Raw genomic sequence first — 105,153 nt, forward strand, 5'->3', positions numbered from 1 at the left:
ATAACATGTATGAAAGCCATATTCTCCAGACATGGTGTGGCAAGCGAGGTCTTCACAGACAACGGACCCCAGTTTTACAATGCAAGTTTCCGACACTTTGCCAAAGAGTGGGACTTTGTCCACACAACGTCAAGTCCTCACTATCCACAGTCCAATGGACTAGTGGAAAAATCGGTCCAGACAGTGAAAAGACTGAAGTACAAGGCAAAAGACAGTGGAACTGACTTCTACCAAAGCATGCTTGTATACCGCACAATGCCGCTCGAGTGTGGTAAGTCACCAGCCCAACTCCTGATAGGACGTCGGTTAAGGTCAAACCTACCCATCCCGGAGAACCTCCTGAAAACAAAAGAGGGGGAGAAAGTGAGGAAGTTCAAAGAACAACAGAAAGAAAAGCAAAAGTACTACTATGACAGAGGAACACAAAACCTACCTGAACTTCACACTGGTGACCAAGTAAGGTTCAAAGACAAAACAAACACATGGACTCAGAAGGGAACTGTCCTGAGTGAAGTTCAACCAAGATCATACACCATTCAGACAGATGAGGGTGCTGTTCTGAGAAGAAATCGTCGAGATCTTCTCATGGGACCAGCCACAGCAGGTCAAGAGACTGATACTGTTGAACAGCCTGATCACACAGCTGAGAAACCATCATCTGAGGCAACAACTCAGATTCAAGGACAATCAATCAGAAAATCCTCAAGACACGTGAAGCCTCCTGAGAGACTCATTGAGCAAATTTAAGGACTATTGTTATAGAAGGAAGTAATGTTATCTTATTCTTTCTTCAAGGTCTAGTGTATTTACATATTTCATGTGAACACACAAAGCAAGGTTAAAAAACCTTGATCATGATAATGATAATGTAAGTTCATTAAGTGTTACAGTTAAAATGCAGATTAATACAAAGAAAACATGTTGTTAGTTAAAAGTAAAATACTTTTGTTTTAAGAAAAGGAGATGTAATGATATCAGCAAATACTGATGTTATTTGCCTGTTTGATTATCATGTCTTACCAGCATAGTTGCCTGATTGATTGCTTGTGCCTGACCAGCAGAGGGCATGTGACCGAGAGAAGCAAGGCAGTGAGTTTAGTTTCAGTTTCGTTCTAGATGCATCACTAGCATCGTGTCTCCTGTAAAGCTGTATAAAGAGTTGAACAGACTTTAGATTAAAAGACATTCTCTTTCATAAATGTCTCGTCATTGAACCCACAAAGAAATCAATACAGTGGGAGGACGAATGCTGTCATCCTGAGAGAGTACAGCAGGTTCGTGCTCCATGGAGCCACTGCCACTCCCCTGGGGCGGCGCCTCAGCATTCCTAGTAATCTGTTGGAGGACCGATTGCTGAACTGCTGTGACACCCTGCAAGCCCCTTTAAACACTGGTATCCACAGCCGTGACGGCAGCAGTCTGTGCTTACGTGGCAGCAAGCTGAGCCTGCATGACAGAAGTGTGAGCTTCCATCGTAGCACCCAGACATTGGGTGGCTTCTGCTTGTGCTGCAATGGAAGCTGAGGCATCGGCCATCAGATGCTCCATTATCGTTTGGTCCACAAGTGTGTGGAGTTGGCGACCGCTTCCACGCTGGAAAGGATGGGCTCCAAACTATGTTCAAAGCCCTGTACCAAGTTGGTGCTGGACTCCTCCATGCTCCTTGACATTGACCACAGGCTTTCTGGCAGGCCTGCCAATGCACCAAGCATTTCATTGAGCATACCCATTGTATTGATTTCTTTGTGGGTTCAATGAGGAGACATTTATGAAAGAGAATGTCTTTTAATCTAAAGCTTTGTTGAATTCTTTTATACAGCTTTTACAGGAGACATGATGCTGTGATGCATCCAGAACGAAACTGAAACTAAAACCAAACTGCTTGTCTCTCACATGACCTCTGCTGGTCAGGCATAAGTAATCAATACCTGCAAACATGCTATTAAGGCATCATAATCGAACAGGCAAATACCATCTCTATTTGCTGATATCATTACATCTCCTTTCCTTAAAACAAAAGTATTTTACTTTTAACTAACAACATGTTTTCTTTGTATTAATCTGCATTTTAACTGTAACACTTAATGAACTTACATTATCATTATCATGATCAAGGTTTTTTAACCTTGCTTTGTGTGTTCACATGAAATATGTCAATACACTAGAACTTGAAGAAAGAATAAGATAACATTACTTCCTTCCATAACAATAGTCCTTAAATTTGCTCAATGAGTCTCTCAGGAGGCTTCACGTGTCTTGAGGATTTTCTGATTGATTGTCCTTGAATCTGAGTTGTTGCCTCAGATGATTGGTTCTCAGCTGTGTGATCAGGTTGTTCAACAGTATCAGTCTCTTGACCTGCTGTGGCTGGTCCCATGAGAAGATCTCGATGATTTCTTCTCAGAACAGCACCCTCATTTGTCTGAATGGTGTATGATCTTGGTTGAACTTCACTCAAGACAGTTCCCTTCTGAGTCCATGTGTTTGTTTTGTCTTTGAACCTTACTTGGTCACCAGTGTGGAGTTCAGGTAGGTTTTGTGTTCCTCTGTCATAGTAGTACTTTTGCTTTTCTTTCTGTTGTTCTTTGAACTTCCTCACTTTCTCCCCCTCTTTTGTTTTCAGGAGGTTCTCCGGGATGGGTAGGTTTGACCTTAGCCGACATCCCATCAGGAGTTGGGCTGGTGACATACCACACTCGAGCGGCGTTGTGCGGTATACAAGCATGCTTTGGTAGAAGTCAGTTCCACTGTCTTTTGCCTTGTACTTCAGTCTTTTCACTGTGTTTGCGGGCTCTCCTGGGTCAACAGCTCTGGACAACGTGTCTGCTGTATACATCAGCTTACCCGGTGTGTACGCAACATTCAGTTCATCATGGACTGTCTCTCTTACGCTTTCCACAACGAGGACTCTCTTTACCAGGTTCAGTCTCTCACAGGCTTTTAAACCTAACATGGCTTGCACATCCTTTGGCACCACGATTAATGCTAACGTGTGCTCTCTGTCCTTGTGTGTTACTTTGACAATGCATCTTCCTTTCACTGGTATTTCAGTACCTGAGTATCCTGTCACTTTCACTTTGATTCCATGTATCTTTGGTCTGGGTCTAATTTTCTTAAAATCAGTCTCTGATATCACATTAACTTGTGCTCCAGTATCCAATTTAAATGGAATGTGTATGTCATTCACTTTTAGTGTCAACATCCAGTCTCTTTCTTCTTTTTTGTTTTCAGACACAACATCTACATTGAACTCCTCTATCCCGCTTTCATCTACTGTATGGACCTTGCTTTGTTGCACTTGGTTCTTGCAGCAACGGGCATAATGGTTGTTTTTGTTGCAACTATTGCATGTTTTACCATATGCTGGACACTTTCTTGGTGGATGCTGTGTACCGCATCGACTACATGACTTTCGATTGTCCCTTTCATTTTCGTTCGCTAGCCACGCCTCTTTTTTCACATTGGCGCTCGTTTTGTTAAACGGTTTGTATCCGTTCTTTCTCACTGCATCCACGTTGCAGCTATTGTCACTGAGCAGCTCCTTTGCCTGCAACTTCACAGTCTCTGTAGCCCTACACAGTGCTATGGCTTTTCCCAGGTCTAGATCTTGCTCTCTTAGCAGTCTTTCCCTTAGACCATTATCTGGAATACCACACACCAGTCTGTCTTTTATCAGCGAGTCTGTCAGTCCCCCAAATTCACATGATTTGCTTCTGTTTCTCAGTTCAGTCACATACTGATCAATAGTCTCACCCGTTTTCTGAACACATGTGAAAAATCTGTGCCTCTCAAACGTCACGTTATGTTTAGGTATGCAGTAGGCCTCAAACTGTTCCATTATTTTATCTAGCTTCATTTTGTCTCCATTAGCAGCGAATGTGAAGTTATTATACACCTCCAGCGCTTCATCAGCCACGACACGTAAGAACAGTGGCGATTTCCTTTCATTACTTTTCTCGTCAGCTCCGATTGCTGATAAATACAACCCCACACGTTGTTTGAACCTCCTCCAATTTTCAGCCACATTACCTGTCAACTGAAGCGTCGCCGGTGGGAGTAAACCTTCCATTTTTCACTTCGTTAGCTATTCTCTAATGGTAAGTAACGATGTTCTCTTTTGGCTTGCTAATCTGTGGAGAGCTGATTTAACTTCAGAGTTTTTCTCTTCATCTCTTTCAGCCACTTCTGACACCATGTATTGATTTCTTTGTTGGTTCAATGAGGAGACATTTATGAAAGAGAATGTCTTTTAATCTAAAGCTTTGTTGAACTCTTTTATACAGCTTTTACAGGAGACATGATGCTGTGATGCATCCAGAACGAAACTGAAACTAAAACCAAACTGCTTGTCTCTCACATGACCTCTGCTGGTCAGGCATAAGTAGTCAATACCTGCAAACATGCTTTAAGGCATCATAATCGAACAGGCAAATACCATCTCTATTTGCTGATATCATTACACCCATCAGCCTTCTTCTGTAGGCCGCCCCCATTGAATTGCTCATCCGAGTCCTCTGCAGCAGAATTCGTGTGTGACCTCGCCCTTCGGGGAGCTGGCTCCTGGGCTACCCTTGCCCCCTGCCCTGGCTACAGGCCCCTTGTGCCCGGTGACTCTCCACATGCAGATCTCGCGTCTAAGTTTTCCACTAAATTACACAGAGGGTCACTATCTGAACTGGTGGCTGAGAGTGTGAAATCAAGTGACAGAGCTGTGTCTTCTTTATCACGGCCTGCTTCCTCTTCCACCTGTTGCTCCTCCACCAGTGCCTGGCCTGGTTGCAGTGCTTGGGTATCTGAAAGGAGAAAGGCACAATGATAGGGTTGCAGTGCAGGGAGGGGGGAAAGTAAGAGGTGCATGCTTACACCATCTGCAGCTTTAAAATCAAAAGACATTGTAGGATGAGGGGGAAGTGGGATGTGAGGAGGAGGATTAGGTATGAGGATACCATCATCTTCGATGGTTTCAGCCCCGTAGCTGGCCGCGGGCTCAGCGATGGCTGCTCCAGTGATGGCGACCACCGTCTCCATCGGGGTAAGGTGATACGGGTTTGCCTCTCCCACGCCGGTTAGCTCCTGCTGCCTCTGGTTATGCTCCAACTTGTCTTGCAAGAGAGGGAAGTGTGTGAGTGAGTGTGGTGCAATGTGCTTGGGTGATGTGCCTGTTATTGTTGAATAGCTGGCAGTGTGTGCAAGCTGTGAGATGTGGGAGGCATGCAGCAGTGCTAAGTGTGAGGGTGAGCTGAAGCTATGAATGTGAGGTATGAATCCTGTTTGCCAGAGATTGTTGGTAAACTGAGCACTGGTGGGAATAGTATTTCACTCATAGTTCACCTCAGGAGGATCGAGGAGTGGACACAACTTGAGGTACAACTAATGGTTAGTTTATTGCAAGTCTTTTCTTTAGTTTATTTAACTACATCTGCATGTGCAAAGATAATACATCCACCAACAGAATCCTCAGCTCAGAATTATTCTATCAGAGCATGTTCAGAGTTACAGTTTCAGAGCATAATAAAAGAAACAATTTCATGATGATAGTACTTGCTTGGAAAGTTAGCTTTTACAGTTCATTTAGCAAGATGGCTCCCAGCATTGTGTATGACACGGATGACACTTAGCCTAAAGACAAATCAACAAGTGTGTTTAAACATTATTATGTTGCTTCCTATTTAGATTATTTCTAATTATTGCTATTATTACACTGCTTATACTCCACAACTAAAACACGGACTCAGCTCTTTGGACTGATTCCATAAGCTGGTTCTGTTCCTGTCTCTGCAAGAAGCAAGCTCAAAATCTACTTAATGATGAAATTTATTAAAAGTAAAAGTAATTAAATTTAAAAGTTCCCCTTTTGTGGCATCCCTTTAATTATTCCCACCCCTTTAAATTCATTTACTCACAATTTTCTGCTCCTGCTGCTCGTGTGTCCCCCCAGACTCACCCAAATGTGAATCTGAAGCTACGTTCATGAGGTTAGCTAATGAACGTTGGGTGCAAACACCACACTTCCACTTCAGTCCGTCTAAAGCCACCAATAGCATTCAGATCCAATTTAGGCGATGAGAAGAAAATCTAGGCTACTGAGTCTAATTTACTTCATATAACACATGAAGCTGTGTCATAGCTCGTGATGCCAGGCAGACTAAAATATTAGAAGTTAGTTCACGGTGTTTGTGGTGAGGTACAGGGTGGATGCCAAATACAATGGTCTTTTCTAGGCCTGAAAATCGGCGTACACTGTCCAGGATAATACAATCCTCAAGTATTTCATCATCTGCTTTTGCAAAACGTACACTGGGTTTCAGTGCTGTGAGCTCACGCTGCAGCAGATCATTGTAATTGCTGCATGCGGCCTCTGTGTTGCACAGGATAGCTATCTGTTTTGGTGCGTAACCTTCCTCAAGATAATTTTTTACTTTGGCCCCTATGTATTGGGCAATCTCTTCTCGTGTCATGCTTGTTGGCTCATCAACTATCCCTGGAATAGAATGGCCACAAATAGCTTCATCAGATAGTTTTCTAAGAAACTCACGATGCTGATCGATATTTTGTGACTGAATAATCTTATTCATGTGCGAGCAGACAACTTCATGTATTTTCCTCGCATTCCGGACTCCTCTTGTCAATTCCTCTCTGGGATCCTGGAATGGAAATTTGGGCAATCCATTTTTATAAGGATGGGAAGTCTGGAAGTAATCCATGAAAATCCAGAAGACTCCTGGTCCATCAGGATGTGTTTGTTTAGCTGTTCTGATTCTCTCAGCTTTTTTGTACCAGTCACCAGAATCCAGACGGAAGTTTTGAGCCTCATCAACGACGATGTGTTTCACCTCTGGGAAACTCTCCTTCATGAAGGTGCTCCTTGTAACGCAGATGCAATTAGTTTTTTGCCTAAGATTAAAATGCCAGTTTAATGCAAAATATCACTCAAAAACAGCTCATCTGTGATAAAAATATTTCAAAAACGATACTTGGTGATAAACTTTACACATCTGGGTGTGCAGCCTGACACATGTTTAGCTGTTTCAACCCCATTTTGTAAAGGGTTTGCAGCCGCGGCTCAGTCGGTAGCACTCTCGCCTCAGTCAGAAGGTTGTGGGTTCAAGTCCCACTCCAGAAACTTGAGCACAAAACCTATGCTGGCATCCTAGTGCAGTACTGATGGAGTGTTGCATTGTCGGAGGTGCCATCTTTCGAATGAAGTGTTAAACTGAGGCCCCGTCTGCCCTCTCAGGGAGTTGTAAAAGATCCATTGCCACTATTGTGAAGAACAGCAGGCTTTTTTCCCCGCTGTCCTGGTCAATACTTTTTCCTCACCAGCACCTAAAACAGATTATCTGGTAACATTGCTGTTTGTGGGACCTTGCTGTGCACATATTTGCTGCCACGTTTTGCTGTCACAACAGAGACGACATTTCAAAAGTACTTCACTGGATGTAAAGCGCTTTGGAACGTTTGGAAAGACGCTATATAAATGCAAGTTCTTTATTTTTTTCTCCCTTTTTGCAGTGACGAGGCAGTGGCTGTATTTTGGTAAGAAAAATTAGGACTCCTAAATCTAAGTGGATGTTTTGGAGGGAGATTTATACTATTCTTGATGGAATATTGAGTGGCCACATACAAATTGGGGCAATATTAGGATTTGTGTCAATGAAGATTGAACTAAAGGCAAAATGGACGATGAAATTGGAAGAAAGGCTCCAAACCTTTCATTCTTCTTCTACATCATGACTCAAACTATAAAAATATACTAGTGCATTTAGCTTTGTTTTAAAAAAAGGTTGCAATGTAAATTTTACCTCATAAATTTCTCCAATGGATTATTTTCACAAATATAAAGGACCTCGTGTCTTTCACAACGGAAGGTGTTGATAATCCTTTCAATGAGTTGTCCGGCTATAATTGTTTTGCCAGTTCCAGGAAGACCGTGTACAAAGAGCTTTTTGCATTTCTCAATATTGTGTTTTGAATGAAGAATCTGAAATTGCTTCAGTGTTAGCAGATTGAGAAATTCACAGCCAAGTTGGTTACTTAGGAAGGAGCTGAAACTCAGTAGAACAATAGTGAGCGCCCTCAGCAATGCTTTGATGTCAGTGTCTTTTAAGGCACTATAAGCAGGTGGGTACTGACCTTGTAACTTCCTCACAGTCTCCTGCACATTGCCAAATCCCAATGTGGAGGCATTGCCATCTTCGTCTGACTCACGGTCTGTACACCGGAGGATTTTGGGAATTACACAGAGTTTTCCTGCATAGCCACCCGGATTCACCAGTTTTTGTTTGATGGAAAATGCTGTCTCTTTTGAATACTTGGCCACTCCCTCACTTTCCTGTCTGACGATGGTGTACAATAGTGGAGCACTCCTTCTGGCCACTAGCAGAGCATCACATATTACATCCAGGTTCTTTGGCAGGCCAATGTCAACAGCCCAGCTTCTGGAGAAAATCAGAACTCCCCGACTTCCTGCTGGTTTCATTTTAGGTAGCAGATTCCTCAGAGCTGGATAATCCTTTAGTAGTTCTTTATGCAAATTCTCTGGTGTTATACGAATTCTATTGGAGGATCTAAAGTTCACTGTAAAACAGTAAATGAAATAGTAAATATATAATACTGAATAATTAAATTAATAATGGAGATATTGAAATATGATATTGAATGACACACGCTGTTATTAACGTGTAAATCGGCCAGCAACTTGTGGCGAGGAAGTGGTAACGTGAGAATTGCGAATCGCCACAAGTTGCTGGATGATTTGCTTTGCTCTTCCGTTAGCTTCGTGAAACCAGCAGCTCACCCTTAACCCCCCCACCACCCCCCGTGAGTTTCATGGAGTTGCTGCATTTGCCCATTAAACATGCCACAGAAAATGATGTCTAGTAATTAATAGAGTAAGTAGCCTTTTAACAATGTGATAATTGCAATGACTTCCAATCACCCTCTCTGGCCCAGAAAGTGAACAATTAAATTGTGGAGGCTCATTCCTTCAGATGGTAATTGTTGTTGGAGATTTTAAAAAGGTCAAACTTTATTTTTTTTTAAATCTTCCTTTTCCTTTCTGTCTCTTTTTCCTCTCTCAATCGAATCTTTCTTTTCCTCTCTTAATTTCTCTTTCTGAACCTGATTTGACATTGAATTCACCCGCTCTAATTCACCCTCTTTCCCTGTCCTTCCTCTGTATTTTTCTCAATCCTTAAATCTCATTGGTTAAGGAGTTACACTGTTGGTCCCGTCATTCACCAAGGTTCCAGATGCCCTGTTGCTCTCGCTGTGCCGTTATCAGTTCACATTTCCAGCAACTCCCGGAGTAAAAACATTTTGAGCTGAAGTGTGCAGGACAAAGTCTAACTAACTGGGCACACAGTGAGATGCCCCGCTCCTGTAAATTCCGGTCCTATTTAATTAGGTGCCCAATTTTAATCAGTAATTTACAGTTTTACATCATGACCGTCTCCATTTGCTGCAGAGCAGCAATGTGTTTATTGTTTCAACTCTTCAGGCACATCCAGAAAGCCCATCCAATACCTACCACCTCTTACCTTAGTCTTCCTTCATTTATTGACCAATCCCTAGGAGTCCTCAACATTGACTTAGACCCTATTAAGTCTCATGACCTCACATCAAACTGAGTGCACGAGATACATCAAAGGCTATGGCATCAACAGAATGGCAAAAACTATAAAAGTTATAGATTTTCATTTGAACACATGAAATGAAAAACAGAAAAAGCTGGAAACACTCGGCAGGCTAATCCGCATCTGTAGAGAGAACAGATCCACACCCTTCATCAGTACTGAAAAGCAAGAAACAGAAAGGCATATTCAAATGATCAGGAAAAGGGGGATATATATATTAATGTACAAAACAGATCGACAAACACATGGAGAGGAACCATTAGTGCAACGCTTCAACATTTTTTTGACCTCTTGTTGAAGGGAAGTGAAACTTTCACCACGGCTTCAAACCTTTAAAGAGCTGCTGTTGCAAGTTGCCCAAACGTCCAGCCCCTCCAACTGAAAACACTGGCTTACACCCTGGTGGCGCTGCAGACACACTCAATTCATTCTTAAAATTCATCCCGAGTTCTTCCATCTCTGCAGGAAAGAGAAAAATCATACCTTTCAAAATGACATCTTGTCAGCAACCTACAGCAACTCTACTGCCAACTGTAATTATTTGTGGTGTTTATTCGCTGAATATAGTAACAAAATTATTTCTCTATTTTAGTCACTGTTTTAGGTTCGAAAAACTAGAAGCTGCTCTGCTGTAAAATCACTCCCTCCTGTTTACAACGTGAAGCAGTCCGTGCCCATATGCAACAAGACCTGGACGGCGTTCAGGCTTGGGCTGATAAGTGGCAGGTAACATTCGCGCCACAGAAGTGCCAGGCAATGACTATCTCCAACAAGCGAGAGTCTAACCACCGCCCCATGACATTCAGTGGCATTACCATCACCGAATCCCCCACCATCAATATACTGGGGGTCACCATTGACCAGAAACTTAACTGGACCAGCCACATAAATACTGTGGCAAGAAGAGCAGGCATTCTGTGGCGAATGTCTCACCTCCTGACTCCCCAAAGCCTTTCTACAGGGCACAAGTAAGGAGTGTGATGGAATATTTTCCACTTGCCTGGATGAGTGCAGCTCCAACAACACTCAAGAAGCTTGACACCTACCAGGACAAAGCAGCATGCTTGATTGGCACCCCATCTACCACCTTAAACATTCACTCCCTCCACCACTGGCGTACCATGGCTGCAGTGTGTACCATCTACAAGATGCACTGCAGCAACTCGCCAAGGCTTCTTCGACAGCACCTCCCAAACCTGCGACCACTGCCACCTAGAAGGACAAGGGCAGCAGGCGCATGGGAACACCACCACTTCCAAGTTCCCCTCCAAGTCACACACCATCCTGTCTTGGAAATATATTGCCGATTCTTCATCGTCGCTGGGTCAAAATCCTGGAACTCCCTCCCTAACAGCACTGTGGGAGTACCTTCACCACACAGACTGCAGTGGTTCAAGAAGGCGGCTCACCGCCACCTTCTCAGGGCAATTAGAGATGGGCAATAAATGCCGGCCTCGCCAGCGACACCCACATCCCATAAACTAATAAACAAAGAGTGAGCTTTACCAGATTTTACACGACTTGGGTACTTACCAGGATCTGTAGCCGACACCATTCCAGCCCATTCACCAGGTTCCACTCTCTTAACCTGGCCATTTTCTACCTTCCAGCAGTCAGGGTAATCGGCAAACACGACACAGCAGAATGGCTTCACATGCAAAATTAACAAAAAGCTGTGCTGCTCTGATTCTCGCATAACTCTGGCAACATTAAGCCTGTAGTTAATGTTCTTTGGAGAGGAGCAAACGTGCGCAGTGTTGAGTTTGTTTACAGTTCTGGATACCAATTCCTCAAAATATTTCGGATCTTTAAAACCCTGCCCACATCCAACAACTTCTCTCGACTTGCCATTGACACCAATAAATAAAAACCCACCATCTGTGTTTGCAAAACCAGAGATGTACTTTGGCAGTACCTCTTTTATCCTGTTTAAGAATTTTTTCCCTGAAAAATCTTTAAATTCGATGTGAATAGATTCAGTGAAACCCAAAGTTTCACCGTACTGAAATTGTGTTCTATCTAACATACTGAGAGCGGACTCAATATCTTCACTTTTAGGAGATAAACGGGATTTTTTCACTGCTGGTCCAGTGTTGGAATCTGAATCTTCTTCAGTGTTGGAATCTGAATCTTCTTCAGTGCTGTCACTGTTTGGAGCAAGCTTGGTTTCTCTTAATAAATTCGCCACATCAAGGGGAGTTATGGGATCCAAATGGCTGAATGATCGTTTGTAGACATTACATGCTACAGTACAAAGTCGTGGCAAATTTGTGTTAATAATTCCACTGGTCCAAGATGGCACAAAAATCAACATGGTTCCATCTTGTTGCCTGAATTCAAAGAACGATGAGTTTGTTGAACCTTTTCTCTTCTCTCTCTTTGACAGTCGACCTTTTACCAGCTCGCTGAACGCAGTTTCTATATCTGACCCAATTCCATCAACGATATAGTTGTAATCTTCATTCTGCAATTTCACAGTGATGATCCCACCCCCAGAGTTTAATAGAGCACATGCTGATCGAAGTATATTTTTGCACTGCATCCCTTTCAATATTTTGTCTTTCATTTCTTCTCTACATTCCTCCCCAAAGGTTGCTGTGCCTGCATCCAGCACCAAGTCAGGGTATTCAGTCTCGATCACTCGAATGTTCTCACGTGCCATCTGGAAAATAAATAAAACAGAATGAATGAGCTGGGAACTCACAAGCAGCAAGGCCCCAAGTACCCTGTGATGAAATAACTCTATGTTCTGGCATTTGTATTGTTGTTGTTGTACTTGTTAATGTCTGGAATGTTCCACCGGTGTAACCACTAATGCTCCTCCCTAGCCCCGCCCCTCTTCTGGAATGTTCTACCAAGGGCTGGGTTGGTGATGAATGATGGTTGCCCTGTGCTAACTTGATGCCATGTTCTTACTTAATAAAAGCCTTTAGTTTTAAGCTTTAACCTCATGGATTCAGGCAGTTATTTGGCACATCATACCCCTCGTGGACAAGGATCACATCCCATGTCATTATGTATTGTGCTCAGACCACACAATATGCATGAAATTAATGAGATGCAAATCTTACACTGACGTGTATACCCTCCGACAGCTCAGTAGATAAATGGCCTGATGTATTACTAGCTATATAGTCCAGCAACATCACAGCTTCAATCCCCGCGTCACTGTCCTGAGTTAAGTAATCTCAAGGTGGACAGCAGAGTAGCTCTGAAGTTCACGACGTTCCAGTTTAGGAAGGGGGAAGAGAGACAAATTCTTCTGCAGCGATTACTGCTGGAAGTGCATGCGAAGGATTTGGTAAAGACTAATTCAAGCTTGGTTGTGATGGTGCTATGATTGAACAGGCTCCCAACACACTCTGCACAAACTCACATATGTAAAGTGTCAGGTGTCAGCTGTGGCTCAGTGGTAGCACTCGCTCGGTGGGAGGGGCTAGGTGTGAGCAGGTGTTATTGATTACCTGATTGCTGCAGGGAGTTGGAGTGAGCTTGTAAAAAGTTGGTGGTGGGTTTTTGGTTTTATTTTCAGGTTTTAGGGCATTTTTGGCCCATAAACAGCAGCCAGATGACAGCTGAGGGGTCCGGAGGGCCGGGCCCCTCAGAGGACAGTGTTCCCAAGATGAATTTGATCAGGGGAGAAACTGTGGTTGGAAGGGAAAGAAAAAGGCCCAAAAATTTGGGCCGGGACCCCATGAGGTTTGCCAAAAAAAAACACGGTGGTGCAAGCGGTACATGAGGACTGCGCGAGCACCGAGGCCCGACCAGTTCCAGGGAGCAGTGAGGCGAGGAGCCCGGTATAAAAACCGGCGCGAGCACCGAGGCCCGACCAGTTCCAGGGAGCAGTGAGGGGAGGAGCCCGGTATAAAAACCGGCGCGAGCACCGAGGCCCGACCAGTTCCAGGGAGCAGTGAGGTGAGGAGCCCGGTATAAAAACCGGCGCGAGCACCGAGGCCCGTCCATTTCCAGGGAGCAGTGAGGCGAGGAGCCCGGTATAAAAACCGGCGCGAGCACCGAGGCCCGACCAGTTCCAGGGAGCAGTGAGGTGAGGAGCCCGGTATAAAAACCAGCGCGAGCACCGAGGCCCGACCAGTTCCAGGGAGCAGTGAGGCCCGACCAACTCAGCAGCGGGGAGAGAGATAAAAAGTAATCACAGTGTGATGTCACCAGGGAGCAGGTAAGTGATTGGTTGGTGAGTATTTCTCTTTTTTAAACTTTAACTCTGTGGTTTATAGTTGCTAAGGTCTTTCTGGTGTAGCGGGGACTGTTGGTAAACCATACAAGTGCCTTTGAGTTTATCTTTAATTGGTGATAGTGAATTAATTTAAATTAATTAAAGGGTAAGTCATGTCAGGACAGCCCAACCCCGTGTTATGCTCCTCTTGTTCTATGTGGGAATTCAGGGACGCTGCCTGTGTCCCTGACGACCATGTGTGCCAGAAATGCATCCAGCTGCAGCTACTAGCAGACCGCATTGCGGCGCTGGAGCTGTGGATGGATAGGCTTTGGAGCATTCACGATGCTGAGAGGGTCGTGGATAACACGTTTAGTGAGTTGGTCACACCGCAGGTAAGGGCTGCACAGGCAGAAGGGAAATGGGTGACCATCAGGCAGAGCAGTAGAGGCAGGCAGGTAGTGCAGGGGACCCCTGTGGCCACCCCCCTCTCAAACAGGTATACCAATTTGGATACTGTTGAGGGGGATGACTTACCAGAGGAAGGCAGCAGCAGCCAACTTCCTGGCACCAGGGGTGCTTCTGCTGCTCAGGAAGGGAGGAAAAAGAGTGGGAGAGCAATAGTGGTAGGTGATTCTATCGTAAGGGGAACAGATAGGCGTTTCTGTGGCCATAGACGTGACTCCAGGATGGTTTGTTGCCTCCCTGGTGCCAGGGTCAAGGATGTCACTGAACGGCTGCAGGGCATTCTGAAGGGGGAGGGTGAATAGTCAGAGGTCGTGGTTCACATTGGGACCAATGACATGGGTAGGAAGAGGGATGAGGTCCTGCAGCAAGAATTTAGAGAGCTAGGTAGCAGATTAAAGAGCAGGACCTCAAAGGTTGTAATCTCTGGATTACTCCCGGTGCCACGTGCTAGTGAGTATAGGAATAGGAGGATAGAGCAGATGAATGCGTGGCTAAAGAGTTGGTGCAGGAGGGAGGGCTTTAGTTTCCTGGATCACTGGGCCTGCTTCTGGGGAAGGTGGGACTTGTACAAGTCGGACGGGTTGCACCTGAACCAGAACGGGACAAATATCCTTGCGGGGAGGTTTGCTAGCACTGTTCGGGAGGGTTTAAACTAAAATGGCAGGGGGTTGGGAACCTGAGCAGGGAGACAGAGGAAAGGGAAACAGGGGTAAAAGCAAAAGATAGGAAGGAGAAAAACAAAAGTGGCAGTCAGAGAAATCAACGGTTTAAATCAAACGTGGCCACAGTAAATAATAATTCTAATAGGTCTAAGAGCATTAAAAAAACAAGCCTGAAGGCTTTGTGTCTTAATGCGAGGAGCATTTGTAATAAGGTGGACGAATTGGCTGCGCAAATAGAGGTAAACGAATATGATTTGGTTGGGATTACGGAAACGTGGCTCAAGGATGGCCAAGACTGGGAACTCAACATCCAGGGGTATTCGATATTCAGGAAAGATAGGCAAAAAAGAAAGGGAGGTGGGGTAGCATTACTGGTTAAAGAAGGGATTAATACAATTGTAATGAAGGATATTAGCTCTGATGATGTGGAATCTGTATGGGTAGAATTGAGAAATACTAAGGGGAAAAAAACATTAGTGGGAGTGGTATATAGACCTCCCAACAGTAAGGCGGAGGTTGGGGATGGCATTAAAAGGGAAATTCAAGAAGCGTGCACTAAGGGACAGCAGTCATCATGGGTGACTTTAATCTACATATAGATTGGGCCAACCAAATTAGTAACAATACTGTGGAGGAGGAATTCCTGGAGTGTTTACGGGATGGTTTCCTGGACCAATATGTCGAGGAACCAACCAGAGATCAGGCCATCTTAGACTGGGTATTATGTAACGAGAAAGGATTAATTAGCAATCTTGTTGTACTAGGCCCCTTGGGTCGGAGCGATCATAATATGATCGAATTCTTCATTAAGATGGAGAATGAAGTAGTTGACTCAGAGACTAGGGTCCTCAATTTAAATAAAGGAAACTACGATGGTCTGAGGAGCGAGTTGGGTAGGATTGATTGGGGAATGGCACTCAAAGGGTGGATAGGCAATGGCAAACATTAAAAGACCAAATGGATGAGCTACAGAATTTGTTCATCCCAGTTTGGCATAAAAATAAAACAAAAAAGGTGACTCAACCGTGGCTAACAAGGGAAATTAGGGATAGCATAAGATCAAAGGAGATGACATATAAATTGGCCAGAAAAAGCAATAATCCTGAGGATTGGGAGCAGTTTAGGATTCAACAAAGGAGGACAAAGGGATTAATTAAGAAAGGGAAAATAGAATATGAGAGTAAGCTTGCAGGGAACATAAAAACTGACTGTAAAAGCTTTTATCGATATGTGAAGAGAAAAAGATTGGTGAAGTCAAGCGTAGGTCCCTTGCAGTCAGATACAGGGGAATTTATAATGGGGAACAAAGAAATGGCAGACCAACTAAATTCATACTTTGGTTCTGTCTTCACAAAGGAGGACACAAATAACCTCCCAGAGATGCTGGGGAACATAGGGTCTGATGAAAGGGTGGAACTGAAAGAAATCAGTATTTGTAGGGAAATGGTGTTAGGAAAATTGATGGGACTGAAGGCCGATAAATCCCCAGGGCCTGATAATCTACATCCCAGGGTACTTAAGGAAGTGGCCCTAGAAATAGTAGATGCATTGCTGGTCATCTTCCAGAACTCGATAGACTCTGGCAGTACCCATGGATTGGAGGGTAGCTAATGTTAGCCCACAATTCAAAAAAGGTGGTAGAGAAAAAGCGGGGAACTGACATCGGTAGTGGGGAAAATGCTAGAGTCTATTATAAAAGATGTAATAGCAGAGCACTTGGAAAGCAGTGACAGGATCGGACAAAGTCAACATGGATTTACAAAAGGTAAATCATGCTTGACTAATCTACTGGAATTTTTTGAGGATGTAACTGGTAAAATAGATAAGGGAGAACCAGTGGATGTGGTGTATTTGGACTTTCATAAGGCTTTCAATAAGGTCCCACATAAGAGATTAGCGTGCAAAATTAAGGCACATGGGATTGGGGGCAAGGTATTGACTTGGATAGAGAACTGGTTGGCGGACAGAAAGCAAAGAGTTGGAATAAACGGGTCGTTTTCCGAGTGGCAGGCAGTGACTAGTGGAGTACCGCAAGGATCGGTCCTAGGACCCCAGCTGTTCACAATATATATTAATGATCTGGATGAGGGAATTGGATGTAATATCTCCAAATTTGCAGATGACACAAAGCTGGGTGGGAGGGTAAGCTGTGAGGAGGATGTCGTGAAACTCCAATACGATTTGGACAGGTTGGGTGATTGGGCAGAAACATGGCAAATGCACTATAATGTGGATAAATGTGAGGTTATCCACTTTGGTGGCAAAAACAGGAAGGCAGATTATTATTTGAATGGCAATAGATTGGGAGAAGGGGAAGTGCAAAGAGACCTGGGTGTTCATGTGCACCAGTCGCTGAAGGTAAGCATGCAGGTGCAGCAGGCGGTTAAGAAGGCAAATGGTATGTTGGCCTTTGTAGCAAGAGGGTTCGAGTACTGGAACAAGGATGTCTTGCTACAGTTGTACAGGGCCTTGGTGAGACCGCACCTTGAGTATTGTGTGCAGTTTTGGTCGCCTTACCTGAGGAAGGACGTTCTTGCCATGGAAGGAGTGCAGCGAAGATTCACCAGGCTGATACCTGGGATGGCAGGAATGACGTATGAGGAGAGATTGGGTTGATTGGCCTTATACTCACTGGAGTTTAGAAGATTGAGAGGGGATCTCATTGAAACCTATAAAATTCTGTCAGGCCTGGACAGACTAGATGCAGGAAGGATGTTTCTGATGGCCGGGGAGTCCAGAACCAGGGGTCATAGTCTAAGGATAAGGGGTAAGCCATTTATGACTGAAATGAGGAGGAATTTCTTCACCCAGAGAGTGGTGAACCTGTGGAATTCTCTGCCACAGAGGGCGGTGGAGGCCAGTTCATTAAATATATTAAGGCTAAAGGGATCAAGGGATATGGGGAGAAGGCAGGGACAGGGTACTGAATTTGGATGATCAGCCATGATCTCATTGACTGGCGGAGCAGGCTCTAAGGGCCGAATGGCCTACTCCTGCTCCTATCTTCTATGTTTCTATGGAAGCTGCTTTGCCTGCCAACCAAAGCCGAATGTTGGGTTCGAGGTGACGGTCAGTGGCCGAGAGGAGGTGGAATGACTTTTACTTAGTTTGAAGTTTGGCAATAAGTTCTTGGAGGTATCTCTGCTATATTCGGAAGAGGTAGTGGTCTCATTCTTAAACTTGCCAGTTTATATTGAGGATGATCAAAAAGTTGGAGTCGTGGGACATTAAAATTTGCTCAGCAATAAAGAGGAGATACTACCCAGGAACACGGGTAGCAGATGGAACCCGTTATGTAAAGCTGTGGTTCCCAGAGGGGGTGAAGTCATTAACATACAGCATGAAATTCGAGACAATGGAAGGAGTGCAGTACTTCCGAGTACTGCATGATAACCAAGTGAGGGTTTGTTATTATTGTCTTGGACACGACCATCTTGTAAGAAACTGTCCGGACTTGTACTGTTATAATTGCGGCAAGTCTGGACACATCGTTCGGAGCTGCAAGGTGGAGAGCTGTGGGGTGTGTCACAAATGCCCCACCCGCTGTGAGTGTGAGGCAGAAGGAAGCTCTATGAGTGACGAGGAGATGGGAGAAGGAGCAGGAGGTGTGAGTGGAATGGCTGGAGGAGTGGAGCAGTCGGAGGACACGGCTGGCAAATTGAAGGAGAAAAGAGCGCAGGAAGAGGCAGAAAATTGCAGAGCAGAGAACAGGATGGAGCTGGTGGAAAACACACCAAGTACAGTGGAAAAGAACAAAGACAGCAGAGGGCAACATGGGTCGAGGGCAGACTCGAGCCTGAATACGGTTCAGCTCTCCCTAAAGAATCTGGTGTCCGCGGGGGGAGAGGAGGTGGGAGCAGGGTGCATGGTAAATGTAAGTACTCCAAAGGAAGAGGGGGAGTCAGACATCTCGGTGAGCAGGAGGGGGCAAGACAAGGAGAGGGCGCAAGAGGCAGGAGCCTTAAAGCGGCAGCAGGACGGGAGCGGCGAGACAAAGACAGCAGAAGGGAACAATAGAGGTGTGCCATTGTCCCAGAGAGAAGGATCAGGGAGCAAGGGTCAGAGGTGGAGATGAGGTCGAAGGGAGCGGCACTGTTGGAGAAACTGCAATAGCAGGAAGACTCTCTATGGGAGATGATGTATCTGATGGGAAGCAGGATTATGTATCTGATGGGGAGCAGGCACAGAGGGTTGCAGAAGAGCTCGAGAGTGAGGAATTAGAGGGGGACAGAGACATGGAAGTGGGGGGTGGGGTGGCATCGTGTGGAAAGGGAAAGGCTAGTGAGGGGCAGAAGGAGGGAGAAGGGGCAACTCCTTGGCCCAAACTTAATGCAAGGAAGAGGCTGAAACAGCAGGAAAGGTTCAAACAGGAGGTGAAAAAGAGCCGGAGGCTGCAGGAAGAAGCAACAGCTGGCCAAAAAGTTGGGAAGGAGCATGAGAGGAAGGAAGGGCCAGAGATTAAATGATGGGGAGATTATCAGGCATACTTCCCTTCTTTGGAGCCATGATTACATTGGTCTCGATTAATGTGAACGGACTGAGGGGTGAGAAGAAATTGCAGCAGTTGTTGCAGTGTTTTAAAGGCACGGACTTGTTGTGCCTGCAAGAAACCTTTTGGGATGAGGATATCCTAGAAAGAGTTCGGAAGGTTTGGAAGGGAGAGGTGTTTGCAAGTTGTGCAAACAATAACCGTAGAGGGGTGGCTGTTTTCGTGAGTTCATCCATAAAAGAGAACATTGCCTTGGAGGACAAGGACACTGAGGGGAGATTTTTATGACTAAGGGTAAAAATGGAGGAATTTAATTGCGATCTCTTTAATATCTATGCACCGAACGATCATTGCAAGCGTCGCGAGATTTTTCGGGGGTTATTCACTGAAGTGGCAGAGGTGGAAAATCCTTGTATAGTGGGGGATTTTAATGTATTTTTATCTCGGATGGACATTTCAGCCCAGATGACCATTAAGGATGATAACTCCAGAGGGATGATTGTAAAAATGATGGCAAATTTAAATTTGAGAGACCGGAACCCCATAAAAAGGGAGTTCTCCAGAACAGGTTGGATGGGTGATGTTTTAAAACAGAGCCCAATAGATTTTGTGTTAAGTTCTGAGGTGATGGAGGTTTATTATAAAAAAGTATTTTTTAGTGACCACTCGACTTTGGTTCTTAGAATTTGGAACAGCAGAGTTAAGATCGGTTCAGGGGTGTGGATTTTAAACAATCAATACCTGAAAGAAATTGCTTATAAAGATGGGATTTTAAATATAATAAAAAATGCTCGGAAGGAACCTTTGTTCTTGAAAGAAAGAAGAGTTTGGTGGGACAATTTCAAATACAGTATGAGGTAAAAGTTTTTTCGGTACGTTATGGGAAAAAGAGAGCGGCAGCTAACCAGCGTCGAGAAGAGAATATAAACAAAAGGTTTATGGATGTCTGTAAAGCAGTTGACGGAGGGGATAAGGGAGCTGAGAGTAAGTGCCGGGTGTTAAAGGAAGAGTGGGAATTATTGCAAGCTGAAAAATGCAAGGGGGCCATTCTCCGTGCAAAGGCTAGAGATGCATTGGAGGGCGAAAGATGCACTGGATATTTTCTAGAGCAGGAGAAGCTGCGACAGAGATTATCATTAATTGGAGAGTTGAAGCTTGGTGAGAAGATCATTCATGAAAGTGGGGAGATTTTAGGGGCGGCTAGCAGCTTTTATCAAGAGTTATATACAAAAGAAGACATTTCCAATTTGGCGATGGAGAAGGTTAGTGCTTTTATTGAAGAGGGTTTAAAGGAGGATGAGAGAAGCATGTGTGACAAAGAAGTAGGATTAGTGGAAATAAAAGTAGCAATAAGTTGAATGAAGGGGGGGAAAAGCCCAGGGTCGGATGGTCTAAGAGCAGAATTTTATAAAGAATTTTTTGAGATTTTATGTCCATTGCTCTTAGGAGTTTTTAAGGAAATTAAAATTGAGGGAAGCCTGGCCCCATTTATGAGGAGAGGTGTCATAGGCTTAGCTTATAAAAATAAAGGGGATAGACGGGATCTGAAGAATTGGAGGCCCATCACACTATTAAATGTGGATTATAAGATCTTGGTGAGGGTTATGTATGAAGGAGTTGTTGCCGCAGATAGTTTGGCCCTCTCAGTCCTATGGAGTCATATGCCGGGACATCGCAGACTCTGTGGTCTCAATCCGAGATGCGATAGAGCTCATGGAAGAGAGTGGGAGGGAGGCTTATGTATGAAAGATAGATCAAGAGAAAGCCTTTGATAGGGTCTCTCATGAGTTTTTATTGAAGGTTTTGGAAGCATTTGGTTTCGGGGAAAATTTCATTGAGTGGATAAGGATTTTTTATTCAAACATGTGTTAAATGTAATGGTTTTTATCCAAGTATTTTCCGATACAGAGATCAGTGAGACAGGGTTGTCCCCTGTCCCCATTGTTGTACACATTGGTAGCAGAACCATTACGTTATATGATGCGAAAGAAACAAGGTGTAGTTGGGATTGTGGTTCCCACTTCCGGGCTGGTGTCGGTGATACACCAATATGAAGATGACACAACCTTAACATTGAGAAATGGGGAGTCAGTGAGGAAAACTATGGATGTAGTGGAGGAATATTGTACAGCTTCAGGAGCCAGAGTGAATTATAGTAAGTTCCAATGCCTGGTTGCAGGAAGGGGTAGGGGCAATGGTTGGAGGAAAGTCCCTTTAAGGTGGTGGAGGTTTTGGAAGTTCTGGGGGTGCACATTGGGTACAAGAAAGACAGGGAGGAAGTGGATCGATTAAATTGGGAACCGAAGGTTATGAAAATTAAAAAGATTTTGGGAAGATGGGAAAGAAGGTGGTTGAAAGTGCAAGGAAGAGCGACAGTGGTGTCCGCTCTCCTGGTTTCTAAGCTATGGTGCTTATTGACGGTGGAGGATATTCCTGAGTGGGCGGAAAAGTCCATCCGAGAGGCTTGTGTGAGGTTTTTATGGGAAGGGAAACCAGCCTTGGTGGCTTACAATACCATCATTGGACGGAGAAGTCAGGGAGGACTCAATTTCCCAGATATTGATTTGAAGAAAAAATCCTTTAGAATCAAATGGATGAAGAGATTTCTTCAGAAGTCAAATACAAGTTTTTGGAAGAGTTGTTTTGAGCATTTTTTTAAACAAAGTGGGATAGGAGGGCAGGGGATATTGTATATGGAATACAATAATATGTTTTTGAAATCGATTAAACTTCTCCCTAGGTATTATAAGGGGCTTGTAGAGACTTGGGCCCAATATTTAAAAAGTGTGCAGTTTATGCCCAAGGGTGTTGAGGAATTTTTAGACCAGCCCTTATTTTTGAACAGGTGGGTCAGTATCGAAGGAGGGGTATTATTTAATCAAGCTTTTATAAAAGCTGGGATTATATCTGTGAAAGATGTATTATACGAGGTAATTCCAGGTTGGTTGCCGGAAGCGATAGTGAGGGACATGGTGTGGGAGGAGGATCAGGAGGTAGAAGGAAAAGCAATAGGAATCATGTATGAGAAGATTGTGAGGGCAATGCCACAGGATTGGATGGAAGAAATAAATGCGGAAATCTCCAAAGGAAGTAAAAAGCGTCCCACTTTTCCAAGCTTTCTGCTGGAGAAAGAGGGAGAGTTGGTCCAATTTGACAACTGTAATATTCGAGATTTCTATGAGGTATTTAGAGAATGGAGATTCAAGACACCTGCTGGTCAGGAGATTTGGCAGAGTATATACCCACAGCTGGACTTCAACAGGATTTGGAAGGGAGTGTGGGCGAATTTTAAATGTCCAGAGTGGATTGAACTGGATTTCAAATTGGCTCATAGCCGGATTTTTACCATGACGGTCTTGTGCAAGATTGGACAAGTGGAGGGGGCAACTTGCCCAGTGTGTGGGACACGGGGTGAGACTCTGTCCCATTTACTGGTGTTATGTCCGCAGTTAAATGATTTTAAGTACTATGTTCGACAGTTGTGTGAAGTTTTTTTGCTGGGTGGGGACCAAAGAGTGAGAATGGGAATCCCGTGGGACTCAATTTTGAGATGGGGATTGCAGGAGAGTCTGCCCGAGTCTAGCGGAGCGGCAATTAATTTAATGTTCAGTTTGGCTAGATTCGTGATTGTGCAAAGAAGGAATCCTCTGTTTTTTAAGGGGAGGAGAATCAATCTAAAAGAGTATTTTAAATATAAGCTAAAAGATCATTATAAGGCTCTGTGGATGTTTTATTCAGAAAGGAATTTAAAGATAGTATATTACAATCAATTTTTAAAGTACAATCGATTAATATATGTTACGGGAGACAAATTAAACTTCAGGGTTTGATGTTAAAATGTGGTGGAGGAATGGCTGTGCAGAGCGGAGGAATTGATTTGTATGATACAATGAAATGATCACGATGTTGTATATGTTCTTAATGTTCAACAAAATACTTTAAAAAAAAGTGGTAGTACTCTCACCTCGGAGTCAGAGGTTGTGGGTTCAAGTCCCATTCCAGAGGTTTGGGTACAAAACCTAGGCTGACATTCTAGTGCAGTACTGACGGAGTGTTGCATTGTCAGAGGTGCCATCTTTCAGATGAGACGTTAAACTGAGGCCCAGCCTGCCCTCTCAGGTGGATGTATAAGATCCATTGCCACTAGTTCGAAGAACAGCAGGTGTTTTTTGAGCACATAATCTAGGCCGGCACTTCAGTCCAATACTGAGGGAGTGCTGCACTGTTGCAGGTGCTGTATTCTAAGTGAGATGAAAAACCAAAGTCATGTCTTCGCTCTCAGGAGGATGTAAAAAATCCCACGGCACTAATCAAAGAGCAGGGGAAATCTCCCTGGTGTCCTGGCTAATATTTATCCCTCAACCAAATCACTAAAACACTTTAATTGGTCATTTATTTAATTGCTGTTTGTGGGACCTTGCTGTGCGCAAATTGGCTGCTGCATTTCCCTTCATTACAACAGTGACTACACTTCAAAAATACTTAATTGGCTCTAAAGCACTTTGGGACATTCTGAGATCATATAAATGCAAGTTTTCTCTTCTGTTTTTTAAAAATAGTCACTTGAGCAAGATAATCGAGGGCTGCAATCACCCCTGTGACTGTGGTGAATTATCCCTCCTTGTCTTCCACAATCTTTCCACAGCATTTGACATGGCAGATCACGCCATCCTCCTCCACTGCTTCTCCTTTGACCTGCTCCATGGAACTGCCTTTGCTTGGTCCCACTCCTACCTATCCGGTTGTAGCCAGTGCATCTCAAACAAATCATTGAAGGTGGCAGGGCAGGTTGAGAAAGCGGTTAAAAAGGCTTACGGGATCCTGGGCTTCATGAGTAGAGGTATAGAGTACAAAAGCTCAGGTTACATAGGCCTGTTTAAATGTAATAATTAATGGAATACATATTTCCTGGTAGCAGGGAATAGGTTGGGGACAACAGTAGGAAGACCACGGTCAATGTCCGAGGTCCCATGGAGGGACAAAGCCGACGTGAGCAGGATGGGGCCGGTACGGAGCATCAATGAACCGCTGTCCAAAGCAGGTGAGTGAAGTCCAGCAGCTATTTGAAGGGTAGAGAGTTCGAGGATGGAGGTTGTTGCTGTAGGAATGAGAGTCGGTACCGATGCAGAACGATGACGGCTAAATTGACGCAAGTTGGAGGTCACCGTAGGTCAAAGCGGCGGAGAAAACGTAAAACCACAAACCAGTGACCAGCAAAGCTGAAAACCGGTAGAACAAGTCACCTGACAGCAGGTGGAGCTGCTACCTACAAACCAGCAGAGCTGAAAAACCAGTAGAACCAGTTCAGCAGACACACAACCGGAAGTTTAAAGGTAAAAATCTTTTTACATTTTCAAAGATAGAGACCCAGCAGTTAAGTCTTATAGTGTAATCCAACGTAGTTCAAAGCAGAAATATAGTCTAGATGTCCGGAGAAGTCCAGGAGATCGGAAACTAATTTGACAAAAGAATTCCGCAGCTTAAGACTTGAAGTGACTGAAAAACAAAGCAGCGTCACAACCACTGAGTCAAACCGTGTAATCAGCGAGGTCCTGTCTGCGAGAAATCCCGTGATAGAGGTCAAGTTTCTGCAGTAGAAGGAGTTCAATGAAAACAAAGACACGCCGGGGGGATGGGCAGTGGGAATGGGCTAGTGGCGGGAGTCAGAACCTTACTCAATATTGTTTCAATAGTTCTAAATATCATAGTATTAAATCTAACTTCCAGCTCGGAATGAACAAATATAAAAAGACATCAATTACAAATGGGAGCGATGGATGTGGATTAAAAATTAAATTAAACTAATCTCTGTGAGAATTACTGAACTCTTGAAGAGAAACTTACTGTAGTTCAGGTGTTGACTTGTTCAGGTCTGTTTTTCCAAACTATCTCCTGCCCGGTTCAGTGGTTGCTCTGACTCCGGCTCTCCAATACTGTAATAAAATGTCTTCAGGAAATAATCTATTTATTTCCTGTGGGCGTGGCCTCAGCAATTCACTCAAGCTTTCCAGTTGGATCAGGAGATACAATGACACACTATTTTCATTCTAAATTCAACTTTTTTGGAGGGTTAAAAAAAACCTGAAACTTAAAGAAAGCATTAAAAGTTACATTGAGGTCCGATGATCCGACATCAGCAAAAATGGGGATATGCTGGCCCAAATGTGAGGCACACCTGTAGCATGGGGGTGTGCTGCACCCAATGTTCTGATTATGAGCTCTAACCATTGTTTTAATACAATATCTGAGAGCTTGGCCTGCAGCTCACCTGGCTAGGAATTGGAACGATGGGTGTAGGAGCAGCTCTTAAAGGGCTGCAGCTCACCATAAAAAGGCAAATTGTGGTGGGGACAGAAAAGTTGCCTTGTTGTTCACAATGGCTCAGTGGAGACATGTGGGCAGCACTGGCTGGACCCAAGGACATTGACCATATTTGAGGCTTTTGAATGCCTTCCAGTAAGAGCACAGTTCCCAGCTGCATGAAGGGAGTCTTGCGCTCAGGACCATGCAGTCACCCAGCTGACCGCACCTGGCTGCATATGAGGAAGATGCATCCAGCTCTCAGGGGCAAGGTGACGGTGAATGTGCTGCTCACTTCAGCACACAATTCTTGGAAGGTTTATCAAGCATCCCATAAAGCTAATTTGGAAACTCACCAATCCTCTGCACACAGCTCACAGCCATTACACTTTGACAGACACTTTCATTGCAACCAAGCGATATGCACAATTTACCTGCGGGTGGTAGATGTGGAACAGCACACAGATGCTCAGGCCTCCAGCTCGAGACACTTCTCTGCTGTTAGGGGTCTTCTCAGTGGGGTCAACAGTCATTGGTGCAGAGGATAACTTGGTTCTTCCAAAAGCCATCCAACCAGTGTCTTCTCCTCCTTCACAGAATGTGGGCACCATAGTCCACTGCCACTGATGTACATGATTATGTTTCTCTCGTCACAAACCACCTGAACACCATGGGCCGGATTTTGCTCTTGCGAACATTACACTTGCAATTGCCCACAGACTTTTGATGGGATTTTGCACTGGAACTTACTGTAATTAGAGAGCCATTCAGGTGCAGCGCCCTCTACAGGGGATCTGGGGCCTGTGTGAACAGGACAAGAAATTGTGCATCTCCTTATCCAATCAGATTGAAGAATCGTTAATGAGCAGCGCATCTGAACCAGGAAGTGTCAGTTAGAATATTTAATGTCAAATCAGGTACAGAAAGCAAAATAAAGAGAGTGTTAGTGAGATGGGATTAAGAGAGCAAGACAAAAGAAGCAGAAACAAAAAGGAAAAAAAAATTAGCTGTTTTAATTTTTTAAAATCTCCAACAATAATTAAAATCTGGAATGAGCCTCCACACTCATAAAAGTTAATTTTCAGTGCCAGAGAGGTTGTTTGGCAGTAATTAAGACTGATCACACTGTTAGAAATTGACTTTGGAATGGAGAAACCCTAACTTTTTCTGGCGAATTCAGCAACTTCATGCCGTTCCAAGTATTTCAATGCCGTGTCTCTCGCTGAGATGCCATTCTAGCTCAGCTTCTGTAGGAGCATGGCAACTTGGACAGCTACTTCCTGATTTCCGTGTTTAACTGCGCATGTGTGGTTGCTGGAAATTGCTGTCCAATTTATGCTTTAATAACAGTGAGCGTTGTTAGCCTCACCATCATTTCTACAGCAAAATTCAGCCCAATGACTTCCAAGGCTCTCAGCGCAAACAGAGTGATTATTGACAATGTGACCAAACTGCATCACCGACAATGCCATGATTACTATCGACACCGCAGCCAACCGTGCAATTGACATCACGTGATTTAGGGTTTAGGGCAAGTGATCAGGGATTTGTTTTAGAATTAGGACTAGTGGTCAGGGGTTATGGTCAGAATTAGTGTTAGGGTTTGGGGTAAGAAACTGTTAGTATTTTTGTATTATTGACAACGTGTTGTGGATAGCAGATATCGCTACTGACAACACCATTATCACTAGTTGCGCCTCTCGGCAAATGTGACGTTCCCGCCTGCATCCTGAGAATTGAGAGACTTTTCACCGATTTACCAGCAATGTCACCAGAGCTTCTCCAAACCACCCTTTTTGTGCCCCACAGGAAGAGCCAGTGGATCTTTAAGCTGTACCTGCACCTTTAAGGCTTTGCCCCAGAAGGGGTGACTGGTGGCATTCTTGGCAGGGGTGGGGGGAGGAAAAGAGAGATGGGGGCAGGCACAGGGTGGTGCCCTCACCGCCTGATTTGCCTGCCATTTCTGCAACAATACTGCCCCATTTAGGGTGGTACGACAGAGGAACATCCAATGCTCAGTCGCCAACCAAGATACACATCAGCTTAGAGCCCACTTGATCCTAAGGAGAATAGCCATTCGTTGGGCTTTAGACATCTAACAAGCGTGCACTTGAGTTATCACAAGCAACCAAAAAATCCTCTTTCCTGTAAGAAATGTGTCAGATTAATCTGACTCAGCAGCAATAAAGCTGCCAGTCCAAAATCTCTCCTAGAATGCTGTGATTAGAGGAAAGTAATTGGCGGGGAAATTCCCTACCTTATTGTCAAACGTTAGCGTGGCGGAATGTGGAGAAAGCAGCGGCCGCCGCTGTTCTGCCAGCTGGTGACGGGCCCCTTGCCGCCCTCCATTTTCGTTGTCCCGGTAGCACTGCCGGTAAGTAGTATCGCCCTGAAAAGAAAAATGGTGCTGTGGTGACGTCAGTCGTCGTGCAATGCCGACTTAACGTCACCACGGCGAACTTCGACCCTAGCGCTGAGATCAGTGCTGGGTCCTAAGCTGCCAGGTAAACCCGACTTGCAAGCAGACTGACAGAGGCGCTGTTAGCACCCCTTAAAGGGACACACACATCTTTTAGGTAAGTTTGCATTTAAGCTTTTGGACTTTTTTTTTGATTTTGTTGTAATAGTGGCTTGATGGTAAAGGAAGGCCTCTGAGAAGACAATAAATGCTGCAAATACTCAGCAGGTCAGGCAGCATCCGTGGAGAGAGAAACGGAGTTCACGTCTCAGGTCGAGATGCTGCCTGGCCTGCTGAGTATTTCCAGTATTTTGTGATGTAATTTCGGATTTACTGCATCCGCTCGCAGAGGGAAGAGGAAGACACGGAAGAGGAGGAAGCCAAAGAGGAGGAAGCAGAAGGAAGGATGCAACCCAGACAGCTCCTTTCTGGCCGGGACAATCGGGAATGAAATCATCCGCCTGCGGTCCCAGTGACCACAACCCCAATTCCCCTTTCAACAGTAGCCCCACACCTTACCTTCCCTTTGTTACTGACCATCACAGCGTCCTCTTGGCCGCAATGCTGAAATAAAAGCCACCACAAAGCAAACTTTCCAATCCAACTTTATACATCTATCCATCCAATATGACATCAAGAAATCAACTCATCACTCTTATACATTCCTTTAGTGACTGTCTTGTGTGTGACTTTGCCTATCCTAGTGATGTCACCAGTGGCTGCAGCATGGCTGGTGGAAGGCTGCTGACTTTCAATGGCCTTGCTGGTCGACCTTGAGGAGCTGGTAGCTGGGAGTGTGAAATCGAGTGACGTTGTTTCCTCTTCACTCTCCTCTCCCTCTTCTTGGCCAATCCCTGGATGGGTAGGCTGCATTTCCTGGGTGTGGGAAATCAGGAAGGCACAAAGGTGGAGTTGTGATGATGGGAGGGTGGAACAGCAAGAGGTGCATGTGAGAAGGAGGTTGACGTATGAGTTACCAGCATCTGGTCTCCTTTCTGCCCCCACCCCCCCGCTGGCCAAGGGCTCAGCCATGCCCCTGTCAAGAATGGTCTGCACCATCTCTTCCAAGGGGGTGAGGTGAGGCTAGGAATGGGAGATGTGCCTCGTAATCGGTACAGATTGTTGGTAGGTGAGTGATTGGGTGGGGCGAGTCGTGCATTGAGCAGTTTGTGAAGCTAGTGATTCAGTTGGTAGGAGACGGCTTTTGAAGGTACATTCACTGACCTTGACCAGTGGTCTGAGGTCATGCAGCTTCTTTGGGCACTGGAGCCAGGTGGTGGGAGCGACACTGCTGGCAGTGACAGCCTCGCAGATGTAGTCCCACATCATTCTTTCTGGAGGGCCTACTGGCCCCTGTGGGTAGAGAACCTTTCTTGCAGTGTTGACCCACTGCACAAAGCTGGAGTGCTGAGTGCAGGACCTTAGGGTCCCTTCCCTGGCTTGCTGAGCCATTTGTGTTAGTTCTGAGACACTTTTCCCATTTTTTGAGGTTCAGAAGGAAATTCAGCTTTAAGTGCTGAAGACTCCTAATTGGGAATTCTTTTTAGTAATTTATTTTTTGAAAAGCAGTAAGGGCTGAAAAATTGATTTTTCATTTGATTTTAATTTTTATGATCTCTGAACACATTGCCCTTTTAATTATCCACAATTCATTGCGAACTCCACAGCCTCGCTCCCAGAGGCTGTAAGAAGCTGCAACGCTGCTCCGGGACGGGAATTTCGAGTCAGATGCCTTAACCAAGGCCACCAGGACAGCATTACACTGTAGGTTAGCGCTGGGCCCAAACACAAATTTTTGCCTGGTTGTGCTGCAGCCAATTTCAGCGGCCATAAACCCGAGGCCGCGGCGACACCGGCTGGGTTTTGTCAATGTCCAATTTCTAGGCCAATGTCACCCACAGCCTTCAGATGTCAACTGCAGCTCAGCGGTACCACTCTCGCCTCCGAGTCAGAAAGTCATGAGTTCAAGCCCCACTTCAGAGATTTGAGCACAAATTCCAGGCTGACACTCCAACGCAGTATTGAGTGAGTGCTGCTGGCGGAGGGGTTGTCTTTTTGATGAGATGTTAAACCGAGGCCCCATCAGCCCTCTCAGGTGGATGTAAAAGATCCCATGCCACAATGCAACGGAAGAGCAGTGTCCTGGCCAACATCACTATAACAGATTATCTGGTCATTATCTCATTGTTGTTTGCTGTGTGCAAATTGGCTGCCGCGTTTTCTGTATTACTACAGTAACTACACTTCAAAAGTACTTAATTGGCTGTAAAGCGCTTTGGAATGTCTGGAGTTCATGAAAGGCGCTATATAAATGCAAGTCTCTCTTTCTTTATCGCTCTTCTCCCTTTTTCTTTATTCTTTCTAAGCAGTTCTCAGCCTTTCAAATGAGACCCATTAAATGGAGGACAGATTTGGAATTTTATAGAAAATCTCCAATTCAGGGAAGATTTTAATTTTACTCAGAAATGATGATTTTCTCCTCAAAAGTTCATGAACATTTCTAGTGAGAAAAATATCAAACAGTTCACCTTTTTTAAGCCAATAAAATCTAACAGATAATTTATTTCTAAAACAGTGACATTCTCATTTTATGAAAATGAGATTGCTAGGTGTAAAGTGTTTTAATATTCTGAACTCGGTTTCTGGGCTTCTATTGCAGGTTTCAGGATTTCTTTTATTGAAACTGTACTCAAAAGGTAGAATGTTTCCTTTGAATGTATTCATGGTCTCACACACACACTATCATCGAAATTACAGCACAGGAGGACGCCATTCAGCTCATCATGGGTGTACCATAGAATCACAGAATGGTTACAGCACGGAAGAAGGCCATTCCGCCCGTCGAGCCCGTGCTGACTCTCAGCTAGTCCCACTCCCCAACCCTTTCCCCAAAACCCTGCAAATTTTTTACCTTCAAATACTTATTCAACTGCCTTTTGAAAGATAAGATTGAGTCTGCCTCCACCACCTTTTCAGGAAGTGCATTCCAGATCTTAATCACTCGCTGCGTAAAATTTTTTTTTCTTACGTCGTCTTTGGTTCTTTTGCCAATCACCTTAAATCTGTGTCCTCTGGTTCTCGACCCTTCCGCCAATGGGAACAGTTTCTCTCTATCTACTCTGTCCAGACCCCTCAAGATTTTGAACACCTCCATCAAATCTCCTCTCAATCTTCTCTACTCCAAAGAGAACAACCCCAGCTTCTCCAGTCTATCAACGTAGCTGAAGACCCTCATTACTGGAATCATTCTCGTAAATCTTTTCTGCACCCTCTCAAAGGCCTTTACATCCTTCCTAAAGTGTGGTGCCCAGAATTTGATACCGTGCTCCAGGTTCATCATAATTTCCACACTTTTGTACTCTGTGGGCTGGATTTTCACTGAGACCTGAAACGTTAACCCTGTTTCTCTCTCCACGGATGCTGCCTGGCCTACTGAGTATTTCCAGCATTTTCTGTTGTTATTTGCGCAATGATACGCTTTTTCTTTAAGTCTGATACTATCTTTAACTTTTTTAGTTAACCACGGATGGTGGATCCTCCCCTTGGAATTTTTCTTTCTTGTTGGAATGTATATCTTCTGAAATATGCCCTTAAATGTCTGCCATGCAATTTTAATGATTAATCACTCTTTGTTTGAAGAAATGCTATCACTGCTTATACCAGGAGACTTTTATGATTCTCTTTCAGTCTTTCAAGTAATTTTTATATCTTCCTTGGCCTGTTTTAGCTCCTCCTCACCCACATGACTCACTCCATATCCACACCAATAGGTATGTTATAGTCCTTTTTAGGACCTATTCCCTATAATTAACAGCTTTAAATTTATTTGCTAAAAATGTTGATTCAGGAGATGTCAAACCAAATCCTACATAGTGATTAACCCCTAACAATTCCCCACTACTGAACACTTGCTCAGTCCGATTCTAGATCTGCTGAATGAGATATGCCTAATTGACACAGTCAAGCACTCTTTTAAAACTGTATTTAAAATTGTATTCCACAAAAACTTTATATTATTATAAACCCAATAACCACATTCATAATCCAAGATTCATTGATTTGTTGTTATAAACATTACAATTAAAAATTATTATAAAGAAAATTTAAATCACAATGACAGTATAAATTAGATAACATTTTATATACCTTTCATGAACTTTAAAAAAAAAGTTTCCAAATCAAATTTCATGGTGGATGAATGTCTGCTTTAACAGCCGCAAAATACCATTTCAGTAATAAGGGTCAGAGACATCCGTGATATTTTTCTTCAGTACAGTTTCCTCCCACTTGGAAAGCTGTTGTACAAATTCACGACGTGGCCGCATGGTTGTTTTACACTTTTGAACGTGTGCCCAGGCATCCTAAGGGAAAGGAACAACGAGGTACTTTTAACTCATCTGCAAATGCCAGCATTCAAAAGGTAGCAACAACAAAAATACTTTGTCCATTTCTCATGGCTATCAAGAAAGTTGTGGAGGGCTTAATATTCCTTATTGTAACAGGAGGGGCGGGGGGGGGAGCCAGAGGGGAGATGAATGGGCCTGCCCCACGTACTCCTGTTTGTCACAGTCACTTTCCCTCCGCCTATTATTGGTTGGCAATTTTTCTTTGAATTTTAATCCTTCTTTAGCCATCTGTCTACCACAAATAGCCATTCCCTCTTATTGGACTGATCCTTTAGAATTTTCCAAGTGAAAATTCCATGATTTGCTGTACTGGTCTCAACCACCTCTGTCAATGTTGGACCTGAACAGAGCCCTTATGGCTATCATTGGCTCACACGTGAGAGTGTTCAACTAGAGGTGAAGTAGATATATTTGCAAATTACCACTGCAAGTAGGCTGTGGTCGAGCTGAACGAAGCAGTATAAATTGGCTATCGGGGTTCTCTAGACCCAAGCCCCTAGTGTCAGGTCTCCTCCAAGTCCCACCATTGGGAAACAGCAACTTAACAGGATTTGAGGGTATAAATGTAAAAAAAAAAATGGAACTGGCAGCATCCAAGGAAGCTTTTCAATCTCAAGCAATAGTGGGGAGAATAAACCTTTCCCCCAGTAGAGTGGTGGACATGGAGAACAGACTCCAAGACAATGACACTTAAGCTGGGGGATCCAGGAGTTGTTATACTGTTTCTCGAGAGAAACACACAATGAAGTAGATTGCACATAGTCCGAGATAGGATTAGTGTTTTTGTTCCTTGCTTTCTTGTATTGTACTAATTAAGCCATTCTTGCTGCAGGCCACAAATGGGGGGGAAAGGGGTTTATGCAGACAATGGTCAATATCAGCAAGAGTAAGAAGTACTGGGGATATGGTCTGTAGCGGACAGTGCAGCATCACTACTGATTTTCCTTTCTATTTCAGTTTTCTTTTAGTCCAGGTAATCAGTCATGAATGCTTTTATCACTGTCGTCAGGGTGGTAATAAAACACATGATAGTTTAGACAGTTCAAGAGTAGTGCTGTGGTATTGCTCTGAGTCCAGGCTGGCTGACTTGATTCCAACACTTCTGTCACTTTTAGAAGATTCTCTCATTTACCTTTAGTGCAATTTTCTGAGAATGGATGAGGTAGGCCATCACTATAGTACAGCAACGACTTCTACCCAGAGTGGAGGTTACCAGCACCGTACCTTTATCCAAGTGCTCATCTGTGTGTAAGAAAGGAAGGTACTTAATGTAATTCTGGAACCTGGTAGAAACCCTCACTACTTACATGTAATCAAAAAAATAAAAAACTGCTGGCTGGTTCCAAAATCGTTAACGTATATTTTTAGGTTTGACAGTAGTAGAATCATAGGCCCCGAATTCGCTCAGTCATTCCAGTGAATGCCTGGAAACCCCACTGGGACCCGGATGCGGAAAGCGGTATGATACGCTATGTCGCAGCATTATACAGGAGTTCCTTGTGACATTGTGGTAAAATGGCTGTTTTTCAGACTGGAGGTTGGGAGACAGTGGTGTTCCCCAAGGATCAGTTCTGGGGCCACAGTTTTTTTGATATATATAAATGACCTGGATATTGGAATACAGAGTAGAATTTCCAAATTTGTCAATGACACCAAACTTGAGGGTGTGGCAAACAGTGAGAATGATACCAATCGACTGCAACAGGACATAGAAAGGCTAGCAGAACGGGCAGACATGTGGCAGATGGAATTTAATACAGAGAAGTGTGAGGTGATGCATTTTGGCAGAAGGCACAGGGAGAGGCAATATACACTTAATGGCACAGTTTTAAAGAGTGTGCAGGGACAGAGGGACCTGGGAGTTAATGTGCATAGGTCCCTGAAGATGGCAGGGCATATTGAGAGAGTGGTTAGCAAATCATATGGGATCTTGGGCTTCATAAATAGAGGTATTGAGTACAAAATATAGAGAAGTTATGCTGAACCTTTATAAAGCGCTGGTTAGGCCACAACTGGAGTATTGTGTACAGTTCTGGTCACCACACTTTAGGAAGGATGTGAAGGCCCTTGAGAGAAGATTTACCAGAATGGTTCCGGGGATCTTAGCTACAAGGACAGGTTGGAGAAGCTGGATTTGTTTTCATTAGAGCAAAGGAGGTGATTTGATAGAGGTGTACAAGATTATGATGGGTTTGGATAGGCTAGACAGAGAAACACTGTTCCCACTAGTTGATGGTACAAGGACTAGGGGACACAGATTTAAGGTTTTGGGCAAGAGATACATGGGGGATGTGAGGAAAAACTTTTTTACGCTGTGAGTGGTGAGGACCTGGAACTCGCTGCCAACAGAAGTGGTGGAAGCGGAGACACTCAATATGTTCAAGGGGAGACTGGATATGCACTTGAGGGGAATAAACTTGCAGGGCTTCGGGGATAGAGCGGGGGAATGGGATTGACTGGATTGCTCTACAGAGAGCCGGCACGGACTCGATGGGCCGAATGGCCTCCTTCTGTGCCGTTATGATTCTAGGGGCTAATGGGGCGCTAACTCCGCCGGGGTGCTACTTTTAATGCCCTGGAAAAATTAGCACCCCCGCGTCGGAAATTGAGTGGTAGCACCCCAAGAGGGAAGCGGGGCGTTACTGGAAATGCCCCACATCCCTCTTGGGGCGCTGTGAGTGAATATCGCGGCACTATGTGCCCAGCTGGGCCCCCGGGGATCGGGAGTGCCGGCAAAAGAGCCCGGCACTCAAGAGAAGTGCCGGGCTCTTGGAGCACAGCCAGCACTCTGCAGTGGGGGCGGATCAGGAGGCCAGGGACGGGAGCGCAGGCAGGTGCTGGCAGGCAGCCAGCAACAAAAATGGCCGCCCCGCACCTCGCCTTTAAATTACGCCTCCCCGGCCGCAGGTAGGCCCCCCTGACCCCGTTGGACATAGCGTCCGGTGGCAAGTCAGGGGGCGCTCCCGAAGATCGCAGCGGCCCAGCGCCGCGGGGCGCTAGTGGTTAGCGCCGCCGCTAACCTCCTGCTGAATTTTGCGGAAGGCGTGAGCGGCGCTGTGCCCGGGCGCTAGTTGCTTTGCACAGCAACAACATTTTTACCCCTAGGACTCTATGACATTGTTTGGGGGCGTAGCCAGTGACCACTCGGTGTTTCTGCTTGGGACCCAGTGTATGCTTGGCGGCTGGTGTGCCGAGTGGGATGCAGGGTTGGGCCCTGGACCCCGAGAATCGTGGGGATTTAAAAAATATAACATTTTGTAAGCGACCTTCTGACACAGAGAGGTGCTCTGGGGTTTTTACATCAGTGTTTCTGGGGTTTTCAATGGGAGGGGCCACCACAGATGCACCCTCACATCGTCAAAAGCCTGCTTCTATAGGCCCCTCTCCCTGACTCCATGAACTTTAACAGTCAGGAGCTGAGTTCTGCCGGGGTGAGTGAGTGAAGATTCCCATTTGGGAATAATCCTCCATGGATTTTCAGGGATGTAGCATTTAGCAAAAAATTGTACCATATGACTGTTAATAAACTGGATGTTCTAAATACAATTGACATTTGCTGTAACGATTTTGATACAACACGTTGCTTATATCTTCCTCATTAAGGAACCAGTCTACAAGAATATAGGCGGCGCACGTCAACCCAAGCACCCCACCCACCCGCCCCTTCAACCACCGTCTGCCCCACCTGTGACAGAGACTGTAGGTTCCGCATTGGACTCATCAGTCACCTGAGAACTCATTTTTAATGTGGAAGCAAGTCATCCTCGGTTCCGAGGGACTGCCTAAGAAGAAGAAGATTCCTCTGTTGTCCCAAGGAATGTTCTGACTGTATTAGTGAAGCAAATTTTAAACATTACACCAATAACCTGCACACCAATGCTCAGTTCGGGTTCCGCCAGAACCACTCGGCTTCAGACCTCATTACAGCCTTGATGTAGACATGGATGCAAAAGCTGAATGCCAAAGTGAGAGCAACTGCCCTTGACATCAAGGTAGCATTTCCCAAGGATGGCGCCAAGGAGCCCTAGCAAAACAGGGAAGTATCCTTGACACCACCTGATGTGCCTCAATGAATCCGAGACTCAACGTTAACGGAGCAAAGCAAGGCTTTTATTAACTCAGAAAGTAATACACAGTGGAGAAGTGTCTCTCATCCAGAGATCTGCTGTACTGCCTGTGAGACACGCTGGGGCCTGCTTAAGTAGGGGCCAGGTATGGGCGGAGCCCTACACACAATACAATACAGGTAAGGAAATGAAACTGAAACTAAACTCCCCTGCTTGTCACAGTCACAGGCACAATCAAACACAGAGAATACAGAGTGCCTGATGAATGGCATATTTCATCACATTCACCCCTTCTACAGATTTAGTCTGTTCGGGGGTTTGATAGTCCTCTGTGACCGACGTAGCTGTTGTGGTGCCGCGGGTGTCGGCTGGGTGTCCCCGGTGGCCTCCTGGGTCTCTGCCGGGGGCGCCGCCAGGGTTGTTGAAGGGGTAGTTGGTGGGGGCACCGTTGGTCGATGTTCTTCCGGGGGTGATGAAAGGATAGTGGGTGGGTAAGAGTTGCTGTGATCGTTGTTGCTGTTGTTGTCGTGGTTGTTGTCGTTACCGGCTGGGGCGACGTCTTTTATGGACACGGTGTCCTCCCTTCCGTCGACGTGCCGGACATACGCGTATTGGGGGTTGGAGTGGAGTAGGTGCACTGACTCCACGAGAGGGTCCGTCTTGTGGCCCCTCACATGCCTTCGTACAAATACCGGACCTGGGGTGGAGAGCCATGACGGCATGGATACGCCGGAGGTGGATTTCTGGCGAAAGACAAACATTCGTTCATGAGGCGTGGCATTAGTGGCAGTTCACAATAGCGACCGTATCGAATGGAGCACATCTGGGAGGACTTCCTGCCAGCGGGAGATAGGGAGGCCCTTGGTCCTTAGAGCTAGAGTGACTGCTTTCCATACTGTCCCGTTCTCTCGCTCCACCTCGCCGTTACCCTGGGGGTTGTAGCTGGTGGTACGGCTCGTCGCGATTCCCCCTGGACAGCATGTACTGGCGTAGCTCTTCACTCATGAAGGACGCCCCCCTATCCGTATGGATGTAGCTCGGCATACCCAACAGGCAGAACAGGCTGTTGAGGCATTTAATGACCGTGGCGCTGGTCATGTCTGGGCAGGGGAAGGCGAATGGGAAACGGGAGTATTCGTCCACAATGTTCAGGAAGTAAACATTGCGGTCGACTGACGGGAGGGGGCCCTTGAAATCTAAGCTGAGCCGCTCAAAGGGCCGTGTAGCTTTGATTAAGTGGGCTCTATCTGGGCGGTAGAACCGAGGCTTGCACTCAGCGCAAGTGTGGCAGTTCCTGGTCAGAGACCGAACTTCCTCAATCGAGTAGGGTAAGTTGCGGGACTTTATGAAGTGGAACAGCCGTGTGACCCCTGGGTGGCAGAGGTCGTTGTGGAGGGTCTGTAGCCGATCCCCGGTGGTGCTGGCACACATCCCTCGTGAGAGGGCGTCGGGGGATTCGTTAAGGGCCCCTGGCCGGTAAATGATGTCATACTCGAAGGTGGAGAGCTCGATCCGCCACCTGAGAATCTTATCATTTTTAATCTTCCCCTTCTGTTTATTATTAAACATAAACGCTACCGACCGCTGGTCGGTAAGTAGGGTGAAGCGTTTGCCAGCTAGGTAGTGGCGCCAGTGGCACACTGCCTCCACGATGGCTTGGGCCTCCTTTTCCACGGAGGAGTGTCTGATCTCGGGCCCTTGGAGGGTCCTCGAGAAGAAAGCTACGGGCCGCCCCGCCTGGTTGAGGGTGGCCGCCAAGGCAAAGTCAGACGCATCACTTTCCACTTGAAAGGGAGTGTTCTCGTCCACTGCCTGTAGCGTGGCCCGTTCAATATCCCGCTTAATGCTTTTGAAGGCGGCATGGGCCTCAGCAGAGAGCGGAAAAGAGGATGCTTTCAAGAGGGGGCGGGCTTTGTCGGAGTAGTTGGGGACCCATTGGGCATAATAAGAAAATAACCCCAGGCACCTTTTCAGGGCTTTGGGAGTGTTGGGCAGGGGCAGCTCCCATAGGGGGCGCAATCGGTCGGGGTCTGGTCCGATTTCCCCATTCTCCACCACGCTGCCTAGTATGCAGAGGCGCGTGGTGTTGAAAACGCACTTGTCCTCGTTGTAAGTGAGGTTGAGTTTTTGTGCGGTTTTCAGGAACCTCTCGAGGTTCGAGTCGTGATCCTGCTGGTTGTGACCACAGATGGTGACGTTGTCGAGGTAGGGGAAGGTTGCCTGCAAGTGGTGGTCATCGACCATGCGGTCCATCTCCCTCTGGAAGACCGAGACCCCATTCGTCACCCCAAAGGGGACTCTGAGGAATTGGTAGAGGCGTCCGTTCGCCTCGAAGGCGGTGTACGGGCGGTCCTCTGGTCTGATAGGGAGCTGGTGGTACGCTGACTTGAGGTCGATGGTGGAGAACACCCAGTATTGGGCAATTTGGTTCACCATTTCTGATATGCGGGGTAGCGGGTAGGCGTCTAGTTGGGTGTACATGTTGATCGTTTGGCTATAGTCGATCACCATCCGTTTCTTCTCGCTACCCCTCACCACCACCACTTGGGCGCGCCACGGGCTGTTGCTGCGTTCAGTGACGTGCTCCCTCAGCAGCCTGTCCACCTCGGTCGCGATAAACCGCCTGTCCTCCCAGCTGTACCTCCTGCTTTTGGTCGCTATTGGCCGGCAGTTGGGAGTAAGGTTCGCGAATAGCGAAGGCGGCTTTACCTTCAGGGTAGCCAGACCACACACTGTGAGGGGCGGCTGGGACCCACCGTAATTGAGCGTGATGCTTTGGTGGTTGCACTGGAAATCCAGGCCCAAGATCACGCTCGCACATAGACTCTTCATGATTAGTAATTTAAAATTATCGTATACAGTTCCGTTAACGGACAATTGTACCACGCAGTAACCCATAATGGTCGATGTCTGGGTTTTATCAGCCATAGAGATGGTGCCCCGAGCAGGGACCACCGTTAGAGAGAGTTGTTGTGCTAGTTCAGGGTGGATAAAACTCTCCGTGCTTCCACTGTCAATTAAACATTTAACCCCGCACCCGTTTACCTCGATGTCCACCATTGATTTGGATAGCGGGTGCGGTCTGGTCTGGTCCACTGTGACCGATGCCACTGTAGGGCCCTGATCGAGACAAGATGGCGTCCACGCTGTCTGCTCACAAGATGGCGGACCCCACGAGGTCGGGCAAGATGGCGTCCAAGATGGCCGCTCCCACGGCGCACACGTGGTGGTGGCGGGTTTTCCAGCGGGGTCCCCTCTGCACACCTTCCCGAAGTGCCCCTTCTTACCGCACTTAAAGCAGGTGGTGCCTTTCGCCGGGCACAGGTTTCTGGTGTGCTTCGGCTGCCCGCAGAAGTAGCAGTTGGGGCCCCGACGCGTCGCGGCTGTTGTGGGGCTTCTGGGGGGGGGAGAGCGGGGCCCCGACGGTGTCGGGCTGCCGGGCGGGGAAGATGCCTTCCAAGATGGCGGTGCCCTTGGTGCACACGTGGCGGCGTGGGCGGCACGGGCTGAAGAGTACGCGTCCGAGTTTCTCTGGGCCACATCCAGGGATCGCGCTGTGTCCACAGCCTGTTTCAGGTCCAATCCCGTTTTTTCCAGTAGTCTCTGCCGGATGTAAGTGGAGCTGAGGCCTGTGATAAAGGCATCACGAACAAGCTCGTCAGTGTACACTGCAGCTTTTACATCTTGGCACTTGCAGTCTTTGCCAAGCGTTTTCAGGGTGACCAGGAACTCATCCAGCGATTCCCCAGGTCGCTGTGTGCGAGTAGCGAGCAGATGCCTAGCGTACACCTCGTTCGTAGGCTGCTGGTAATGCGCCTTTAGGATGTCGCAGGCGGCCGGATACGTGTCGGCGTCTTGGATGAGGGGGTAAACCCGGTGGCTTACCCAATTCTGCAGGATTCCGAGTTTCATACTTTCAGCGTCCGTAGCGTCTGTGATGGCTGCGGAATTGTCCAGGAAGAATTCCATACACTTAAACCAGTGTCCGAATCGTGCCGATGCGTCCGAAGCATGCGGGTCCAAATCCAAACGTTCGGGTTTCAAGAGTTGATCCATTGCGTTGAAAATTGAGTTAATAAAATTGATGTGCCTCAATGAATCCGAGACTCAACGTTAACGGAGCAAAGCAAGGCTTTTATTAACTCAGAAAGTAATACACAGTGGAGAAGTGTCTCTCATCCAGAGATCTGCTGTACTGCCTGTGAGACACGCTGGGGCCTGCTTAAGTAGGGGCCAGGTATGGGCGGAGCCCTACACACAATATAATACAGGTAAGGAAATGAAACTGAAACTTAACTCCCCTGCTTGTCGCAGTCACAGGCACAATCAAACACAGAGAATACAGAGTGCCTGATGAATGGCATATTTCATCACACCACCCGCTTCAACTCCTTCATCACTGACTTTCCTTCTATCACAAGGTTAGGAGTGGGGCTGTTTCTGATGATTCCAGTGTCCGCCACCATTCACACTCCTCTGATAATGAAGCGGCGTATGATAGCCTATGGCAGGACCCGGATAACATCCAGACTTGGGTTAACAAGTGTCAGGTAATATTCGCGCCACATAAGTGCCAGGTAATGACTATCTCGCAGAAGAAAGACTCAAAGAATTGTTTTTTCTGTTAGAACAACGCAGCTTACAGAGTGATACGACAGAATTGTTTAAAAGAGTGGTCTTAAACTGAGTGCACTTAAACAGAGTTAAACTTGGGAGTTTGGAGAGAGTGGATGTTCAGAGCAGAGGGGAAAGGAGCTGCTGCTTCTGCCTCCACAGGACAGCAGGCAGGTGATTGGTTGGCGAGTATTACAACTTTTTTTTCTCTAAGCTAGGCAGTGGTTAAAACTAAGAGCTGGGGAACTATATCTAATACTTTGTTAAATTAACAACTTAACTAGGTTAATTAAGTAATATAAATAATAATTTGAATAAAAACTTTAAATTAATTCAGGCTATCAATAAGCAAATAAATAAAAAACGACGAGAGATGGCAGGGCAGGCTATGTGTCGGGACTGGAGTATGTGGGAGTTTGTGGACAGCGAAACTGTCCCAGATTCCCACATCTGCAGGAAATGTCTCTGCCTTCTGTTACTCCGGCTCAGAGTCATTGAGCTGGAGTGCGAGTTAGACACACACCAAAACATAAGGGAGGGGGAGGAATAAACAGTCACACCCCAGAAGAAAGCACAGGTTCAGGAAAGGGAGAGGGTGACTGTTAGGGAGCCGAGTAGCGAGGACTTAGGAGAGGTTGAGAAGAAGGTCCTGACGTAAGAAAACTACGGGGCACTTAGTCTAAGCGTTAAACAGAGCTTTAATCAACTGTTTTACAACATGGAGGTCTAGTTGTGTCCTTCACTAGTTCATGTTAAGAATGTCCTGCGCAAGCTGGGCCCGTGCCCGAGCATTTATACTCTCCCTGGACAGCGCCACCTGTAGGCCGCTCAGTATTATTTCATAAGTCTTTCTTTCATGAATGACTGATTCATGTCAGGTCCCACAGACACTGGTCCTGTCCAACAGGTCTGATGTATTTGCTACTGGTAAGGACAAGGAGAAATACTGCCTGGCTGACAGCCACAATGCAGACGAAGGCACCGTGGCTCAGAAGACTATCTGGGTTTTTTTGGGGGGAGGGTGGTGGGGGGGGAGGGAAGAGCAGAATAGAAATGTGGTAGTGATAGGGGATTCTATAATTAGGGGGATAAATAGCGTCCTCTGCAGCCACAAACAAGAATCCTGAAGGGTGAGTTGCCAGGGTAAGGGTTATCTCAAGGCGGCTGGAGAGGAATTTGGAAAGGGAGGGGGTAAATCCAGTTATCATGGCACATAAGAAACAAATGACATAAGTAGGAACAGGGAGGAGGTCCTGCTGAGGGAGCATCAGGAGTTACAAGTGAAATTAAAAAGCAGGACCTCGAGGGTAATAATCTCTGGATTATTGCTCAAGCCATGTGCAAATTGGCAGAGAAAGAGTCAGATCAGGAGAATTAACACGTGGCTAAAGGGCTGGTGTGGGAAAGATGGGTTCCTTTTCATGGGACACTGGCACCAGTAATGGGACAGGCAGGAGCTGTACCGATGGGACGGGCTCCACCTGAACCAGGATGGGACCAGTGTCCTAGGGTAAATAGGGAGGTGCAAAGGCTTTAAACTGGTAAGACCAGTGGGAGGGGGGCGGGTGGTGGATCTACAAGAAATGAAACCAGCCTAAATATAAACAAAACCCGAAAGGAGAGCATAGGAAAGAATAAAGTAAGGGAGGACATTGATGTCCAGGGAACAAATAGAGTTATAGAAAAGGACTGTAAACATAGAAACATAGAAGATAGGCCCCTCGAGCCTGCTCCACCATTCAATGCGATCATGGCTGATCATCCAAATTCGGTACCCTGTCCCTGCTTTCTCCCCATATCCCTTGATCCCTTTAGCCTTAACAAATATATCTAACTCCTTCTTGAATATATTTAATGAATTCGCCTCAACTGTCTTCTGTGGTAGAGAATTCCACAGGTTCACCACTCTCTGGGTGAAGAAATTCCTCCTCATCTCAGTCCTAAATGGCTTACCCCTTATCCTTAGACTGTGACCCCTGGTTCTGGACTCCCTAGTCTGTCTAGTCAATGAGATCCCCTCTCATTCTTCTAAACTCTAGCGAATATAAGCCTAATTGACCCAATCTCTTTTCATATGTCATTCCTGCCACCCCAGGTATCAGCCTGGTGAATCTTCGCTGCACTCCCTCCATGGCAAGAAAATCCTTCCTCAGATAAGGCAACCAAAGCTGCACACAATACTCAAGGTGTGGTCTCACCAAGGCCCTGTACAACTGCAGCAAGACATCCTTGCTCCTGTACTCGAATCCTCTCGTTATGAAAGCCAACATACCATTTGCCTTCTTAACCGCCTGCTGCACCTGCATGCTTACCTTCAGCGACTGGTGCACAAGGACACCCAGGTCTCGTTGCACTTCCTCTTTTCCCAATCTATTGCCGTTCAGATAATAATCTGCCATCCTGTTTTTGCTACCAAAGTGGATAACCTCGCATTTATCCACATTATACTGCATCTGCCATGCATCTGCCCAATCGCCCAACCTGACCAAATCGTACTGGAGTTTCTCTGCATCCTCCTCACAGCACACACGCCCACCCAGCTTTGTGTCGTCTGCAAACTTGGAGATATTACATCTAGTTCCCTCGTCTAGATCATTAATATATATTGTGAATAACTGGGGTCCTAGCACCGATCCCTGTGGTACCCCACTAGCCACTGCCTGCCACTTGGAAAAAGACCCGTTTATTCCAACTCTTTGCTTCCTGTCTGCCAACCAGTTTTCTATCCAAGTCAGTACCTTACCCCCAATCCCATGTGCTTTAACTTTGCACACTAGTCTCTTATGCGGGACCTTATCGAAAGCCTTCTGAAAGTCCAAATACACCACATCCACTGGTTCTCCCAGTAAAAAGATGGTTAACAATAAAGTGAGAGGAACTGCTATTAAAAATGAGATAAACTGTCTGTACAGTAATACACAGTGTCCATAATAAAACAGGGGATTTGGAGGCAATAATACATTGCGAGGAACCAGACAAAGTAGGGATTACTGAGAAATGGCTACATAAAAATCAGGATTGGGAATTAAACATTGCAGGGTATAACATATTTAGAAAAGAAAGAGAGGGGAAATGGTGAGATGGAGTAGCTGTGCTTATTAGGGATAACATAATGGCAGTAGAAAAAAGTGATGCATCTATCAGCAAGCCAAAAATAGAAACCATGTGGCTAGAGATAAAAAATAATAAAGGATCAATCACACTAATAAGGGCAGTCTACAGACCACCTAATAGTGGAAGGGAGGTGGAGGAAGAAATATGCAAACAAATTAGGGAAATGAGTAAAAAACATAGAATAATAATCATGGGGAATTCCAACTACCCCAATATTAATTGGCCAGAAGAGGTAGGCAAAGGGGATAAGGGAATGGAGTTCCTACAATGTGTGCAGGACTCCTTTCTAACCAGCTATGTAAGAAGCCCAACAAGGGTGGATTCCCTATTGGATCTAGAATTAGGGAATGAACCAGAGCAGATAAGAGAAGTAAAAGTAGGGGAACATCTAGGCAATAGTGAGCATCATATAATATGTTTAAGATAATAGTTGAGAAGGATATAAATATAACGAAGACCAGGGTAATAGATTGGAGAAAAGCTGATTTTGTGGGGCTGAGAGTAGAACTTGGGAAAATAAAATGAACAACAATACAGGCAAACAATGATGTAGAACAGCAGTGGAAAATATTTAAAATGGTATTCAAAAGAGTCCGGGAAAATATATATTCCGCTAAAAAACAAGAACAAGCTAAACACAAATGAGACACCATGGATGAATAAAGGCATAAGGGAAAAATTGAAGGTAAGGAAAGAGGCATACACTAAGTACATGGACAGCATGGGAGAGCATGACAAGAGAGAATACGAAGAGATTAGGAGAGATGTCAAAAAAACAATTAGAAAAGCAAAAAGGAACTATTAAATTAAATTATCAAGGAACATAATACAAAAAATAGTAAAATATTTTACAGGCACATAAATAAAAAAAGGAGTCGGCATAGGAATAGGGCTACTAAGGGATGGAAGGATAATATCACCGGCAGCGATAGAGAGGTGGCAGAAATATTAAATAATTACTTTGCTTTAGTATTTACCAGGGATATAGAACAGGTGGGCATGACATCGGATGATGAGATTAGAAATGAGGTAACTGCATTTAAAATAAAGAGGAGAAATATTAAATAAACTAATCAAACTCAGAGGATAGAACCCCTGGTTCAGACAGATTACATCCGTGCATTTTAAAAGAATCTAGGGAAGAGATAGCAGTGGCATTAATACACATATTTAATAATTCTTTAGAACAAGGTGTAGTGCCAGAGAACTGGCGGATAGCTAACATAATACCTGTATTTAAGAAGGGAGATAGAACATGTCCAGGGAACTATAGACCAGTCAGCTTAACATCGGTGGTATGAAAAATAATGGAATCCCTACTAAAGGAGAAAATAGAATAACATCTAGAAACCAAAAATATAATAATGATTAGTCAGCATGGATTTCAAAAGGGAAAGTCTTGTTTGACCAACCTCATTGAATTATTTGAAGAGGTAACAGAGTGTAGACAAGGGTAATGCAGTAGATGTAATTTATCTAGATTTTTAAAAGGCCTTTGATAAGGTACCACATAATAGACTAATGAATAAGGTCAGAGAATGCGGAGTCAGAGGACAAGTAGCAGAATGGATTGCTGGCTGGCTTCAAGACAGAAAGCAAAGAATGGGGTAAAGGATAGCTATTCACAGTGGCAGAAGGTGGGAAGTTGTGTTCCACAAGGATCAGTGCTGGGACCACTGTTGTTCACAATTTAGATTTACGATTTAGACTTTGAAATCAAAAACACAATTTCTAAATTTGCAAATGACACCAAATTGTGGGGGGGGGGGGAAGAATACTCAATACTGAGGAGGACTGCAACAAATTACAAGTAGACATTAATAAACTTGAAAAATGGGCATATAATTGGCAAATGAAATTCAACACAGATAAATGTGAGGTATTACATTTTGGTAAGAAAAAGAGAGGTCACTTATTACTTGGAAAATACGAACTTAAGTGGGGTAGAAGAGCAAAGGGATCGCGGAGTACAAATACACAAATCACTGAAAGTAGCGACACAGGTTAAGCTTGAGAGAAAAGTTTACACCATCAGGAATTAAATTCTAGTAAAATAAATTGCTTGGATGATTTGTGGTCATGTTCTGAGTGACAAGTCATCAGATACTGCTTTATGAGAACTGGGTGACCCAGGTGGCTAGAACTGATCTTTTATCTTTGGGACTTGGGTTCATATCCAAGCCAGACTGATCAGATTAACATTTGCTCTGTACAAAAGCTCCGAGTTTAGACAGTCTCAAGTGGATATCGGCCTTCAGAACAAGACTGTCCCTAATTCAACATTAATTGGCACGCTCACTAAGTATTGGAAATTGAAAATGTGTCACGCTGGTGCTCTTCTGAAATTGGGGCAGAGACAGAGGCATGCTGCTTTAGTCTGCATTTGGCTATGCTACACCTAAGCTATGATTGCTTGATCCATACACTGGGTTCCTGAAACAGGAAACTGTGGCAGAGCCACCAAGAGACTCAGGGCAATTAGTAATAATCCCTTTAACTATAGTGTAATGCAGTTGTGGACTGCACCTTTAAACTGTCTGTTAACTATACTGTATGTACTTTCCTGCACTCTGCGTGATGACGTCATGACGCAGATCACGTGACCGCCAGTGGCGCGAAGAACGCGATGACATCATGGCGTCAGCTTCCAGATCCTTCCAGCAGCCGTCGAGTGCCTTGCAACCTGAACAGACCTGTGTACATCTTCTCCTGTAGTTTACTAGCTAACTTCGTTGTTTATTAAACTTTGTTATTTTGATTCACTGAGTCGAACTCCATTATTCGGATAGGAACCTCCGTTCCTACATTGGTGACCCCAATCTCGTCAGACAACTTTAGTTGAGATTCCATAATGAACACGAACGCCGTCGCCCTCAAACTGCCGCAGTTCTGGGAACAGCAACCAGCAGCATGGTTTTTCCAGGCAGAAGCCCAATTTGCACTCCGGGAGGTTACAGCGGATTCGACCCGTTATTACTACGTGGTCTCCGCTCTCGACAGCGCCACGGCCTCGCGGGTCATCAGCCTCCTTGGCAATCCACCGGCTGAGGGCAAGTATGAAGCTCTAAAAACTCGTTTGCTACAGGTGTTTGATCTCAATAAGTCGGAGCGCGCCCGCAGGCTTATTTCTATGCCCGGCCTCGGGGACTCAAAACCATCGGAACTGATGAGCCAGATGCTCATGCTTTCGGGTTCGGAGCCCCAATGCTTTTTGTTCTGCGAACTCTTCCTCTGCCAGCTACCTGAACCAGTTCAAGCGGCCTTGGCCAATTCTGCCATCACGGACTGTGCGGAGCTCGCTGCAGAGGCAGACAAGATATTTACGGTTACACAGCAGTGTTGTGCAGCCACGAGGCGCCCTTCCCCCATGCGAGCGAAGCCCAGCCCTCCTCCAGCAGGCTGGTGCGCGGACTACGCATGTTTTGGCGCCAAAGCTCGATGCTGCCGTCCTCCCTGCAGTTTCTCCCCGAAAAAAGAGACTTCAGCAAGCCCGCGCTTTTCGAGACGGACAGCAGGGTCTGACAAACACGTTCAAGTTGCCATGGCAGTTGGTTCAGCGGGAAAACTCCTTTACATTACGGATTCCATGACGGGGCGACGATTCCTGTGCGACACTGGTTCCCAGTGCAGTATTCTGCCAGCTTCACAGCTGGATCTACAATCCGGCAGGCACGGTCCTTCCCTCGTGGCAGCTAATGGCGCGGCTATTCGCACGTTCGGAGAACGGACAGTCAATTTAACCTTCGCCGGACAGCGTTTTGTGTGGGAGTTTATTACAGCTAAGGTGTCACAGGCCATCCTGGGGGTCGATTTCTTCTGTGGCAATGGCTTGCTGGTCGACGTCCAACACTGCCGACTCATTAATGCGTCCACTTTCCACGCGGTGCCCTGCCACCGCAGCACCGCCGTGTCCTGGTCGGTCGCCTGTGCGGTTCCATCGCGGGACAGGTTTACGCGCCTACTCGGCGAGTTCCCGGAGCTCACCAGGCCGACTTTTTCGGCTGCAGTCACGCGGCACGGTGTGGCGCATCACATCACCACAACAGGATCGCCTGTTTACGCTCGGGCGCGAAGTTTAGAACCCGGCAAGCTTGCAGCTGCAAAGGCTGAGTTTCAGACCATGGAGCGCCTCGGGATCATCCGACGCTCCGACAGTCCTTGGTCCTCCCCACTGCACATTGTACCTAAACCAGGCGGCGGATGGCGGCCTTGCGGTGATTACAGACGCCTAAATGAGGCCACTACACCGGACAGGTATCCAATACCCTATATACAAGATTTTTCAGCACATCTGGCGGGCAACTCCGTATTTTCCAAAGTGGATCTCGTCCGCGGATATCACCAAGTCCCTGTGCACCCTCAAGACGTCCCCAAAACAGCGGTCATCACTCCGTTTGGGCTTTTTGAGTTCCTCCGAATGCTGTTCGGTTTGAAAAACGCGGCTCAGGCCTTCCAACGGCTAATGGACTCTGTGTTGCGGGATCTGCCTTTTATTTTTGTTTACTTAGATGACATTCTCATAGCCAGCAAGGATTCGAAGGAACACATGGTGCATTTACGCACACTCTTTGCCCGTCTCAGCCAACATGGCCTTATCATCAACCCAGCCAAATGCAAGTTTGGGGTAACCAGTATTGACTTTCTGGGGCACAGGATTACCTCAGAAGGCGCCGTTCCATTGGCCACCAAGGTAGAGGCAGTTACGGCATTCCCGCGGCCTCACACAGTCAAATCCCTTCAGGAGTTTCTGGGGATGGTGAATTTTTATCATCGTTTCGTCCCCAAGGCAGCCCAGTTAATGCAGCCCCTGTATGAAGCACTCAAAGGGAAGTCGGGCAAGGACGTTATCACTTGGACACCGCAGGTGGACCAGGTGTTCCTCGACATCAAGGCGGTGTTGGCAGACGCAACTATGCTTGCACACCCACTCCCGGGCGCGACAGTTGCCCTCACTACGGATGCCTCCGACTACGCCATCGGGGCGGTCCAGGAACAATGGGTCGACGGGACTTGGCAGCCGTTAGCCTTTTTCAGCCGCCCACTGCACAAGAACGAGCAAAAGTATAGCACTTTTGACAGGGAGTTGCTGGCCCTGTTTTTGGCCATCCGACATTTCTGTTTTCTCCTAGAAGGGCGCCCGTTCACTGCGTTCGTGGACCACAAGCCACTCACTTTCGTGATGGCCAAAACGGCAGAACCTTGGGCAGCAGCATCACCTCGCATTTATATCCGAATTTACGACGGATTGACAGCACGTATCCGGCAAGGATAATCTCGTGGCCGATTGCCTCTCCCACGCTCCAGTCCAGGCAGTTCACCTGGGCATTGATTTCGTCGGATTGGCGGAAGATCAACTGGCAGATCCCGAAGTACAGGCGTTTCGGTCCACGCCTTCTAGTTGGCAGGTAGCCGATGTTAAGTTTCAAGCAGCAGGCACCACGCTCTTGTGTGACACATCCATGGGAGTGCCCCGGCCCATTGTACCGGTCGAATGGTGTAAGAAAATTTTCCAGGCTATACACGGTTTATCGCACCCGGGGATGCGAGCTTCATAACGGCTCATGTCCTGCAAATTTGTTTGGAAAGGAATGCATTTGGACATCCGGGACTGGACAAACAATTGCGTCGAGTGTCAAAAATCGAAGGTCCATCGTCATGTCAAGGCTCCAGTGGCCACCTTCCCGGTGCCAGAACGACGTTTCGATCACGTACACGTGGACATAGTGGGTCCTCTTCCCGTGTCGCGGGGTTTCACGCATCTCCCGACGGTGGTGGACCGTACCACCAGGTGGCCGGAAGCGATTCCCTTGGTCGCTACCACGACAGCAGACGTCTCCAGGGCGTTCATTTCGTCGTGGGTGGCTCGGTTCGGGGTGCCAGCAGACATCTCCTCTGACCGAGGTCCGCAATTCACGTCGGAGTTGTGGAACGCAGTTGCACAGGGCTTGGGTACCAAGCTGCACCGTACCACCGCTTACCATCCGCAGGCGAATGGCCTGTGCGAGAGGTTTCATCGATCTCTCAAGGCGTCCCTCCGTGCCAGCTTGCGTGGACCCAACTGGGTGGACAGACTCCCCTGGGTGATGCTAGGCCTCCGCACAGCCCCCAAGGAGGATCTCCAGTCTTCATCGGCTGAGCTAGTCTACGGTCAGACACTTCGAGTACCAGGTGACTTTCTCCCTCCACACACTGAACCGTGGTCTGCAGCTCAGCAGCTCCTCCAGCATCACGAGGCGGCCAAGAAATTCCTGCCTATTCCTACCTCGCATCACAACTTAGAGGCCTCATGTCCCGGCAGAGCTCATGAGCTCTGATTACGTCTTTATTCGGCAGGACGGCCACAGAGACCCACTCAGACCGCCTTATGCTGGACCGTTTCGTGTCATCTCATCGGGAGAAAAAATTTTCACGGTCAAAGTGGGCGGCAAGTCCAATACCATCTCTGTCGACCGACTTAAACCAGCCCATCTAGATCAGAGTGAACCAGTCGTGGCTGCCCAGTCACCTCGCCGTGGACGACCACCGTTGACCGCCAGACCAGTTATGCAACAGCCCGCCATTGAACCGCCTGCATCTGCCTCATCCTTGCCCACACCACCTGCTATTGTTTCCTCCACGCCTGATGCGCCGCTTCAGACACAGCCAAGCACCAGCTCGTTTCCCAACGTTCCACTTCCGCTGCCTGAGTTTCATCGTCGTTCGGGCAGGCTCATCAAACCTCCCGCTCGTTTGACACTGGCTGTTAAAGAGAATTCTGGGGGGGGCGCCTGTGACGGAGCCACCAAGAGACTCAGGGCAATTAGTAATAATCCCTTTAACTACAGTGTAATGCAGCTGTGGACTGCACCTTTAAACTGTCTGTTAACTATACTGTATGTACTTTCCTGCACTCTGCGTGATGACGTCATGACGCCGATCACGTGACCGCCAGTGGCGCGAAGAACGCGATGACGTCAGCGTCCAGATCCTTCCAGCAGTCGTCGAGTGCCTTGCAACCTGAACAGACCTGTGTACATCTTCTCCTGTAGTTTACTAGCTAACTTCGTTGTTTATTAAACTTTGTTATTTTGATTCACTGAGTCGAACTCCATTATTCGGACAGGAACCTCCGTTCCTACAAAACGTTCTATTCCCCAGGACTTTGATGAGCACAAAAAAAGTGTCACAGAAAAACAGCAACTGGTGAATTGCTTCTTTGAAGCTTTCTGACCTTAACAAATGTATCTTCCCTAACTTGAGGCCACTTCCCATGGAAGTGGTACAGGGACTGCAGGCCTCACCATAGGCGGATAGAATATGAACTCCTGCAAGTTATAAAGGTGCAACATTTTCACACACTTTAACACATATACTTGGCGTGCTGCGAAGGAAATGTAATATTTGCAGGGTTAGTCATTAAACTCACCGAGGTAGCGACAGACCATTGGAAAATGGGAGAAGAGATCAGTGCCTTCTGAAGAAGGAATGTGTAAATTCAAAGTGTTGTTCTCTTCTGTGAAGCTAAAAGGACAAACAGAGTGCAGCAACTGTTTCTTAAATTGTAGTTTCATGAAAACTATATTGTGAATTGGGGGTAGTATATATAAATTATTGGATTCTTTTAGGACAATTTTAGGGCAAAGGAATTGGATATATAGTTGAAAAGGAAACATTTACAGGGCTATGGTGAAGAGCAGGGGAGTGGAACTAATTGGATTAGTTCAGGCACAGGCACAATGGTCCGAATGACTTCCTTCTGAGCTATAGGATTCTATGGGCTAGAGATTCGGCTCCCTAGTGCCTGATTTTTCCATTTTGCGATGGAAATGACATACACACCGCGCGCGCACTTCTGGTGCGTGCCGGACACCATCTTGGTGAAGGCGGTAGGGTGGGCAATTGGAGCATGTGCCGGAAGTATGTTGGGTGGGCAGATTGTGACATCAATCAGTGTGCAAAGCTGATTTGACGGCAACATTGGCATTTTCATCCTCAACACTGGAGTGAACGCCCCGTCTTAACCTTGCACAGCAGCAGCAAGGATCTCCTACCAGTGATATTTAAAGGGATCAGCAACCACTCCAAGGTTAGTTGCAGATTAATTTCTAATGGCTCTATGTCAGTTTGTGGAAGTGTTTGGAGCTTTCTAGAGTTGTTTAAAGTTGGTGAGGTGACAGGGGGTGGTGCTGCAAGTGGAGAAGGGCTTGCTTCTGACTTCAAGGGTTCTGGTCAGACCACTTGCTCCCAGTCATGTCTAGTTGTCTTCCCCCTTGGCCTGCAGCATGACAGGGAGATGGAGCAGAGGCAGTAAAGAAGAGGACACGCTGCTCGCAGAGGGAGGAGGGGGAGAAGGGCTCCCAGCAAGAGACCTTACCCACTTAGGGTCTTCAGAGAGTTGCATGCTACACAACCTCGCCATCATGAGGGCACAGCCCTTGCCACCAAGCATACGGCAACCAGCTGAGGAGGAGGAGGAGGAGGCTGTAGAAACATAGACATAGAAACATAGAAGATAGGAGCAGGAGTAGGCCATTCGGCCCCTCGAGCCTGCTCCGCCATTCAATGCGATCATGGCTGATCATCCAAATTCAGTACCCGGTCCCCGCTTTCTCCCCATACCCCTTGATCCCTTTAGCCTTAAGAAATATATCCAACTCCTTCTTGAATATATTTAATGAACTGGCCTCCACTGCTTTCTGTGGTAGGGAGTTCCACAGGTTCACCACTCTCTGGGTGAAGAAATTCCTCCTCATTTCTGTCCTAAATGGCCTACCCCTTATCCTTAGACTGTGACCCCTGGTTCTGGGCAGCGCCTCAGCATTCCTAGTAATCTGCTGGAGGACCGATTGCTGGACTGCTGTGACACCCTACAAGCCCCTTTCCACACTGGTATCCACAGCCGTGATGGCAGCAGTCTGAACTTTTTTTTTTAATATAGAGGTCATCAAGATGAGTGATGTGAACAACAGAACATATTCTTGCATTTTGGGCACCCAATATCAGCATCAAGCACTCAAGGACTTGTATGGCACAGTTACAAGCAGAATAAAATATCAAAAGTCTCAACTGTGTCCTAACCTCAGAGGTATTGCGACTTTCTTTCATTTCCCATGCCAACTGTTCTGTGGTCCCTCTGAGTGAGATGGCCAGTTTAGTGCTAATTATGCACCTGTCCACACAGAACTTTACAACCCTTACAGGAGCAAATGGGAAAACGTCCATCCCATCAGTCTGGATTGGATTGGAGAGGTTAAAGGTTAGTGTGTAATCCACATCATTGCCCACTCCCTCCCCTCAGAGTTTTCTATTGTGAAGATTCATCAGTATACTCCAGAACAAAGATCGCACCTCAGTAATTTCATATCCCCGAGAATCAAAGATCTTCTATGCACCAGCCTCTGAATTTGGGCACCAATTCGAAAGATAGCAAAGAGTATCTTTTCAATTACTCACATTAACTCTTTTTCATTACAGAGGTTAAGGTAAGCCTTGATTTTCAGATCTTTCTGAACTTGCTTGTTAGAGGCTTGTCTGAAATCACCCATGTACAGTTTGGCTGGGAAAATCTCAACCGGATAGGGCTCAAAGGCGTCCAGCTCCTAGAGGCAACAACATAACATAGAAGGATTTAGAAGTCTTCATTTTGTTTCTGTTGCAATATATGTGAATCCAATAAATTCAGAATCTGCTTAGATGAAATTGTTTAGACCAAGTAGACATGTACATTCTCCTGCCTTTGTAGAATACATGTCTCCTTTCATCTGGCAGAAAGAGTTGACTTTGGCCAGAGTGTTGCAAGGTCAACGCTTTCACACTGCCACTGTCACAAAGAGAACATTTCTGCAGGGCAGGGCTAGTTTCATCAGATTTGCTTCTCTTCCCAGTTGGGACTTCTCTGCTGAAAAGCACTTCTTCCACCCATCCATCAATTCAGCCACTATACACTAACGGAAAGCACAGAGTATGGTAGCAGCAGATAATATAGTGGCAGCCTCATCAGATTAAAGGTAATGTCACCAGTTTAGGGATGGAGGGATGGAGAAGAACCGTACATCCTTTTATTTTATATGGAAGAGACACAGTCCCTTCTCAACATGAACTGAATTGTTATGTGTTAATAAACACTAGAACAGGGGTTCTCAACCTTTTTGCTTCTGAGGCCCACCTCCCGTGTTTTAAAAATTCCATGGACCCCAGTCACGACTCGGGTCGAGATGCTGCCTGACCTGCTGAGTATTTCCAGCATTTTCTGCTTTTATTTCAGATTTCCAGCATCCGCTCGTAGAGGGAAGAGGAAGACGCAGAAGAGGAGGAAGCAGAAGGAAGGATGCAAGCCAGACAGCTCCTTTCTGGCCGGGTTGCCCAGGATGGAATCATCCACCTGCAGTTCCAGTGACCACAACCCCAATTCCCCTTTTAACATTTGTCCCACACCATACCTTCCCTCAGTTTAGACCATCATAGCATCCTCTTGGCCACAATACTGAAATAAAAGCCACCACAAAGCAAACTTTCCAATCCAACTTTATACATCTATCCATCCAATATGACATCAAGAAATCAACTAATCACCCTTATGCATGCCCTTTCTGACTGTCTTGTGTGTGCCTTTGCCTATCCTACTGATTTCATGCAGTGCTACCCCAGTGGCTGCAGCATGGCTGGTGGAAGGCTGCTGAATTTCAGTGGGGGGAGACTGCAAATGGCCTTGTAGGGCGACCTTGAGGAGCTGGTAGCTGGGAGTGTGAATTCAAGTGATGGTGTTTCTTCTTCTTCCTCTTCACTCTCCTCTCCCTCTGCTTAATCAACCACTGGTTGGGCAGGCTGCATTTCTTGGGTGTGTGAAATGAGAAAGGCACAAGGGTGGAGTTGTGGTGAGGGGAGGGTGGGAAAGCAAGTGGTGCATGCGAGAAGGAGGACAATGTATGAGGATACTCGTGTCTCATATCCTTTCAACCCCGCCGCTGGCCAAGGGCTCAGCCATGCCCCGCCAAGAATGGCCAGCACCGTCTCCTCCAAGAGGGCGAGGTGAAGCTAGGAATGGGAGCTGTGCCTTGTGTTGGTAGGTGATTGGGGGAGGGGGCGCGGTCGTGCATGGAGTAGCTTGCGAGGCTAGTAGTGCAGTTGGAAGGAGACGGCTTTTGAAGATGCATCCACTGACCTTGACCACTGGTCTGAGGTCATGAAGCTTCTTTGGGCACTGGAGCCAGGTTATGGAGAGCGACACTGCTGGCAGTGACGGCCTCTGTGATCTGGTCCCACATACTTCTTTTTGGAGGGCCTCCTGACCCCTGTGAGTCATCACAGATCAGATCTTGGGGAGAAAAATAATTAAAAAAAATACTTCCAGCATCGGGAAGCATCTAACTCAGAAACACATTACTAATATTGGCAAAAATCTGCTTCCCCTGCCTCCAAATAGTTAACTTCATCATCACCAACTGTATGGGGTGACTTGGAAAATGTTTGTCAGGGCACTCACTGCTAACAAGAAGTAAATAAAAAGTAAGGGACATACTGGAGTGACTGCAAGGCAGTAATCTCACGCAGGGAAGGATCAGCTGACAGCATTCTTGGTTTATGACGACTGCCTATGATTACTGCTGGATATCCATTATGATCTGCTTCCGTTGGATTAACATTGTGGAATAAACAGAAAAAAGATAGAAAGATAGAAAAAAAACTCTCAAAGCACTTTGCAGCCAATAAATTACTTTTCTAAATGTAGTCACTGTTATAGGCAAATGCAGCAGCCAATTTACACACAGCAAGGTCCTATGAACAGGAATGAGATAAATTACCAGATAATCTGTTTTAGGTGTTGGTTGAGGGATAAATGTTGACTCGGGCACCTTCCCTGCTCTTACCTGAAAGTGCTATGGGATGTTTTACATCCACTGAGCAGTCATGCTAGGCCTTGGTTAAATATTGCATCTGAAAGACGGCACCTCTGGCAGGGCAGCACGCCCTCAGTACTGCACTGATGTGCCAACCTGGATTCAGTGCTCAAGTCTCTGGAGTGGGGCTTGAACCCACAACCTTCTGACTCAGAGACGAGAGTGCTACCCACTGAGCCGAGGCCGACATAAGAATACAGCTATTAATTAATTCAGAGAATAGTGACTAATTGCTAATAACATACGGCTGTTGCTATCAAAAGTACACAGATAGTGTATTCCCTCATACTTTTTAAAATGACAAACAACATGATTATTTTGTGTATCAGCAGGGTAAGTGTTGACAGGATTCTAGCTTTCAGAGCTCCATCAATTCTGGTTTTCTGAAGACTGTTAGTAAGTGCAAAAGAGCACGCTGATCGTGAACAGTTTTTCCTTGCCTGCGAGGGTGATGCTGCCGTTAAAAACATGTCACAGATGCAGATTGCACAAATAATGCACAGCATAAATGTGAGTTGCACTTGGGTAATTCACTCTTGAAACTCAGACTCACTATGTCAACATAAAGTCAGATGGCTTAAGATTACTGAACCTACCTGCGGCATGTAAAATATTTTCTGTGTCCTGAAGAATGGATAACAGGCAGAGAAGAGTTCGTACCCACCATTCAGGATCCTAATGGGTTGCCGACTGACGATTTCCAGAAGCCTTGCATATTGGATAGCAGGACCTAGAATTGACAAACGCAAATCTAGTGACACTAATATTTAACCAAGAATACATTTATCGTAAAACTTTAATTTAAAGAAATTCATATCCCTGGCCCACCATTTCCAGAATCTCAGCGTCTCTGACTCAGGATTGAAGCACTTATAGGCTATGTATTCCTGTTGCTCGATGGCAACTCATAATTGAAGTATCTCACATATTGGCCTGGATATCAACAGGGGCGGGTTATGTAGGCTGGCTGGGATGGGGGGGGGCGGGGGGGGAGGAGCTTTGGACGGGAAACCTGGATGTCCGGGTTTCCCTGCATACTGTGGAGTTTTAATAGGTTTGGCTTGCCGTCGAGCAGGTCGTAGGAGCAGATGGGTCCAATCCCTGACCCTGGGGTGAGGGGGGGGCCGATTCCAGGGGGGGTGCCTATCCTCGATCCCAGCGGGGGGGTCATTGTATTGGGGGGGGGAAGCACTCCTGCTCCTCCTGGCCCACAAGCAGAGCTTCTCCCCGAAGCTGTCCTTGCCTCCTTTCGGATGCCAGGTTTCCCGATGCCCGGGAAACCCGGCCAGCCACTGTTAAACCTTTAAAGCAGGTTAAATCAGAGGCTGCCAGCCTCATTGAAATATTTAAATTGCCCGCCCCTTGTCCCTCCTCCGTTACACCCGGAAGTGGGCGGGTTGGAGTCGGGTTTCAGATTTTTTAAATTTTAACATCCGACCCGACCACAACCCACCCGTTTTGGGTGTTAAAATTCACCCCATTGATTTCCAGATCAAGTGTTTTTGAAATAGTAAGCTTTCAAAACAGTGAATAATGGGGGAAAAATTTGGTTGCTTTGCACCTCCCGTTAGTGCCCTAAGAAGGCGCTAATGGGGCACAAAGCAACTAGCACCCAGGCGCAGCGATGTTTGCGCCGCTTGCAAAATTGATCAGACATTTTGCGGCAGCGCTAAACACTACTGCCATGATCTCCTGCGCCTGCAGATCGTGATGTCAGTCGAGCATGCAATGCCCCGGTAGCGCCCCGGACCGGATATTGAGTGGCACACCCTGCCTTACCGCCTGCCGCTAGCAACGACAGGTTGAGGGGAACGTTTTGCAGTCGGGAAGGGACTGGGGGAGCGCTATTTAAAGGTGGCCGCTTCCTGCCTTTTTTTGTCGGCGACATTTTTGCACCACGAGAGAGAGAGAGAGAGAGACTTCTGGAGAGATTCAATGCTGTGTGAAGGAGTTTTGGGTACTGAGCAGCACTTTGCAGGTTCATTTTGATTTGACCTTCCTTGCATCGACTTAGAAGAGACTATGGGGGCTGCACTCTGAGCTCTTTCCCTGGACCTCTCCATTGTTCCTTGCAGCAGATTTGATGTACAGGTCTCTCCAGGCCGAGATTCAAGGCTGCAATGAACAGGGTCTGGATGGAGAGCAAGATTGACCCTCCCCTTTAAGAACTGGCCGGCGCCAGTGTGTCTGTGTTCCATTGCTGACTGACATCACATGAGCTTCGCCAGCACTCTGAGTTAGCGTCTCGCTCCTCGGCATTAGCGCCTTAAGAGAGGTATGTAGCACATGATTTAGCGCTCCAATTACCTTCAGGGGCGATAGAAGTCAAGTTTGCAATCGGAGGCGATAATTAGCGCCAGGCGCTAAACTTTGCACCCGTCCGATAATTGCGCCCCAAACGGGGCGATACCGAATTTCTCCCCCCTATGTGTCTTACTAAAGATGATTTTCTTTTCATTATTCTGCAGTTTTTGCCTCCTTCCCATAAAATATCTGCACACGAGCCACACCAAGAAGTCAGGCAGGTCGCCCACTGTGTCCTTCAATGATGCTTCCCTTCAGTCAGCCACCAGGAGAATATGAACATTGTCCCTTCGAAAGTCACTGGTCACTCCTCAGCCTCTTCCCTTGACAGCACCGTTGAAACTAGAAATTCACCATGTGGTGAATTATGTCCAAAAGCCTGTATCTTACCTCACTTCACCCCTCCCTCCCTCCACAGGCACACGCGTGCACGCACAGTTCTCCCCTTCTCCTGAAGGCACTGAGTCATGCAGTACTTGAACTGAATGGCCATTCTTAATGTGTCAGTATTGGCAGACTACTCAACTATATGAGGCATCACAAATGATGCCAATCCTGTCTCCACCTGATGGCCACACAACAACAACTTATATTTACATAGTGCCTTTAACATAGTAAAACATCCTAAGGTGCTTCACAGGATCAAAAAAAATTTGATAACTGCATTTTCCAGCAGGGATTGTTGAATAGGAAGGAGAGGTTTCACTGATTTTCCCCTCCCAAGTCTAGGACACGGGGGCAGTCATAGTGACGCTGCAGGCAACCTGAGATCAGCGAGCTCGGCACAGATCAAAGCCGGGACCCAGAGGAGTCTTAAATAGGCACATCTCCACCCCGTGACTGGCAGAGTCCTTAGAGGAGGCCGATGAGCCGCCGAAAAATGTTTAAATCACCCAGAAATTGGAAGATCAGCCGGGATCAGGGCCGCAACTGTGTGGGCACGTCCCACCATGCTGAACATATGTCCAAAGTGGAAGAAAAACAGGAAATGCTGGAAATACTCAGCAGGTCAGGCAGCATCTGCGGAGAGAGAAACAGAGTCAATGTTTCAGGTCGATGACCCTTCGATGACTGTGCTCAGATTATCCTATGTTGTATTAATTAGTATTTCTTCCCTCTTTTGTTGCAAGGTTTCTACCCTCGCCTACTGAAGGCACTGACTTCTAGCTGGGGAATGATTCCATGGGCACTGGTTACCATCCGTTATCTTGCCCTAGTGGCCTTTATTCATGAATGAGCCTTGATAATAAGCATCTGAAAGCTGTTCAGCTACAGGTGGCAGTAGAGCCAAGCATGATCCTGCACTCACGTGACGCTCACAATACCCGTGGGAGCCCCTGGATAGTGATCAGGAGCAGGAACCCTGACTGGCTTCTTCCATCCTAACCCAGAGGCACAAAGGGCAACGATAGTACCTGTACCTCCACCCTGTCTGAGACCAGCTAGCTCAACACAGATCAGGAATAAAACGCGAGATCTTCCTGGATATTATGGGGTAGATTTTCCTGAAGCTGTCGGGAAGGAGGTGGGACTACAACTTTCGGGTTTTAGACCCGCCTACATCGACGTCTGGCCAATCCACGCGATTTCCCCTTGATTGACCTTGTTGAGCCCGCTGGGCGAGCTCAGCAGGCCAATTAAGGGCCACCCGGCAACAGGTGACGTCACAGACTGAAATTTCATCTGTCAAGAGTTCTTGACAGATGAAATATCAGTGTTTCACAGCTGTTTGAAGCTGTCAAACACTGACAGTCTGAGTTCTAACCTGAATCCTTCTACACAGACTCAGTTAGAACTCTCAGCAGCACTCAAAGCTTAAGGCTGTCACTTTTGCCAGATCGCAGCCATTCAACTTTAAGTGCCGGCTGAGTGATGGACTCCCGACGCCTACAGGAAGAAAGGCTGTAGAGGTAAGTACAGGTAATTTAAACTTCTTTAGACACTTTAGACACACCAAACACACTTACCTTTGCACTCATGCACCCATCACTCACCTGAACATAGACATCACGACCCCTCCAAGTCCCTCAACCTGACGGCCCGCCTGCTCTAACCTGGCGTGGTTTGGAGCCATCGGGAATCCCACACGACACCCCTCAAAATAGTGATTAGGCTAAAAACTACCTGTTAACTGGCAGTTAATTGGCACTAATACCTTCCCGCCTCGGGTCGGCGGGTCCTAGTGCGGGGCAGGTACCCGCCTCCTCTGAAACTTGCGTGGAGCGGGGTTTTGGGCAGGATGGTGTCGGGACCCCCGAATTTGGGATTTCCCCCCCCGTACACGCCTGAAACCCCGCCTGACGGCTCCAGGAAAATCGACCCCTATGGCTCAGTTACTCAATGGATAAGCTCACGGAGGCATCAGGGGAGTCAGTATTGTTTTCGGCACATAAACACAATTGGGTAAAAATTCGTCTTGGTCAATGGCACAAAATGGGCAGTATTGCATCGGCTATTCTCCACCCCACCTGATATTCAGTTCCCTTCAAGCGATACCACCGTTTTACACTACCGCTCAAGATGGAATTCTACCCCAAGATTACTGTAGCTCTTTAGTTTATCTAAACCTTTATAGCTATATATGCTGATTGTATATTTACCTTCTGTATCAAGTGATTTTGTGTGCCCATCATATACCACACAATACTTTACACACTCGAGCTCTACATCCTGTGGCATCAAATAATTTCCATCCACATCCTGCAAAGCAACAATAGTGACTAAGTTAAACGTATAAAATAGAAAGCATTATGGGAAGAGTAGGGGAATACTACCAACATTACTGTACCATTCGGAGGACCCAATATTTCAGTTCAGGCAACAGTCAGGGTATAAAGCTTATAAATAGCTGGCTGCTTCAGACTGGAAGCCAGGAATAATAAGGGGACCAATTTTGTTGAATCATCTATGTGTTCGCTGTCAGATATTGTCTTAGTGCATTACACTCTCTAGCGACTAGCAAGAATGGTGTGGTGCCCTGCTAGCAAAAAATGCTTCTTACAAAGCAGGTTTTTAATTATATTTGGTGCAATAAGACCACACAATCCTCAAAGGTTGGATTTCCTTAATGAGAAAGCAAACTCCAGCAGTGGATTTGATTCATTTATTAATTTCTTACTTTTATCTCCATTTAGTTATTGAGAACTCTACCATTTTGTAGTTCTCTGGTCAGTGCTCTTTAAGTTCACTCATTTATGCCACTTACATAAAAAAAGAAATAGGAGCAGGAGTAGGCCATACGGCCCACTGAGCCTCCTCCGTCATTCAATGAGATCGTGGCTGATCTTCTACATCAACTCCACCTTCCTGACCTATCCCCATATCTCCTGATTCCTTTAGTGCCCAACAATCTATCAATCTCAGTCTTGAATATAGTCATCGACTGAGCATCCACAGCCCTCTGGGATAGAAAATTTCAAAGATTCACAAGCCTCTAAGTGAAGAAGTTTCTCCTCATCTCAGTCCTAAATGGCTGACCCCTTATCCTGAGACTATGACTCCTAGTTCCAGATTGTCCAGCCTGGGGAAACAGCCTCTCAGCATCCATACATTGATGCAACATCGCATCCCCATCTGTTTTTGTCGAACTGTGAATTGTATTTGTGCGTGATATATTGTGGGCCTAGATGATAATAAGGCACAAGTTTCTGCATTCTTATATTAGATTTTGCCGAATTTCAGCTAGGCTCAGTTGGTGGCACTCTTCCTTCTGAGTCAGAAGGTCATAGGTTCAAGCCCCACTCCAGGCTTTGAGCACATTGCCTCGGTTGACACTGCAATACAGTACTGGGGGAGTGCTGCATTTTGGTTGAGATGTTAAACCGAGGCCCATCTGCCTGCTCAGGTGGACAGAAGAGACCTTATGGCACGAGTCGAAGAACATGGAGTTCTTCCAAAGTTAGGACCAGAAGTCCTCCTTCAATTAACACCACCAGTACAGATTAACTGGTTATCCATTCATTCGCTGTTTGTGGGACCTTGCTGTGAGCCAACTGGCTGCCATATTTGCCCACATATAAAGAGTGACTATACTTTAAAAGTAATCCATTGGTCGTAAAGCAATTTGAAATGTCTTGAGGACATAATTTGAATTTATATAAATCACCTTATCAAAGACAGAAAAATAAATCATTACCGTTTTTGCTCTCTTGGCTGTTATCACGTGACTTTCATCATATTGATATTTGCTTCGTACGTCTGTAATAATAAATGTGAAAAAGCTGTACTGAATATGATTTTATATTACAGTGAAAAAGATTGATAAGTTCATGCTGTATCAGACAATTAAAGAAGGCATGGGATGTTTTATTTGCTTCTAAAAAGTCTGATGTTTAATATTTTGTAATGTGAACTAACAGATTTCCCATGGCATTGCTCATGGTTTATAAACATAGGGGGTGAAATTCGATTAGGCCCGAACACGAGGGGAGCGCGAGCGCAATCGGCCCGCGCTCGTTCAAAGTGGTGCAGGCAGCATACAAAATTTGTGCTGTGATCATTTACATGATTGGAGCGCTAAGCTCAGCGCTAAATGCGTTGCTGGTTGGCTTAGCGCTCAAGAGGGGGGCCAATATCAGGTGCAGTCTACTGGGCAATAAAATTTTGCCTAGGCTCTCTGCACTTCTTAAAGGGGAGGTGCTTTGTTGCAGAAGCACCTCATTGTCCCGCTGGATGCAGCCATGGCTCAACATGGAAGAGAAAGGGCAAGGATATTCTCAGATGTGGCACTGGAGGCCTTGGTCCTGGGAGTGCACAGAAGAAGACAGGTCCTCTACCCGCAGGGGGGCAGGAGGCCTTACAGGCAGCATGCCAGAAGGCAATGGGAGGAGATAGCAGAAGCCGACAGTGTCACGTGTATTGTCCCCAGGACCTGGATCCAGTGCCGCAAGAAGTTTAATGACCTCGCACGAGTGGTCAAGGTGTGTGAATGCATCCTCAAATGGCATATCCCACTAACAAATATTGGCCAGGACATTCCCCCTGCTCTTCTTCAAAATAGTGCCAGGGGATCTTTTACATCCACCTGAGAGGCTTTGGTTAAACATCTCATTTGAAAGATGGAGATCTAAAATGGAGAATTCTAAGCCCACTACCGGAATTGTGAACGGGCTGCTGCTGGACAGCTAGTCAACGGTTTGTATCTGTACTGAGTGTTATGTTCATTAATAACTAGACATTCTTATTATGAACACAGCTAGCTTTTGCTAGTTACTTTTATTGAGCACATGTGGACTTGTACAGCATCTTGTAGAGGCTTCCATCTTGACTGTTGCCTTCTGGGTAGCCTAGTGCCTCATGGGTAATGTAGTCTTAATATCATACAGCTGGGTAGTGTAGTCTTATACATACAGCTATATACGGCTCCACCTAGTGTCCACTATAGAATGACATGTTATTGATCATTACATCCCCCTTTCTTTGAGGTTTAACAAAATCAATATCAATCAACTTTCAAGAAAACAATAAAGATAATATCAGTAACACTTTTGTTAGTGCTCTATAAACATAAACATTTTCAAAACAGTCAACACATTTTCAAAGCTTTACATTGTACTCAAAGATTAAGTCTATCAGGCTCTTTTACTTCACGTGTGGATCTTCTCAACACGGGTAAGTCTGATGTGTCTTCATGAGATTGTTCTGGCGGTGAATGACAAGATGCAGTTGCGGCATTGTCATCAATCTGCTCTTGTATAGATCGAGGTCTCCTTGCGATCTTTGCTTGGAGAGGGTTTCAGTGTTTCCTTCACTCTTCATGCCATAACTCTCAATGTAGTCAATGCACTCTCGAAAAACTGCTGGCAGCTGGATCCCATCATACAGCATAGTCCTCTCAGCAGCCTCGGCTAATGGAACACCAAAGATTGGCCTGAGGGAAGAAGGAGTATCCACCGGAACTGCTTCCTGCTCTGGTGCAGGCTTCTTCTTTTTCTTTTTCTCTTTCCACTGCTTAACAACATCTGCTGCGGTTATATCTTTGGACTTTTTCTCCTTGTGTTTTTCCTCTTTGTGCTTTCCTTCCTTTGGCTTCTCTTTGACCTTAAAGTCTTTTTCTTTCTTCTTGGAGAAACTAGGCTTTTTGAAGACATGGATACCCTTTGGCCTTTTCATCCTTGATGGGCTCTCTGCTTCATTACCTGAGTCATCTGGTCTGCTTATGGCACAGTTTATACGGTAGACTCTCTTGACCAGTTCTAAGTCTTCACAAGCTTTGTCACCTAGTATCGAATCAAGTCTTTCAGCCACAACAGAAAACATGAGATGATGCACTTTGTCTTTGACTGTCACTTTAAGTCTGCATACACCTAAGCTATCTATTTTCTGTCCATTATAGTTCTTCAGTAGTACTGACTGTGATAATAATAATAACTTCCGGGAAGTTATGTCATCACTTCCTGTGAACTGTGAACTATGAACTGTGTACATACCTCACTTCCTGTCATATGTCACTTCCTGTTGGGCTGGTATAAATACTGGACTGTTCAGTATTGTAAGAGGCTTCTACCAGAGGCATGGTAAAGACCTCTCTTGTATATCGTGTGTTTGTAAGTTGCTTAAAGCTTACCTTAAAGTTACTTGATGTGTAAGACTCCTTTTCTTACATCAATTTAAGCAACTTAATATTTACACTCACAAATACTAGACCTTCGGACAAACTCGGAGTTAAGGATCCAGGGAACCACCCATCATGGAGAGAATCCTTAGATCTATTCGTCTGGACTTGGACCCGAATACACCAGCAGCTGGCAGGGTATGGAAGCATTGGTACTGTACTTTTGAGAATTTTCTGGATGAATGTGAAGCAGATGCTCCTACTAGATTGAGGATACTTATCAACTATGTAACCCCAAAAGTGTTCGAATATGTTGATGAATGGGATAATTACGATGAGGTGATTCGGGCACTTAAGAAACTGTATGCCAAGACTCCAAATGAGGTCTATGCTAGACATCTACTGTCCACAGCCCAACAAGGGCCAGGGGAATCGATTAACGAATTCCTTCAAGAACTTCGCAGGCTCAGCATAGATTGTAACTTTCAGGCAGCCTCAGCTGAGCTGTACCGTGAAGAAATGATTCGTGATGCTTTCATCTGCGGGATTGCCTCTCCATTTATACGCCAGCGTCTACTAGAAAGTAAAACACTTGAGCTACAAAAAGCTTTTGACCTAGCTTGTTCTCTGGATTTGGCAAAGAGAAATGCAGACCTCTATCAGCTGCCCAGATCTCGATCTGCTGCTGTAACTGCAACCAGACAATTCAAGCGGTCTCAGGTGAACCCTATCATTGGGGAATCTAATTCTGATAATTCTGATGAAGAAGAGGAGGATGACCCCACTTTAGCAGCCTCTTGGCAATCTAGGAGGGAATGCTTCTTTTGTGGAGATGCTTTTCACCCGAGGAAAACCTGCCCTGCTCGCAATGCAATCTGCAGTTATTGCAAAAAAAAGGACACTTTGCTAAAGTTTGCCTATCAAGGGCCTCTATGAGGGCCAATCCAGCTAAGGCCTACCGAACTGCCCCAATTAGGGCCTATCAGGATGCTCCAGCTAGGACCTATCAAGCTTCCTCTCGAGCTCTCTCCCGAAGAAGCACACCGAGAGTTTTAGCCACTCTCTGTGCAACGACACCAATTACAGCTGCTTGCCCACAGAACCTGTCTCATGCAGCTACAAAAGTTTCAATTAAAGGGCATACCTTAGATGCCTTAATTGACTCAGGAAGTACTGATAGTTTCATTAAGGAACAGATTGTTGCGAAATTGAAACTACATGTCTTCCCATCGGACCAGGCAATTGCGATGGCTCAGTCATCACTGAATACCAGAATCTCCGGCTTTTGTATTGTTGATATGACACTTAATGGTCGCATGTATCCCTCCACCCGACTTTCGGTACTCAAGGACTTATGTAGTGATCTCCTCTTAGGGCTGGATTTCCAGAAACAGCATAAGAAACTCACTATTGAGTTCGGCGGATCCAAACCTGGTCTTACTATTTCTAATATACCGTCTAAATTACCGTTTTGTGCATTATCAGCAGCTTCACTGGATGAACCCTCATTATTTGCCAGTATTCCGCCTCGATGCAAACCAATAATAACGAAATCGCGGCGCTTTAATCAGGAAGACCAATCTTTTATTGAGGCTGAAATCTCTCGACTTCTAGCAGAGGATATCATCGAACCATGTTCATCGCCCTGGCGGGCTCAAGTCGTCATTGTCAAGAACCCTCTAAAACCTCACAAACAGCGACTATGCATTGATTATTCGCAAACCATCAATCAATATACCGACTTGGACGCCTACCCATTGCCACGCATTGATGATATGGTTAATAAACTGGCCGAATACAAAGTGTTCTCAACTTACGGTGCCTATCATCAGGTACCCTTGAAGGTCTCAGATAAGCAGTACACGGCCTTTGAGGCTAATGGACGGCTGTACCAATTTCGTCGCCTCCCATTCGGGGTTACTAATGGAGTGGCTGTCTTCCAACAGGCAATGGATGGCCTGGTTAAACAGGAAAACCTAAGGGACACTTTTCCCTATCTTGATAACATTACCATTGCAGGTCACGATCAACAGGAACACGACGCCAACCTCCAAAAATTTCGGGATGCCCTCCATCGCCGTAATTTAACCCTGAATGAATCCAAATCTGTTGAGTCGCAACCAACCATCAACATCCTTGGCTACTGCGTAGGCAATGGTATCATTAAGCCAGACCCAGAAAGACTTCGCCCGCTCCAAGAGCTCCCGTCACCTAAGAATCCGGCTTCTTTACGTCGGGCTCTCGGTCTGTTTGCATACTACGCTAAATGGATTCCTCATTTTTCGGACAAAATCCAACCCTTGCTGCATGCTAGATCATTTCCACTGGGAACAGCAGCTGTTGCAGCCTTTAACCTTCTCAAAAAACAGTTGGAGAAAGCGGCTCTTCACTCCATCGATGAGAATCTCCCTTTCGTGGTTGAATGTGATGCCTCGGAGGTGGCGATCTCGGCTACTCTGAATCAGGAAGGTCGTCCTGTAGCATTTATGTCCAGGACCTTACAAGGTGCCGAGCTACATTATCCTCCGGTTGAGAAGGAAGCCACAGCCATCATAGAGGCAGTACGGAAGTGGAACCATTTTCTAGCTCGCCAGCACTTTACATTAATCACGGACCAACGATCAGTCGCCTTCATGCTCGATAATCGAAAACGAACCAAAATTAAGAATAATAAAATACAACTTTGGAGGATGGAACTGGCCTCTTTTGGTTATACCATTCTCTATCGGCCAGGCAAGGAGAATGTGGCCCCGGACACCCTCACACGGGCATTCTGCTCCACTATGTCGTCCTCGACTCTCATGGATGTCCACAATGGATTGTGTCATCCTGACGTTACGCGCATGCTACATTTCGTACGATCACGGAATCTCCCTTTTTCCACTGGAGATGTAAAGAAAATATGCTCAGAATGCCGGCTTTGTGCGGAATTCAAACCTCAGTTCTTCCGCCCCTCAGATGGTATACTCATACATGCAACCCAACCGATGCAACGACTTAGCATCGATTTTAAGGGCCCAGTGCCCTCTTCAACTCGGAACACATATTTGCTCACCATGATCGACGAATATTCACGTTTTCCGTTTGCCTTCCCCTGCTCCAATATGCTGGCGTCCACAGTAATCTGCTGCCTTGAGCAGGTATTTTCTCTCTGTGGCATGCCGGCTGATATTCACTCAGATCGGGGTCCATCCTTTATGTCAAGGGAACTCAAGGACTACCTCTCAGAACGGGGAATTGCTACAAGCAAAACAACACCATACCATCCCATCGGAAATGGGCAGGTAGAGAGGTATAACGGTATCATCTGGAATTCCGTACGTCTCGCTTTAAGATCTCGGGGCCTACCAGACCAGCAATGGGAAACAGTGCTTCCGGATGCATTGCACTCTATATGGTCCCTGCTTTCTACAGCCACAAATACTACACCTCATGAGCGGTTCTTTGGATTCCAGCGTCGCTCATCTCATGGGACATCACTCCCGTCATGGCTAACTACTCCTGGACCTGTATTACTCCGAAGATACGTTCGGACGTCTAAAAATGACCCTCTCGTAGACGAGGTCGAACTAACCGATGCCAACCCCACCTATGCAAACATATGATATTCCGACGGCCGAGAATCTACCGTATCATTATGGGATCTGGCTCCCTGCCCACCAGGACCTAGTGGGACATCGGGTGATGGCATTTCACCAGGAAACTCTTGGGACCTATCGGGTACCCCTCTCCAGGATCCTGATCGGACACCAACTAGCTTGGTGCCGGTAGAACCCCGCACTCAAAGTTGCGACCCTCCCAGTACCGCGCATGAAAGTACTGATCCGCCACAGACCAGCTCTACACCTCCCTCTGAACAGAGGCAGTCCGACTTTGAACCTATTGGGGCTCGTACACGGAGCCATGATCTCCCCGACCCTTCACAGGGTAATCCAGGCCACACAGACTCTGACCAATGGCCAACCGCATGTAAGCGGACCAGCGACCCTCTACGACGGGAACCCAAACGGGTGCGACTCTTCCTCGTTCGGCAGCTGCGGAACAAAAGGTAGACCACAGCCTCCTAATCCTGCAGGAGGGAAGAATGTGATAATAATAATAACTTCCGGGAAGTTATGTCATCACTTCCTGTGAACCGTGAACTATGAACTGTGTACATACCTCACTTCCTGTCATGTGTCACTTCCTGTTGGACTGGTATAAATACTGGACTGTTCAGTATTGTAAGAGGCTTCTACCAGAGGCATGGTAAAGACCTCTCTTGTATATAGTGTGTTTGTAAGTTGCTTAAAGCTTACCTTACAGTTACTTGATGTGTAAGACTCCTTTTCTTACATCACTGACTTTTTCTGTATTTTGGGCTTTTCTTTCATATTGTTAATGTCACTCATACTGATTAAATTTGCTTTTGCCCCAGTGTCCAGTTTCAATGTAACTAATGCTCCATTTATCTGCAGTGGGATCATCCATTTGTCCTCTTTTACTGCATTCACTTTATGTTCAGCATTGTCTATTTCTGAGGGCTGCACATTTTCTGTATCTTTTTTGATATCGTCACATGACACCATTCCTACAAAAAATGTCTCACTTAAATCAATGTCCTCAATCACATTAACTCGTTGCCCTTTTGAAAAGCATTGTTTGGCAAAGTGATTCTTTCCATTACACTTTGTGCACATTTTTTCAAACGCTGGGCATTGTCTTAACTGGTGTTTGTAACCACAGCGTTTACAATTAAAAATTTCATCCTCCGATTGCTTTTCATTTCTGTTCTGCCCACGTTTCTTCCCCTTGTAGGACACAGCACCGACAGCAGCATTATCACTCATTACATTCACATCATTATTGATTTCACTGAAAGTCTTCGCGTGATTTCGAGCTAGCTCGCTGGCTTGGCATATTTTCACCGCATTTTCCAAATTTAGTTCGGTTTCTCTCAACAGACGTTCCCTGACTTTTTTTTATCATGAATACCAAACACAATCTGGTCACGAATCATGGATACTTTGAGCTCAGAGAAATTACATGTCTGTGCTTTCAGTTTCAGATCAGTTATAAAGCTATCAAAAGTCTCATTTTGTTGCCATGTCCGAGAACGGAAGATGTATCTTTCATACATCTCATTCTTTTTGGGAGAGCAATGTGCATCAATTTTTTTTAGCACATCTTCTAATTTTTCTCTGTTCTCCGCTGGATTAAATACAAATGTATTAAATACCTCTATCGACTGTGGGCCTGCAACCGTAAGCAGCAACGCTATCTTCCTTGTGTCTGGCTTCGTACCGAATCCGATGGCTGCAATGTAGAGTTCGAATTGCTGTTTAAAAGTCTGCCAATTGTAGTCGATTTTTTCTGTGAGATTCAAACGCTCTGGTGGCTTCAAATTCTCCATGTCGCTTTTCACAATTTTCAGCAGATCTTCACCACCCTGGTACCATGTTATGTTCATTAATAACTAGACATTCTTATTATGAACACAGCTAGCTTTTGCTAGTTACTTTTATTGAGCACATGTGGACTTGTACAGCATCTTGTAGAGGCTTCCATCTTGACTGTTGCCTTCTGGGTAGCCTAGTGCCTCATGGGTAATGTAGTCTTAATATCATACAGCTGGGTAGTGTAGTCTTATACATACAGCTATATATAGCTCTACGGCCCCACCTAGTGTCCACTATAGAATGACATGTTATTGATCGTTACACTAAGGACTGATTCTTAGAAGGCAGCCTCCCTCAAGAAGCTATGCCTGCCACAGTACAGATATTTTGTTGGTGATCCTTGTAAGATTTCAACAAAAACTCTACTTGGCCACCAGAAATGTCCTTTCCATCTAGTAGAAGTTGCACATGGTATCTGGTGTAAAAGAGCTGTCCTGAAAACGTTGGTTCATTTTAGGAACCTGCTGTAGCAGCAGTGAGGGTTCTGTAAAATTGATCAGAAGCTGACTTAAATATTCAATGGAATCAAACACTGGAGCTGCCTGCAAGTGCATGACATTACAATGCATTCTAGAAGTTAGTTGTTGGCTTGGTGCTCAGAAGAGGGTCACTGAGCGGCTGCAGGACACTCTGAGGGGGGAGGGTGAACAGCCAGAGGTCGTTGTCCATATCGGTACCAATGACATAGGCAGAAAGAGGGATGAGGCCCTGCAGGCAGAGTTTAGGGAGCTAGGAGAGAGATTAAAAAGCAGGACCTCAAAAGGTAGTAATCTCCAGATTACTCCCGGTGCCACATGCTACTGAGTACAGGAATAGAAGGATAGAACAGATGAATGCGTGGCTGGAGAGATGGTGCAGGAGGGAGGGCTTTAGATTCCTGAGGCATTGGGACTGTTTCTGGGGAAGCTGGGACCTGTACAAGCCGGACGGGTTACATCTCAACAGAGCCGAGACCAATATTCTTGCGGGGAGGTTTGCTAGTGCTATTGGGAAGGGTTTAAACTAGCTTGGCAGGGGGATGGGCACCAGCATATAGGAGTAGAAAAGAGGAATAAGGTGCATAAAAGAGTGAGTGTGTTAGATAGTACTAGAGAAGAAAGTAGTACTAGAGGTGATAGTAGTACCATATTGGATAGGAGCAGACTAAGAAAGACTACGAAAAATTCAAAAATGGGTTTAGAATGCATGTACGTAAACGCACAAAGTGTGGTGAATAAGGTTGGTGAGCTACAAGCACAATTAGCCGTGTGGCAATATGATGTTGTGGCAATTAGAGAAATGTGGCTTAAAAACGGTGAGGACTGGGCACTTAATATTCAAGGGTACAAGGTGTTCAGAAAAGATAGGGGAGGAAAAAGGGAGGTGGGTGGCATTGCTGATTAAGGAAGACATTGTAGTGTTGGAAAGGGAGGATGTTCTTGAGAGGACAAGGACAGAATCCATTTGGTTAGAGTTGAGCAAAAAGGGTATGATCACGCTATTGGGGGTATTCTATAGGCCTCCAAAGAGGGAGGTAGAGGAGCAAATCTGCAGGGAAATCACAGAGATATGCAAGAGGTATAGAGTGGTGATATTGGGGGACTTTAATTACCCAAATATCAATTGGGATAATGTTAGGGTGAAGGGAAAGAAGGGGGAGGAATATCTGAAATGTGTTCAGGAGAATTTCCTTGACCAGTATGTTCTTGGCCCTAAGGAAGGAGGCATTGCTGGATCTGGTGCTGGGGAATGAGGTGGGCCAGGTCGACCAAGTGTCTGTGGGAGAACACTTGGCTACGAGTGATCATCGTATCATAAGATTTAGATTAGCAATGGAGAGGAGCAAGGAACAATCTAGAATGAAACTTCTAAACTGGAATAGGGCTAACTTCAATGGGATGCGAAAGGATCTAGCCAGGGTAAAATGGAACCAAAGACTGACAGGAAAAACAGTAACAGAACAATGGGTGATCTTTAAGGAGGAGATGTTCCAAGTACAGGCTAGGTACATTCCAACAAGAGGGAAGGGTAAGGGAACCAAAGCAAGGGCTCCTTGGATGACGAGGGAGATAGAGAAGATGATGAAATGAAAAAAGAGGGTGTATGATGCATGTCAGGTGAATTCTTCAAGGGAGAAACAGACCAAATACAGTAAGTTGAGAGGGGAAGTGACGATGAAAATAGATTGGCAAAGAGAGAATATGAGAGTAGAATGGCAGTTAACATAAAAGGGAACCCAAAAATCTTCTACCGGCATGTAAACAGTAAGTGGGTAGTAAGAGGTAGTAGGCGCATGGGATCACCACCTCCAAGTTCCCCTCCAAGTCACACACCATCCTGACTTAGAAGTATATTGCTGATCCTTCATCGTCGCTGGGTCAAAATCCTGGAACTCCCTACCTAACAGCACTGTGGGAGTACCTTCACCACATGGACTGCAATGGTTCAAGAAGGCGGCTCACCACCACCTTCTCGAGGGCAACTAGGGATGGGCAATAAATGCTGGCCTTGCCAGTGACGCCCACATCCCATTAACCAAATTTAAAAAAGAGACAGGGTGGGGCCTATTAGCGACAAAGAAGGTGCTATATGCTTAGAGGCGTAGGGTGAGGCTAGAATGCTCAATAAGTACTTTGTATCGGTGTTTACTAAGGAGGTGGATGCTGACAAAATATCGGTAGCAGTGGAAAAGGTAGAAGCAATGGAAGGGGTGAAAATTGCTAGACAGGATGTACTAGAATGGCTGGGTCTGCTTAGAGTGGATAAGTTGCCTGGTCCAGATGGTTTGCATCCCAGATTGCTAAGGGAATTGGGGGAGGAGATAACGGAAAGGCTTGCCATAATGTTCCAAGCTTCCCTAGATACGGGGGAGGTGCCCGAGAATTGGAAAGTGGCAAATGTGACACCATTGTTCAAGAAAGGGTGTAAGGATAATCCTAGTAACTACAGGCCGGTCAGTTTAACATCAGTGGTGGGTAAAGTTTTAGAAACAATAATCAAGGAAAAAATTAATGGGCACTTGGAGAGGTTTAAGCTAATTAAAGAGAGCCAACACAGATTTGTAAAAGGCAGATCATGTTTGACTAATCTAATTGAATTTTTTGATAAAATAAAAGGGAGGATCGATGAAGGGAATGCAATGGATGTTGTCTACATGGACTTTAGGAAGGCGTTTGACAAAGTACCACATAGAAGGCTGGTTAACAAAATTGAGGCTCATGGAATAGGTGGGTCAGTGGCAGCTTGGATAAGGAATTGGCTTAAGGACAGAAAAGAGCGAGTTGTGGTAAATGGCTGTTTTTCAGACTGGAGAATGGGAGACTGTGGTGTTCCCCAAGGGTTAGTGCTGGGGCCACTGCTTTTTTTTGATATAAATGACCTGGATATTGGAATACAAAGTAGAATTTCTAAATTTGCCGATGACACCAAACTTGGAGGCAAACAGTGAGGATGATACCAATCAACTGCAACAGGACATAGAAAGGCTGGCAGAATGGGCAGACAAGTGGCAGATGGAATTTAATAGAGAGGAGTGTGAGGTGATGCATTTTGACAGAAGGAACAGGGAGAGGCAATATACACTTATTGGCACAGTTTTAAAGAGTGTGCAGGGACAGAGGGACCTGGGAGTTAATATGTATAGGTCCCTGAAGGTGGCAGGACATATTGAGAGAGTGGTTAGCAAAGCATATGGGATCTTGGATTTCATAAATAGAGGTATTGAGTACAAAAGTAGAGAAGTTATGCTGAATCTTTATAAAGTGCTGGTTAGGCCACAACTGGAGTATTACGTCCAGTTCTGGTCACCACACTTTAGGAAAGATGTGAAGGCACTTGAGAGGGTGCAGAGGAGATTTACCAGAATGGTTCCGGGGATGGGGGATCTTAGCTACAAGGACAGGTTGGAGAAGCTGGATTTGTTTTCATTAGAGCAAAGGAGGTTGCGGGGTGATTTGATAGAGGTGTACAAGATTATGACGGGTTTGGATAGGCTAGATGGGGAAAGGCTGTTCCCACTAGTTGATGGTACAAGGGCTAGGGGACACAGATTTGAGGTTTTGGGCAAGAGATACAGGGGGGATGTGAGGAAAAACTTTTTTACGCAGCGAGTGGTGAGGACCTGGAACTCGCTGCCGATGGAAGTGGTGGAAGCGGAGACACTCAATGTTTTCAAGGGGAGACTGGATAGGCACTTGAGGGAAATAAACTTGCAGGGCTACGGGGATAGAGCGGGGGAATGGGACTGACTGGATTGTTCCACAGCGAGCCGGCACGGACTCGATGGGCCGAATGGCCTCCTTCTGTGCCGTTATGACTCTATGACCTGCAGTACTGAATACTGGCACTGACTTGGTGGCAGGCCCAGGCCCAGCAGGTCCGGAGGGCATTTGCACCAGTTCTTTCAGTAAAGCCGTTTAATTTCTGTGCCAATGTCAGATTGGGGTTTGGAGTGTAAATGACATTCTGGTGCTGATGTTTAAATTTACTGTCAGCATGAAAGGCAAAAAAAAATTCTTCAGCACTTTGCTGACAACCTGAGGTTGTAGGAATAGGTGTATTCCTAACAAATAACGGAGCTTGACTCGGAAGAACAACAAGCAGGATTTTAATGTTGAATTAGATGAAGTACAGCAAACAACGTAGAACGATGCAGGAGAGTCGTGGGGACGCCACGAGGACGGACTAGGCAGTCCAGAGGTTTGTGCGATGACGTCATCGCGTTTGCGTCGTGACGTCATCGCATTGCTCGCGTTTCCCGCGCTTGGGGCGGTCATGTGACTCGCGTGGTGACGTCACCACGTTTACCCGGCACTGGAGCTGGCCGTTGCGGCCGAAGTCGCGGGAGCGGGAGGCCGAGCTAGACCGGCGCTAGCTGCAGAAGCGGGAGACCGAGCTGGCCCGGCTCGCGTTCTTAAAGGGGTAACGGCCCGAACACGCAAACTCAATACAACGTAGGTAAGTTAAAGGGAATTTTATGTATCATAAGTAAGGGACACCCGGTGGTACTGCTACAAGGTAAATGTTTTCATGAGTTATATAATGCAAGTTGTTGTTGATGCATTTTCAGTTGTTAAAGGCACTTTAGAAGGACTTACAGTCCCAGAGGAGCTCTAAATGGATTGAACTATTTATTTTCTGCACTCTAAAAGGGTTATTTGACAGTGTTTCTTTTAAATTCTTTTGAATTTCTGGTTTGTTTGGCGATCTGAATGGCAGAAAGCCCTATCTTTCCTAGAGCGCTTTGTTAATCTTAAGCAAGGATGATCTATAGGGAGGCATTTAATATATAAATCATTCCCAAAAGTCATTGAGAATGGGCTGAGACGTCTTTTATAATGGCCCAGTAATTCCGGGCACAACGCGTGAGTACGGACGGGGTACTCACGCGTGTGCCCGGAGGAATTGCCAGTTTTCAGCATGCACAGCGCATGCGCTGAAAACCGGCATTTCCTGTCCTCTAACCCAAGGGGTTAAGAGGCAGAACGCGTGCGACTGCCCAGGCAGCGCGTGCGCAGTGAAATTCCTTTTTTTTTCCCCAGAGTTGCCCGAGTGTAAAGGCCTCCGGTTTTTACGCGTGGAAAAACCAGACGTAAGTATTTCGTTTTACAGGTGAGTGGGCTTTTAGTACAATGTAGAAATTTTTTTTCCCACAGGTTTCTTATTTTTAAGGAATTTACAGTAACGTAAGTTTAGTTTTAGACCCTATTTTTAAAAAAATTATTTTTTACAAAAATTTGATTAATTGTTTAAAACATTTTTTTAAACTTATTTATAGTTAATATAATCAGTGGGATGTTTTTTAAAATTTTATTTAAAGTTATAGTGTTTTGGCAGCCCATACTTTTCATGAGTGACAGTTCTTACTGTCAAACTCATGAATGAGTTTCCCCTCCCCTGATTGGCTGCACAGTGCTCACCTGATCCCAGCCGGCACATCGCACTAACTACGCCGCTGGATCAGGTAAGCACTGCGCGCCGACAGCTGAACTGGACCAATGACAGGAAATGCAAGCAGGCCCGGGCTTCAGATGTCGGCGCGCAGGGTGAGTGCACATCGGGGGCTTGCACGCGCGGCAAGCTCCCGATCCTAATTTCAGGGCCAATGTTTAAACCCTTTCATAGAGTTTGACAAAGTCTTTAAACTAAATACACTAACTATAATAATATCTTAAAAATCTTACGTCTGCACACAATTCCTGTCTGCAAAAATCTTACTTCCTGTTGTCATGTTTCAGTTACACTTTTTTGTCAATTTTGTACCATTAGAAATTCTTTGGTCCACATGTATAATGGAATCTACCTGTGGAAATATGTCACCCTGTAATTACACCCTTCTGCCAGTGGCGGTGCTGTTTTGCATTTCCAGGTTCCTCAGCCTGCACTGAATTGAATCTTCTACACTTCAACCAACTCTACTCCCTATCCCAAACTCCACCAATTTTGCTATTTACAAATCAAAGTATTATGTAAAAATAAGTACAGGATTTCTTACTTTAAAATGGGGACTGGATTCCATTTGCATGCCCTGGTCTAACTATACCCCACCCTCTAACACTGCTTCAGCTAAAGATTACATTTGGTCTTGACTGGTGGTGTGTATTCAACTAGTTTTTGATATTTTATCCTCTTTACCTTTTTTCCCCCCTAATAAGAACACTAATTATTTATCGAGAAAAAATATATACATACAGAGAGCAGGTCCAGTAGTTTTGTGAGGAAACTTATATTACCCAAGGCCATACAACAACAGAATACTGGGACTGGGGTTCAGTGAGCTGTAGATGAAGTACGCTCATCAACTTTTACAGCAGCCAATCCTACATCAAAAACAACTTTACAGCATCCCATTCTTCAAGTTAATGATGAAATTACCCAAGATCAACAGGTCAAGGGCAAACTTCTGCAGTGTGTGGAGAATGCAAATGAAAAGAAGGGAAGCAATTTGGGAAGGGATGAAAAGTAATGGACTAATGACCCTGGAAGCCTATATGAATAATCTGAGGCATGACATGAGGTATGGGTACCATTCTTGGGAGGAAAAAAGGTGACTTTGGACCTATGGTTACCACTGGGGATTTTCCTCATGTTACTTCTGGATCGTTAGTAGAATAATTGATAGAGATTGATTGTTGTCATTAGTTAACAACTCCATCATCATTGTATCAGGTGAATGAAGGCAAACTAGATGGACCTTGGCCTTTTTTCTATCCAGCAATTTCTATGTTCCAATAAAGCAAGTACCAGTATCTGGTATGTTGAATAACATTTTGGTAATCATTTTCTCACTGATTCCCATTGTTTTAAACAATAGGCAGACAGACAGTATATAGCGCCTTTCACGACCACCGGACATCTCAAAGCGCTTTACAGCCAATTAAGTATTTTTTGAAGTGTAGCCACTGTTGCAATGTAGGAATACATCTCACTGTGGTCCTAAGTCGCACCAACTCCCGTTCACCCATCACCCCTGTGCTCGCCGATCTACATTGGCTCCCGGTAAAGCAACGCCTCAATTTCAAAATTCACATCCTTGTTTTCAAATCCCTCCATGGCCTCGCTCCTCCCTATCTCTGTAATCTCCTCCAACCCCACAACGCCCCCCCTCCCCCGTCCCCGAGATATCTGCGCTCCTCTAATTCTGGCCTCTTGAGCATCCCTGATTATAATCGCTCAACCTTTGGTGGCCATGACTTCAGCTACCAAGGCCCTAAGTTCTGGAATTCCCTCCCTAAACCTCTCCGCCTCTCTACCCTCCTTTAAGATGCTCTTTAAAACCTACCTCTTTGACCAAGTTTTTGGTCACTTGTCCTAATATCTCCCTATGCGGCTTAGTGTCAAATTTTGTTTGATAACGGTCCTGGGAAGTGCCTTGGGAGGTTTTACTGCATTAAAGGTACTGTATAAATACAAGTTGTTATACTCACCAACTAAGTAGAGATAAATAGGCTCTGTCAGTTTGGAATACTTTGTGTGCTGATTCAGCATATTGTAGAGCTCTGTTGCATCACAAAATATGATTCCAGCCATTACAACAATAAAGGTGAAAGCAATAAATTGTTGGATGCTGAGTGATAACTTATAGGGATTATTCCACACACACTTCCAAAAGCTGTTGCCTGGCCTGGTCTGGTCTGGTCTGGCCACCCTCACTAGTTGCTAGGCTCTTCAGTTGAGTGGTATCCAGGAAGTGACATCAATGGAAGGGGGCGGGGTTACCCGCTAAGGCGCATGCGCAGAGTGCGCTGGTTCCCTCAGCTTTGATTGACAGCCGTGTCCACCACAGGTCGACGCACCGCGGCGCTCCGGAGCACCAATCAGCCAGCGGGACGGGCTGCGCGTCAACCAAACCTGAGGCGCGGGGCTCACGTGGGCAACGACGGCGGCGCGGCGCCAGCCAATGGGAGAGGAGGGCGAGGGCAGCCGGTGACACCGATTGGTGGATGGGCGGCGGGGCAGCAAGTTAGGGTGTGTCACGGCATTCGGGCGAGTCCTTCGGCTGGCTGGAGGTCGTTCGTGTCACTGCAGCTCGGAGATCGGCCGCAGACATGCTGTCCCGCGTCGCCAGGCCCGCCACTGCCGCCCTCTGCAGGAGTTTCTCCGTTTGCTCACAGGTGAGAGGTGGGGCCCGCCCGGGGAGGAAACGGCAAATACCCCCACTGAGGTCCCCTGCCGAGCGCCAGGGACTGGGCCTGCCAACCCCGGGCGGGCAAGGATGCCGCCACTTGGAAGGCCAGGAGTCAGTGGCGACCGGAGGCCTCTCAGGCCGCGTCCCGCTCTGGCCACTGGCTGGACAGCCTTGCAGGACGTCCCCGCTCCCCGTGCTGGGGCCATGTCGCTGCTAGAATCCCCTGCTCATTCCAACCTTGCCGGTGTCCTGCAATGTGGCCTTGGCCCTTCGCCTGGGTTTGCCCAGTTATACATAGTGGGCTCAGGTTTCCAGTCCTGTCCCATGTTGTACAAAAGACTTTGCAGGAGATCCCAAGCCAAGGGGAGATGGTATTCATGCTCCTAAGTCATGCCATGGACGAACGAGGTCAAATAGTTACCCATCTTAGACTGACCCTTATGTGTTGGCCCCAAAGCATGAGGACTACGTGTTCTTTAAGACGATGCAGAACTGTAACTTGTGTTGTCTACCGAACTAGTATAACGTTCCCTAGCAGCATAGACTATCGTGCTCTTCGTTTTTAGAGTTGTGTGTATCTGAGGGATTTACAAAGGATACTCCGCAGAAGGCAGGGAAGATTTTTTAGAAGGAGTCTAATCAAAGGCAGGGTTGAAGAGAGATGCTTTTAACGGAAGCGAGACTTAGGAATGCCAAATGATTTTAGAAGAGGTGCAAAGTTCTAGGGTGTCATTGCTGAAAGGTGGCCAACAATGTGGAGTGTCGGGAGTAGGTACTGAGCAACAATCCAGTGTCAAAAAATAGAGTATAACCAACAAAAAGGCAAATATTAAATACAGATAGTAAGTCATATCTGACCATTTCCTTGTGTAGTGTATATATAAATTATCACTGCTCTACAGGCCTGCCTCTTTCTGCTGCACTCTGAGGTTGGTGAAGGACAATAACATTTACCATCCAGGACAGCAACCTGGTGCTAAAACTCTGTTTCTTCGTTATTGATGTCAACTTGAGTAGAAAAGGGAGAGATCTGATACCTAGGTGTTTTAAAAATTGGCAGAATGTTTGTTTTGTAATTACCTCAGAGCCAGGACCAGGGCACACTGACCATGCATTGCAGTTTAAGAGGACTGTATATAGGGCAGGCAGTAGAAGACATGTTTACAAAATTTAAAACTTTGATTTGTCAAGTAGGGTATTGTGGGAGGAATGCTTTTTAAAAATATGTATCGAAACTGGTGATCAATTACAGTACATGAAGCATTGATCACCCTGCACGATACCAAAAAAAGGGATATATCGTAAAGGATTGGGTAAATCCACCTTTGACACTTTATTGATTTGTAGTATGATGAAAGTGTGAACCTTGTACAAAGCTTTCACCATGACTATATAAATCATTAGGTGGTGATGATTAATTTTTTTCCCGGTGGTGGGGGTGATATCAAACTACCAAGTTGTGCCAGCACTAACATGGACTCCAAGCACTCTGACTCACAGCTAGAGAATTCTTTGATCTAATGGGATATGTTTGCATCCCAACTAGTATGGGCAGACAGATGTATAGTTTCAGGTGTTTAAAAAGGAGTAAGCTGGAGTACAAGGAGATACAGCAGTTGCAGGCCATTTGAGTCGTCTTGAGTAAGATGTCGACACTTGGCAGTGTCTGACAGCAAAATAAATTTTGAACTTTAAAAATATCCTCAATCTTCCTGTGTTCTTCACATTTCTGTTCAGTGTGCTGCTATATGGGGTAGTGGTGGATGGAGCTCTAAGAAAAACATTAAGTCTGACACTCTCTCTCTTGCTCTCTCCACCCTGCCACAGCACCAAAATAGCCTTAATCAAAGTTACAGATGACATTCTTTGAGTAACTGTGATGCAGCACACCAAGTCCTTCTCAACATGATATCACCCTGTCCTTGCTGACTTATGTTGGGTCCTGGTTCCTCATGTTTAAATCCCTTTACTACTTCACACCCCTTTAGCTCTAGTCTCCTCCAACTCCACCCCGAACCCCAAACTCTCCATTCCTCTCGCTCAACTATTTTGTCTCCCCTCCCTTTGCCCCATCATTGGCAGTTCCGCATTCAGTCGCTTAAGAATTCCCTCCCTAAACCTCTCCTCTCTGACCAAGCTTTTGGCCACCCCTCCGAATATCTCCTTTGATTAAAACTCCGTGCCATGGAAAAGAACATAAGACGTAGGAGCAGGAGTGGGTCATTCGGCCCCTCGAGCCTGCGCCGCCATTCAATAAGATCATGGCTGATCTTGGCCTCAACTCCACTTTCCTGCCTGCTCCCCATAACCTTTGACTCCCTTATTGTTCAAAAAATCTGTCTACCTCCATCTTAAATATATTCAATGACCCAGCCTCCACAGCTCTCTGGGGAAGAGAATTCCAAAGATTCACGACCCTCCTGAGAGAAGAAATTCCTCCTCATTTCCATTTTAAATGGGCGACCCCTTATTCTGAAATTATTCCCTAGTTCTAGATTCCCCCACGAGGGGAAACATCCTCTCTGCATCTACCCTGTCAAGCCCCTTCAGAATCTTATGTTTCAATAAAATCCCCTCTCATTCTTCTAAACTCCAATGAGTATAGGCCCAACCTGCTCAACCTTTCCTCATAAGACAACCCCTTCATCTCAGGAATCAACCTCGTGAACCTTCTCTGAGCTGCCTCCAATGCAAGTATATCCTTTCTTAAATAAGGAGACCAAAACTGTACACAGTACTCCAGGTGTGGTCTCACCAACGCCCTGTACAGTTGTAACAGCACTTCCCTACTTTTATAGAAACATAGAAGGTAGGAGTAGGCCATTCGGCCCCTCGAGCCTGCTCCGCCATTCAATGAGACCATGGCTGATCATCCAAATTCAGTACCCTGTCCCTGCCTTCTCCCCATATCCCTTGATCCCTTTAGCCTTAAGAAATATATCCAACTCCTTGAATATATTTAATGAACTGGCCTCCACCGCCCTCTGTGGCAGAGAATTCCACAGGTTCACCACTCTGGGTGAAGAAATTCCTCCTCATTTCAGTCCTAAATGGCTTACCCCTTATCCTTATACTCCATTCCCTTTGCAATAAAGGCCAACACGCCATTTGCCTTCCTAATTACTTGCTGTACCTGCATGCTAACTTTTTGTGATTCACGTACAGATCCCCCTCTACCTCAGCATTTTGTAATCTCTCCCCATTTAAATAATTTGCTTTTTTATTTTTCCTACCAAAATGGGTAACCTCACATTTTCCCACATTATACTCCATCTGCCAGATTCCTGCCCACTCACTTAGCCTATCTATATCCCTTTGGAGATTCTTTGCGTCCTCCACACAATTTGCTTTCCCACAGCAAATTTGGCTACATTACACTCGGTCCCTTCATCCCAGTCACTAATATAGATTGTAAATAGTTGCGGCCCCAGCACTGATCCCTGCGGCACCCCACTAGTTACAGTTTGCCAACCGGAAAATGACCCACTTATCCCGACTCTCTCTTCTGTTATTTAGCCAATCCTCTATCCATGCTAATATATCACCCCAACCCCATGAGCTTTTATCTTGTGTATTAGCCTTTTATTTATTTGGCACCTTATCAAATATTTTCTACGTTAAAGGTTGTTTATCAATGCAGGTTGTTGCACCACCAGAGAAGGTGTTTGAGATTGCAGTGATGATCCGTGTGATCTATAGATGACTTAAATCAGCCCAGTTTGAATGTGCTGAAAATGTGATTATTGTGTTGCATAGTTTCTGCTTCTGTCTGTTTTACCTGTAGTATTTTCTCGCCGTCTGAGGCAGTGGGGAAAAAGTGGTGAGCATTGTATTTATTCTTCTGTAAACCATTTACTGTGGTGCGGATGAATTGTTTGACCTGGTGCCTACTAAACCAAGCACAACAGAGAATAAAGGTGCAGCTCTGAGAGTTGGTCTGCTTCTGAAAACACGTTTAGATGTTTACACGTGTAAAAGTGAGGAGATTGATAGGGAAATCTAAACTATAATCTACACCAGTACATTGTAAAATATTCTTTACCATGCATATACCTACAAATCATCTCCATGTAAATTTTTGATGCATGACAATGCCAAGCTCAGATAAAAGTTGTATTCTGCTGCATGGGATGAATCTGGCATCCCCTAAATTAGACTTGGTCTTTTATCTGCTTTGGAAAATACCTTGCTTTACTGTCAAATATTGTTTTTTCTAGAAACGAATTTTCAGAGTGGCAAATAATCTATTTTTGGAACACAAGTTCCCTACGGTGATCTGAAAGTAGTGCATGAATTTGGAGTTTGTTGGTTGCTGCTTGACTAATCTACTGGAATTTTTTGAGGATGTAACTGGTAAAATAGATAAGGGAGAACCAGTGGATGTGGTGTATTTGGACTTTCAGAAGGCTTTGATAAGGTCCCACATAAGAGATTATTGGCATATAAAGTTAAGGCACATGGGATTGCGAGTAAGGTACTGACTTGGATGGAGAACTGGTTGGCAGACAGGAAGCAAAGAGTTGGAATAAACGGGTCTTTTTCCGAGTGGCAGGCAGTGACTAGTGGGGTACCGCAGGGATCGGTGCTAGGACCCCAGCTATTCACAATATATATAAATGATCTAGACGAGGGAACTAGATATAATATCTCCAGGTTTGCAGATGACACAAAGCTGGCTGGGCTTGTGTGCTGTGAGGAGGATGCCAAGAAACTCCAGGATGATTTGGACAGGTTGGGTGATTGGGCAGAAGCATGGCAGATGTGGTATAATGTGGATAAATGCGAGGTTATCCACTTTGGTGGCAAAAACAAGAAAACAGATTATCTGAACAGCAATAGATTGGGAGAAGGGGAAGTGCAACGAGACCTGGGTGTCCTTGTGCACCAGTCGCTGAAGGTAAGCATGCAGGTGCAGCAGGTTAAGAAGGCAAATGGTATGTTGGCCTTCATAGCGAGAGGATTCGAGTACAGGAGCAAGGATGTCTTGCTGCAGTTGTACAAGGCCTTGGTGAGACCACACCTTGAGTATTGTGTGCAGTTTTGGTCGCCTTATCTGAGGAAGGATGTTTTTGCCATGGAGGGAGTGCAACGAAGATTCACCAGGCTGATACCTGGGATGGCAGGAATGACTTATGAGGAGAGATTGGGTCGATTAGGCTTATATTCGTTGGAGTTTAGAAGAATGAGAGGGGATCTCATTGAAACTCATAAAATTCTGTCAGGACTAGACAGACTAGATGCAGGAAGGATGTTCCCGATGGCCGGGGAGTCCAGAACCAGGGGTCACAGTCTAAGGATAAGGGGTAAGCCATTTAGGACTGAGATGAGGACAAATTTCTTCACCCAGAGAGTGGTGAACCTGTGGAATTCTCTACCACAGAAGGCAGCTGAGGCCAATTCATTAAATATATTCAAGAAGGAGTTAGATATATTTCTTAAGGCTAAAGGGATCAAGGGATATGGGGAGAAAGCAGGGACAGGGTACTGAATTTGGATGATCAGCCATGATCTCATTAAATGGCGGAACAGGCTCGAGGGGCCGAATGGCCTGCTCCTCCTATCATCTGTTTCTATGTTAACTTGCATTCTCTTATGTAGGGGAAATAAATGGCTTTAGTAACTAGAAAACCCCCCCTGATAATCCCAGATCTTCCCGTTCTGGGATTGGGTGCTGTAGAATCTTGAATCTAAACGTTGAGCTGCTGTGAAATGGCTGCTGGAAGTGGCTAGTGACTCATTCCGCACTTGCTCTTGATTTGGTCTGAGGTACACATTTGGACTTTAATCGATGATTCATCATTTTCCATCTCTTGGTGGGCAGCCCGTGCAATCTGCAGTGTGAACTATTGCGGTCAAAGGGCAATTGCTAACCCTGTGGAGCGGCTGCTCCCATTCCGAGCACACGCACAGGTGTAAGCTGCTGGTTATAGAGGGGGGACAGGAAACGGACTTCTGGTGTGAGCGCAATTAAAGTGGGTTGAGCAAGAGCTCGAGTAACACTCTCAATTGCTTTGAGTGCCACATTCCTAGGGAGGGTCTTGCTTGAGGGTCATTCTCAAAATACTGTTTTAACACACTATCATGGACTTGTGGGAGTAAAGGGGAGGGAAGAGGGCTGAACCTCCGCTCTTCCAGGATTCCACAGCAAGGAAGGCCAAGCTTGGAGTTCGAGGCACATGGAGCAGAAAGTCTAAGTCTTGGATTGAAAGTACAGGAAACTTTTTTTTATCCGGCACGGACGGGACCGACGTGGTGTCGGTTCATCAAAAATTCCGGATAACCGAACGCTATAGTAAAAGATAGGGAGAGCTGACAGCTCCGTATAAAGCAACAAACCCTGTTAAGTGTAGAACAATGGCCACAAGTTCCAAGTGTCTCTGTAGCTTAGCAACAGCTGCAGCCACACCCTTGCACAGCAACAGATGGAGGAAGGCAAATACAATATGAAGTAAAACCTACTCCTGAATTTTGCCGGTTAACCGAGATTTCCGGTTATTTAGGTGCCGGTAAATCGAAAGTTTCCTGTAGCCCATGGCCATCGTATGAGCACCTGTGCCATATGGGTACACTTTGCAGGTAGAGGGGAATGTGTGTTTTAACCTGTACATCACTGAGTTAATTGCACTGATCTCTCCACTCAAGGTTAAATGGACTTTAAAGGAGAAAGTGCCACGAGCAGATCTAATGCTGCGGTCAGGACCTACAAGTAGTTGAAACAAGAAAAATTAAAGCAGTGACCCTTTAAAATAGCGAATATATTGCTGCTCACTTGTCCACCGTAAGGTATAAAATTGTTGAGAACTGGAGTTGTAATGTTCCTCATTAATGTTACTTAAAGTCACTTCTCCACAGTGAGGTAGAGTAATGGTCAGCGTTCCCTGTAAATTTTTTTGCTGCATGGTCCCTTTAACAGGCTGCGTGGCCCATTGAAATTTTAGTGCATGCGCGATTTCTTGCATTGAAAAGCCGGTGAGCTTCGAGGGAGCGTTGGTATGTTACTGGGCTAGTAATTCAGAGGCCTGGACTAATAACCCAGAGAATGTTGAGTTTAAATCCCACCATGGGAGTTTAAAAATTTTAATTAAGTTTTAATAAAAAAGCTGGATTTGGTAAAAGTGACCATGAAGCTGTCGGGTTGTCGTAAAAGGATTCGGCAATGTCCTTTAGGGAAGGAAGCCTGCCGCCTTTACCTGGTCTATCTGTGACTCGAGTCTCGCACCAATGTGGTTGACTCTTAACAGCCCTCTGAAGTTGCCTAGAAAGCCACTCAGCAGTTCAAGAAGACCCACCACCAACTTCTCAGGGCAGCTAAGGATGGGCAATAAATGCCCACATTCAGAGAACAAAAATAAAGGATATCTTATTCAAGATGTAATGAGAGTTGGGTGAAAATAAGAGGAAGTAGCTGTCCTTTCAGGTTTGAGCTCTAAGCTTGCAAGTTTGATCAGCAAAGCAGCACTCGCATAACCTAAGTATCAACCACAGGTTTATTGTGATCGGTCCAAGGTTGGGTCTTTGCAAGAATTGCTTTAAATAATTTGTATCAGGAAGTAGCAAGCTAGCTAGCAAATGGTCAATTTTTTTTTTTTAGAAATGGGAAGCAGTGGGGATTTATTGCACAAGTGATTCAACTATTAACCTGACCTTTAGTAGTGTTAATTACTGGTATTGCTTGATAGCTGTTCTCGGTATCACCTCATCTTTAATTTCCTATGCACAGAACAATGCCAAGGTGGCAGTATTGGGTGCAGCAGGTGGCATTGGACAGCCTCTTTCTCTGCTGCTGAAGAACAGCCCTCTTGTGAGCGAGCTCTCACTGTATGATATCGCTCACGCACCCGGTGTTGCAGCTGATCTCAGCCACATTGAGACCAGGGCAAAGGTTACTGGTGAGTCAAAGTTTAACGGCATGATGCATTTCCTGCTGCTGAAGTGCTTATAATATGTAGATATTGATATCAAACTGCTTAATAGGTTTGTTGGACATAAATAGTCCCAAGGCGGTACTTGTATAAGGCTGATCCATAGTCTGGTCTCAGCAAAGTATTTCACAAAGGAAAGTCTGTATAAGTGGTTTATTAGCGTTTTGTTCGTCAGCGTGTCAACCTTATCTCTGAGTCAGAAGGTAATGGGCTACAGAATCACAGAACGGTTACAGCACAGAAGGAGGCCATTCGGCCCGTTGAGCCCATGCTGGCTCACTGCAAGAGCACCTCAGCCAGTCCCACTCCCCTTTCCCCATAGCCCTGCACATTCTTTCCCCTTCAGGTACTTATCCAATATCCTTTTGAAATTGAAAAGTAGAAGCATTTGCCTCCTGGAGCTACTTTTTTTTTTTTTTTAAAACAAAAAATCAGGCAAATGTGCTCAAGAAGACTTCAGAATGGAAATCAATAGGAGAATGCAGAGGAAAAAACCCAATTTATATGTTCAGTATTTCTCCTTTTATATTTTTTTAAAAAAGCATTCATTTTATATGCAAACTTTTTTTGGGGGGGTGGGGGGGGCTCAAAAGAAAAAGCACTTTTTTTGCCAAGTTACAAACTGGCAGCTGCAGCTCTCATCTCAGAACAGTTCGAGTCCCACTCCAGAGACTTGAGCACAAAATCTAGGCCGACACCCCAGTGCAGTGCTGAGGGAGTGCTGCACTGTCGGAGATGCCGCCTTTTGGATGAGACGTCGGCCCTCTCCGTTGGGCATAAAAGATCCCATGGCACTATTTCGAAGAAGAGCAGGGGAGTTCTCCCCAGTGTCCTGGCCAATATTTATCCCTCGACCAATATCGCTAAAAACAGATTATCTGGTCATTCTCTCATTACTGTTTGGAGGACCTTGCTATGTGCAACTAAGCTGCCACATTTCCTACATTACGATAGTGGCTACATTTCAAAGGTATTTAATTGGCTGTAAAGTGCTTTGGGACATCCTGAGGTCATTAAAGGCGCTATATAAATACAAGTCTTTCCTTCTATCAGTTTGTTTCTGAATGATAAAGCACTCACTGAAATGATATTTATCCCTAGGTTACTTGGGCAGCGAGCAGCTGCCTAACGCCTTGAAAGGATGTGAGCTGGTGGTCATTCCTGCTGGAGTCCCTAGGAAACCTGGTATGTACTTAAATATTGAAGAATGATCCTTTGCTAACTGAATTTCAGCTCGGTCAGGCGTTTCAAGTCTTAAAACTGATAATTGTTACTTTGAAGTAGCACATAAAAGCAAAACTAAACTGCCATGGTTTTAAAGGTCCCACACTATATATGGCTTGTACACCAAGCAAGCTGTGCGGGGTTGGTGATTGAATATTTTATGAGCAGTATGGTTCTGACTGAGTTTAAAGTCATCCTGGTGGTGAAAATATTTCCCTCCCTTTCCTTGCAGTGTTATTTATATTACACAATATAACTTGACTAATCTACTAGAATTTTTTGAGGATGTAACTGGTAAAATAGATAAGGGAGAACCAGTGGATGTGGTGCATTTGGACTTTCAAAAGGCTTTCGATAAGGTCCCGCATAAGAGGTTAGCGTGTAAAGTTAAGGCACATGGGATTGGGGGCAAGGTATTGACTTGGATAGAGAACTGGTTGGCAGACAGAAAGCAAAGAGTTGGAATAAATGGGTCTTTTTCCGAGTGGCAGGCAGTGACTAGTGGGGTACCGCAGGGATCGGTCCTTGGACCCCAGCTATTCACAATATATATTAATGATCTAGACAAGGAAACTAGATGTAATATCTCCAAGTTTGCAGATGACACAAAGCTGGGTGGGTGTGTGTGCTGTGAGGAGGATGCCAAGAAACTCCAGTATGATTTGGACAGGTTGGGTGATTGGGCAGAAGCATGGCAGATGCAATATAACGTGGATAAATGCGAGGTTATCCACTTTGGTGTCAAAAACAAGAAGGCAGATTATTATCTGAATGGCAATAGATTGGGAGAAGGCGAAGTGCAACGAGACCTGGGTGTCCTTGTGCACCAGTCGCTGAAGGTAAGCATGCAGGTGCAGCAGGCGGTTAAGAAGGCAAATGGTATGTTGGCCTTCGTAGCGAGAGGGTTTGAGTACAGGAACAAGGATGTCTTGCTGCAGTTGTACAGGGCCTTGGTGAGACCACATCTTGGGTACCTTGTGCAGTTTTGGTCGCCTTATCTGAGGAAGGATGTTCTTGCCATGGAAGGAGTGCAGCGAAGATTCACCAGGCTGATACCTGGGGTGGCAGGAATGACGTATGAGGAGAGTTTGGGTCGATTGGGCTTGTACTCGCTGGAGTTTAGAAGAATGAGGGGATCTCATTGAAACTTATAAAATTCTAACAGGACTAGACAGACTAGATGCAGGAAGGATGTTCCTGATGGTCGGGGAGTCCAGAACCAGGGGTCACAGTCTAAGGATAAGGGGTAAGCCATTTAGGTCAGAGATGAGGAATTTCTTCACCCAGAGAGTGGTGAACCTGTGGAATTCTCTACCACAGAAGGCAGTAGAGGCCAATTCATTAAATATATTCAAGAGGGAGTTGGATATATTTCTTAAGGCTAAAGGGATCAAGGGATATGGGGAGAAAGCAGGGACCGGGTACTGAATTTGGATGATCAGCCATGATCGCATTGAATGGCGGAGCAGGCTCGAGGGGCCGAATGGCCTACTCCTGCTCCTATCGTCTATATTTCTATGTAATTACTATTCATTCTTTTTATAATAATGAATTCGTTTTCATTTTTTTGAGTTGTGTACTAGCTGGCTGCCATTTTAAAACTTCACTGTAGAGTTTGGTGGAAAAAAAATCTTTTAGGGGTTAGATGCGTCACAGTAATTGTTAGCTAGTTTTGATTTCTAGTTCCTTGCTCACAATATTAGATTTTTTAAGACTAAATTCATAATTACCTTCTCTCCCAGCACTCCAAGATGTTGTGTGCACACCTTTCATTACGTGAGGAACTGCGTTTGCTTAGCTAATGGCATTTGTTACAGCTTGGGTTTCTCCAGAGACAGTAACAAGCCGATTCCACAGACTGGTCCCCATCCTCTGAACTAAACCTGTACACCTTGTCACTGGAGTGAATGGGTTAACAGTGCTGGATTAACAAATATTCTTTTCTGCAGTTACGCAATGGAAAGATGTATGGGATTTCCACCATACTCTCCATCACACTGATCAGCTGAAAAACCACACTAATGGATCATATATTTCAGACTAAACAAACTGTACAGTGTAAGTTTATGCAGAATAAATAAATCTCAAAGAGCTTTATGCTGCTTAACGTTAAACTGTTTTGAATGTTTCAAAATGCTTTGTCCTTTTACAAAGTCCTCTAATTCTGACTTAGATGATTAGTGTAGGCGCATAGCTCCATGGAGTCTGTCTCTGCGCTGCTACAGAAAGCTAGATGGTCGACACAAGCAATAAGATATAGCCAAAACCTTGCTGTAATTATAGCAGCCTGAGGCCCCAGTCAATCAAACTAGACTAGAGACAATGGAGGCAAATGTTTGCATACCAATTTGATAAGCACTGGCGCATGGTGTCTGCATTACCCAAGAATTGCTAATGCAGTGCGCACCTGGCCAGCTTTTATAAAATGCTGATGGCTCGGCCATTAGAGATAACTATGACAACGGCTTGCCTTTATTTGGAGGTTTATGACAGACTACATCTATCTGTAAGCTTGCATTCTGCCACGCTTGTCTGATGGGAATTTGCAAATGAAATCACCACTGTTGCTCAGGCGATGCATAGTTTAAAACCTGGGGAATCTAAAATAGCACAGTAAGGAGAGAATTTCTGCTATGAAGGCAAAAGACTTGCTTCTACAACTCAGTTTAAATTTGCCCCTGTCAAAATTTCACATTCAAGGATAAGATATAGAAATATTTTTGCATGATGTAGGGTGCAGGCCACATCAGTCATAGCCTCATTATTACAAAACTAATAGCACATTAATTGTTACACTTGGGCTCTTGCCAAATACTTTCCTCATGCCCAACGTGGGTCAGTTCCCAGAGCTAAGCATTACTCCCCATCAACTGAAACATGCCCTTGTATTCTGGGATTAGGATGCCCTGGATGAACAATAATTTAAGCTGTTAATTTACAGGAAACTCTTTTTATTATCCGGCACCAACGGGACCGGCGTGGTGCCGGTTTATCAAAAAGTCCGGATTACAGTGAGGTATAGTTAAAAGGTACGAGAGCTCTGTACACAGCAACAAATCCAGGCTTCCCTGTTGCTTAGCAACATGTGCAGGAACTCCAGCCACAGACCAAGCATCCCTGTTGCTTAGCAACAAGTGCACGAACCCCAGTTACACAGCCACAGATCCAGGAATTGCCACTAATATGAAGTAAAACTTAACTGGCAAAATTCAGGAGTAGGTTCAGGTTAAGAGATTTCTGGTTATTTAGGTGCCGGTTAAAAGAGAGTTTCCTGTAACAATATTAAGTGATTTGTCACCTACCATTGCATAGAAAGTGGTGATTCATCCACCTTTTTTGAAGTGAAATTTTACATACCAGCCAGCAATGTATAATCTCAAGTATAGAAAAATCCAGTCAGCTGAGAGATTTTTTCTCTGGTGTGCAGTAAGAAAATTAATGTGACCAGAATTACTGGATCAGCTTTGAACACGCTAAGGAATATTAGAAACAATTCTTTATAAAGAAAATATGATATGATGAATCTCCTGATCTATCCTAATGGAGCCCACATCAGTCTGGTTTTTTTTGTTCATGGGATGTGGGTGTCGCTGGCAAGGCCAGCATTTATTGCCCATCTCTAATTGCCGAGAAGGTGGTGGTGAGCCACTGCAGTCCGTGCGGTGAAGGTGCTCCCACAGTGCTGTTGGGGAGGGAGTTCCAGGATTTTGACCCAGCGACGATGAAGGAACAGTGACATATTTCCAAGTCAGGATGGTGTGTGACTTGGAGGGGAGCTTGGAGGTGGTGGTGGTCCCACGAACCTGCTGCCGTTGTCCTTCTGGGTGATTGAGGTTGCAGGTTTGGGAGGTGCTGCTGAAGAAGCCTTGGCGAGTTGCTGCAGTGCATCTTGTAGATGGTACACACTGCAGCCATGGTGCGCCAGTGGTGGAGGGAGTGAATGTTTAAGGTGGTGGATGGGGTGCCAATCATGCGGGCTGCTTTATCCTGAATGGTGTCGAGCTTCTTGAGTGTTGTTGCAGCTGCACTCATCCAGGCAAGTGGAGAGTATTCCATCACACTCCTGACTTGTGCCTTGTAGATGGTGGAAAGGCTTTGGGGAGTCAGGAGGTGAGACACTCGCCGCAGAATACCCAGCCTCTGACCTGCTCTTGTTGCCACAGTATTTATGTGGCTGGTCCAGTTAAGTTTCTGGTCAATGGTGACCCCCAGGATGTTGATGGTGGGGGATTTGGCGATGGTAATGCCATTGAATGTCAACGGGAGGCGTCACTTCATCGAAATATTCCCTCACGAGTGTTGTAATTGAACCTTTTGTTGAAGATTAGATCAAAAGGATAGATTTTCCATCCTTTGATAATGAATCAGTTAAATTAGCTTGTTTTATTAGTGATTCTATTGCTAGCACAACTCAGCAGCTCTTTTATTTTAATTTCTCATTTGCTAGCCCTGTTCTCTCTGCATGCTATCTAGCTAGGCATATGGTATTTGAGTTGAGAGCCAATATTGTCACCTTAATTTGCAAGCAGGGAGTGAATCTCTCTGCTGTCTTGTGTCTGACACTATTATTCTGCTGGAGAGTTTACACATCGCTGGCTGATGGGCAAAATGTAACTTCAAAGCCAGATAAATAACCACTGTCTATTGCATTTGTTTATTTGATCGGATCACTTATGATTGCTCTTTAAGGGTGCATTGTTTTTTTCAGAAAAGCAAGCCTTTGGTTAAAATATGCACAAGTAAATTTTTCCCGAAGTACACCAGTGTTTTATTTTTTGCTTGTTAGTTAGATTATCTCGTTCTCTTAAATGCTTATCCAATAATTTGCATACTGTATCACACAACTGAAATATGGAAAAATAAGTCACATCTTGGGGTGAATACATTCATAGAAGCATTTAATTAAACAGATTATAGGTTTGTAGAAGATTGGGGGAGGATTGTTAGTTATGATTCTTAACCTTGCACATGCCCTTATGCAACACAAATATTGAAATTCCATTTGATTACAGGCATGACTCGAGATGATCTGTTCACCACTAACGCTACGATAGTTGCAGTTTTAACGGAGGCTTGTGCCCAGCACTGTCCAGAGGCCATGATCTGTGTTGTCTCCAACCCTGTAAGTTTGTACTGTTTGCTGCTAACACCAGACCTGTCCCAGCTACTGCAATTTGACAGTGTCAGAGCTGTTGTAGTTGGCTGCTCTCACCCACTCAGTCCCAGAAATGCACTGTGTAAAATTGAATTGTCGTCTTGCCTCCAAGGAGAAGTGAATGATCTGGGGTTTAGAAAGGCGCTCCTAAAATTAGGCGGGGACGGTGGTGTAAAAACCTTGATCAATAAATCGTAATGTGCTTCTCAAAGGACTCTATCCACTTGAAACTGCATCAACTCAGTGTTTCTTTCTCCTCCCGCCTTTTTAAAAAAAAAAATTTTAAAAAAAATTGGAAGTGATATTTTTCAACTACGATATATTCCCAGAACCACTCTACTCGTAGTCAATTAGTGAGAAATGCTCAGAGCCAACAATATAGCTGATTCAGTAGTGGTAAATTTCTCCAGTGTCCTGGTCAGACTTGTCCTTGACTGCAATGTTCAGTTTCTATTGACCAAGACAGAAGGGAAACATTTAAGCCATTCTGTTGGTGCCGAGCCACTTGTCTGATCCCTGCTTTAGCTTTGAGGAAAGACTGGAAACTGGGGCTCGTTGGCTTTGAAAGGAGGTGATTGAGCCAGAACCTTTCATCGAAGTATACACATAATAAATGGCATAATCAGGAGTAAGAATTCAAGCTTGTTGAGAGACTAGAACAAGGAGGCATGGGCTAAAAGTGATGGAAGAGGAATTTGGGACTTGTTGGGAAGCAATTCTTTATACAGAGGGGCTGTCTGGATAGGGTAGTGGTGGGAAAAGCCTTGAACTCACTGAAGAAACGGATATGATGGAGGAGAGAGGGTGAGTAGGTGTCTCTTCATTCTGAATGGACAAGCTAAGATGGGCCAAATGTCTTCCTCATTTGTAAGTATCCTGTGATGAGCTCTTCTTACTCAACTGAATGGAGCATATAAGCTGTAGATGACTTTGAGCAGCAGTGCAATTCTTTTCCCCAATGGTCAACTGATGAGAATTGCACAGTTTTTTTTAAAGATCTTTACAGGAAGAAAACCCTCCCCTTTTCTGACTCAAAATTCCATCACATCCATCTAAAAATGTGTACAAATAAACTAACATAGGCACAGCATCGTGGGGACTCGTGCTGAATACTGACTTGTTATGTTTTGGCTCTGGAAATACTGCAATTTATTTTTGTCCTTCTCAGTATTAAGTAGACCCTGTTTCATTTTTCAAGGTGAACTCCACAGTACCAATTGCATCAGAAATATTCAAGAAACATGGAGTATACAACCCTAACAAAATCTTTGGTGTGTCAACACTGGACGTGGTCAGAGCCAACACCTTTGTTGGGGAGCTGAAGGTAAACATGAAATAGGATGAGCTCTACACAATGCACTGAAGAAAATACTTGACATTTATCCAAAGATGTATTTGGTTCCACACATCTGGAGTAGCAGTATTTGCCTTTTTTAAAGCTTCTCTTTATTGTAAACCCGTGTCACTTGACATGAACCATTTCCACTTCTGTATCTTTCATATTCTTGTACATTGCTCTTTTGAGGAAAGACTGGAGAAAGGCACTTTGACAAGAATTGGCACTAATCATTTTACAGTAGGGCTTTACACTTGGGAATGCTGAGCTAGCGAGAGATGACTGATGCATCTTTGGGGTCTCGAAGTACTCTGCTAATAACCAATAGTATTAAGGGAGACTTGAACGTGCTTAATTGTGTTTTCTTTCCCTGACACTGGCAACCAAAAGGAAAGCTCTCCGTTTCCTGCTATCACAACTTACTTTGCTAAGATACTTGTTATCTAAATAGTTTATGCAATGCTTTTCTGTTTGGTTCTCTTAAGGTAAGATTATTTTCAGCTGGGATACCTGATTTTATCTTAAATTATAGCAGTTATTGCATTTTAAATAATGGAATGACAGTAGATGGCACTTTCTGGAGTAAGTTCCACCTAATTTTTGTAACCAGATCCATATAGTCTACCTACCTACTGTGTAATGTTTAAAGTTTTTCTGTGGGAGGAGACTCCAGTGCACCAAGCTTAGTGAAATAGGACCAGAGTTGAGTCATTGCTGTGCTGAAGACGGCACTCCTTAAAACAACTGCAGTAAAAAGTTTCCGAATGCAGATTTTCCAGTGAATCTTAATTATTGAACGTCTTTCTAAACAGAGACCGGATTCATAAAGTTAATGGCCCAGAAATTCGGGTCGGGGGCTTCCCGCGGGTGTAAGCCCCCGACCTGCACTTACCTTGCGCGCCGGCCGTTGAGCTGTGGGCCCCCGTGGGATTCCGATCCGGGGCCTGCTCCAGCTGCCGGCGCGCAGTGCTTGTGTATCCCAGGGGCGCAGTTAGTTCGATGCGGCCCCTGGGATCACGTGGGCCATGGGGGGGGAGCCAACCGGAGCAGGGAATGCTTCATTCATAAGATTGGCAGGACGTGCTGTCAAGACTTATAAATACTACGGGCCTAAAACATCACAATCTTCAAATAATTTTTTTTTTTAAATCACATTTTTAAAATAAACTATAAATTACATTAAATAACTATTTTAAACAATTTAAATTTTTGAAAAAAATAATTTTATTTTCTAACTGGACTAAAAATAAACTTACCTTGCTTTAAAGTATTTAAAAATAATGAACCTGTGGAAAAAATGTTTTAATTTTAATTAATTCACCACTTGCCTTGCGCCTGCTTTTTAAATGTGTAAATTCTGCAGACGTACCCTCCCGGGAAAACATGTTTTTAAAAAAAACCTAAGTTCGATGCGCACGCGTTCAACCTCTGAACCCCTTCGTTCAGGGGAACGGAAGTGCCGGTTTCCTGCGCAGTGCATGCACGAAACCGGCACTTTCGTTGGACCTACGGGTGGGTGCCCCGTGCGTACTCACCCATGGAGACCCGAATTTCTGGGCCATTGATTATAAAGTACAAAAGACTGGAATGTGCAATTTTCAGAACGAATTTCTTTGCGTATTATCGATTACATAAACAGCACGTTAGTCCTGCCTGCAGGGAGGAGTGTGTGCTAGTTACAAAAATCCTTGGACAATGGGCCAGTTTGACTGTTCTTTAAAATGCTGCATGATATCTTGTGTTTGTGTTGTCTCTTGCTAGACCTTCTTGATATATTGACATCCGCTATATTCCCAAACAAATAAATGGTGTACTCTCTTTCTGCTGGTGCAAGTTTTAATTTCTTCAAATGCTCAACTTGATTTCTGTCTAGATGTTCTTTCCCCTCTCCTCCAGCAAAAATAGTTAGCATTTGTACCATGTTATAATTTGGACCTTTTGCATGTTCATGGGTACACTCGTTTCTATAAGCAGACCAAGTTCCTTATGCACAAAAGCCTGTGTCTTTATTCTTGCTGTGCCTGAGTTAGGGCAACTTGTGTCTAATAATTAACCTCAAATTCCAATAAATCACTGACTGGAGAATATGTGCAATACCCATCACTTCAAAGTAGAAAAGTAAGCATGTTGCCAGACTGGCATTTTCAGGCAAAACTAGTCTGTTGGGTTTATTTACAGATGAAAATTATATGGAAGACAAACAGAATTTATAGCAAGAAACTTGTAGCACAATAATTAAAGTAGCACAATACATGAACTGGTTTGTAAAGACAGTTCAAAGTCTTTGCAGTTCTTAACAAGTTATTAATGTGAAATCTGTTCATGGAGTTCCTATTCTGCACTACTTAGAGTCTGGGGAGTAGAAGACTGGGTCCTTTCTTGGATATAAGCCATTTCTTTGCAGCAATTTAAAATGCTGACAATGTTTACATCTTTGAAGACACGGTGGTAATTGCTTGAAATTGCACATTCCTCGAGACTTGTGAATATATTAATGTTTCAAACCGGCCACAGCACCAGTCAATGTACTTTTTAATTTTAACTTCTGAATACAAGGCATTACCAATTATCAGATGACTAACTGCGCCATCCTTTCATTTTGAAACTTTGGTTTCTTGGTTGTTAACTAATTGATGATTTGATAGTTTAATTCAATCACTTCTGTATTGTCAGTATTGCTAAGATGCAAGTGCTTTCCATCTGTTTGCAGGGCCTTGACCCAGCACGTATGTCTGTCCCAGTGATTGGAGGCCATGCTGGAAAGACAATCATCCCTGTGATCTCTCAGGTAAGAAGGCAAGAAGATGGTAAAAGAATAGATGACTGCCAGCTGTCTGGCACTCAAGCGTTCTACATGTGGGAAATAAGTCCTAAATACGTCACCGTTTGGCAGCTGTGCGATTAGTTACAGATTGTTGAGGATTATCCTGAACCAACAGTGAAATAAATTACAAAAGTCACTTTCACATCATACTATTGAGAAGGCTCAAGTATTGGGTCTGTGGTCAAAGGTATTGCATGGATGTGAAAACTGGACTTTAAAAGCTGAAATGAGAAGAATGTAGGTGTTTGATATATCGAGCCTGCTTTGCCATTTTGTTAGCCATGGCAGCTCAACCATTCTTTAATCCCAATTCCTTACCCTTTCTGCATATCACTCACTACATTTTTTTAACAGCTCAATTGATTCTATGTCTCTGGCATTCTGCGTCCCCTTTAAATTGAAATATTGTGTTCTAGATAGCTCTACTGGAGGGAAGCTGTTCTCCATCAACCCCATCAATTCCTTTCATTATTTTAAACACCTCCATCAGGTGTTTAACCTCCTCATCTCTACAATATATAACCTAAGTTTACTTAGTCTCTCATCATACTTAAGTCCCTTAACTTCACCAGAATAATTTTGTATAGTCACTGGACTTTCCAAAAGTATATCCTTCCAAGAAAAAAATGCCCAAATTTAAAAATGATATCCAAATAAGGTCTTTCATGTTCTATTCGCCTTTTTGCTTGCATTTAAACCAACACTGATCAACCTCCAGCAGACCGAGACACAGCGAGGGTGAAACATTTTACCGAAGACCCTGATTTTTCGTCCCCCTTCCAGGTCATGACTCCGACTGATGTGAAGTTCTGCAGGAGTTGTGCATATTCTGATGTGAAGTAATATTGGGATTATTGACTCTTTGCTCTCAGCTGATTTAAAGCTGTGGTCACTGGATAATCCAGAGTGGACTAGGAAATCTATCTCTGACCCCTGAAGGCAAACAAACAGGTTTCACTGTTTTTGTATTTAAAGAAATATATTTAATCGGTTTGATGAATTTAATTTCTACCAGATCAGCAAGCTTATTAGTGTATATTTGAATTTTACATTACTAAAGAATTGGCAGACAGTGAGCAGTTGAGGACCATGCTAACTTCTGTTTTGTTTTGGTTCTAGTGCAATCCTAAAGTGGAATTCCCCCAGGATAAGCTGGAGGCCCTGACCAGCAGGATCCAGGAGGCTGGTACAGAGGTGGTCAAAGCCAAGGCCGGAGCAGGTTTGTTTATAATTTGAAGCCATTTATAGTCAAAGACCCAATATCAGTCCTGTTAGCCAGCCTCTCCATTGTAGGAGTTGGTTCATGATTTCTCAATTTATCCCAAGATAATCCTGGAGAACAAATCTGGCTTCTTTTCTTCACCACCAACCGTCTCCTTAAACCCCTCTCCCCTGCCCTCATCTCCAACAAGTGTGAGGAACTCGGGGACTTGTTTGTCAGCAAGACTGAGACCATCTGTTGAGCTGCCTCTGCTGCTTTCACCCTCTTCCCCCTCTGCTGTTGCTGGAAACAACATCCCTCTCTAGTTTCTCTCCCATCTCCACTCGTGCCTCTCGTCCACCTCCTGCTCTCTCGACCTCATTCCCACTAAACTGTTGAGCACCCCTACTTCCCTTCCTGGCCTGCATTGTAAATGGTTCCCATTCCTCGGGTACCATCATTGTTCCTTTCATCCCCTCCACTCCTCTGTCCTTGCAAAATACCGCCCCATCTGCAACTTATCTTTCCTCAAGATCTTGAACATCGCATCCCCATAATTTGTTCCCTAAACCCTTCTCCCTGCCTCCTTTGAGAGCCACCTTAAACCTTATTTGACCAAGCTTCTAGTTACCCCTCCTGATATATCCTCTCTGCATCCTTTACACCTCTGGTGCTGTGGGACATTTTTCTATGTGCAGGTGCTATAATAAATGCAGATTGTTGCTTGAGGGCAGTGGGGTTTGATGCAGCATATCACATGAACCAATTTCTGTCTTTGTCAGCAGCAATACTGAGCTTCAGTTTGAGCCCAAACAATTAAGCTTGATAGTGGCTGAAAGTGTGTGAAGTACAGGTCAAATGGCAGCATACTGAACAGTACTGGGGAACTGGAGATTTACAGAATCTGCCCAACATATTGGCCTTCAAGTGACCTGGTATATTACAAACTGAAGTACCGTCACACGAGGGACTTGTACAGATTCCCTTTAGAATGTGGAATTACAGTTTTTTATTGTTTGGCCCTTGATTTTCACGTGCCATTGTTGTGTGTACAGTGCCTTTTCACTGCTTTTTGTGTTCCATGTTTAACGGGGGGAGGGGGGGGGATTTGTTTTTCTGGTTCTTATCCAGTGCACGTTAATGTGATGGTGTGCATCGTGGATTTTAAGAATGGTTTTTGACTCTTCTATTCAATATTTAGGTTCTGCCACCCTGTCCATGGCTTACGCTGGTGCCAGGTTTGTCTTCTCGCTCTTGGATGCTATGAATGGTAAAGAAGGAGTGGTGGAATGTGCGTTTGTCAGGTCTGAAGAAACTGAGTCGCCATATTTCTCTACACCGCTGCTTCTCGGGGTGAGTTTGTGTGCTGTTTGGACTGGGCAGATTGTTTAGCTTCTCATAGATAGGCATAGAGTTATGCAGCGCAGAAAGAGGCCCTTCGGCCCATCGTATCCGCACCGGCCATCAAGCCCTGTCTATTCTAATCCCATTTTCCAGCACTTGGTCCGTAGCCTTGTATGCTATGGCGTTTCAAGTGTTCATCTAAATGCTTCTTGAATGTTGTGAGGGTTCCTGCCTCTACCACCCTTTCAGGCAGTGAGTTCCAGATTCCAACCACCCTCTGGGTGAAAAAGTTTTTCCTCAAATCCCCTCTAAACCTCCTGCCCCTTACCTTGAAACTATGCCCCCTGGTTATTGACTCCTCTACTAAGGGGAAAAGTTCCTTTCTATCTACCCTATCTATGCCCCTCATAATTTTGTACACCTCAATCAGGTCCCTCCTCAGCCTTCTCTGCTCCAAGGAAAACAACCCCAGCCTGTCCAGTCTCTCTTCATAGCTGAAGCGCTCCAGCCCAGGTAACAGCCTGGTGAATCTCCTCTGCACCCTCTCCAATGCAATCACATCCTTCCTATATTGTGGCGACCAGAACTGCACACAGTATTCCAGCTGTGGCCTAACCAGCGTTTTGTACAGCTCCATCATAACCTCCCTCCTCTTATATTCTCTGCCTTGGCTAATGAAGGCAAGTATCCCATATGCCTTTTTAACCACCTTATCTACCTGTCCTGTTGCCTTCAGGGATCTATGTACATGCACACCAAGGTCCTTCTAAATGATAGCAAAATACTGCAGCTGCTGGAAATCCGAAATAACAACAGAAAATGCTGGAAAAACTCAGCAGGCCAGGCAACATCCGTGGAGAGAAATTAAAAGTCGACGTTTTGGGTGACCCCTTTTTCAAAAAGGGTCCACCCGAAACGTCGACTTTTAATTTCCACGGATGTTGCCTGGCCTGAGTTTTTCCAGCATTTTCTGTTGTTATTTCCTTCTAAATGATGTTCAGCAGAAACCTTTGTTTCTCCCCACTTTAAAAACTGTAAATGGTTAGCATCTTAAAGCAGCCTTGTACTTCAAATCTGATCTGTCCTATTGTGCTAGAATTGTTGCTTTTAAAATTGAAATGAGAGGTCTACTTGCTGCTTCCTGTTTGAGTGTTTCAATCTGCAGTTGGGAGGAGCGAAACAGACATTGCCACTGTAAAACTTTAGTGAATGGTTACTCTTGCCCTCGGTTCCATTTGCAATGACTCGGAAGGGGAAATTTTGCATAAAATGTCTGGAGGCTGACTTGTGATTATTTAATTTTAAACTTGCAAACTTCTTGCACTCTTCACATCCCCCACTGAAGACACTGACTCCTGCAGAGGTACAGTTCTGCTATCACCATGAGCTCTCCCAAATGGCCGCTCTTGTGTGAGCCGAGGTGGTTTGTGGTGGTGAGCTATTTGACTGTGGAGGGCATCGCCGCCATGTCCAATCCTGCCCCCTCCCATGCCTTGTGTACACTTACTTTCCAGCAGAGACCAGGCTAGTAATTGGAATTGTGAAACGTATAATTTTCCTTCGCCTCCCCAGGGATGATGAGACCAACTGTATAGCAGCCAGCTGCTGTCTTAGCTGTGATCACAGACCAGGAAATGAACCTGAGGCTGTCCTGGTCTTCACGCCTTAGTGTAACTGTATCTCCTCACTTGTAAGGTCTCTCACTCTAGTACTCTTGTCGACTAAAGTGCATCACATCCCTCTAAGCTGTCTGCTGTTTTTAAAATTAGCTTTCTATTTTTGGTGTATTTCATTAAAAAATATTGCGTTTTTTTTTTCCAGAAAAATGGCATTGAGAAGAACCTTGGTCTAGGCAAACTATCTGCTTTTGAAGAGAAGCTTGTAGCTGAAGCTATGGGTGAACTCAAGGGCTCTATAAAGAAAGGAGAGGACTTTGTGAAGAACAGGAAGTAAATGAGTGGTTGCATTGATATGTACAGAACGGGAAAACTCCAACCTGTTGCAAACATCCCAGCGCAAGTGGCCGTCCCATAGTGTTGGTCGCTGCTGTATGTCTGTGCTGTTTGCTAGCAGTTTTTAAACCTCAATTCGTCATGGCAGATCTCTAAGCTCATCATTAAATTACTAGCACCATTTCTCAAACATTGCGTGCAGTTTTTATTTTCTCCAATGAAGACCAGTCAATCTTGTGCTATGTGTTGCATTTTAAAGAATTGTAAGTAACAGCACATCTAGAACTTAGCCTAAATATATGTACGTGCTCAGTGTTTGGAAATACCTTGTCTGAGAGGATTTTCAAAGCTGGAATATACAATACTTGGAAGCTAAGTTCTGGGCTTTCCCTTGTGCCTCGGGATGTTTTTCTACATTAATCGCATTATATAGATGTAAGTTGCTGCTTGTTGCAAAGCAGGCCATAAACTTGCATCTTCTTGATCAGCATCTGTTAAGTTTTTTTGTTCTGGTCCCACCCCATACATTGAGATACATGTAACTCCTTTTAGAAGCAGTTAAACATATCTTATGATCTATGGGGGGGAAAAAAAACTGGATAGCACTGTGGGGTTGGTGCACTGTTAAGGCAGCATTACAGAAGCAGAATTACTGGGGTTTCCCCCTCTTCGCTCCCTTCGGAGGAGAGTTTGTAACAAGTTCTTAGGTGGGAGAGGGTCTATACTACAAATAGTGGTCGTGTTACACAAAGGCCATTGTGGCAAACGTCTCACTATTGCAATCGGGGGTTGAGATTGGAACACAATAGAATTGTAAAATGCAGCCAGAACCTACGATAAGATTGGTGTCAGATCTGGGAAACGCACTGACTCCCCTCAAAGAGCACAAGAAAAACAAGAATCTTATTCATGTTTTTTATGATTGCTCATCTTTGTGTCCTTGAAAGTCAGTCATATTTACTTGTAATCTCCCTGCCTTTGAGACCCTCTGCATCTCTGTTTTAAGATGCTGCTTAAAACCTACCTCATTGACCATGCTTTTGCTCATCCTGTTCTGATACCTCCTCCTTTGGCTTGGTGTCAGTTTTGGACCTATGAAGTGTCTTGGGATGTTTTGCTACATTAAAGGTTCTGTATAAATGCAAGTTGTCGCCTGTACTGCCCAATATTTAATTAGTTGGAACTGTAGCCCAAGGACCCTGTTGTGATGTGAACTGGATATCGTGTCTTTCACATGCACTTCTTTCAGTAAGCAGACTAAAATACTTTAGTGAGGTAATGCAAATCATTAAATTGCTTTACTGTACAGCAAGTTGAAGCAAATCACACGTCCTTCACTCATTCTCGCTTCTCTCAAATGAAGAGTTAAACCACATGCCCTGTCCTGTTTTGTGGGCTGACTGGCTTGTTTTTGGCATTGTATGTCTTTCTAGACAACTTCTAACTGCAAAAACCTGCGTCTTGCATTTTAGCTTCCAGTCAGGCCTACATCTTGCAGCCTTTTGTTTAGAACCTGCCTGGCTCCTCAAACGGGGGTCTCCTTTTTCCTGAATATTTGCAAGAAATGTAAAGCTGGGCCTAGGTTTGAGCGAGCAATCTGGTTAATTTGAAATACGGAGTCAATTTTTTGGGGCCAATCTTTCTCTTTTTTTGTCCCACTTGTGAAGGCATCAACTAGTTGCTGGGGAATGGTTCTCTAGGCACCTCCGTTGCCTTGCTCAAGTGTCCATTTTTCATGTGATTGTCAATAGTAGCCTCATGACTAACTTAAACCCCAGCCAGCCATTTTTGTGAAGGTTTTGGGCCCAGATCGCTTGTCGGGTTGATTGGATAACCAATTAGTGCAAGCCCAACTAACCAGTGATTTAAAAAAAGCTCCAAACTTTTAGGAGCAGTATTGTTTTTAATCCCTAACGACCAGGATACAAATAAGCAACAGAAAATGCTGGAAATACTCAGCAGGCCAGGCAGAATCCGTGGAGAGGGAAACAGTTAATGTTTCAGGTCTGGGACCCTTCGTCAGAACTGGAAAAAGCTGGAGATGTAACATATTAAGCAGGTGCAGAGACGGAGGGGAGGAAGGAATTGAAAGAACATCCTGTACTTTTGTAAGAGGCAGAAAAGATAAAATGTTGCAAATGGGAGTGGCAAAAATCAAACAGCATGAAAAATGGGGGCAAGGATTATTATCTGAAATTGTTGAACTCGTTGAGTCCGGCAGGCTGTAAAGTGCCTAATCGAAAGATGAGGTGCTGTTCCTCGAGCTTACGTTGAGCTTCATTGGAACAATGTAATAGGCCGAGGACAGAGATCAGAGTGGGAGTGACGCAGAGAATTGAAGTGACAGGCGACGGGAAGCTCCGGGTTACCCTTACGGACTGAATGGAGGTGTTCCGCAAAGCGGTCGCCCAATCTGCGTTTGGTCTCCCCAATGTAGAGGAGACCACATCGTGAGCAGCGAATACAGTATATTAAATTGCAAGAAGTACAAGTAAATCGCTGTTTCACCTAAAAGCAAAGCTGCTGTTAGTCAAACAGAGATGCTGCCTGGCCTGCTGAGTGCTTCCAGCATTTTCTGTTGTTATTTCAGAGAGAACAAGGGATTCAGTTTCTAGACTGAAGTTCGGGTTCCATTATGGATTCAAATGAACAGTTCCCTCCAATACTTCAAAATGTTAAGCAGTGTATAATTACCAGCTCAGAATATTTTGTATTTCAGTTAAACCCTCCCATCTGAATTGGACCACATGCAGTTTAGAACATGACCTGAAAATCGTGCTTAATAAAACTGAAGGAATTGGGCTTTTACAGCTTAACAAACATTTTGTAACTTTTTTACGGCAAGGTGAAAAGCTAAAATGAACTTTCTGGATCCCACTGTAGTAACGGGAAGAACACACAATGGCTCCCACGAACTGTGCCGGAATGCAAAACCACCCCAGCTTCCTCATCCTGCCCAGCTTGCGTAGCTAGCGACACAACTGGACTCAAGTGAGCACCTGTGAAATTGAACATGTAGCGCCACGAACAAT

The 105,153-nt window shown here is 45.3% G+C and overlaps 3 protein-coding genes across 4 annotated transcripts; 1 reads left to right on the plus strand and 2 right to left on the minus strand.

The window, feature by feature from the left end:
* Positions 1–5,119: 5,119 nt before the first annotated feature.
* Positions 5,120–27,717, minus strand: LOC147102059 (schlafen family member 13-like). The gene is made up of 5 exons (XM_085964214.1): positions 25,273–27,717; positions 11,169–12,297; positions 9,966–10,094; positions 7,803–8,577; positions 5,120–6,894 (listed from the first exon to the last, which is right to left on the minus strand). The coding sequence occupies exons 2-5, from the start codon at positions 12,295–12,297 to the stop codon at positions 6,090–6,092; spliced, it is 2,838 nt and encodes a 945-aa protein (XP_085820340.1). The 5' UTR covers positions 25,273–27,717; the 3' UTR covers positions 5,120–6,089.
* Positions 27,718–32,169: 4,452 nt separating this feature from the next.
* styxl1 (serine/threonine/tyrosine interacting-like 1) lies at positions 32,170–78,789 on the minus strand. 2 transcript variants are annotated; one of them, XM_085964217.1, is made up of 8 exons: positions 78,463–78,785; positions 62,703–62,764; positions 61,168–61,267; positions 56,860–56,993; positions 53,820–53,965; positions 51,793–51,887; positions 33,725–33,834; positions 32,170–32,547 (listed from the first exon to the last, which is right to left on the minus strand). In XM_085964217.1, the coding sequence occupies exons 1-8, from the start codon at positions 78,563–78,565 to the stop codon at positions 32,416–32,418; spliced, it is 882 nt and encodes a 293-aa protein (XP_085820343.1). In that variant the 5' UTR covers positions 78,566–78,785; the 3' UTR covers positions 32,170–32,415. The 2 variants fall into 2 exon arrangements, with proteins under 2 accessions (XP_085820343.1, XP_085820344.1); XM_085964218.1 differs by lacking the exons at positions 32,170–32,547; positions 33,725–33,834 and adding an exon at positions 36,708–37,402 and having other exon boundaries at positions 78,463–78,789.
* A 216-nt stretch (positions 78,790–79,005) lies between these two features.
* mdh2 (malate dehydrogenase 2, NAD (mitochondrial)) lies at positions 79,006–102,311 on the plus strand. The gene is made up of 9 exons (XM_085964216.1): positions 79,006–79,149; positions 86,884–87,052; positions 88,187–88,270; positions 93,322–93,431; positions 94,663–94,788; positions 97,511–97,588; positions 98,744–98,843; positions 100,027–100,178; positions 101,991–102,311. Exons 1-9 carry the CDS (start codon positions 79,084–79,086, stop codon positions 102,120–102,122), a joined length of 1,017 nt encoding a protein of 338 aa, XP_085820342.1. The 5' UTR covers positions 79,006–79,083; the 3' UTR covers positions 102,123–102,311.
* The last annotated feature ends 2,842 nt before the right edge of the window (positions 102,312–105,153 follow it).

The sequence above is a fragment of the Somniosus microcephalus genome, chromosome 22 (genome assembly GCF_052327205.1).
Source record: "Somniosus microcephalus isolate GS21.2 chromosome 22, FLI_Smic_1.0, whole genome shotgun sequence".
Lineage (NCBI taxonomy): Eukaryota > Metazoa > Chordata > Chondrichthyes > Squaliformes > Somniosidae > Somniosus > Somniosus microcephalus.

What these genes read in the sequence shown, in the direction of transcription:
- LOC147102059 (XM_085964214.1), bottom strand. Translation starts at nt 12,297, where the DNA reads ATGGCACGTGAGAACATTCGAGTGATCGAGACTGAATACCCTGACTTG. An exon ending in GGTGTCGGCTACAGATCCTG is followed by an intron (nt 10,095 to 11,168) that starts GTAAGTACCCAA and finishes TCTTTCCTGCAG; the next exon opens with AGATGGAAGAACTCGGGATG. An exon ending in CCATTGGAGAAATTTATGAG is followed by an intron (nt 6,895 to 7,802) that starts GTAAAATTTACA and finishes TTTTAATCTTAG; the next exon opens with GCAAAAAACTAATTGCATCT.
- styxl1 (XM_085964217.1), bottom strand. Translation starts at nt 78,565, where the DNA reads ATGGCTGGAATCATATTTTGTGATGCAACAGAGCTCTACAATATGCTG. An exon ending in CAGCCAAGAGAGCAAAAACG is followed by an intron (nt 61,268 to 62,702) that starts GTAATGATTTAT and finishes GTTGCTTTGCAG; the next exon opens with GATGTGGATGGAAATTATTT. An exon ending in TGTAATGAAAAAGAGTTAAT is followed by an intron (nt 51,888 to 53,819) that starts GTGAGTAATTGA and finishes TTGTCCTTTTAG; the next exon opens with CTTCACAGAAGAGAACAACA.
- mdh2 (XM_085964216.1), top strand. Translation starts at nt 79,084, where the DNA reads ATGCTGTCCCGCGTCGCCAGGCCCGCCACTGCCGCCCTCTGCAGGAGT. An exon ending in GACCAGGGCAAAGGTTACTG is followed by an intron (nt 87,053 to 88,186) that starts GTGAGTCAAAGT and finishes ATTTATCCCTAG; the next exon opens with GTTACTTGGGCAGCGAGCAG. An exon ending in TCATCCCTGTGATCTCTCAG is followed by an intron (nt 97,589 to 98,743) that starts GTAAGAAGGCAA and finishes TTTTGGTTCTAG; the next exon opens with TGCAATCCTAAAGTGGAATT.